This window comes from Somniosus microcephalus, chromosome 10, assembly GCF_052327205.1.
Source record: "Somniosus microcephalus isolate GS21.2 chromosome 10, FLI_Smic_1.0, whole genome shotgun sequence".
Lineage (NCBI taxonomy): Eukaryota > Metazoa > Chordata > Chondrichthyes > Squaliformes > Somniosidae > Somniosus > Somniosus microcephalus.
The window spans coordinates 204,318,050-204,462,228 of NC_140996.1; the positions used below are offsets into that span (position 1 = coordinate 204,318,050).

Genomic DNA, 144,179 nt, shown 5'->3' on the forward strand with positions numbered 1-144,179 from the left:
CTCTGCAGATAAAGTTCACAAAGAAGGAAAATGGGGGAAACCACATGTGGTTGTCTTCTTTGAATTTTGAGCCTACGTTGATCCATTTTTCTTGGAGAGGGTGGGGCAACTTCTCCACTATTGGGTTGATGCCGCGAGCAGTATCTAAATAGGAGAGCCCAGGTAAGTATCCGTCTGTTATGGCTGCCAGTAACTCCATTAAAATGTCTCCGAGTTCTCTAAGCTTAAGGTAGTCACTGTTACCTATTTTAGGAACGTTTTCCAGCTTACTGAAGAGGGCTTTCTCTATCACCTCAGGAACGCAGTAACACTCCCTGAGTCTTGCACAGACCATTCTAAGGGCTGTGCTTGGGTCATTTGTGTACACAAACCAGATCCTACGGGCATGTTCTGACGATTCTTTGCCCAGCCATGATGACAATAAATCCAACTCCTCACGAGCGCTCAGGATCAAGCCACCAGTGGCATTAAGGAAGGATGACTGCCATGCTCTAAAACTCTCTGGCTTGTCATCAAATTTTGTGAGACCTGTCCTTACAAGTTCTCTATGTGCCAAATATTGGGCAATACCTGTCATATTAGGAGTCTGTGCATGGGTTGCCAGAGTATGATCGCATCGGAAGGGCTGCGATTGGATGGGAGACTGCCATGCCGGGTGACCTGTTCTAACCTTTGAAAGGGGTTCTTTTTTGATGTGTGTAATTTTGGCATAAGTACCTTCCAAGTGGTTGGGAGCGGCGGATTGAGGCACAGGTTTCTTCAGGAGCGCTGCAAACTCTCCTTCGTGTGACCAGTCGTCAATAACAAGGAAGGGGTCGTCATCAGTGTAGCGTGAATGATCCACCTGAGTGACCTCATGTTGGGCTGGTGATGGCGATTCCATGTTCTCGTGCAATGGTTCAAAGTTTGGGAAGGAGGAGATGTCTGTGCGTGTCCTAGCCTGCTCCTGGACATAGTCGCTTGTCCGCCTCTCAGTGCTTTGAGGTGATGCAGGACGAGCAATGCTGCGGTGCTCTCCCACCTCTGCTTCTAGTGCCGCTTCCCATATCTCCGCCTCAGCAGTAGCGGCAGCTGCTTCTTTCTCAATGTGTAGTGCCTCCAGCGTGGCGTCCAATGTAGCAGCCTCTGCTTGTAGTCGGACCTTCTCTTTCTTCACAGCCAGTTCCTGTTTAGCAAAAGTCACACGAGCCTGTGCCGTTTTAGCTTTAGCCCAGGCTCTAGCTGCTGCTACACTGGCTGTTGATGATCTAGATGAGCGTGTACTTCTTGAGCTGGTCACAGATCTCTGCTCGTCTTGGAAGCTCTTGCCGTCCATGATTGCACCGTGCTGCACTGCGAATGTTGCTTGTTGCGCCAGCTGATGACTTGCCTTTTTACTCTACTGTCCTCCCTACGTGTATGTGTCTGTACGCAGTTAGACAGCCAGCCAAACTCCTTTCAATAACGACATGGGAGTCAGGATGTAGCGTCCAAGCTCCGGTGTTTAATAATGCCACACTTGCATGAGGTCAATGAAACAATACACATCAGTTGCATTGGGTTGGAGTAAAACTGAGAAAGAAAAAAGAAAGAAATGCACCTCGTTACATACATGAGATATAACTAACATAAACATGAATATGTAATGAAACCATTCAACTCACTGGCAATGCTTTCAAAGGCGTAACAATAGAAGATTACAGCGGATTAACTTGCAGCATGCTCCATGCTGATGTGACCTCTTTGTTTGCTATCACTATACTACTTCCTGTTGAGTGACCCTACTGGTCATTTCCATTTACTGTCACCTACTGGCGGCAACAAAACGAAACTCCTGCAATTATAAGGCAAAACATGCAGCATTCAGCTTTCTGTTCTGAAGAAATCTCTAAATCAGCCTGAGAGGAAGGAATTAACTTAGAGTACAGATTGTCAGTGTTTGACAGCTTCAAAGAGCTGTCAAACGCTGATATTTCATCTGTCAAAAGCTCTTGACAGATGAAATGTCAATCTGTGACGTCACCTGTTGCCGGGTGGCCCTTAATTGGCCTGCTGAGCCCGCTGGGCGGGCTCAACAAGGTCAATCAAGTGAAAATCAAGTGGGTTGGCCACAACTCGATGGAGGCAGGACTACAACCCCAAAAGTTGTAGTCCCGCCTCCTACACACCTGCAGCATCAAAATCCAGCCTAGTTTCTCTTTATTTACTCTAAACCCTTCATGATTTTAAACACCTCTATCAAATCTCCTCTAACCTTCTCTGCTCCAAGGAGAACAACCCCAGCTTCTCTAGTCTAGCCACGTAACTGTAATCCCTCATCCCTGGAACCATTCTAGTAAATCTCTTCTGTACCCTCTCCAAAGCCTCACATCCTTCCTAAAGTGTGGTGCCCAGAATTGGACACAATATTCCAGCTAGGGTCAAAATATTACACATTGCAATATGACAGAATACCCCTTTTGTTATAAAGCAGCATATTCTTTGACACACCGTGAGCAATGCCACAGGAGATCCACCAGTATACATGAAATGTGGACAACTTTCAGGACCAAAGCTTTACTCTTGTCACAATCACACCCTCGACATTAGCCCACCTTTCTCTTTCAGAGGCTGATCGATCTACTGTGCAATCTCACCACTTTCTGCTTTTATTACTGACACCCCTCACACCCCAGGACACATCCCCAGTAAGACATGCAGTACCATGAGGTGCGAAACAATTCGACCTTTCGAATTTACGTTTGAGGGCCAGCTTTCTGAGGTTGTACAGCCAGTGGGGGGGTCTCGGTTTTCTGCCGTCCATATCGTGAAATCGCGGGTCAGCGGCCCATGATTTTCTGTCTATTAATTCCCCCAATTCGGTGTCTGCTGTCCGTACTGGCGTAGATTGGCTCAATTCCATGTTACTCTTCGTTTAGCAGCTTGACACCATGTTGCCTCGAGGGAGACAAATTTGCTTAACAGGCAATCTTGGGACTCCAGGATTGCCTTGGAAATAAAAACTAATCTCCAGGATACTGCTGGGAGCAAACCAGGAGAAAAATCATAGGCGCAATAAAAAACTGTGTTTTTTAAAAATTACCATAGAATCTTAGAATCATAGAATGGTTACAACACAGAAGGAGGCCATTTGGCCTGTCGAGCCCGTGCCGGCTCTTTGCAAGAGCTAGTCCCCTCAGCTAGTCCCACTCCCTCGCCCTTTCTCCGTAGCCCTGCAAATTTTTTTTCCTATTATTTTAATGCTTTTGTTTACTAGTTATAAATATATTGGCCATCGGGAAAATGTTTGATTGACAGTCAAGAATCATCCAATCTGGTAATGAAGGGCTGGATTTTCATTGATGAGGTGGGTAGGAGGCGGGACTACAACTTTCAGAGTTGTAGTTCCGCCTCCATCGAGTTCTAGCCAACCCACGTGATTTTGACATGATTGACCTTGTTGAGCCCGCCCAGCGGGCACATCAGTCCAATTAAGGGCCACCCAGCAACAGGTGATGTCACAGATTGAAATTTCATCTGTCACGACCTTTTGACAGATGAAATATCAGTGTTTGACAGCTGTTTGAAGCTGTCAAACACTGACAATCTGTACTCCAAGTTAATTCCTTCCTCTCAGGATGATTTAGAGATCTCCCCGGAACAGAAAGCAGAGGCTGCAGATTTTGACAGCTGGCGGCCATTCTGCTTTCTGTGCCGGTGAGATGAGGGACTCCCGAGACCTGAAGGAAGGAAGGCTGTAAAGGTAAATAAAGGTTAGTAGAACTTCTTTAAACACTTTACACAGCACACACACTTACCTCTGCACTCATGCACCCATCACTCACCTGAACACCGGACATCTTGACCCCTCCAAGCCCTTCATCCCGACGGCCCGCCTTGCTAACTTGGCGTGGTTTGGAGCCGTTGGGAATCCCACATTTCAACAATGAAAATAGGGATTAGGCTAAAAACTGCCTGTTAGCTACCTGTTAACAGGCAGTTAATTGGCACTAATCCCCTTCCAGCCTCGGGGAGGCGGGTCCCAGTGCGGGTCGGGTATCCGCCTCCTTTGAAACTGGCATGGAGGCGGGTTGGGGGCAGGATGGGGTCGAGACCCCCAATTTCAGGATTTTAAACCCCCACACGCCTCCAATCCCGACTCCATGGCCCAGTGAAAATCCTGCTCGAAGAGTCTATTCGCTTTCCAATGGCGTGGGAAGGCAGTGTACCACGAGTATGGACATGTTGGCCGACTAATGGCAGGAGTGTGGGGGGCAGGGTGGTTGGAGGCAGGAGGTCATGTGATGACACCTCCAGGAATATGTCCAAGCAGAGTTGGCAACCCTCTTAGGGACACAAATTCACAATCACTTTTGTTGCTAAGGGAACACAATAACTATAGAAACATAAAGTGGCTTATCAATACGCATCGTCACATAGACAAATTCAATATCTGCTTTGGAATAACGTAACAAGGCAGGGGGTGTCATGCATCCAACCTTCTGATTGATTAGTTGATGGTTAATTATCCAACTACAAGCCCCAGAACAGATCCGATTGGATATGTAAGATGCAAGCTGTACATTTGCAGTCCGACAGGCTGCAAACTTATAGTTTGCACAGCACAGGTTCCCCTCGCCATGCACAGCGTAGGCTCTTGTACTCCAAGAGGTCCCGTGACAAAGAGGTCTCTTCGCCATCAGGGTCAGCTCCACATTTCCTTTGAAACTCCTGCCTATGTTCTCGGATCCACTTGATAGCCACTGTAAAGTTTTTAAAACTCTGTCCCCATTTTTTTGGATAGCAGGCATGATTCTGCTATTCCCATTTACACCTCTTCTAGATCCATCTTTTGTTTCTTTACTTGTCCCATTACCATCTCCTTTCACCTCGCACCGCCATCCCTTTTGTCATTTAATCTCTCCTCCCTTCCACCCTATCCCAGACCTTCCCTTTTGTTCTTTCCTCCTCTCCCCCCTTTCCCTGCCCCTGCACTTGCTTAAAAACCTGTTACATCTCCAACTTTTTCCAGTTCTGATGAAAGGTCATCGACCTGCAAGGTTAACTCTGTATCTCTCTCCACAGATGCTGCCTGACCTGCTGAGTGTTTCCAGCATTTTCTGTTCTTGTTTCAGATTTCCAGCATCCGCAGTATTTTGCTTTTGCAAACTTATCATCCCCATATCTTAGATTACTGCCTGCGTTTCAAAAACAAGAAAAACAGAAACTCAGTTCCCTTTCATTTCACTCGTAATTCTCCAAGGACATTCTCCTCAGAAATGCAAGGTGCAATATAGCACGTTGTAGGTGAGTGTGTTTTAGCCTGTTTCGGTGTGTTACTTTTATAAAGAAAAATCTTCCTGTCCTCATTTATTTGAGGAATTAGTTTGCTTTATTTCCACTCAACGGTTACACGGTGCAAATAGTTTATTTTCCTTTTCTCTTTGATCCAGTTTTTCCACGTCAGACTTTAAATCTCCATTGGCAGGAATTTCTGTCCTGGATGCAGTCAGCGACAAAATTAATGGAAATATGGAGCAATGTATCCTGGTTCTGAGGGTGTATGTTTTCCACACATGAAGAACTTTATTGCCTGGAGTTAACAACCGCTCAGCTCCATTCCTCAGATCCGAGTCAGTGCTAAAGTGTGTTTGGCAGCAGGCCATGTTTCCTCACTCCAGTCCAGGCAACTCTTGAGTTTTCAGGCATTATTTCAGAAACACATGGTGCTATCCCTCGCCACACACAGCACAGGTTCTTGTACTCCAAGAGGTCCCGTGACAAAAAGGTCTCTTACTCATCAGGGTCAGTTCCACATTTCCTTTGAAACTCCTGCCCATGTTCTCGGATCCACTTGTTAGCCACTGAAAAGGTTTTTTTTTAAAAGAAGAAACAGTTGTTAAATGGCTGTATGTTTAAAAAAGTGCACTTCTCTATTCCGGTTATACAAACCACCTGCATACTCAGATAGAAAATACCCGCAACAATTAATCTTAACCATTTTCAATTGTAATGTAGTAAAAATAGTAAATGTTAAGAACTATTAAAAAAGCAAATGCTATTTATTTTATTCCCAGTAAAACCTGCTCATCTTAATTCAAATTATCTTTTGATAGCACTAAATTTTCGGACGAGACGTTAAACCGAGGCCCCGTCTGCTCTCTCAGGTGGACGTAAAAGATCCCATGGCACTATTTCGAAGAAGAGCAGGGGTGTTATCCCCGGTGTCCTGGCCAATATTTATCCCTTAATCAACATCACAAAAACAGATTATCTGGTCATTATCACATTGCTGTTTCTGGGAGCTTGCTGTGTGCAAATTGGCTGCCGCATTTCCTACATTACAACAGTGACTACACTTCAAAAAAAAAGTGCTTCATTGGCTGTAAAGCGCTTTGAGACGTCCAGTGGTCATGAAAGGCGCTATATAAATGCAAGTCTTTCTTTTAAATTCCGATTTTGTTGTTAATTATATTGCTTAATTCAAATGATTGGATAATTCTATTTTTTAGCACAAACATAACTTTTATCAGGAATACTATATTTTAGTCTTTCTTTCACAGCGGTTTTCCTTCCCATATTATAGTTGTAGTGAGGACTGGGTAATGTGTCACATAGCTCACTGGCTCCCTGTTAATGCTGCCATTTTTGCATTCAAATGAATTAGATAGTTACATATGGAGTGTAAATCTGGTGGAATGTACCCTCCATATGGGCAACCAGCACATGAACTTTCCGGAAGTAGACGCTATGTTGTCGTAAGTCGACCACACACAGAGTGGTGTTAATGACCTCTAGTCCGAATCTTAAATCTCTGTCCAGGCACTTTTCTGACTGGCTGAAACAAACAGCAACAAGACACAATTGTTATCTGCCTGCTTCCATCTGTCTGTCTGTTACTGCAATGTTATAAAATAGCTTCCGTATGGCATGGGGTGAGCTTTGTGGTTACCTTGACACTAGCCAGAGTAAGTCTTACACAAAACACTTTAGGCACAAGTATAAACACATCCCACTGAGATCCAAAACTCCACCATGCATCCACCCTGCTGATCAGAGAAGGTTTTACAAGCTGAGACCCCAACAGGCGCATTTACAGGCATAAAACCAGAAGCTCCAGCCCTCGACTGCAAGGTTACTCAGAGCCACCACAGAAGGTGGCCATTCACCTGCACATCATATGTCCTTCCTCAGATAAGTTGACCAAAACTGTGCCCAGTACTCCAGCTGTGGTCTCACCAAGGCCCTGTACAATTGTAGCAAGACTTCCTTACTCTGGTACTCCAACCTCCTTGCAATAAAGGCCAACATGCCTTTTGCCTTCCTTATTGCTTGCTGTACCTGCATGCTAGCTTTGTGTTTTCTGTACAATTACACCTAAAGCTCTCTGAACACCAACATTTAATAGTTTCTCACCATTTAAAAAATATTCTGTTTTTCTACTCTTCCTAATAAAGTAAATAATCTCACATTTCCCCACATTACACACCATCTGCCACCTTATTGCCCACTCACTTAACCTGTCTATATCCCTTTGCAGGCTCTTTGTGTCCTCCTCACAGCTTACTTGCACTCAGTCCCTTCATCAGCAAACTTGGATATATTACATTTGGTCCCCTCATCCAAATCATTGATATAAATTGTGAACAGCTGAGGCCCCAACACTGATCCTTGCGGTACCCCACTAGGTCCAACTGCCAACTGCAAAATGACCCATTTATCCCTACTCTCTGTTTTCTGTCCATTAACCAATCCTCTATCCATGCTAATATATTACCCCCAACCTCATAAGCCCTTATCTTGCGTAACAACCTTTTATGAGGCACCTTATCAAATGCCTTTTGGAAATCCAAATATGCTACATCCACTGGTTCCCCTTTATCTACCCTGCTAGTTACATCCTCAAAAAACTCGAATAAATTTGTTAAACACAATTTGCCTTTCATAAAACCATGTTGATGCTTTCTAATCATATTATGATTTTCTAAGTGCCCTGTTACCACTTCCTTAATAATGGATTCCAGCATTTTCCCGATGACTGATGTATTTTTTCATCTCTAATCAGCCCTAGCCTTTCTTTTCAATTCAATTCAATTCAATTTTATTTGTCATATATGCAGCAGACGTGTGTACTGCACAATGAAATGTTGATTTTTACGAGTCCTCCCAACATTGGAATAAATATGGCATAACAATGATAAAATACTAATCTTTAACTATTCTTTTAGTCTTGATGTGTTTAGAATGACCCGTCCCATCACTACTCCATTCCAAAGTGGAGAATCCAGCCCCTAATCTCATTTATACCTGACATTTATACCAGTAAAGCAAATGCTTAACTGTGTTTATATACTGCTGTGTAGTAGACATTATGCTAGAGTCCAGAGCACATGCCATCAGGCACAGTTTGGAATGTGAACAAATAAATACAGAGTGAACTGTTTGAAACCAGAAAATCTACTGGGTTTAATGCAGCGTTGTTGCAGTGTTTAACAGAAACCAGATGTGAGTCAGGGTCTTTTTAAAGACTGGAGTTTCTCCATGATGAGAAGAATTTGTGACAGTCTGAAGTTTACCTGCTACATTCTAAAGCATTCAACTAATAACACAAATACAGAACTGTTTAAATTGGCTTCACTTAAATAAATACTTTAAAATATGTTATAGACCTGGTTTAAAATGTTTCCTGCCCCCCATTATCCCCTTGTTATGGTAATGTGTAAAATAATCATTTTCATTTAACTACAGTATAGGGTTTTTCAGTCTGTACATGCAATCGTTGATCTCTATCTTTTTCATGCACTGTGCCTTGAATTTCCACCCATCTACTTTTGATTCAGACTATTGTTTTAAAAGGAAAAGTCCTTTTGTTCCACTTTCTCATACTTGGAGGCATTAATTACTGAGGTAATTAAACATTTTGCTGAATTCTCATCATCACTAAAGCAAACTTTAGAATTTAAGCTCTGCTCCCACTCACCGACCCCACCCCTATCCTGTCCACTGTTGGCAAAATATGGCAATGTTAACTATTGCATGATCGGGCAGCCAGCTCCCAGGACTCTGATTAAGCTGCTCGTCTTTGCTTGGTAGGAGCCGCACAAAGGGGTACAACTTGTAAAAGAGAAGTTAATCATGAACTGTATCACAGTATGGTATGGCAGCTGTACCTCCTATGACCGGAAAGCCCTGCAGCGGGTAGTCAAAACTGCCCAACGCATTACCGGCACCCGGCTACCGACCATTGAGAACATCTACCAGAAACGCTGTCTACGGAGGTCACTGACCATCATCAAAGACCCTACCCACCCCAGCCACAGTCTGTTCGCCCCCCTGCCATCTGGGAGACGCTACAGATGCATTCGCACCCGCACGACCAGATTTAGGAACAGCTTCTTTCCCAGGGCTGTCATCCGACTGAACTCTGCTAATAAACCCTAAAGCCTGCACATCTGTCAATGCACTTTATTATGTTTATGTTTATGTTACAAGCCAAATATATGTTAAATGTCTTAATCAAAATGTACACTCTCGGGAGCCGCAAGCTTACATTTCGTTGTACTGCACTTGTGCACTAACAATGGCAATAAAGTTGATTATTATTATTATTATTATGACACAATTAACTGAGTGCATTGGACGAGGGTGTGGAAATAGATAGAGTTGGAACCAGTGACAGCAGGGAGTACAGCAGTGGTAAGAGAAAAGGACAAGAGAGAAAGTCAGTCAAGAAAAGCACATGGGCGTGTGAGAGAAAGAGAAGAAAGGGATTGACAAAATGGAGAAATAAGAAAGAGAGAGAGGGAGAAATGGCAGAATTGAAGAGACTGACAGAATGCAAAAGTAGTAGTGAGGCAAAGAATGCAAGAACTAGTCAGGAATATCAAACTTCTTTATTTCTGTTATGATCTTGGAGCTGTGGACATGAGCAAGAACACACAAAAAAAGTGCAAACCAGTTTAATGGTTCTCACATATTTTCCTGATATATTCAAGCTTGTATGCATGGAGAAAAATATAAAAAGAATCCAAGAACAGACTAGAGGGAGAGTGGGTGGTGTACACCCGAGATCGGACCACCAGGACTTGGGATCACTGAAATCATCAGAGACTGCAGTGGAATTTGTGTACTAGATAAAGGGATAGTATCACTTTACAAAATCATTTTAATAATTGAAAAGGTTTATATTATATGAGATATAATATGCGCACATCATGAATTACTGCAAGATTTACATGTGGATTAACTTTTAAAAAAATATTAATTATTTTTAACACAGAAATACTTGTTTGACAAGGTGACAAGACTGTGTTTCCAATCATGTAACCTTAAACATCCGCTCCCTCCACCTTCGGCGTACCGTGGCTGCAGTGTGCACCATCTACCAGATGCACTGCAACAACTCGCCAAGGCTTCTTCGACAGCACCTCCCAAACCCGTGACCTCTTCCACCTAGAAGGACAAGGGCAGCAGGTGCATGGGAACACCACCACCTCCAAGTTCCCCTCCAAGTCACACACCATCCTGACTTGGAAATATATCGCCATTCCTTCATCGTCGCTGGGTCAAAATCCTGGAACTCCCTCCCTAACAGCATGGTGGGAGTACCTTCACCACACGGACTGCAGCGGTTCAAGAAGGTGGCTCATTATCACCTTCTCAAGGGCAACTAGGGATGGGCAATAAATGCCGGCCTTGCCGGCGATGCCCACATCCCGTGAATGAATAAAAGAAATGTAACTGGGCATTTTTTTTGCTATCCTAATCAACTTACCACTTTAAACAACTTTCTCAATCCCATGTGTTTGTTTTTGTTATGTTATGTTGGCCTCATATGTATTGTGCGCTGTCATTTTAAGGAGTGTACAGAACAAATGATTCACAATTACTTTAATCTCCCACTTACCCCATTTGTCTCCAACTAGCACTGGACAGCCAGCATGGAGGGTGTCTGCATTGCCTTGTCCATTTTTGTGTAGGTTCCACCAAAACAGAGCTGCATTCTAAAAAATAAGGAGCAATTTATAATTAATGCTCATCAGATGTAAGCTTTGCAATATGAAAAAGTCTGATGAATTTTTGTACAAACATAATACATAATAAGATGAGTTATCTTTCTATCTTGTTTGCTTTCTTTTGGATAGTAAGTTGTCACTTGATAGCATCATAAATTGAAATGATTCTACTCTTAGGGGGCGATTTTCTCACTGGAGGCGGGTTTCGAACCCGCACTCATTTATTCCGATTTTCCCACCTTTCCCACCTTCAAACCCGCCTCCTTGGGGCTGAGAAAATCGCCCCCTTAATGACAGTAGATAAATGTTATAAGTAAAATATCCTGTAAGAAAAAACAAACCAAAGAAAAAGTACTTTGGAAACTTAGAATTTCAAGAGTTCAGTTTGAAGCATCATGATGATCTTCGAAGGCTGATGATGGTCAACACATTCTTTTGGGTAGTGGGACCTGAGTTGGAGGTTTATAGACTGAGTCACCAGAGAATCTCAATATTACTGGGACTGACCTGGGCTGAGCCAGGACATTTGGTACCCTACCCAGAAAAGCAGTGGGATACAATACACAGGAAATAAATCTGGGATTGTGCTGTGCAGAATGGCATTAGTGCAAACCATCAGTAGAAGATCTGCTGAGTATCAATTTGATAGTTATGGTCTTCAGAGTCATCCTGATACCTGAAATACAGTCGCCATATGACACTGAACATGGGTTAATTTGTAGGGTTTAGCAGGTTGCGATGAAAGTTCTTGATTTAACCTGAACCAAAAATAAAAACATTGCGACTTAAAAACCTTTGAAATGCAAGTTAAGGGTGATTTGTTTCTTACTTCATTGGTTATGTTTTTGCTAATAAATTGTTTTAATTTCAAAGAAACCTTTAAATTCTCACCATTATGTAGATAAGATTTTTCCAATTCTTGGCTAGGTTATGAAAATATGGGTAAAAGTAAATATTTTGCACACCTGGGAGTACAGTGAGATCTGGGTGACTCGCTGCCATTAAGAAATCGGCTCTAGATCAGTAATCACGAAACTTTACACAATATGTACACATCTCAGCATGTGAATATGGTCAATGTGAAGGAAAGGTCATAGCAGGCAGATTTGGGGACATTACTTAAAGTAAGATAAGTAGGCTGTAATTGTAAGTGTAGGAAGTTTGAATTGTTATTTTTTACAATGTTGTTTTAATTTTATTAGTTAGTCCAGTAACTCAACAAGATCAAAGCAGGAAGGGTATTCCAATAACACTTGATGTATAGTTCCCACCAAGGTTTTAAGGGCGTAATCCATCATTATGTCAGAACGTTTTAGCAGACGGTAAAGTTCAATAAAGAACTTGGGATTTGTTTGAAAATAACTGGAGAAGTTTAGCGAGCTAAACTACTGAAAAAAGGAGATCGCAGCAGCTGCAAATAAGGACTTTGCAGCCTACCGATAGCTGCTTCAAGCTGCAGTACTTTTCCACTGCACTCATTACAGATGGGATAACCAGAGGGCAAGATGCTAATAGAGATAGCCCCACAATATTTCTAAAACTGACCTGTTTGGCAATTCAAGAGATCGTCTCAGCCATGTATAGTCCCACAGTGTACTTGGCAGAGGTTTGAGGCAACCGTACACTGAGCTCACTACTCCTGATACAGGACTCCCGCTGTGACAAATTAGATACAGATGAACTGTGTAAGTTGGAATGCAGTAGACTGAAATGGACCTGACCGGTACTGGGACACCCCACTGCCTTACAGCACTTCCCATGATCAGAACCCGGGCACCAGCCATCACCACAGAGGTTTTGGTCCATAAAAGCTCAGCATCACTCCTGCCGTGTGGGGGGTGGGTGAGGGAGGGGAGAGTGATCTTCCTATGTGAAAATGATGTCAAATCCATGCTGATCCAATTTCGGCAGCTTTTCCTGCCTGATCTTCATAGCACGACTCCAGCATGCTGCAGTATTCAAATGCTAAAACTATCCGCTGTTCTTCATTCCCTTTCTCTGCTGTGTGTTGCTTCGTGGATCCACCACACATTCTACCAATGGAATGCCCATGCTCTCTTCACTTCACCTGCTTTTTTCTTGCATATTCTTCTTAACTTAATTTAGCAGGCACCAAATTATTCACGTTTAACTTGTCTTCATAACTTGTGGCTTGTAAAAATCTTCCTTGCTTCTTGCTCCTAACTTCCATATTCCACAATCTTAATATTACAGAATTCAGCCTATAATTCCTTTCTTATAACAAACATGACAAAAAAAGAAAAAAACGCTTCAAGAAGGCCTTCTGAAAGAAATTACCATCCAACTTCAGGCTTCATGTTCATTCTGACAGATTGGATTGCACTTGTTATGCAAAGTCATTTTTCCAATAGACTCAGGTCACTTCTGCATTCCGTCACAGATGTTTTGATATTTGTCAGTGCCAGATGTTTTCTTGCTTGCCGAGGCTTGGAGTGGGATGTTAAACTCTGCAGTAACAATCTGTGGTTTTGGTCTATTTCTACTGGGAACATATAATTCCCAAGGAAAATGTGCAGAGGTGCCTCAGCAAAATCCCAAGGAGTAATTGGAGTAAGGATATTAGTCCAGCCTGCTGTATTTGGCGTGGAACTTTTCATTTTGTTCTTGGCTGAAAAAGGAAGCTCAAGCAATTCAGAAATCAGCAGGCTGGCACATTCCGCACATATTTATACCTCCATTCAGATTAGTTGTATTAGTTGATTTAAAAGAAATTCCATTCATAAGAAAAAAAGATGGATTTATTCCACTATTTGCATTAAGCTGATGGAAGGATTGGAATCCTGAAATGAATATTTCACCAAATATTCTAATCCATGTACTTTAAGCTGCATTCCTGTAATAATATCAATTATTGCATTAAAACCACAGAATGCTTTGCGCAAAGAAATTAAACCCAGTAAAGATTTTTGAAGAACTTTAAATGATTTAAGGTATTTTACAATTGAAATAAAATGGTGGTCTGCCTCCACTTAGAGAAGTCTGCACCAACGGAATATGGTTCATTGAACCAGTCAATTGCAGCAACATTAATGAAGCGTTAATGTCTTAGATTTACAAACTTAGACATTTTTACCACATACAACATGGTTTACTGCCCCTTCTTGCAGTTAGTGCACAATCCTAAATCACATGATAGAATTTGAAGGTTGGGGTCACCTACTTAGACTTTAACTGTAATAAAGAGACATTAAAGCATGATTGGAAATTGTCCAGATGAATACATTTATAGGGTACAGTGCAGATTCACCAGAATGATACCAGGGCTTAAATTAGGAACACGGGCTGCATAATCTTGGATTGTATTCCTTTGAGTGTAGAAGGTTGAAGGGTGATCTAATTGAGCTGTTTAAAATGATAAAGGGGTTTGACAGGGTAGATACAGATAAACTATTTCCTCTGGTGGGGGAATCCAGAACATGAGGGCATAATCTTAAAATTAGAGCTAGGTCAATCAGGAGTGCAATCAGGAAGCACTTTTTCACACAAAGGTTAGTGGAAATCTGGAACTCTCTTCCCCCAAAAGGCTGTGGATGCTGGGTCAATTGAAATTTTATAAACTGATAGATTTTTGTTAGGTAAGGGTATCAAGGGATTATGGAGCAAAGGCAGGTAAATGCAATTGAGATACAGATCAGCCATAATTGTAAGAAAGAAAGAACTTGCATTTATATAGCACCTTTCGTGACCTCAGGATGTCCCAAACGCTTCACAACCAATGAAGTACTTTTGAAGTACAGGAAACTCTTTTTTATCCGGCACCGACGGGACCGGCATGGTGCCGGTTTATCAAAAAGTCTGGATTATAGAGAGGTATAGTAAAAGGTACGAGAGCCCCGTACACGGCCACAGATCCAGGCGTCCCTGTTGCATGGCAACAGGTGCAGGAACCCCGGCCACAGACCAAGTGTCCCTGTTGCACAGCAACAGGCGCAGGAACCCCGGTTACACGGCCACAGATCCAGGAACGGCCACTAATATGAAGTAAAACTTACCTGAACCTACTCCTGAATTTTGCCGGTTAACAGAGATTTCCGGTTATTTAGGTGCCGGTAAATCGAGAGTTTCCTGTATAGGGTTAATGTGACAGCCAATTTGTGTATAGCAAGGTCCCGCAAACAGCAGTGAGATAAATTACCAGATAATTTATTTCAGTAATCTTGATTGAGGGATAAATATTGGCCAGGATACCAGGTGAACTCTCCTGCTCTTCTTCATATAATACTAAAGAGTCTTTTATGTCTGTCTGAGAGGACAGACAGGGCCTCAGAAAGACAGCACAGTACTCCCTCAATACTGCACTAAAGCATCAGCCTGGATTATGTGCTCAAATCTTGGAGTGGGACTTGAACCACATGGCCTTTCTGACTCCGAGGCAAGAGTGCTACCACTGAGCCGACATCTCTGTTTTTGTGAAAGTTATTCCCAGACTCGCAACCTTTCAACTGACCTATCTGTGGTTTCTCAGCTAGGCAGTGAGAGATTGCAAAGGTACATTGCCATTAGGGTCACTGTTCCATAAAAGAGAACCTTGTGCTATAAATTCAAGAGACCAACTTCTATGTTAAACCGGGTAGCCATTTGCACTAGCAGTACATTTGAGGGGCTTGAACAGTGTGTTTTCCAAATATTTGAAAATGGCAAAGTTTACAATGAAAGGATTGAGGTAAACTCACAATTTCTGGCACGTTGACCACAGAGGCTGCCGCTCATGTCGACAATTAAGAGTTTAAGGGGGAAAAATTCAGTGTCGCCCCATTTGAGGCACCATTATCGGCCGTGCGCAAAGTTTAGCGCCTGGCGCTAATTATCGTCTCCGACAGAAAACTTGGCTTTTATCGCCCCTGGAGGCGATTGGAGCGCTAAATCAGGCGCTTCACACTTGTCTTAAGGTGCAAAGGCCGAGCAGCGAGGCGCTACCTCAGAGCGCTGGCGAAGCAAGGAAGGGCAAATCAAAATGAACCTGCAAAGTGCTGCTCAGTACCCAAAACCCCTTCACACAGTGTTGAATCTCTCCAGAAGTCTCTCTCTCTCAGAATGCGTGGTGCAAAAATGTCACCAAAAAAAAAAGGCAGGAAGTGGTCGCCTTTAAATAGCGCTACCCCAGTCCCTTTCTGACTGTAAAATGCTCCCCTCAACCTGTCGTTGCTAGCGGCAGGTGGTAAGGCAGGGGGCGCCACTCAATATCCAGTCTGGGGCGCTACCGGGGCGTTGCGCACTTGACTGACGTCACGATCTGCCGGCGCGGGAGATCGTGGCGGTAGTGTTTAGCACTGCCGCAAAATGTCTAGTTAATTTTGCGAGCGGCGCAAATATCGCCGCGCCCGGGCGCTAGTTGCTTTGCGCCCCATTAGCGCCCTCTTAAGGCGCTAACGGGAGGTGCAAACAACTGAATTTTTCCCCCTAATTTCTCCATAGAGTAAGTCACAGCAAGAAAACATCATTATCATACAAGATCTCGCAGAGGTAAGCAAAAATGAAGCCTAATGTATTAGGTAGGCGTATTATAAAAGTATACCTGTACTAAGAAGGTCAGCCAAAATTAAGAGGAACAACTAAGCTTTCCATTGGCTTTTCACATCATCTGATGCATAACACAAGGCTATTAAACTTGGAATTATTATGACTTTTGACCCCTGTTTAAATACAGGTTAAGAGAATGCAGTGAAAAGGGAGATTTTGTCATTTTTTTCTCTCAAATTTTCTCTTCCCCTCTCCCTCCTAAAGCTGTTGATTCCTTGCTTGGGGCACAGTTCCAACTGCGCTGGCCATCTTCCAGTATTTGGCCTGCGAGGACATTATTCATTCCTGAGCCTTGCCAGTGATTGTTGGCAGGTTATTCGACTAGAGAGGGCATCACACCCAAGCCCACGCCTGTCCTCATCTAATGACCACACACTTGCAGGGATTGCTGGATAATGATCATGGAACACTGTCTGATTTTTTCCGTCTCTAACACAGGAGCCCCGAGATGAACTGTCGTACCCCAGCTGCTATCCTGGCTGAGGTCAGCTGTCTGTATGGCTCAGCAATTCACTAGGTAAATACACATTTATAAATATATCTTCATTAATATAATGAATATTAACAACTAAACCTAGTTGAGACAAAATCAGAACAAGATATATTCTACTTACCTTCACAACTGGAACACTAAAGTTAGCATAAATGAAAGCAGTTGACCCTCCAGCTTCCACGGCACTCAACTAAAACAGAACACAAGATTGGATTTATGAGAACTCCTTCACCATAAATGTTATACCAGTATCATGGCTGTGAAGAGACAAGGTAACCCAACAAAGTGGGCTAGCATTGCGTGTTCGTTATTTTTTATCATTATGTCAAACCAAATTGTACTGATTGAGCTCAGCGACTCTGATCATACCTGTTGTCTTACCGTGGAATAAAGCAGCTTAGTGATTTGAACAAAACTGCACCTCATCCACTGCTAACTCAGTCTGTCTTCAGAGAGATTAAAGAAATACGTACAAAAGGCACGGATATCTGGTTCCGATTACAATGAGGTTCTATTGTTACTCTTCCAGATCCCGCGTGCGCACCATTAGATATAAGGCAATGTGAGTTAACTCACATAAAATTAAGTTATGGTTATGTGAGCAACTGACACCACTGAACTCAAGAATGTATTTATGGCCGACCCAAATTCGTAACACACTTACACAAATGTTTCCATCTACTTACTTTGGCTTTTGCACTTAGAATGACTGAGAGTTTAAAAAAGAAATGGGCATTTTTAGATACTATACATGTGTATACATATTTGCATGCAAATGTACTCACACGTGCATAATCCTCGCAGTTTCTTTCTCTTTAACTTTTAACCTCAGGATTTCTTCAGCAGGCCATGGGAGGCCAGCAGCGGTAACCTTGCCACCTTCACTCTGAAAACTATCTTTAGACTAATTGGGCAATTTTCAGAATTGACGGAAAATTGAGTGTCAGATTCAAAAATGAATTTTGCTAAATCTGCTATGTTTGTACACTAGACGGAGCTGAGGATTTTCATTGATTTTAATCGCTCCACCATTGGCGCCCGTGCCTCCTGTTACCTAGGCCTGAGGAAGAGAGTGTTTGAAGACCAGGACCTCAAACCCGGCACCAAGCTCATGGTCTACAGAGCAGTAGTGATACCCGCCCTCCTGTATGCTTTAGAGACATGGACCATGTACAGCAGGCACCTCAAAGCACTGGAGAGGTACCACCAGCACTGCCTCCGCAAGATCCTCCAAATTCATTGGCAGGATAGGCGCACCAACGTCAGTGTTCTCGCTCAGGCCAACATCTCCAGCATTGAAGCTCTGACCACGCTTGATCAGCTCCAATGGATGGGCCACATCGTCCACATGCCTGATACGAGACTCCCAAAACAAGCGCGCTACTCGGAGATCCAACACGGCAAGAGAGCCCCAGGTGGGCAGAGGAAATGTTTCAAGGACACCCTCAAAGCCTCCTTGAAAAAGTGCAACAACCCCACCGACACCTGGGAATCCCTGGCCCAAGACCGCACAAAGTGGAGAAGCATCCCGGAAGGCACCGAACACCTCGAGTCTCATCACCGGGAACAAGCGCAAACAGCGGAAGGCGCGCACGTCAACCCAAGCGCCTCACCCACTCGCCCCTTCAACCACCGTCTGCCCCAGCTGTAACAGAGACTGTAGGTCCCGCAGTGGACTCATCAGTCACCTGAGAACTCATTTTTAGTGTGGAAGCAAGTCATCCTCGGTTCTGAGGGACTGCCTAAGAAGAAGAGACAGAACTGAGATTTTCATTGATTATAATCACTCCACCATTGGTGGCCGTGCTTTCCGTTGCCTAAGCTCTAAGCTCTGGAATTCCCCCCCCTAAACCTCTCCGCCTCTCTCTGCTCTTTTAAGTCGCTCTTTAAAACCTACCTCTTTAACCAAGCTTTAATACCTGTCCTAATATCTCTTTATGTGGCTCAGTGTCAAATTCTTTCTGATAGCACTCCTGTGAAGTGTCCTGGGACATTTTACTACGTTAGAGGCACTATATAAATGCAAGTTCAAGTTGCTGTTGAGACACAAAATAGAAAATCCCATGAATGGAATGTTATACCTTGTAGGTCCTCTGTAACGTGAGAAGATAGTAATATTTTCAGGGGAAGAAGTCTATTGGTCCATCCACCTTTCCGGACCTCCCATCAGGTTGCACACTGTGGCCCAGAAATTCGGGTCCCAACATGTGAGTACGGACGAAGTACTCACGCGTGGACCCGATGGAAGTGCCGGAATCTTGCATGCACTACGCATGTGCGGGAAACCGGCACTTCCGATCCTCTGAACCAAGGGGTTCAGAGGTTGAACGCGTGCGCGCGGGAGTCTGCGCGTGCGTGTTGAGCTTCCTTTTTTTTTTACAGGTTTTAACGTGCGGGTAAGTCTGTACATTTTAGAAATGTAAAAAGCAGCCGTAAGGACTTCATTTTCAAAGGTAAGTGGTCAATTATTTAAAATTAAAACATTTTTTCCACAGGTTTTTTACTTTTAAATACTTTAAAGCAAGGTAAGTTTATTTTTAGCCCTGTTTTTTTTATAAAATTATTTTTTTCAAAAATTAAAATTTTTGTTTAAAATAGTTTTTAAATGTCATTTATAGTTTATTTACAAAGTGTGATGTTTTAAAAAAAATTATTTGAAGGTAAAGTACAGTTTTACAGCCTCAGCATTTATACGTTTTGACAGGTCTATCTGTCAAGAGTTATGAATGGAGCATTCCCTGCTCCGATTGGCTGCCTGTTGCTCACGTGATCCCAGGGGACGCATCGCACTAACTACGCCCCTGGGACACGCCAGCATAGCGCGCCGGCCTCTGGGACAGGCCTCGGAGAGGAATTCCACGCAGGCCAAGAGGTCAACTGCCGGCGCGCTAGGTAAGTGTAGGTCGGGGGCTTGCACCCGCGGGAAGCCCCCGACCCGAATTTCTGGGCCTGTGATTCTGGAGCTATTCCCCTTGAATCCCAATAATGTACAGGAATTCATCCAGTCCTCTTTTAAAACTTGCTATGGTTTTCTGTTCCCCCATACCCACAAATTTATATCATCCTCTTATTGAAAATATGTTGCTTGTGCTTGTTTTTTTTGATACCCTTAACGTTAAAATGTGTCATCTAGTCATGACATCTTGACAGACGAACTCTCCTGGATCTAATGCCCCTGAAAATCTTAACAACCTCTGTCAAGTCCCTCCTCACCCTCCACTGACCAAGAGAATGAAGTCCCAGGGTGGGCCATGTTTACCCATAACTCAGCTCCACAAGTTCAGAAATTTTCACCATAGACATCCTCCTTCTATTAATTCTATATCATAAGAACATAAGAAATAGGAGCAGGAATAGGCCACGGCCCCGCGAGCCTGCTCTGCCATTCAATAAGATCATGGCTGATCTTGGGCTCAAAGCCACTTCCCCGCCCGCTCCCCATAACCCTTCACTCCCTTATCTTGCAAAAAACTGTCTATCTCCACCTTAAATGTATTTAATGACCCAGCCTCCACAGCTCTCTGGGGCAGAGAATTCCACAGATTTATGACCCTCTGAGAGAAGAAATTCCTCCTCATCTCAGTTCTAAAAGGGCGACCCTTTATTCTGAAACTATGCCCCCGAGTTCTAGATTTCCCCACGAGGGGAAACATCCTCTCTGCATCTACCTTGTTGTGCCCCCTCAGTATCTTATATGTTTCAATAAGATCACCTCTCATTCTTCTAAATTCCAATGAGTATAGGCCCAACTTGCTCAAGCTTTCCTCATAAGTCAACCCCCTCATCTCTGGAATTAACCTAGTGAATCGTCTCTGAACTGCCTCCAATGCATGTATATCCTTCCTTAAATAAGGAGACCAAAACTGTACGCAGTACTCAAGGTGTGGTCTCACCAATACTCTGTACAGTTGTAGCAGGACTTCCCTACTTTTATACTCCAACCCCCTTTGCAATAAAGGCCTTGCAATAAATATCCTTACTGTAATACAGAGGCCAAACTACACACAGTAATCCTGATATGGTCTCATCAAGGCCAGATGTAACTTCAAAATAATTTCCTTAGACTTATAAATCACACCACTAGCTGTAAATCTCAACATTGCATTTGCTTTCTTGAGCTGTGAACATTGAACCAATAGTTTTAACAACCTATCCACAAAACCCGCCCCCCCCCAAACATCTTTCCTGTTACTGTCCCGTTACATCACTCACATTACCAATTAGTGAGTGCTCCACATTCTTACTTCTTTTACCTAAATTTACACTCATCCATATTGGACTCCAGCTACAACCTCTCTGCTCACTGACCCAGCCTGTTTAGATCCCTTTGGATTACTGTATATTGTTCAGCATCATTAGCCGCTGCACCCAGTTTGGTGTCACCAGCAAACTTGGACAATAATCCTTTCTCTCATCATTTATAAAATATTATCAGCAATGTTGACTCCTGTGAAACGCCGCTGGCAACCTGGCTCTAATATCATATTCTGGGAAATAATACACGGCACTGGGGCAGGAGAGTAAATAGGGGAAAGAATAGAAATTTCCACATCCCCTAAAGAGGGAAAACATAACATAGATCGTTAACTGCTAGTAGATGGCATATTAGCCAACAGAAAATAGATGATCAATACATACGTATATCATGAATGTTGCCACCCTGTTTCCAGACTTCAGTTTATACAGTGGACTGTTCGGTGACTAATGCAAAACAAAAAGAAACACATTTTGAACAAATATTTTTGAACGTTAATTGATGGAATAAATCAATTATGTGTGACAAGGGGTGAGTGACCCAAAGTCGTAAAGCCAATATCATGCACTGTTTATATCTTTCTATAAGATACCCTGTATAAGCTATTAGCTGTTTACAAAAAGGGAGGTTTAGTATTTATTTCCTTACCTTAGCCCAGAGAACTTCTAAAATCATTTAAAATTTACACCTGCCACTGTATATTAGTGACAAAAGTACCCATTATTTCTTGATCTACAATATCTTATGAACATTCTGTACAAGTGTGACTGCTGTTCAGTTTATATGAGTGAACAGTCTTTTGTAACATAAAACAATACTATAATGTACACTGTAACATGCTACACATACCATAATATCATAAAATCTATATATATAAATCGGTCGATCTGCCATTCTGTCTGTAATTCTGTCATTCTGTCTGTCATTCTGTCATTCTGTCATTCTGTCTGTCATCGCGTGTGCGTCTGGCGGGCTATGCGCTCGAAAGTTACAGGGCGTACCTACGCGCGCGTTACCTCCAAAGAAAGCTTACGCTTCCGAGACGGTTTTAAGCGTATTTACGTTTCGGCCGGGCTAAAATCGCGCCCGCGGTATCCCAAAAACCTTCAACATTCCGCTCATTAGCATCTCATTATCCGCTCATTAGCGACAGAGTGACCTCGAGGTCGACCAATCGTACGGCGGCTTGCTGCCGCGTGCGGCCGGGCCAATCGGTGCGTGTGTGGGCGGGCCTTATCGTTCTGAACCGAGGTGAGTCGCCGCCATCTTGATTCCAAACTTTTCCTTTCTTTTTCCCGCTTTCTGCGTCTTTAAAAAAAACGTTGCTTTTAAAACACATATTGTTTTAAAAAAAAATGATTTAGAAACGAATTAACTTATCTAATCTCATTAATTTTCGTACCTTTCCCCGTTTTTCCAGGTAGGCCTCGAACCCTCGGCTTCTCCTCCACACCCACGCCCGAGCTAGGCACCTCCCGGCCCCACTCGAAGGCTGGAGGGGCGGGCCTCAGCCCAGCACCGCTACCTTACTAAAGGGTGCGCGCGCAGCAGGAGCTGAGACGCGGCGTCTCTCTCTGGCTCGGCCGGGGGGCGGGGCTTGCTGAGCGTCAAGGGTTACCCTGGCAACCGGGCCCGCCAGCCGTCTCGCACAGCCGCAGTCGGCGGTCTTCACCTCGGGGGGGGGGGCGCGACCCTCGGGGGGGCCGCGACCCTCGGGGGGGTGCGACCCTCTGCGGGGGCCGCGACCCTCGGGGGAGGCGCGACCCTCGGGGGGGGGCGCGACCCTCGGGGGGGGGGCGCGACCCTCGGGGGGGGGGCCGCGACCCTCGGGGGGGCCCCCCGCCCTCCCTCCCCTCCCTTCCCCCCCCTTCCCCTTCCCCCACCCCCCTTCCCCCCTCCCTTCTCCCCCCCTTCCCCCCTCCCCTCCCTTTCCCCCCCTCCCTTCTCCCCCCTCCCCCCTCCCTCCCCCTTCCCTCCCCCTCTCTCGCCCCCCTCCCTTCCCCCCGCCCTTCCCCCCGCCCTTCCCCCCTCCCTCCCTTCCCCCCTCCCTTCCCCCCCTTTTCCCCCTCCCTTCCCCCCCTTCCTCCCTTCCCCCCCGCCCCGCCCTCCCTTTCCCCCCCCGCCCCGCCCTCCCTTCCCCCCCCGCCCCGCCCTCCCTTCCCCCCCACCCTCCCCCCCGCCCTCTCTTCCCCCCCGCCCTCTCTTCCCCCCGCCCTCTCTTCCCCCCCGCCCTCTCTTTCCCCCCCGCCCTCTCTTCCCCCCCGCCCTCTCTTCCCCCCCCGCCCTCTCTTCCCCCCACCCGCGCTCTCTCTCTTCCCCCCCAGTCTCTCTCTCTCTTCCCCCCAGTCGCTCTCTCTCTTCCCCCCAGTCGCTCTCTCTCTACCCCCCAGTCACTCTCTCTCTCTCTTCCAACAACAACATGCCCTCGAAAAAGCCTCGGCACCGCCAGGCACTTCAGCTAGTCTATATATATAAAGCGATGCTTCTGTCCTTCTCTCCTTCTGTCTGTCTGTCATCGCGTGTGCGTCTGGCGGGCTATGCGCTCGAAAGTTACAGGGCGTACCTACGCGTGCGTTACATCGAAAGAAAGCTTACCTTTCCAAAACGGTTTTAAGCGTATTTACGTTTCGGCCGGGCTAAAATCGCGCCCGCGGTATCCGAAAAACCTTCAACATTCCGCTCATTAGCATCTCATTATCTGCTCATTAGCGACAGAGTGACGTCGAGGTCGACCAATCGTACGCCGGGTTGCTGGCGTGTGCAGCCGGGCCCTCCTGCGGTCGAGTGACGGGACGATTGACCAATCCTACACTTTGGTGACCTGACGGTCGACCAATCGGTGCGTGTGTGGGCGGGCCTTATCGTTCTGAACCGAGGTGAGTAGCCGCCATCTTGCTTCCATTCTTTTTCCTGCTTTCTGCGTCTTTCTTTTCAAATATACATTTCCAGCAAAATAAAAGTTGCTTTTAAAACACAAATTGTTTTTTAAAAAAGTTAATTAATTTGTAAATCTTTTGTCTAACCTCTATAATTCTCCTACCTTTCACCGTTTTTCCAGGCCCGGGGCCTAGGCTTCTCCAACTGCCAGCAGTGCAACTCTAGACCCAGGCTCCCGGCCTAGACAGAGACAAACACTGGCAGAGGGTGTGCTGCCTCAGCTCCATTCCCGGGGTCAGTAGGTGGGGAGGCTTCATAAGCAACTGGGGTAGGTTGCAAGCCCCAAATAATAATCTGAAGATCCTGTGTTTGCAGCTGAGGGAATTTCTTCTGCAGACAGCCCCCGGTTAACGGCAGCCATGTTTGTCAAGGAGGGCAAAAAGTTTCAGTGCGACGCCATTTTGATTCAGTGTGTAACAGAGTGCATGCGCAGCCATCTTAGTACAGGAACATAGAGTGGGTGGGGCTTCTGTGCTCCAAATCTGTGTCTGTGACAGACAATCGACTGTGTAGCTGTGCAAGGTCTGTCGCTATAGCAACAGCTTTAGCTACAGAGCTTCAGGGCCACACCTGAGTGTTTAGAAGCTGTTGCTAAGCAACAGTGTTTGTTGTTAAATACAGAGATAAGAATCTCCGTATCTCTCAACATTAACTCTGAAGAGTGGGTGCCGGATAGCACAAAGTTTCCTGTACTTTAAGTTTATCTCCCCCCTCCCTTTCCACCCCCCAACCCCCCCCTCACACCCCCTTTCCCCCCCACACCCCCTTCCCCCCCACACCCCACACCCCCTTCCCCCCCACCCCCCTCCCCCCCCACACTCCACCCCCTCCCACACCCACTTCCCCCCAGCCCCCACCCCCCTCCACCCCCCCTTCCCCCCACCCCTCCCCCCCACACCCCCACCCCCCTCCCCCCCACCCCCCCTTCCCCCCCAGCCCCCACCCCCCTCCCACACCCCCTTCCCCCCCACACCCCACCCCCCTTCCAGCCCCCTCCCCACCCCCCTCCCCACCCCACCTTCCCCCCTCCCGTTCACCCCTTCCCCCCCTCCTCCCCCTCCCCACCCCCTTCCCCTTCCTCCCCCACCCCCTTCCCCTCCCCCCCACACCCCCCTCTTCCCCCTCCCCACTCCCCTTCCCCCTCCCCTCCCCCCTCCCCCCTCCCCTCCCCCTCCCCTTCCTCCCCTCCCCTTCCCCCCTCCCCTCCCCTTCCCCCCCACACCCCACACCCCCTTCCCCCCACCCCCTCCCCCCCCACACCCCCACCCCTCTCCCACACCCATTTCCCCCCAGCCCCCACCCCCCTCCACCCCACCCCCCTTCCCCCCCACCCCCTCCCCCCCACACCCCTTCCCCCCAGCCGCCACCCCCCTCCCACACCACCTTCCCCCCCACACCCTACACCCCCCCACCCCCCCTTCCACCCCCCTCCCCACCTCACCATCCCCCCTCCCGTTCACCCCTTCCCCCCCTCCTCCCCCTCCCCACCCCTTCCCCTCCCTCCCCCACCCCTTCCCCTCCCCCCCACACCCCCCTCTTCCCCCCTCCCCACTCCCCTCCCCACTCCCCTTCCCTCCCCTCCCCCCTCCCCTTCCTCCCCTCCCCCCTCCCCTTCCCCCTCCCCCTCCTCCCCCCCTTCCCCCCTCCCCCTCCTCCCCACTTCCCCTCCTCCCCCCTCTTCTCCTTCCCCCCTCCCCCTCTCCTCCCCTCCCCTTCCCCCCTCCTCCCCTTCCCCTCCTCTTCCCCCCTCCTCCCCTCCCCCCTCTTCCCCCCTCCCCTTCCCCCCCTCTTCCCCCCCTCCCCTTCCCCCCCTCTTTCCCCCTCCTCCTCCTTTCCCCCCCTCTTCCCCCCCCTCTCTTCCCCCCCCTCTTCCCCCCAGTCGCTCTCTCTCTTCCCCCCAGTCGCTCTCTCTCTTCCCCCCAGTCGCTCTCTCTCTTCCCCCCAGTCGCTCTCTCTCTTCCCCCCAGTCGCTCTCTCTTCCCCCCAGTCGCTCTCTCTCTTCCCCCCAGTCGCTCTCTCTCTTCCCCCCAGTCGCTCTCTCTCTTCCCCCCAGTCGCTCTCTCTCTTCCCCCCAGTCGCTCTCTCTCTTCCCCTCAGTCGCTCTCTCTCTTCCCCCCAGTCGCTCTCTCTCTTCCCCCCAGTCGCTCTCTCTCTTCCCCCCAGTCGCTCTCTCTCTTCCCCTCAGTCGCTCTCTCTCTTCCCCCCAGTCGCTCTCTCTTCCCCCCAGTCGCTCTCTCTCTTCCCCCCAGTCGCTCTCTCTCTTCCCCTCAGTCGCTCTCTCTCTTCCCCCCAGTCGCTCTCTCTCTTCCCCCCAGTCGCGCTCTCTCTTCCCCCCAGTCGCGGTTCTCTCTCTCTTCCAACAACATGCCCTCAAAAAAGCCTCGGCACCGCCGGGCACTTCAGCTAGTACTCTAATAAACTACAACATATATGTAATGTAACACACTCTAATACATCATAACATAATACAAGCACTGCAATGCACCTAATACACTAACATCTACTGTAACATACTTTAACACACTATAACATGTTGGAGATACTCTAATACACTATAACATACTACACATTCTGTAATACACTCTAATACAGTATAATACGCTACATGTACAAATACCCTGTAACGCACTGCATATTCTGTAAAACAGTGTAATGCACAATATATACCGTAATGCACTAATACATTATAACATAATGCATATTCTGTAACACACTGTAGTACATGATAGCATCCTACACAAACTCTAATAAATTATAACATACTACACATACTGTAGCACACTCTAATATACTATAATGTATACGCATACTATAATACACTATAACACAGTATAACACACCTACATGCTGTAATACATAATAAAACAAACTACAACACTCACCGTTGCATGGTCAAAGTGTGGCTCGTAGTGACCTCCAATCCCATAGTTCACTACCTGGAGATACTCAGCATAAGGCTGTTGCACATTTAAGCCGGTAAGATGGGCAATTCGCTGATCCAGCTTGCTGATCACTGGATCCACAGTGTCTTTGAGCCAGGCACTGGGAAAAAACATACAAAAAAAGTTAATGTTTATTGCGAAGAACTAATGGTGTCTCCCATTACATTGCGAGCATAGTGATTATCGAGAGAACCACGCTGAAGGGGATGAAAACGCTCACGAGTAAGGACTATAAATGGTAACCCCCTAGATCCATCTCAAAGTAACACCAAAAATATATTAAAAACTCAGCAAAGACTGAAGGAAAAAGACATGCATTGTTTTAAAAAGAAATCGCTCTTCAGTGCTTATACTAGTGATGAAGTGGTTCCTGGTTAAAGAATGAACTTGCATTTGTACAGCACCTTCCCAAAGCACTTCACAGCCAATTCATTACTTTTGACATGATTCAGCTCTATGTTTCTGCAGATGTTGTGGTCTTCAATTCTGGCGTTCTTTGCATCCCCCCTCTTTGTTCCATTTTCAGCTGCAAGGGCTTCTGTTGTTTTGGTCCCACACTCTGGAATGGTCTCCCTAAATCTGCCTTGCTACCTTTCTCCCCTCCTTCAACAGCCTCTTCCACACCTATCTCTTTGACCATGCCTTTGCTTCCCACCCCATATCTTCCCACCGCTGCTTGGTGACCTCTTTGAAGTGTTTTGAGTTGGCCTGGGTTTTTTGCTTCTGCTCTCGCCAGCCTATGACTTTCCCTAAATGACTTACCCCTTATCCTTAGACTGTGACCCCTGGTTCTGGACTCCCCCACCATCGGGAACATCCTTCCTGCATCTAGTCTGTCCAGTCCTGTCAGAATTTTATAAGTTTCAATGAGATCCCCTCTCATTCTTCTAAACTCCAGCGAGTATAAGCCCAATCGACCCAATCTCTCCTCATACGTCATTCCTGCCATCCCAGGTATCAGCCTGGTGAATCTTCGCTGAACTCCCTCCATGGCAAGAACATCCTTCCTCAGATAAGGTGACCAAAACTGCACACAATACTCAAGATGTGGTCTCACCAAGGCCCTGTACAACTGCAGCAAGACATCCTTGTTCCTGTACTCAAACTCTCTCACTACGAAGGCCAACATACCATTTGCCTTCTTAACCGTCTGCTGCACCTGCATGCTTACCTTCAGCGACTGGTGCACAAGGACACCCAGGTCTCGTTGCACTTCCCCTTCTCCCAATCTATTGCCATTCAGATAATAATCTGCTTTCCTGTTTTTGCCACCAAGTGGATAAACTCACATTTATCCACGTTATATTGCATCTGTCATGCTTCTGCCCAATCACCAACCTGTCCAAATCATCCTGGAGATTCTCGGCATCCTCCTCACAGCACACACGCCCACCCAGCTTTGTGTCGTCTGCAAATTTGGAGATATTACATCTAGTTCCCTCGTCTAGATCATTAATATATATTGGCCCAGAAATTCGGGTCTCCACGGGTGAGTACGCACGGGGTACTCACCCGTAGGCCGAATGGAAGTGCGGGTTTCCTGCGTGCACTGCGCATGCGTGGGAAACCGGCACTTCCGATCCTCTGAACGAAGGGGTTCAGAGGTCGAATGCGCGCGCAGGAGAGGCTGCGCGTGTGCTTTGAACTTAGGTTTTTTTGGCAGGTTTTCACGCGAGGTTAAGCCTGTAGGATTTACACATCTAAAAAGCAGGCGTAAAGCCTGCTTTTTACAAGGTAAGTGGTCAATTAATTAAAATTAAAACATTTTTTCCACAGGTTTATTATTTTTAAATACTTTTAAAGCAAGGTAAGTTTATTTTTAGCCCTGTTTTTTTAATAAAATTATTTTTTTCAAAAATTTAAATTATTGTTTAAAATAGTTATTTAATGTAATTTGTAGTTTATTGAAAAAGTATGATTTAAAAAAAAAATTATTTGAAGGTTTAATGCTATTTTGAAGCCCGTAGTATTCATAAGTTTAGACAGGTCTTCCTGTCAATCTTATGAATGGGCTTTTCCCTCCTCCGATTGGCTGCCCATGGCTCATGTGATCCCAGGGGACGCATCGCACTAACTACGCCCCTGGGACACACAAGCACAGCGCGCCGGCAGCTGGGCCAGGCCCCGGAGCGGAATTCCACGGGGCCCTACAGCTCAACTGCCGGCGCGCAAGGTAAGTGCAGGTCGGGGGCTTGCACCCGCGGGAAGCCCCCGACCCAAATTTCTGAGCCATTGTGAATAGCTGGGGTCCAAAGACCGATCCCTGCGGTACCCCACTAGTCACTGCTTGCCACTCGGAAAAAGACCCGTTTATTCCAACTCTTTGCCTTCTGTCTGCCAACCAGTTCTCTATCCAAGTCAATACCTTGCCCCCAATCCCATGTGCCTTAATTTTACACGCTAACCTCTTATGCGGGACCTTATTGAAAGCCTTCTGAAAGTCCAAATACACCACTGGTTCTCCCTTATCTATTTTACGAGTTACATCCTCAAAAAATTCCAGTAGATTAGTCAAGCACGATTTACCTTTTGTAAATCCATATTGACTTTGTCCAATCCTGTCACTGTTTTCCAAGTGCTCTGCTATTACATCTTTTATAATGGACTCTAGTATTTTCCCCACTACCGATGTCAGGCTTACCGGTCTGTAATTCCCCGTTTTCTCTCTACCACCTTTTTTGAATAGTGGGGTAACATTAGCTACCCTCCAATCCATGGGTACTGTTCCAGATTCCATCGAATGTTGGAAGATGATCAGCAATTGTGATGAAATAACTCTGTGTTCTGGCATTTGTATTGTCTGTTGTTGTTGTACTTGCTAATGTCTGGAATGTTCTACAGATGTAACCACTAATGCTCCTCCCTAGCCCTGCCCCTCTGGATCCTCCGGATTGGTGTGAGTCTTAATCATAAGGGCTGGGTCGGTGATGAATGATGGCTGCCTTGTGTTAACTCGATGCCATGTTCTTACTTAATAAAAGCCTTTAGTTTTAAGCTTTAACCTCTTGGATTCAGGCAGTTATTTGGCACATCAGCAATGTATCTACTATTTCTAGGGCCACTTCCTTAAGTACCCTAGGATGTAGATTATCAGGCCCTGGGGATTTATTGGCCTTCAATCCCATCAATTTCCCTAACACCATTTCCCTACAAATACTGATTTCTTTCAGTTCCTCCCTTTCATCAGACCCTATGTTCCCTGACATCTCTGGGAGGCTATTTGTGTCCTCCTTCTTGAAGACAGAACCAAAATATGTATTTAATTGGTCTGCCATTTCTTTGTTCCCCATTATAAATTCCCCTGATTCTGACTGCAAGGGACCTACGCTTGACTTCACCAATCTTTTTCTCTTCACATATCTACAAAAGCTTTTACAGTCAGTTTTTATGTTCCCTGCAAGCTTACTCTCATATTCTATTTTCCCCTTCTTAATTAATCCTTTTGTCCTCCTTTGTTGAACCCTAAACTGCTCCCAATCCTCAGGCTTACAGCTTTTTCTGGCCAATTTTTATGTCCTCTCCTTGGATCTTATGCTATCCCTAATTTCTCTTGTTAGCCACGGTTGAGTCACCTTTTTTTGTTTTATTTTTATGCCAAACTGGGATGAACAAATTCTTTAGTTCATCCATGCGGTCTTTGAATGTTTGCCATTGCCTATCCACTGTCAACCCTTTGAGTGACATTTCCCAATCAATCCTACCCAACTCGTGCCTCCGACCATCGTAGTTTCCTTTATTTAAATTCAGGACCCTAGTCTCTGAGTCAACTACTTCATTCTCCATCTTAATGAAGAATTCTATCATATTATGATCGCTCCGACCCAAGGGGCCTCACACAACATGATTGCTAATTAATCCTTTCTCTTTACATAATACCCAGTCTAAGATGGCCTGATCTCTGGTTGGTTCCTCGACATATTGGTCCAGGAAACCATCCCGTAAACACTCCAGGAATTCCTCCTCCACAGTATTGTTACTAATTTGGTTTTCCCAATCTATATGTAGGTTAAAGTCACCCATGATGACTGCTGTGCCCTTATTGCACGCTTCTCTAATTTCCCGTTTAATGCCATCCCCAACCTCTGCATTACTGTTTGGAGGTCTATATACCACTCCCACTAATGTTTTCTGCCCCTTGGTATTTCTCAGTTCTACCCATATAGATTCCAGATCATCAGAGCTAATATCCTTCCTTACAATTGTGTTAATCCCTTCTTTAACCAGCAATACTACCCCACCTCCCTTTCCTTTTTGCCTATCTGTCCTGAATATTGAATACCCCTGGATGTTGAGTTCCCAGCCTTGGCCACCCTGGAGCCATGTTTCCGTAATTCCAATCAAATCATATTCGTTTACCTCTATTTGTGCAGCTAATTCATCCACCTTATTACGAATGCTCCTCGCATTAAGAAACAAAGCCCTCAGGCTTGTTTTTTTAACGCTCTTAGACCTATTAGAATTATTATTTACTGTGGCCATGTTTGATTTAAACCATTGGAGAGATCTCTAAATCAGCCTGAGAGGAAGGAATTATCTTAGAGTACAGATTGTCAGTGTTTGACAGCTTCAAAGAGCTGTCAAACGCTGATATTTCATCTGTCAAAAGCTCTTGACAGATGAAATGTCAATCTGTGATGTCACCTGTTGCCGGGTGGCCCTTAATTGGCCTGCTGAGCCCGCTGGGTGGGCTCAACAAGATCAATCAAGTGAAAATCGTGTGGGTTGGCCACAACTCAATGGAGGCGGGACTACAACCCCAAAAGTTGTAGTCCCGCCCCCTACACGCCTCCAGTATCAAAATCCAGCCCATAGAGTACAAAAGCAAGGAAGTTATGATGAACCTTTATAAAACACTGGTTCGGCCTCAACTGGAGTATTGAGTCCAATTCTGGGCATCGCACTTTAGGAAGGATGTAAAGGCCTTAGAGAGGGTGCAGAAAAGAATTACGAGAATGATTCCATGGATGAGGGACTTCAGTTACGTGGACAGACTGGAGAAGCTGGGGTTGTTCTTCCTGGAGCAGAGAAGGTTGAGAGGAAATCTGATAGAGGTGTTCAAAATCATGAGGGGTCTAAACAGAGTAGATAGAGAGAAACTGTTCCCATTGGCAGAAGGATCGAGCAGCAAAGGACACAGATTTAAGGTGATTGGCAAAAGAACAAATGGCAACATGAGGAAAAACTTTTTTACGCAGCAAGTGGTTAGGATCTGGAATGCATTGCCTGAAAGGGTGGTGGAGGCAGACTCAATCACGGATTTCAACAGGAAATTGGATAAGTACCTGAAGAAAAAATTTTACAGGGCTACAGGGAAAGGGCGGGGAGTGGGACTAGCTGAAGTGCTCTTGCAGAGAGCTGGCACGGACTTGATGGGCCAAATGGCCTCCTTCTGTGCTGTAACCATTCTATGATTCTATGATTAAAAGTGATGAATAGAATAGTGGCACGGTGACTAGATGGGATTGAGCCAATGTGGCATTTGTTACTCAATCTGACCTACAGGCAAGGTGGAAGAAGATAGAAGTGATCTAGAGGAAGAATTGTTTAAATCCTTCAGCTGGGATGACTGCATATATTAAACTTTAATAAGGACGGTAGCTTTTTTAGCCAAAGGCTGGTATGAGCCATCACAGAGTAAAAGCAGAATAAAGTCAAGCAAAGTTAGAGACACTAACCTACTGACAGGTAAGGAATGTAATTGTGTTATTGCAGCTGGGAAGCTACAGGCTCTTACTGGCAGACATCATATCATTACCTCTTACTGATCCGATATTCCACTGCAGACTGCTTCTCCCCCGAGGCCACCACTGATCTCTGCAACTGTTAACCCGAGAAAACAGTGTCAGTGCATTTGTGTTCATTCAGCCAGCAATCAACGTGAAAATTCCTACGCTAAATTATCTGAAACATTGGACAGCTACAGTCTCGCTGAGCATGTACAGATGGAGAGTTTTAAGAATTGTTTGTTTATAAACATTCTCTGCTTTAAAGTTCCTCATTTGTCTATTTTCTCTCTTTTGAGAAAGGAAACACACGACAGTTCAGTTCAGTTACTGTTACTGTCAGCCACTAATGCCATCACAGTAAGTGCACCGTGAGCTCAACAAGAAGAGCAACATGTACTATCTGAACAGTAACAATAGCTTGCATTTAAATGGTACCTTTGACAGTGCAGAAACACGCACTGAGCATTATTGGAAGGAATTCTTTTACTTCTTATTCCTACCAAGTACTACTCTCCAAATGACAGGAAGGCAGCTGTCCTGCTTTCAGTCTTCTGTCAATGCTGCACCATAACAGAGGGCGAGGAGATGTGACAGAGTGTCCTAGGCTGATTCACCCTATAATTGTCCTCAGTCTCATTTCTGCTTGGCATCTCCTCAAGGTGACGAGGCTGAGATTGTGACCTCATCCTATGGGGAATCGCATGAACTAACGCAAAACCTACCATTTCATGGTGTGTCTAGTTCAGCTATCACACACACTTAGCATGATAATATAGATCTTTAAAAAATTAGAATTATTGGAGATCCTGGTTATAAAATAACACGAAGTTTGACTCTTTGTCTGAATTCCTGCCCAATCTGTTTTATATACATTGGGCTGAAGAATCTTTGGCCATTCTGGTGGACTCCCATTCCTTTTATTCTCCCAAAATGTATTACCTCACTTATCCTGTCTGCTCATTCCACTAACCTATCTATGTCTTCTTGATGTCTTTCACAATCCTCTCCACTGTTTTTAGGTGCTTTGGGACATTACCTTACGCTAATGGCGCTGTATAAAGGCAAGTTGTTGTTTTTTGCTTAGGTTTGGCTCCACAGTCATTGTCAGCCCTCCATTTCCTCATCCAAATGAGCCATGCAGTACAAGTAGGTTTTTCACCTGGTAGGGGGGGAGGGGATTACAGTTAAACCTGATGCTGCCCTTACCAGATGCCGACACACAAACTTTATCAGCAAGGATTACTGGATATCGAACAGGAGCAGGAAACATGGTGGGTTTTTTTCTTTCGCAACCCAGGAGAACTAAGTCCAAATTGTAGAGATCCCTACTGTTGCCCCAACTGTGACTAACTAACCCACCACTACCAAGGGCAGTACCTGGGATGGTACTTGTGATGAAATATTCCATTCATCACTCATTGGTATTCTCTGCCTGTGACTGTGGTTGATTTCAGTTTCATTTCCCTTACCTCAGTTCCGTTATTTTTAGTTGTACACTATAGTGTAATATATATATATTTGTTGAAATACCTTCAGGTGAAAAAATATAAATGCCACAATCCACACAAAAAAATGTTGGCACAGGACTCAGTGCCTTTAGTAAAATAAATTTCTCACAGTATAGATTTAACTTCAAATTTAAAGTATGCAAACTGTTTGCCTTGGAAGGAGAAACTCTTGAGTCATGCCAGGTCAGGTCACAATATTGGAAACCAGTCAATATTATTCCGCTGAAGCCTCCAATTCAACAGATGTAGCCATGGGTATGAGGGAAGCGTATTCACAGTTAGGAAGAATTAAAGGCTGCAAAGCACATCATCGCTAACGGTACGGTTTTGGTTTCGCGAAATAGTTTCACTTTTATTCATTAGTCGTTTGTAATTCAAGTGGCTCAGTTTTAGTTGTGAAATAATTGTAATTTTAGTTGTGATTTTGGTGAACAACAAATGAATATTGTTCTTTGCTGCAAGCGGCTGTCAGAGGTGAATTTGGTGCTTTCATTCCTGGGTACTTAACAGAGCGTGGCCTAGAAATACGGCTCGGGCGCTATCAGATCGGACCGGCCGCCCGTTATAGGCAGCGCCTGATATATCAGTTTAGAAGTTTAGAGTTTAGAAGAATGAGAGGGGATCTCATCGAAACTTATAAAATTCTAACAGGACTAGACAGACTAGATGCTGGAAGGATGTTCCCGATGGTCGGGGAGTCCAGAACCAGGGGTCACAGTCTAAGGATAAGGGGTAAGCCATTTAGGACAGAGATGAGGAGGAATTTCTTCACCCAGAGAGTGGTGAACCTGTGGAATTCTCTACCAAAGAAGGCAGTAGAGGCCAATTCATTAAATATATTCAAGAAGGAGTTGGATATATTTCTTAAGGCTAAAGGGATCAAAGGATATGGAGAGAAGGCAGGAACAGGGTACTGAATTTGGATGATCAGCCCGAGTGGCAGAGTAGGCTCGAGAGGCCGAATGGCCTACTCCTGCTCCTATCTTCTATGTTTCTATCAGTTCCACTGCAGTCAATGCGACTGAATATCGGGCGTTGCGTATAACGGGCGGCCGATCCGATACAGGCCGTGTTGCGCCACCGTCCGAGGCGAATTTCTAGGCCTATATATTTTGTTCTTGAGTAGCCATATCTAGGCCACTCAAGAACAAAAAAGAAAAATACTGCGGATGCTGGAAATCTGAAATGAAAACAGAAATGATTGGAAATACTCAGCAGGTCAGGCAGCGCCTGTGACGGGAGAAACAGAGTTCACGTTTCAGGCTTGAACCTTTCGTCAGGGTTCTGACGTGTTTCCAGCATTTCTGTTCTTGTTCCCAGACCTCTGTGTTTGTTTAACTGGTCATTTATATTGAGAAAACAGCACGGAAAGTGTGCCAATGTTCTAATTATTCCTCTTTGCTCACTGTAGTGCAGTTCCCATTAAGAAGCTTTTACAATAACAAGGAGCAAGAGACCAACAAGTACATCAGAAATGGTTTAGCGGTAGGAAATTTGAGGAACAGATGTTAAATTAGACACATATTTTGAAACAAGGAGATTTCCTGATGTTTGCTAATTAATTTTAATTTAAGAGTGGTGGTCACCTGAGATACTGGAATACTGAGAAAATGGAAGTCAGGGTTTTTTTTAGAAGCCTATGTAATTATAAATCACTCCGCAAGCAGCAGTTAATCAGGTTATTGGTACCTGATATATGTCCTATTACCAATGCAATCGACCATTTCCCCCTCAGTTTCTACCCTTATGCCACCTCAGGCTGGATATGTTTTCACAGACAACATCAGCAGCCCAGTTCCTCATTCAATTTGCCATTTTTCTTGCATGATCCTGAAGCTGTGAGATCTCACAGGATATTTGACTGTGAGGCTTCACAATAAATCTTGATCCTCGTCTCACTACACATGCAGGAGTGGGTGATTTTCAACCCAAGAACATTGAGGTTAACTGTGTTGTGCTGCTAACTCGACACACCCTGGCATTGAACCTGGGACACTCTCGGTCTGTATGACTCAGTACCACGCCACATAGTGCTAAACTATCAGGGATCTCTGGTCAGTGTATAATCAAACAGTTGCTTTTTTTGCTCCCATAACATATTTCATTAGATTTTGTCCCCTCCACTTGCCATAGTGCTACTTAGTGATGAATCATGACTGAAGTGGCTGAGATGCATTTGCTCTGGAGCCCAGGTCCCACCGCGGCAATTAAGGCAGAGCTGACGTTGCATCTACATAAATGTACAAAACAAGTACAAAGTTTTTCTATCAATCTGTGCATGTCCTAAAGTCCCCGCCACCTACCAGCCGAGTAAAATGTGTCGCAAGGTCAATGTGTTGTGACCACTGGGCATGGGGGGTGCGGGGAGGTGAGAGAATGGGGGAGTCTTATGCCATGTGTAGCAGGCTGGCATGGGCTGGACTGGGTCTAGGCAGAATTAGTGCCGGGAGTGGATAGGGAGTTGCTGTCGAGTCTCTTAGAGAATGAACTCGGGCGCAGCCCGTGGCTGGACCTGAACCGAGGCATCGTGGGTGGTAGTGGCATGGACTCTCATCTCACTGCTGTGGAGTAGTAGGACCAATGATGCTGGGACATGGAGCCAGCCAGGTCTAGGTGACTGAAGGGCTGCGGGTGGATACCCTCGCATGTGGAGCTTTGCGGGGGTGGGGGGTTCGTGCCTGCTCACAGAGGAAGGAATGCCTCTTTGGTGAAATACTGGAAGTATGCTGGCGCCTGTGGAACTGTAACCAAGCTCGAGCCATTAGCTTCAACGGGAATAGGATAATGAGAAAAATAACTGAAGCAGGAAAATAATTCTAAACTTTCACACCAGTGATGGTGTCTGTGCTGGATGAAGCAAAGCCACTTCCCCTCTGATACTCTTCTGAAATTCATGTCCACTGAAGTAAAATACCCGATGGAAGTCCATTAAAATTAGGTTATGAGCTCTTTCACCATCATCCTGTGTGGTCCTGAGCCATACATTCCAAGAAGCTCCCAAAATCAATCTCTGTGCTGAATTTAGCCAGGGCAACAGGGGAACTACAATTGACGTCAGTGCCCACAGGCTGATGTAGAAGGGTGAGAACTTCAGGCAAAGATCCCTTTCCTCATCACAACCTAGAGACACAACCTCATTTAAAGATTTTGGGGTGTTCAATCTCAGGGTACACTCCTGGCCAAAGATGAAGATGTGTCACTTGGATACGATACTGCCCTTGGAACTGCACCTTTACATGAATGAGTACCTCCAGGAGAAGAAGGGAGAAAATAGGAAAGAGACCCAACCAGGCTCTGGATATTGAACTAAATGAGAATTTTAAACTATGATGTGTTAGTGTCATGATGGAATGCAGTTCGTCCCACAGTTTCTAACCTGCAAAAATGCGCACAATATTTAACAGGGAACATGTGCTGGGTTTGTCCTCTTCAGGGCAGAGTTCTTCCTGGATAGGGCAATACATCCGCCTGACCCCCTGGATGCTTCTCAACCCCAACCCATTTTCCAGGGTTAGGGTTCATCCTATGTGCATGGCGGATGCCTGGTGAGATTCCCTCTGCCAAGAGGCAGCATGGCAGTGTGAGGGCGTAAAATCCTGGATGCCCATGCAGCAGCAGAAGAGGTGGTGAGGGAACTTAATGGGGCAGAATTGCCCCGAAGATGGCATCTAGGCTCCCACTGAAGGTCTTGGCAAAGACATGAGGTCTTTAGCAGCTAATTGCTGGGCCCAACCTGTGGGGAGAATATGCCACCATAAGGTTGACTCCCCCCACTGGAGGAACTGGGGGCCTTTGTTACCATTTACCCAGGTCTACAGTCACCTTCCATATGGTGGCCCCTGGGAAACAGTGGTAAGTGGGGCAGAAGGGAAATCCTCTGGGGACCCGGCCCCACTTCCCATCACCATTTGCAAGAGGCGAGGAAGGGGTTGGGGGGCGGTGGGGGGAAGAGCATGCAGAGGCGATCCAGGCAGGAGTGGTGGGGGGGGGTGGCGGTGGTGGAGAGGGAAATCCCAATCAGGATCATGAGGCAGTGATAATTCTCATACCTAAATGGTCCTTCATTCTGCACCATGATGTTGCCTGATTTAGGGCAGGATCTTAGAGGAAAATCCCGGCCTGCTCCTTAAAATGAAAAACTAACAGAGAATTATTTTTGCAGAAGCAAGGGTAAATATAATTGGGACTCATGCTGAAAGCAGGAAGAACAGCTACCACCACGGAATCCTGACTTAAAAGTATCAGTATTTCAAAGACACAAATAATATAAAGTAGTAACTTTTTATTCTTATGTCATTAATATTTGTAGGTGACTTTTTGTGTAGGTTATCAGTTTTGGATGGGGAGGTGGAATGGAATACTTGTGCACACTTTGAGCACCCCAATGTCAGCCTCAAATACTCCCAGATCAGGCAAATGTAGAATAAAGCTCCCTCTACTTGATCACCAACAACCAGCTTTCATGGACCTCTCCTATTATATCTGTATGAACTTATCCATTTTCCAACCCCAGCCATCCTTACAGCATGTGAGTGAGATTGCTGGTTGACTGCTGCTATGTGGCGAATTCCTCATGCTGTAGACATTCACTGACGAGGAATTGGGTTGAGACTATTTCACACAGCACCAATACAGCCAGCACAGCAAGGAAACTTTTAGCTCATCTGTTCCAAGGACAATTGGATAGCGTGTTAACTCTACTGCACCACCCAGTCCCTACTGAGAGGGTTCTTGAAATGAGAAAAGCTATTTCACAGTTTGCTTAATAGGTTCCAAATGTCAAGCCATAACCAAAAAAAAGAAAATGAGTCTGGAATAGACATGATTCACATAAAGCAATTCATTCCAGTCAAACTTTTTTCTTCAGTTACAATAAGGAATTACACATTTGGCATGATGAGTAATTTTGAAGTTGTTCTAAATAAATGAAACTATTTATTTATCATACATGGACATCATTCTTTCAAATAAAATTTTTACATTTTATATATTATACTTATACAAAGAAGTTACAGTACGGAAACAGGCCATTCGGTCCAACTAGTCCGTGTCGATGTTTACCCTCCACATAAGCAAATATTTCTCATTACATTTTCTCATCCTGTTTCCATATCCCTTCAACCCCTTTTCCTTCATCCGCCTATCCAATCTAATCTTGAATGTTGACACAGTTTCTGCCTCAACCACTTACCCTGGATGTGAATTCCACATCCTCACAACTTTCTGTGTAAACAAGGTATATATAGCAAGATAGCAAAATACTGCGGATGCTGGAAATCTGAAATAACAACAGAAAATGCTGGAAAAACTCAACAGGCCAGGCAACATCCGTGGAGAGAGAAATAGAGTCAACATTTCAGGTCGAAACCCTTTGTCAGGACTGAAAAAACACAGGAAATGAAACAGATTAAAATGCCAGTTGGGGGGCTGGGAAATGGCAATGAAATAACAAAAGAGAAGTGAAGAGACATTAAGAGGTATTCAAAGCGAGACGAGATGGTGATAGGACTAGTAAAGAGACAAAAGACAGCTCTAGATTAGGTGTGAAATGCGCTGGCAGAATGAGAGACAGCTGCCATGTGGGAGAGAAAAAAGGAGGGAAGGGCCAAAACAAAGGTGTGGTTAAAAAAATATATATAAAAATGTAATAGGGGCCGAGATTATGATCTGAAATTATTGAACTCGATATTGAGTCCGGAAGGCTGTAAAGTGCCTAATCGGAAGATGAGGTGCTGTTCCTTGAGCTTACGCTGGGTTTCCGTGGAACAATGTAAGAGCAGATTGGGTGACCGCTTTGCGGAACACCTCCGTTCAGTCCGTAAGGGTGACCCCGAGCTTCCGGTCGCCTGTTATTTTAATTCACCGCCCCATTCCCACTCAGACCTCACCGTACTCGGGCTCTTGTATTGTTCCACGGAAACCCAGTGTAAGCTCAAGGAACAGCACCTCATCTTCTGATTAGGCACTTTACAGTCTTCCAGACTCAATATCGAGTTCATAAGAACATAAGAACGTAAGAAGTAGGAGCAGGAGTAGGCCATACGGCCTCTCGGGCCTGCTCCGCCATTCAATAGGATCATGGCTGATCTGAACCTAGACTCACGTCCACTTCCCTGCCCGCTCCCCATAACCCTTAATTCCCTTATCAGTTAGGAAACTGTCTATCACCGTTTTAAATTTATTTAATGTCGCAGCTTCCACAGCTCTCTGAGGTAGCAAATTCCATAGATTTACTACCCTCTGAGTGAAGAAGTTTCTCCTCATCTCGGTTTTGAAATGGCAGCCCCTTATTCTAAGATTATGCCCCCTAGTTCTAGTCTCACCCATCAGTGGAAACATCCTCCCCGCATCCACCCGATCAAGCCCCCTCACAATCTTATATGTTTCGATACGATCGGCTCTCATTCCTCTGAATTCCAATGAGTAGAGGCCCAACCTACTCAACCTTTCCGCATAAGTCAACCCCCTCATCTCCGGAATCAACCGAGTGAACCTTCTCTGAACTGCCTCGAGAGCAAGTATATCTTTTCTTAAATATGGAAACCAAAACTGCACGCAGTATTCCAGGTGTGGCCTCACCAGTACCCTGTATAACTGAAGCAAGACTTCCCTGCTTTTATACTCCATCCCCCTTGCAATAAAAGCCAAGATTCCATTGGCCTTCCTGATCACCCGCTGTACCTGCATACTAACCTTCTGTGTTTCATGCACCAGGACCCCCAGATCGCTTTGTACTGTAGCACTTTGCAGTTTCTTTCCATTTAGATAATAACTTGCCCTTTGATTTTTTCTGCCAAAGTGCATAACCTCACACTTTCCAACATTATATTCCATCTTTTAAATTTTTTTTTATTCATTGATGGGATGTGGGCGTCGCTGGCTAGGCCTGCATTTAGTGCCCATCCCTAAGTGCCCTTGAGAAGATGGTGGTGAGCCGCCTTCTTGAACCGCTGCAGTCCATATGGTGTAGGTACACCCACAATGCTGTTAGGAAGGGAGTTCCAGGATTTTGGCCCAGCGACAGTGAAGGAACGGCGATACAGGTCCAAGTCTGGATGGTGTGTGGCTTGGAGGGGAATTTGTAGGTGGTGATGTTCCCATGTGTCTGCTGCCCTTGTCCTTCTAAGTGGTAGAGGTCGCGGGTTTGGAAGGTGCTGTTGAAGGAGCTTTGGCGAGTTGCTGCAGTGCATCTTGTAGATGGTACACACTGCAGCCACAGTGCGCCGGTGGTGGAGGGAGTGAATGTTGAAGGTGGTGGATGGAGTGCCAATCAAGCGGGCTGCTTTATCCTGAAGGGTGTCGAGCTTCTTGAGTGTTGTTGGAGCTGCACTCATCCAGGCAAGTGGAGAGTATTCCATCACACTCCTGACTTGTGCCTTGTAGATGGTGGAAATTTCTGCCCACTCACTTAGCTTGTCTATGTCCTTTTGCAGGTTTTTTATGTCCTCCTCACTCACTGCTTTCCCTCCCATCTTTGTATCGTCGGCAAACTTGGATACGTTGCACTTGGTCCCCTCCTCCAAATCGTTAATATAGATTGTAAAGAGTTGGGGTCCCAGCACTGACCCCTGCGGAACACCACTAGTTACTGATTGCCAACCCGAGAATGAACCATTTATCCCAACTCTTTGTTTTCTGTTAGATAGCCAATCTTCCACCCATGCCAGCATATTACCCCCAATCCCGTGATTTTTATCTTGTGCAGTAATCTTTTGTGTGGCACCTTGTCAAATGCCTTTTGGAAGTCCAAATACACCACATCCACTGGTTCCCCTTTATCCACCCTGTTTGTTACGTCCTCAAAGAATTCGAGCAAATTTGTCAAACATGACTTCCCCTTCATAAAACCATGCTGACTCTGTCCGATTAAATTATGCTTATCCAAATGTCCTGTTACTGCTTCCTTAATAATGGACTCCAACATTTTACCAACCACAGATGTTAGGCTAACTGGTCTATAGTTTCCAGCCTTTTGTCTACCTCCCTCAATAATTTCAGATCATAATCTCGGCCCCTATTACATTTTTATATATATTTTTTATCCACACCTTTGTTTTGTGCCCTTCCCCCTTATTTTCTCTCCCACATGGCAGCTGTCTCTCATTCTGCCAGCGCATTTCACACCTAACCTAGAGCTGTCTTTTGTCTCTTTACAAGTCCTATCACCATCTCGTCTGGTTTTGAATACCTCTTAATGTCTCTTCACTTCTCTTTTGTTCTTTCATCCCCATTTCCCAGCCCCCAAACTGGCCTTTTAATCTGTTTCATTTCCTGTGTTTTTTTAGTCCTGACAAAGGGTTTCGACCTGAAACGTTGACTCCATTTCTCTCTCCATGGGTGTTGCCTGGCCTACTGAGTTTTTCCAGCAATTTCTGTTGTTATTTTTATATATAGCAAGAGTTGCTATCCAAGCCAATGCAAATATGTGATTTGAGTGCAAATCATGAAATCAGACTGCTGATTATGTGCAAATTATTGGACCCTTCATTAAGAACAATTTGTAAAAAATTACTTATTCATAAGCAAAGGCTTTAAACTAGTAAGGTGGGGGAGGGATCTACAAGAAACATAACTAGCCTAAATATAAACAAAACAGGAAACGAGAGCATAGAAAAGAATAAAGGGAGGACATTCATGGCAAGGGAATAAATAGAGTTATAGGACTGAAGTCTAAAAAGATGGTTAAACATAAAGTGAGAGGAAATCCTATTAAAATGAGTTAATCTGTCTGTACAGCAATGCACACAGTGTCTGTAATAAAACAGGGGAGTTGGAGGCAATCATTCGTTGGGAGGAACCAGACATAGTAGGGATTACTGAGACATGGCTACAGAAAAATCAGGACTGGGAATTAAACATTGGGAGGGAAAAAGGGGAGGTGGAGTAGCGGTATTTATTAGGGATACCATAATGGCAGTAGAAAAAAGTGACGCAGATATCAGCAAGACAAAAATAGAATCCATACGGATAGAGATAAAGGATCAATCACACTAATAGGCATAGTCTACAGCCCACCTAATAGTGGATGAGAACTAGAGGAAGAAATATTAGGGAAATGAGTAAAAAACATAGAATAATAATCATGGGGGATTTCAACTACCCTGATATTAATTGGACAGAAGAGGTAGGTAAGGGGATAAGGGAATGGAGTTCCTACAATGTGTACAGGACTCCTTTCTAACCCAATATGTAAAAAGCCCAACAAGGGAGGATTCACTATTGGATCTGGTAATGGGGAATGAACCAGAGCAGATAAGAGAAGTAAAGTTAGTGGAACATACAGGCAATAGTGACCATAATATAATACGCTTTAAGATGATAATTGAGAAGGACATAAGTATGATGAAAACCAGGTTAATAGATTGGAGAAAAGCTGATTTTGAGAGGTTGAGAATAGAACTTGGGAAAAAAAATGGGCAACAATATTGGCAAACAACAATGTAGAACAGAAATGGGAAACATTTAAAATGGTGTTCAACAGAGTGCAGGAAAAATATATTCCGCTAAAAGGAAAGAACAAACTAAACAATAATGAGACTCCATGGATGAAATAAGCCATAAGGGAACAATTCAGAGTAAGAAAAGAGGCATACATTAAGTACATAGACAGCAGGGGAGTGCATGATAAAAGAGAATATGAAAAGATTAGGAGAGAAGTCAAAAAAACAATTAGGGAGGCAAAGAGGAACTATGAAATTAAATTATCAAGGAACATAAAACAAAATAGTAAAATATTTTATAGGCACATCAATAAAAACAGGAAGGTTGGGATGGAAATAGGGCCATTAAGCGATAGTCAGGATAATACCACAGGTAATGATAGAGAGATGACAGAAATATTAAATAATTATTTTGCTTCAGTATTTACCAGGGAGATAGAACAGGTGGACATGACATTGGATGATGAGATTAGTAATGAGATAAGTGCATTTAAAATAAAAAAGGGGATATATTAAATAAATTAATCAAACTCAAAGAGGATAAAACCCCTGGTCCAGATGGATTGCATCCACGCATTTTAAAATAATCTAGGGAAGAGATAGCAGAGACATTACTATGCATATTTAATAATTCATTAGAAAAAGGTATAGTGCTGATGTCTGGTGGATAGCTAACGTAATACCGATATTTAAGAAGGGGGATAGAACATGTCCAGGGAATTATAGACTAGTCAGCTTAACATCGGTGGTAGTAAAAATAATGGAATCCCTACTAAAGGAGAGAATAGAAGAACATCTAGAAACAAAAAGTATAATAATGAATAGTCAGCATGGATTTCAAAAGGGAAAATCTTGCTTGACCAATCTTATTGAATTTTTTGAAGAGGTAACAGAGAGAGTAGATAATGGTAATGCAGTAGATGTAATTTATCTGGATTTTCAAAAGGCCTTCGATAAGGTACCCATAATAGACTGATGAACAAGGTCAGAGAATGCAGTGTCAGGGGACAAGTAGCAGAATGGATTGCTGGCTGGCTTCAAGACATTAAGCAGAGAGTAGGAGTAAAGGGCAGCTATTCACAGTGGCAGAAGGTGGGTAGTGGTGTTCCACAAGGATCAGTGCTGGGACCACTGTTGTTCACAATTTATATTAACGATTTAGACTTAGGAATCAAAAACACAATTTCTAAATTTGCGGATGACCAAATTGGGCGGAATAGTCAATACTGAGGAGGACTGCAACAAATTACAGGAGGACATTAATAAATTTGCAGAATGGGCAAATAATTGGCAAATGATGTTCAACAGACAAATGTGAGGTATTACATTTTGGTAGGAAGAATAGGGAGGTCACTTATCACTTGGAGGGTGGGAGTCTAGGTGGGGTAGAGGAAGAAAGGGATCTCGGAGTACAAATATAAAATCACTAAAAGTTGCGCCACAGGTTAGCAAGGCCATTAAAAATGCACACCAACCACTAAGGTTCATGTCTAGAGGGATGGAATTGAAAAGTAGGGAAGTTATGCTAAACCTGTATTGAACCTTGGTTAGACCAAACTTAGAGTACTGCATACAGTTCTGGTCTCCATATCTCCATATTACAAAAAGGATGTAGAGGCACTGGAGAGGGTGCAGAGAAGATTACAAGGATGATACCAGAAATGCGAGGGTATACATATCAGGAAAGGATGAACCGGCTGGGTCTCTTTTCTCTTAAAAAAAGAAGGTTGAGGGGTGATCTAATAGAGGTCTTTAAAGTTATGAAAGGTTTTGATAGAGTGGATACAGAGAGAATGTTTCCACTTGTGGGGAAGAGCATAACTAGAGGCCATCAATATAAGGTAGTCATCAGGAAACCCAATAGGGAATTCAGAAGAAACTTCTTTACCCAAAGAGTGGTGAGAATGTGGAACTCGCTACCACAGGGAATGGTTGAAGAAAATAGTATAGATACATTTAAGGGGAGGCTAGACAAACGCATGAGGGAGAAGGGAATAGAGGGTTATGCTGATAGATTTAGATGAGGAAAGACGAGAGGAGGCTCGTGTGGAGCATAAACGCCGGCATAGACTGGTTGGGCCGAATGGTCTGTTTCTGTGCCTTATATCCTATGTAATCCTATGTAATATACTGCCAAACTTCCATCATTTAAAGTTTTTTTTCTAATTTTACTTAAAACTGTCAATATTAAAATTTTTTAAAGTTCCTACCCCCAAAAATAAATTGTAATAAACCAGCAAAGAGATTATCTTGAACTCAATCACTAGGTAATTAATATTCCATTTGTTATTGTTCATTACTGACCAGCATCTCTGTGACTAATATTGCAGTTTGTTTATCACTTCTGATGAATTTTCATTTAGGAATTTTAACTGAGATCTTGTCGCTAGAAGGAAGTAACTCGTTTTCGATAAAATCACTTAGAAAGGAGGCAATCCAGGCTGGGAGATGGTCAGAGTCCTTAAAGGGGCATTGCTGTCTCCTGATAAAACAACTTGCGCATTGTTTTACCAGGTTTGTAAGTAGAAATGTGCCACATCATTATTAGTTCTGTCTGCTGTTAAAATGCTTGTGTGTTAGCAACAGTTTACCTTGCAGCAGGTAAAGCATCTCACAAAGCCGAAACTTACCTGACTGCAAAACTGGGGGCTCTGAATCGGAGTTTTCCAAGCAAGCTTGTCCGTAACAGTGCCCCTGTAGACTTGACTATTCCAATGCTCTCCTGGCCGGCCTCCCATCTTCTACCCTGATGCGCTATCAATCACTCAAAAGACTGAGGTTAAGCGAGTAACTAACAGGCTTTTATTAACAAGAGAATGAAGGTGTGCCTCGAGTGGTCGACCAGTCCAGAATACAGAGGGACTGTGGAGCAGTCACCTTTATACCTGGACTCGTGGGAGGAGTCAGCCGAGGCATGTACAGACATGTACACAGTGGAATACAAACAGTGGTTTACCACATACCCTCCATAAACTTGATCTCATCCAAAACTCAACTGCCCGTGCCCTAACTCACACCAAGTCCTGCCCACCCATCACCCCTGTGCTCGCTGACCTACATTGGCTCCCGGTCCGGCAGCGCCTCGATTTTAAAATTCTCTTCCTTGTTTTCCAATCCCTCCATGGCCTCACCCCCCTCCCTATCTCTGTAACCTCCTCCAACCCTCCAACCCACCGAGATCTCCGCGCTCCTCCAATTCTGTCCTCTTGCGCATCCCTGATTTCAATCGCTCCACCATTGGCGGCCGTGCCTTCAGCTGCCTGGGCCTTACGCTCTGGAATTCCCTGCCTAAACCTCTCCGCCTCGCTACCTCTCTTTCCTCCTTTAAGACGCTCTTTAAAACCTACCTCTTTGACCAAGCTGTCCTAATGTCTGTTTATGTAACTTGGTGTCAAATTTTGTTTGATAACACCCCTCCGAAGCCCCTCGGGACGTTTTACTACATTAAAGGTGCTACATAAATGCAAGTTGTTGTTGTTGTAGTACAGTGATACCATGTGATACCACATTAAAACAGTGAGGACAGAAACTACAGTGAAACCGGCCTTAAAAAACAACTTGTACAAAAAGGCCCAGTCCCTTGACGTCAGTCTGCTTTAGGAGATTACTGGTCTTTAGCACCATATGACTCAAGTCAGTCCAAAGTGGTCAGATTTCCAGACAGGATTCACCTCACCCTCTCAATTGTGCAGCTAAAAACGAAGGGAGTGAATAAATCCTCCAAAAGAGACAGCCTGCAGTGTGCCAGTTGCATTAATGCATTCATGTATTTTTAGTCTCTGATCAGATGATTCCTTGTGTAACCTAGTGAGGAAAGTGCTGATCATGGGCATTGTGCACTTTCAAACAGACGCACTGCAATTGTTGCAGAGGCACTGAGTCAATGACTAGACCATAACCCCCTCCCACCCAAAACTACCATCTCCCTCCCCACCCTCCCCACAGCCAAGAGGAATACGCAACCCTTGGGTGGATTCAGTCACAATGCAATATTGCAATAAATCAGCTATTCAACACTTTGGTAATATTGTTCAATGTTCACCAAAACATCACCTCCTGTGTACAGGAGTATGGGGGGAAAAATCTGAAAGTCAAAACTTGTTCCCAGCTGCAGTATATTACTAACACTGAGCGCATTGAAAGCTCAGTGAGAGAATGCTAAGCTCAGACTGTGCACAGTTCGTGCTTAGGCAAGAAAAATGAGGTTGAATAAAGTATGTTGGCGTACAGAGTTAACTGGCAAACAGTACTTCATTCCTGCTCCTCCCTTTTCCGCCCAAGTGCGAAAACAAGAGCTTTTCATAAAGGGATTTCTTGGAGGGGGGGGGGGGGATGCAATGGAGGAGCAAACAAGATGACATATATAACATCCCTTTTCCTAAATCCCAGGCAGAAATTTCAGTCTCCTTGCTTGAAGCGGCACAAGTCTTTATCTTGGTAATTTTACATTTCTTTGAAATGAATGGCTGGATTGGGAAATGGAAGTGGTCACACTGGTGCAATAAAGGGCGCTCCTCTGAGTTCTGGGTTAAAGCGCATTGTTGGAGCAGAGAACAGAAAGGGCTTTATTCTGCATCTACACTTGACCTTACAGAAAGAATACAAGTGCTACAAATCGGACATGAAAGACCAAGAATGCTAGAAATAAACAGCACCTGTAAAGAGAAAGGACAGGTTCATATTTCAGGTGCAAGACCCTTCCTCAGAACTCAAGACCTTTTCTCCTTCAGTTATACCTGGGTGGGCACGTGAGGAAAATCGAACAGAGAGCCGTGTAGCCGACCTCCTCCCCACCACCACCTGCTGCCACTTCTGCGATTTCTCATCTTGAATGGCATCAGGCGTACAATATGCTGCAGCCTTTTCCCTTTCCCCCCACTTGAGATGCGCAACCCAGCCATGCCAGAAACAGCACCAGAAAGTTTCCATTCATTTAAAGGATCTTAACTCTGGGAAATTGGCCAGGGTCCAGGGTGGAGGCATGGGCTAGGCTGAAGTTATGCACCATTAAAGTTACACCACTAATGCAGCCAAGAGGAAGTTCCACCTCAAAGAGATTTTCTTTAAAATAACTCATATATAATCTACAAATCCTTAAAACTTTGAATCTTGAAGAATTTTACTAAAGATTATTCAGCAAAGACTGCGTCCCATGCTTTTCCTTCCTCAAAGGTCATGGAGCTTGCCAACAATCTGTATTTGGGATCTACTGTCATAAAGGCACATGCACAATAATTCTTCAAACATACAACGTATTTAAAGTTAATCTGAACATTAACTAAAGAGCTAATGGGGCCATTTCAAAAAGCACGCCGATATCACGGTGTCATTTGGTCTTGTTAGAAGAGTGCGAGTGCACTTTAATTTCAGTCCAAGGTTTATTGAGTTGGGACTTGCAACATTTTCAATGCAGGGAGAAATGATGTACAGGAGACTGAGATGCAAGTAACATTGCTACTCTCGCAAGCTTTGGAAAAGGGTGCCGTGTAAGTGTTCTTCAAGCGAGAGCTGGACCTGTTTCTGACTGGGGCAGAGATGACCTCATACAAAAGATAGGTACTGCATGACATTAATCAGGGTCAGAGTGGTCTCTGAGACTAGTTTTGATCGCTCAAGGGGGTCGGAGAGGAATTTCCGAGATTGTTTTCCCAAATCGACCTGGATTTTTTCTCTAGTTTATCGCCTCTCCCAGGAGAGTACATGGTTTTCAGATGTGGTGAGCAGCCTATATATTGTGATGCATAAGGCATTGTTATGCCTCAGTCTGTCATTGTTCGCATGTTGGTAAATCCACTTGAACATTTGGAATGCACTTTACAAGGGAATCAATCTAGCTATAATATTAGAGAACTGTGCACCTAGTGAGCATTTTCAGTGTGCTGACTCCTCCTTTCCTGTCCTGTCCTTCACACTTAAGTGTGAAGTGAAGCCTAACAGAAAAGCATTCACATGGCACAGGAACCAGAATGTCTATCATCTGACAGTCAGTTAGCAAAGCCATGGGAGAGCTACTCGTATTACTTACAGAGTGGCCATAAGGACTATGTTTAAAGTTCAAACTGTTTGAGTTACTGCTAACCTGAACATCATTTCATTTATCGATGTTGAATTTTAAAACAATATTTTTATTATAAACATATCTGTGGTTGATATGGTCGGGGTTGAAATTAGAAGCTTAATGTACTGTTGTTCGTTCAGCTCCCTCACACAGTTAGGCTCAAATGTTGCTCCTAGTCAGTATTTTCAACTAGGCCCCTTTCACACCATAATAACACAAAAATATTCAAAAGATTCAACAGAAGAACACAGAAAAAAAAGGGGACGTTGAAAATAATTAGAAGCACTTAGAGCTGTCAATTATTTTTAAAACTTCCCCTTTAAATGTTTAGAATCTACATTTCTCAGGGAGAAATCCTGCTCTTGTGTCTCAGACTCTCAGGTGGTGATTTTTTTTGGAGGGGGAGGTTGATGAGTGTGCTGGAAAGACTTTGGGTCTGTGCTGAATTTTAGCAGCACGCCACCTCGACCTGTGGTGGACCATGACAGCTTTCTGTGGCATCCTCAACATTGCCAGGTAGTTTGCATGGAAATTAACATTCAATATGTACATTTCACAACCTAGCTTCAAGTATGTACAAAATACCACACATCAAGTATGTTTGAGGAACTTTAGAAATATGAGACCCTGTGTTTCCATAGACAGCAGAGTGGGACTAATTGGAACAGCTCTTTCCAAGTGCTGGCACAGGCGCGGTGGGCCGAATGACCTCCTTCTTTGCTGTATGATTCTATAGTAGTGAACAGGTTCTAGCAAGCAGGAAAACAATGAACACAGCTGTAATGTATGTACCTTTAAGAGAGGAACTATCTTTTACAGCCCCTGTATACTGCAGTACCAGTAGTGACCACACCTGTATATAACACCGTGTAGTAATTTGTACAGTTAGTTCCAGCATACCCTCTGTTCAGTAAACACCTGTTATTACCATTCTCCTGCAGTCCGTGTGTTATTTATACGCGGACACTACAGTGGCGACGAGCAGGTTGGAACTCACCTGCAGTACTGCATCACCTCACGGGGATCCATCCCTGAAAAGAAGCTTCTTGGAGGTCGAAGCCAGAGCAACGGGCGTCGACCGCGGGCAACCGCCCAGTGATCCATCGGAGTTCAGAGAATCGCAGGGGAGGCTGTGGAGAGCGGTGCTTGGTTCTCCAGTCAAAAGTGTTCCAGCAAATCGGGCTGGTAGCAGGTAGTGCGCTGACCCTTCCTGGACTGTGGCGGGCTAGAGCTCGATCGAGCGGCTCTGCAAGGGGGCCGAGCAGCGCGTCGGGAGCAAAAAGAGAGAGAGAGGGTGGAGCGCATAGGGCGCGGCCGGTGCTCAAGAGCCGGGCAGCGTTAAAGAAAATAAAAAAGGGGGAAGGAAAAGAGACGTGCAGTGGACAGCGTCGAAGAAGAATAAAACTAAGAAAATTAATTAACAAAAGAGACACGCGCAGAAAGCCGCGAGGCGCCGCCATTTGCCACGAGGACCGCCGAGAGTGGCGTTGGCAGCAGCGCAAGGGAAGCGCGCGAAATCCACAGGGCGCCGCCATTACTATTTAGAACGCTAGGAGCAGCGTTGGCAGCAGCGGGGGAAGAAGGAAAAGCATGGGAGGTGCCATTTTAATCCATTGGGGAAGAAGGAAAAGCAAGGGAGGCACATTTTTAAACCACCCAAGATGCCAAAGAGTGGCAGCATCACTGCTTTCGACAACGAAATAGAAGACTGGACCACGTATGTGGAAAGAATTGAAGTGTACTGCAAGACAAATGAGGTGGCCAATGAAAAGAAGGCATCGGTATTATTGAATTTGATGGGCGCGAGAACGTACGGCCTATTGGGGAATTTAATTACCCCAGCTAAACCAATGGAGAAAAGCTTTGAAGAGATTGTCAATATCTTACAGGAACATCTAAACCCTACACCGCTGCTGATAGCAGAAAGATTCAAGTTCCATAAAAGAAACCAGCACAAAGACGAAAGTAATGCTGACTATCTTACGGAACTACGCAAGTTATCGAAACACTGCCAGTTCGGAGCAGGACTGGCAGATACCTTAAGGGATAAGTTTGTCTGCGGGCTCCAGAGTGAAGGAACCCAGAAACGACTACTTTCGGAAAAGGACCTTACGCTAGAAAAGGCTTTCAGCGTTGCAGTATCCTACGAAGCAGCAGCACGGGGAGCTGCGGAAATACAACAGAAACCGCAAGAATATAGCACCAATGAAATGGCATATGGAGCAGAAAAGTGCAATCGCTGCGGCAGAACAACCCAGGATTGCTGGTTTAAGGACAAAGTATGCAGGCAATGTGGAAAAGTGGGACACATAGCACGAGTCTGCAGGTCGGGAAAGAAAACCAACACTAAAAGAACTACTAAGGAAAAGTACAAGAAAGTACAAAAGATGACGGACAGTAGTTCAGAAGATCAGAAGAGTGATAATGACTCCGGGAGCAGGAGACTACGTTGTCTAAAGTTACACAACGTGATCGCAAAGGAGGATCACCGAACCATTTGGGTCACCCTCATGATAGCAGGGCCCCAAGTAAAGATGGAATTGGACACAGGATCAGCCCTAACAGTCATGAATCGACGAGACTATGAGCGGCTATTCTCACACATACCCTTGAAGGACACGTCCATTGTCTTGAAGACATATACGGGGCAAAAAGTCTACCCCAGAGGAAAAATAAGGGTGCCCGTTAAATACAACGGCAAGGAAACACAGAAACTGTATCTATATATACTACAAGATGGAGGACCACCATTATTGGGATGTGAATGGATCCAAAAAATACAATTGGATTGGCATTCCATTCAGGCGCTAACTGTGGCTGACAAAAAAGATGACGACGTCACACCTGGACGACTGTCAAAAATTCTAACTGACGCGAAAGAGGTGTTCCAGCAAGGACTTGGGACTCTAAAAGGCGTAACGGCAACGATAAAAATTGAAGATAACGCAAACCCCAAATTTTTTACAGCCAGACCGGTAGCGTATGCGATTCGCCCAGCCGTCGAAGCAGAGCTGGAGAGTCTGGAGCGTTCGGGTGTGCTGTCCAAGGTGGACTGGAGCGAGTGGGCCACACCCATCGTTCCTGTAATGAAGAAATCATTGAGCAGCACGCCTGGGGAGCCGAAGAAGGTTCGCATCTGTGGGGACTTTAAGGTAACTGTGAACCCAGTCCTTCACACAGTACAATATCCACTTCCGCGGATAGAAGATATTTTCGCCTCACTATCTGGAGGGAAACGCTTTACGAAGATTGATGTGGCCCAAGCGTATCTACAAATGGAGGTAGAAGAAGCATCTAGAAAATACCTCACGATAAACACTCACAAAGGTCTTTACCAGTACAACCGATTGGTATTCGGGGTAGCATCAGCTCCGGCTATTTGGCAGAAGGCGATGGAACAAGTCCTGCAAGGGATCCCGGGGACCCAGTGTTATTTGGACGACATCCTGGTTACGGGCGAAAATGACAGTGAACACCTTGCCAACCTGGAGCAGGTGCTCACTAGATTACAAGAATATGGGCTACGAGCCAACCACCCCAAATGCGAGTTTTTCAGGAAAGAAGTCTCGTATTGTGGCCACGTGATTGATGAAGAGTGGTTACATAAGTCCCCAGACAAGATTGAGGCAGTAGTCAAGGCTCCAACACCGGAAAATGTGTCGCAACTGAGGTCGTTCCTCGGGTTGGTGAACTACTACCATAAGTTCTTGCCAAATTTGTCTACAATTCTGCTCCCACTGAACGCCCTGCTGCAAACTGGAGTGGCATGGAAATGGAGTGATGAGTGTAAGCGTGCCTTTCAGAAATGTAAATGCCTAATCACTTCAAAAGAAGTATTGGCCCACTACAATCCAACACTACCGATTCGTTTGGCATGTGATGCGTCTCCCTACGGCATTGGAGCGGTGCTGTCGCACAAATTCCTTGACGGTTCAGAGAGGCCAATAGCCTTTGCGTCACGCTCGTTAACCTCAGCCGAGCGTAACTACGCCCAGATTGACAGGGAGGCCCTCAGCCTGGTGTGGGGGGGGGGGGTGAAGAAGTTCAATCACTATCTGCATGGGCAGAAATTCACCTTACTGACTGATCACCAGCCTCTTGTCTCCATTTTTAACCCAAAGAAGGGCGTTCCGGTGATGACGGCGCAACGGCTGCAAAGATGGTCCCTTTTTCTAGGGGCACATCAATACGAAATAGAGTATAAGGGATGGCCAGCACATGGCGACTCACTGTTGCCAGCATTCTCGCCAAGGAGAGAACAGCTGTCAGTGTGCCGGGGGACCTTGATGTGTGGATCCCGAGTGGTAATTCCACCCAAGTTGAGAGATAGAGTACTCAATGAGCTTCATGAGGGTCATCTGGGAGGGGTAAAAATGAAGAGCCTAGCCAGGGCGTTTGTGTGGTGGCCAGGAATCGATAAAGAAATCAAGGATATGACCAAGAGATGCACAGGATGCCAGAAGGTCCAAAATGCTTCACCACAGGCCCTGCTACATCCATGGGAGTGGCCTCATCTCCATGGCAACGGGTACACATTGATTTTGCTGGTCCATTTATGGACTCCATGTTACTAATCACTGTGGACGCCCATTCGAAATGGCCAGAGGTCATCAAAATGTCCTCCACCACCACGGAGAAAACTATTGCAGTCCTACGGACCATCTTCGCCAGGAATGGCTTGCCAGAACAGATTTCCTCCGACAATGGGCCACAGTTTGTGTCCGAGGATTTCCGGAGGTTTCTGAGGAATAATGGGGTGAAACATTACACATCTGCCCCATATCATCCAGCCACAAATGGATTGGCTGAGAGGTTTGTTCAGACCTTTAAAAAGGCAATAAAGGCAATGCATAATGACGACATACCACTACAACACAAGGTGGATAATTTCTTGTTTACTTACCGGAATGCGACACATGCAGTCACCAACCAAGCTCCAGCCATAATGTTCTTCAACCGAAGGCTAAGATGTCACCTGGATTTGCTCAAACCAAACATAAGGAGATGTTGAGGATAAGCAATTCCAGCACATCAATGAGAAGCCAACCAGGAGCTTCAAGATAGGGCAACCAGTCTTGGCCCGCGACTACCGAACAGAAAAATGGCAGCCAGGAACGATATGCACACGGCAGGGACCACTAATGTACACAGTGGACGTTGGAGAGAGCATCGTGAGACGCCATGCTGACCAGATTCTAAAGTCACAGGAACAAGTCAAACCCATGCCATGATCATACGCACCTGGTGATGAACCCAAAGTACAGATTGCGTCTACCTCAGAATCAGTGGTATTGGAAGCTGACGAACCAACCAATGACAATGAGCCAGAATCGACTCCGCCGCAAGAACAGGATACTCGAGAAAGGCGCTATCCAGACAGGATCAGGAAGCCTCCTCAAAGACTGAATTTATAAATGATTACTTTCAGCTGATGTATATAGTACAAAGAAAATTGTAATTGTAATTAGTTATTATTTAATTGTTAAATGAATGTTATGTACTGTTTATCTAAAAGGGGAGGAATTGTAATGTATGTACCTTTAAGAGAGGAACTATCTTTTACAGCCCCTGTATACTGCAGTACCAGTAGTGACCACACCTGTATATAACACTGTGTAGTAATTTGTACAGTTAGTTCCAGCATACCCTCTGTTCAGTAAACACCTGTTATTACCGTTCTCCTGCAGTCCGTGTGTTATTTATACGCGGACACCACAACAGCCACAGCAGCGCAGTGATGATAGTGGAGTAAAATAAAAACTGCAAATGCTGGAAATGCACAGCAGTTGGGTTCGCATCAATGCTGATGTTTTGGGTAATGTAGCCCTTCATCTACTGAAGCGTTACACACCCAAAACGTTAACTTGTCTTTTCCCTTTACAGATGCTGACTGAGTAGCTGTGTGTTTATAGCGTTTCCTGTTTTGCTAAAGTGGAGTGTGTTACACCACGATCTTCCCCACGGTGACTTGATGATTTTAGCCATGCTGGAGTAGGGAAGCACCAAGGAGACGCTAGATGTTTCCCATGGGGAATTACAGAAATATAGAAACATAGAAGATAGGAGCAGGAGTAGGCCATTCGGCCCCTCAAGCCTGCTCCGTCATTGAATGTGATCATGGCTGATCATCCAAATTCAGTAACCTGTCCCTGCTTTCTCCCCATATCCCTTGATAATTTTAGCCTTAAGAAATTTATCCAACTCCTTCTTGAATATATTTAATGAATTGGCCTCAACTGCCTTCTGTGGTAGAGAATTCCACAGGTTTACCACTCTCTGGGTGAAGAAATTCCTCCTCATCTCTGTCCTAACTGGCTTAGCCCTTATCCTTAGACTGTGACCCCTGGTTCTGGACTCCCCGGCCATCGGGAACAGCCTTCCTGCATCTAGTCTGTCTAGTCCTGTTAGAATTTTATAAGTTTCAATGAAATTCCCTCTCATTCTTCTAAACTCTAGCGAATATAAGCCTAATTAACCCAATCTCTCTTAATATGTCATTTCTGCCATCCCAGGTATCAGTCTGGTGAATCTTCGCTGCACTCCCTCCATGGCAATAACATCCTTCCTCAGATAAGGCGACCAAAACTGCACACAATACTCAAGGTGTGGTCTCACCAAGGCCCTGTACAACTGCAGCAAGACATCCTTGCTCCTGTACTCGAATCCTCTCACTATGAAGGCCAACATAGCATTTGCCTTCTTAACTGCCTGCTGCACCTGCATGCTTACCTTCAGCGACTGGTGCACAAGGACACCCAGGTCTCATTGCACTTCCCCTTTTCCCAATCTATTGCCGTTCAGATAATAATCTGCCTTCCTGTTTTTGCCACCAAAGTGGATAACCTCGCATTTATCCACATTATACTGCATCTGCCATGCAGCTGCCCAATCGCCCAACCTGTCCAAATCGTATTGGAGTTTCTCTGCATCCTCCTCACAGCACACATGCCCACCCAGCTTTGTGTCGTCTGCAAATTTGGAGATATTACATTTAGTTCCCTCGTCTTGATCATTAATATATATTGTGAATAACTGGGGTCCTAGCACCGATCCCTGCGGTACCCCACTAGTCACTGCCTGCCACTCGGAAAAAGACCCGTTTATTCCAACTCTTTGCTTCCTGTCTGCCAACCAGTTTTCTATCCAAGTCAGTACCTTACCCCCAATCCCATGTGCTTTAACTTTGCACGCTAGTCTCTTATGCGGGACCTTATCGAAAGCCTTCTGAAAGTCCAAATACACCACATCCACTGGTTCTCCCTTATCTATTCTACCAGTTACATCTTCAAAAAATTCCAGTAGATTAGTCAAGCATGCTTTACCTTTTGTAAATCCATGTTGACTTTGTCTGATCCTGTCACTGTTTTCCAAATGCTCTGCTATTACATCTTTTATAATGGACTCTAGCATTTTCCCCACTACCGATGTCAGGCTTACCGGTCTATAATCCCCGTTTTTTCTCTACTACCTTTTTTAAATAGTGGGGTAACATTAGCTACCCTCCAATCCATGGAAACTGTTCCAGAGTCTATAGAATTTTGGAAGATGACCAGCAATACATCTACTATTCTAGGGCCACTTCCTTAAGTACCCTAGGATGTAGATTATCAGGCCCTGGGGATTTATCGGCCTTCAATCCTGTCAATTTCCCTAACACCATTTCCCTACAAATACTGATTTCATTCAATTCCTCCCTCTCATTAGACCCTGGGAGTTTGTTTGTGTCCTCCTTTGTGAAGACAGAACCAAAGTATGTATTTAATTGGTCTGCCATGTCTTTGTTCCCCATTATATATTCCCCTGATTCTGACTGCAAGGGACCCAAGCTTGACTTCACCAATCTTTTTCTCTTCACATATCTATAGAAGCTTTTACAGTCAGTTTTTATGTTCCCTACAAGCTTACTCTCATACTCTATTTTCCCCCTCTTAATTAATCCCTTTGTCCTCCTAAACTGCTCCCAATCCTCAGGTTTGCTGCTTTTTCTGGCCAATTTATATGTCGTCTCCTTGGATTTTATGCTATCCCTAATTTCCCTTGTTAGCCAATGTTGAGTCACCTTTTTGTTTTATTTTTATGCCAAACAGGGATGAACAAATTCTGTAGTTCATCCATGCGATCTTTAAATGTTTGCCATTGCCTATTCACCATCAACCCTTTAAGTAACATTCCCCAATCCATCCTAGCCAACACGCGCCTCATACCGTCGTAGTTTCCTTTATTTAAATTCAGTACCCAAGTCTCTGAATCAACTACTTCACTCTCCATCTTAATGAAGAATTCTATCATATTATGTTCGCTCCTCCCCAAGGGGCCTCGCACAACAAGATTGCTAATTAATCCTTTCTCATTACATAATACCCATTCTAAGATGGCCTGATCTCTAGTTGGTTCCTCGACATATTGGTCCAGGAAACCATCCCGTATACACTCTAGGAATTCCTGTTCCACAGTATTGTTACTAATTTGGTTAGACCAGCAGGAGAGTCACCCGGGCCTCTCTCCAAGAAGCTTTGGCAGAATGTGGGAGGCAAGTAACCGTTTACCTTCCCTTCTATTTAATGCTCTTACGACATTTGTGTTACTGAATATTACCAGCAAATAGCTTCAAGTCAATAACGGCTCCTCAGCTTACCTGCAATCAGCCTTCCAGCCAGTACAGTATCTTTACTGACCTATCAGACACATCTGCCAATTTTAAGAGCTGCTGCAATTTGCCTGCCGAGGACACTTAGTGGTTAACTAAATCACAAATTGAGTTTGCCATATAATCTGGGAAATAGTCCATAGTTTCAGAGTGACGGCAACTGCCTCATTCTTTTAACATAAAACACTTTTGGCAATAAGAAGCAAGTTTTAAGCCAAGTTCTGAAAAGGCCATGAATAAAAATGGATCTGCTGAAAGAGAATTAGAAAAATTGACCATGTATGGTTTGGAGATTAAGTTATCTTCACAGTTGTTTTAATATGTTCAGTTGAGTATCGCTAACACTGCCTTGTTCTACCTTAGGAGTAAGCCAGCTTATAACACACAGTATTACAGAAGTGCCAAGAAAAGGCAACAAGATAACAAACGGGAAAAGAAAGACTCACATCTAAATAGCATTTTATCACCTCTCAGAAACACGTCAAAGTGCGTCAAATACGATGAGCTGTTTAGAAGTGCAGTGACTGTCTGCACACAGCAAGATCCCACAAACAGCGTTGAGACGAATAAGCATTTAATCAATTTTTGGTGGTGATGGTTGTGGGAGGTATGTGGCCAGGAGGTACTGCTGGAATAGAACTCCCTGCTTTTCTTCAAATAGTGCCATGGGATCATTTACATCCAATCTTATCCACAAATCAGCTTCTCCAACAATGCAGCAACCTCTCAGTACTGCAATGGAGTGTTTGTCTAGGTTATGTGCTCAAGTCCGAGTTGTGGGACTCGAACATACAACCTTTGATCTTACAGGCATGGGTGCATCCAACTGAGCCCAAACATCGAGGGACCTTACTTGAATGTAGAGAGCAATGGGTGTGGGTTAGAATACAGGGTTTTGGATGAGGTCACGTTTATGAGGTTGAAAGATGGGAGGCTGGCCAGGAAAGCATTGGAATAGTATATATGATTTGTTGGCCAGCAGATTAACAGACCTGTTATGAGAGGCCCCATTTTACTCTGCAAATTAGGTCATGATGATAAAGTGCAAAGGACACTAAGATGTTGAATTCCTTCTTAGTAATAATGCAGACCATAATTCAGCCACATGGATCCCATTGATCATTTCAATCATTGTTAACAGGGCAATGACAGTTAAAGCTTTTGTTGTTGATACTTCAGACAGAAAATTGTCAAACCGATGCACCCAGCAAACTAGCAGATGTTACACAAAATGGAATGACCGCCTACGTAGCTTTGGTATGTATAGCTGTTCTATTATCAATGGCGGAACAGCTGTGAAAATAATGGTTTATTTGCTCTGTGGTTACTAGCAACAGAATTTGCTATTGGCTGCCAAGTGACTCTTCTTGCCAAGAATGGTCCAATCTGCAACTTCTCTTTGTTGGTAATGGCGTCCATACTGCAGTTTTAATCCTGGTTCCCTCCTCCATCCACCAATACCTGTTACAGGAAACTCTTTTTTATCCGGCACCGACGGGACCGGCGTGGTGCCGGTTTATTAAAAAGTCCGGATAACAGAGAGTTATAGTTGAAAGGTACGAGAGCTCCGAGAGCCCCGTACACAGCAACAAAAACAAAGCTTCCCTGTTGCTTAGCAACAGCTGCAAAAACCACCAAGCGTCCCTGTTGCTTAGCAACAAGTGCAGAAAGCCCCGATTACACAGCCAAGAATCAAGAAACGGCCACAAATATGAAGAAAAACTTAACTGAACCTACTCCTGAATTTTGCCGGTTAACCGAGATTTCCGGTTGTTTGGGTGCCGGTTAGTCGAGAGTTTCCTGCACTTTTCTGTCCTTGTTATGATATTGTTTTCGTGCTGAATTTACCCCTCACAACAGCATAAATTTAACACAAAACCTGCATTATAGCTATGTTGAATTCACGCTGCTTCATGATTATTGCATTATCTTCACAGAGACTGGAGATCCGGGGTGAAGTAACATTGTGCGGACTCCACAGCTGAAATAATCTCCCAGAATCCAATACACGCCATGGTATTTTTTTCGTTCCCGGAATGTGGGCGTCGCTGGCAAGGCCTATTTATTGCCCATCCCTAATTGCCCTTGAGAAGATGGCGTGCGCCGCCTTCTTGAACCGCTGCAGTGTGGTGAAGGGACTCTCACAGTGCTGTTAGGAAGGGAGTTCCAGGATTTTGACCCAGCGACGATGAAGGAACGGCGATATATTTCCAAGTGTGTGACTTGGAGGGGATCTTCCAGGTAGCGGTGTTCCCTTGCGCCTGCTGCCTTTGTCCTTCTAGGTGGTAGAGGTCGTTAGTTTGGGAGGTGCTGTCTAAGAAACCTTGGTGAGTTGCTGCAGTGCATCTTGTAGATGGTACACACTGCAGCCACGGTACGTGAAGGGAGTGGATTGATGCGCCATCAATTACTCAAAAGACTGAGGTTGAGCGAGTAACAATCAGGCTTTTATTAACTAAAGAATGAAGGTCTTGTCTCAAGTGGTCGACCCGTCCAGAATACTAAGGGACTGGGAGGTAGTCACTTATATACCTGGAATAGTGGGAGGAGTCAGCCGAGGCATGTCCAGACCTGTACCTAGTGGAATACACATACAGACACAGACAGGTATAACAGTGGTTTACCACATTCACCCCTTGTTTAAAAATGAGTCCGGCGGGGTGAAGTGCATTTAAAAGTTCGTGTATTGGAGTCTCTCCGGAGGTCTTGTCTGCCGCTGTGATCGACGTGGTGACGGCAGGGGTGGTGGAGCTTCCGACGTCGCGTCCCGTGTAGGCTGGGGCCCTGGAGTGTAGTCCTCGTGGGTGACGGTCCAAGGCGAGCCGGCTGCTGGGGTTGGATATCGGGCCGTGCGGGGGGATGGTAATGGGTAGTGGGTTACAGCGGTCCCCGAGGGTGCGAGGTCTCGTATGGAGACTGTGTCGTAGTGGGTTACAGCGGTCCCTGAGGGTGCGAGGTCTCGTATGGAGACTGTGTCCTCCCGCCCGTCCGGGTACGCAATGTAAGCATACTGGGGGTTGGCGTGGAGGAGGTCGACCCTCTCGACCAGGGGGTCCGTTTTATTGGCCCTCATGTGTCTTCTCAGTAGTACCGGCCCTGGGGACGTCAGCCATGGCGGTAACGATGTCCCCGATGTGGACTTCCTTGGGAAGACAAACATTTTCTCGTGAGGGGTGGCATTGGTGGCAGTGCAGAGCAGTGACCGAATCGAGTGGAGCGCATCGGGGAGCACCTCCTGCCAGCGGGAGGTCGGAAGGCCCCTAGACTTTAAGGCTAGTAGGGCGGCCTTCCAAACTGTTGCATTCTCTCTTTCCACCTGTCCATTCCCCCGGGGGTTGTAACTGGTGGTCCTGCTTGTGGCTATACCCCTAGCGAGCAGGTACTGGCGGAGTTCGTCGCTCATAAACGATGAGCCCCGGTCGCTATGGATATAGCTGGGGAAACCGAACAGGGTGAAGAGGCTGTTCAGAGATTTAATGACCGTGGCACTGGTCATGTCCGGGCAGGGGATAGCGAACGGGAACCGGGAGTACTCGTCAATGATGTTGAGGAAGTACACATTGCGGTCGGAGGAGGGGAGAGGCCCTTTGAAATCGACGCTCAGGCGTTCGAAAGGGCGAGTGGCTTTTATCAGGTGGGCTCTGTCTGGTCTATAAAAGTGCGGTTTGCACTCAGCGCAGACTTGGCAGTTCTTGGTCATGGTCCTGACCTCCTCGATGGAGTAAGGCAGGTTGCGGGCCTTGATGAAGTGGAAGAACCTGGTGACCCCCGGGTGGCAGAGGTCATTGTGGAGGGCCCTCAGCCTATCGATCTGCGCGCTGGCGCAGGTGCCACGCGATAGGGCATCTGGGGGTTCATTGAGCTTCCCAGGCCGGTACAAGATCTCGTAATTGTAGGTGGAAAGTTCGATTCTCCACCTCAAGATCTTGTCATTTTTGATTTTGCCCCTCTGCTTGTTGTTGAACATAAAAGCAACTGAACGCTGGTCAGTGAGCAGGGTAAATCGTTTTCCGGCCAGGTAGTGCCTCCAATGACGCACAGCCTCCACGATAGCCTGGGCCTCCTTCTCGACCGCGGAGTGTCTGGTCTCCGGGCCCTGGAGGGTTCATGAGAAGAATGCCACAGGTCTCCCCGCCTGATTAAGGGTGGCGGCCAGAGCGAAGTCGGACGCATCGCTTTCCACCTGGAAGGGGATGGATTCGTCCACTGCGTGCATGGTGGCTTTGGCAATGTCTTCCTTGATACGGTGGAAGGCTAAGCGGGCCTCTGCCGTTACGGGAAAAGAGGTGGACTTGATCAGCGGACGGGCTTTGTCTGCATAGTAGGGGACCCACTGAGCGTAGTAGGAAAAAAACCCTAGGCACCTCTTCAGAGCTTTTAGGCAGTGGGAGTTCCATAAGGGGACGCATCCGGTCCGGGTCGGGACCGATGACCCCGTGTTCCACAACACAGCCAAGGATGGCGAGGCGGTCTGTGCGGAATATGCACTTCTCCTTGTTATATGTCAGGTTCAGGAGTTGGGCGGTGCGGAGGAATTTCTCGAGGTTTGCGTCATGGTCCTGCAAGTCATGGCCGCAGATGGTCACATTATCTAGGTAAGGGAAAGTGGCCTGCAGCTCGTTTTGATCGACCATCCGGTCCATCTCCCTTTGGAAGACGGAGACCCCGTTGGTAACGCCGAAGGGAACCCTAAGGAAGTGATAGAGGCGGCCGTTTGCCTCAAAAGCAGTATACTGGCGGTCTTCAGGGCTGATGGGGAGCTGGTGGTACGCTGATTTCAGGTCAATGGTCGAAAAGACGCGGTACTGCGCGATCTGGTTGACCATGTCAGCTATGCGGGGGAGTGGGTAGGCGTCCAGCAGGGTGTAGCGGTTTATTGTTTGGCTGTAGTCGATGACCAGGCGTTGTTTCTCGCCGGTCTTAACGACCACAACCTGGGCTCGCCAGGGGCTGGAGCTGCCCTCAATAATCCCCTCCTTCAGGAGCCGTTCCACTTCGGTTTTGATGAAAACCCTGTCCCCGGCACTGTATCGCCTGCTCTTTGTGGCGATGGGCTTACAGTCGGGGGTGAGGTTAGCAAACAGTGGGGGGGGTGGGACTCTGAGTGTGGAGAGGTTGCAGCTGGTGCGCGGCGGGCAATTTGGAGGCTGCTGGCTGCGGACTGTGAGTGGGGGGAGGGGGCCACCGTACGCCATCGTAACGCTTTTGAGGTGGCACTGGAAATCCAACCCCAGTAGAACGGCAGCGCAGAGGTCGGGCAGGACCAGGAGTTTAAAATTATTGAACACAGTCCCGTCTACTACTAGTGTCACCATGCAGTAGCCGCCAATGTCCGCTGACTGGGACTCGGAGGCCATAGAAATCCGCTGGTGCGCAGGCAGGACTGGGAGAGAGCAACGCCGCACCGTGTCGGGGTGGATGAAGCTCTCTGTGCTCCCGGAGTCAAAAAGGCAGTTTATTGCATGGCCGTTTACCTTAACGTCCATTTTGGACCGAGCTAGCTGGTGCGGTCTCGTTTGGTCCAGCGTCACAGAGGCCAGTGTAGGGGTCGGTGTGTCGCTGCGAGTATCAGATGGGGGGGTGTTGGCGGTCTGCTGCGTCCCGCCTGGTGTCCAAGATGGCGGCGTCCATGATTCCCATGTGGCTGGAGTCGTCCAAGATGGCTGCTGCTGCGGTGGTTCGCACATGGCTGGGGAGGCCCAAGATGGCGGCCCGCACGGCCCACACGCGGCACTGTTGGGGGCCCAAGATGGCGGCTCGCACGGCCCACACGCGGCGCTGCTGGCGTTCGGGGTGGCTTTGGCCTTGCAGACGCTGGCGTAGTGTCCCTTTTTCCCGCAGCCCGAGCAGGTCGCATTCTTCGCTGGGCAGCGCGCTCTGGGGTGTTTGGCCTGGCCACAGAAGTAGCATTTCTGGCCTTGGGATACTGCTGTCTGGCTTTGGGACACTGCTGCGGTAGTTGGGCCGTTGTTGGGCTGTGGCTGGGGTGGCACGGTGCTATGGGGCTGTCCTACCGTGTCCCAGGTTGTCGTTCCCCGCGGCGTCCACGGTGCAGAGGAGTAGGCATCCATGCCCCGGAAGGCTGCGCCCAGCGTTAGTGCGATGTCGGAGGCTTTGTCGAGGGTGAGGTCACTCTGCTCCAGCAGTCGCTGTCGGGTGTAGTTGGACCTGTGGCCCGCTACGAAGGCATCCCGGATCAGTTCCTCCGTGTACTTAGTGGGCGTTACCGCCTTACACCCACAGGCCCGGCCAAGCACGGACAGAGCTTGGAGGTATTCCTCAGTCGATTCCCCAGGTTGTTGCTTGCGACTCCCCAGAAGGTGCCTAGCGTATACTTCGTTCACAGGGCGCGTGTACTGGGTCTTGAGGAGCTGGAGGGCGGCTGTGTACGAGGTCGCGTCCCGGATGACTGAGTACACTCGGTGGTTCACCTTGGAGAACAGGACAGACAGTTTGTCCGCATCCGTTTCGACCGCAGTGGAGGCAGTCAGGAATGTCTCGAAGCACGTGAGCCAGTGAGCAAACTTGGTGGAAGCGTCCGCTTCCCGACTGTCCAGGTCCAGGCATGCTGGTGTGAGGATCTTCTCCATTATAAAAAATTTAGTTAATAAAATTGATGCGCCATCAATTACTCAAAAGACTGAGGTTGAGCGAGTAACAATCAGGCTTTTATTAACTAAAGAATGAAGGTCTTGTCTCAAGTGGTCGACCCGTCCAGAATACTAAGGGACTGGGAGGTAGTCACTTATATACCTGGAATAGTGGGAGGAGTCAGCCGAGGCATGTCCAGACCTGTACCTAGTGGAATACACATACAGACACAGACAGGTATAACAGTGGTTTACCACATGGATATTTAAGGTGGTGGATGGGATGCCAATCAATCGGGCTGCTTTGTCCTGGATGGTGTCAAGCTTCTTGAGAGTTGTTGGAGCTGCACTCATCCAGGCAAGTTGTGAGTATTCCATCACACTCCTTACTTGTGCCTTGTAGATGGTGGAAAGGCTTTGGGGAGTCAGGAGGTGAGATACTCGCTGCAGAATACCCAGCCTCTGACCTGCTCTTGTAGCCACAGTATTTATGTGGCTGGTCCAGTTGATTTTCTGTTCAATGGTATGTCATGTGGATCATCGAAACTGCTCTGTACCCACCTACTGGCACAAGCCTGACCCTTCAGGTCAGTAGACAGCTACATCAAACATGTTTGTGGCCATATTATACTTACCATGTACAATGGATGCTCCAAATTCATGCGAAACGCACAGTGCCAGATCATGCCTATAGGCATGTCTGTTCATGCATGTGCAGTGGTACTCCAAGCTCTGGAGGAAGCCCAGACCATGCAGTGTCAGCGAATGTAACCTGAAGGATGTGAAGATTCATGTTAACATTCAAACAGGAGTGTGGGCAAGCTGAAGTGACAGTTCATCCATAGCTCTGATACCAGTAATGCTGTGAGTAATAAGGATGGTCCACTCACCCAGAGTTAGATGCTGTAGTGGCTCAGTGATAGCACTCTCGCCTCTTGAGTCAGAAGACCATAGGTGCAAGTTCCATTCCAAAGACTTGAACACATAATCCAGGCTGACACTCCCAGTGCCAGTACTGAGGGAGCGGAGCGCTGCACTGTCGGAGGTGCCATCTTTAGGATGAGACGTTAAACCGAGGCCCTGTCTGATCTCTCGGGTGAGCGTAAAAGATCCCATGGCACTATTTCAAAGAAGAGCAGGGGGAGTTCTCCCCGGTGTCCTGGCCAATATTTATCCCTCAACCAACAGCACTAAAACAGATTATCTGCTCATTATCACATTGCTGTTTGTGGGACCTTGCTGTGCAAAAATTGGCTGCCGCATTTCCTACATTACAACAGTGACCACACTTCAAAAGTACTTCAATGGCTGTAAAGCGCTTTGCGACATTCTGAGATCGTGAAAGGCGCTATAGAAATGCAAGTTCTTTCTTCATTATGTGAGTTGATTTACATAGAAACTAGGAGCAGGAGTAGGCCATTCGGCCCTTCAAGCCTGCTCCACCATTCAACGAGATCATGGCTGATCATCCAAACCCTAGCACCCGGTCCCTACACCGACAGCCATCCCACCCAAGCCCTATCCCCATAACCCCATAACCCCACGTATTTAATCCCCCCTAACACTAAAGGCCAATTTTTTAATCATGGCCAATCAACCTAACCCGCACATCTTTGGACTGTGGGAGGAAACCGGAGCACCCGGAGAAAACCCATGCAAACACGGGGAGAATGTGCAAACTCCACACAGACGGTCACCCGAGGCCAGATTTGAACCCGGGTCCCTGGCGCTGTGAGGCAACAGTGCTAACCACTATGCCACCATGCTGCCCTTTTCCCATCATGTTTTTCCAAAGGCACCTACTCTAAAAAATGTGTAACGAATTAAAAAGATATTAACTTCTAAATTTTAATGTAGTTTACTTAGGTCTGAGAAAAGGGAACTACTTGGCTTCATAGATTGAACGGATGAGGAACAATGAACAGCAATTAACAAAACAGATAGAAAGCTGCATTATATAGCTATAATACAGTATCTGTTGAAACCATATTAAGCTCTGATCAGCCTGCACATTGGCAGTTTTGATTACTGAGACACAAGGGAAAAGTTCAAGCCCTGGAGACAGTGCAGAGAAGAGACACTTGGCTGAACCCAGCATCACAGGTCTCATCTATGAGGAAAGGCTGGAGAAACTTTGGCTCTACAGCCTGGTGCGGAGGTGACTGAGAGAAACCCGCATAGAAAGGTATGATGGTAAATAGTACAGGAAAGGTACACCCTGAACACTACTTCAAAGTAAATTGTGACAGTAGAGCGAAGGAGCACAGATTCAAAATGGCAAAAGGCATGTTTCAGACTGATATCTGAAGTTCTTTTTCACACAATGACTAATCAACACTTGGAATGGACTTCCAGATATGGTGGTTAAGATACAGTTGGATGCTGTGCATCAGGGTGTGTGTGTGTGGGGGGGGCCTGAATGGCTTTCCTCGTCCATATTCGATCTTGCGAAAAGCTAGGGAATAAAGTGCTAAACAGCTGATTTTGGACAACAACCAAATAAAGCAGGTTGGCAGTCCCCGGTGGGACTAATAACCCATATATTTTTGGAATTTGCCACCATGGCACCTCTGAAGTTAGTGGGAACCGCAAATGTACAGAAAGCAGCACAGTCGCTGTCAGGTGTAGCGTGCGGTGCGGTTTCAGCCAAGCCTCCAATAGCAGCACAACTACCATGAGGTTTGCCAAAGGACAAAAGGCATGGGTTGAGAGGCTGAAGTGTGCTTCCTGCCTCGGTACAGGCCGGTGAAGTGCTCTTGCTCCTGCTGGCTTCTATGGACTACCTGCAACTATTGGCGGAATAGTAGCTGTTTGCTACTTCAAGACAACTGCACAAGTGTAGTCATTTTAAATTGATGTGGTTGCTGTAGAACCTGCCCTGCAGTTAAACAGGACAGTTTCTACAGCAACAGGACTGGGAACTAGTACTGGAGAGCTGTTTTGTGAAACTAGATTAGACACCAATTAGAGATCTATTGTTAGCGTGCCATGGTGCCAGAGACTGTAAGGTCTCTACCCCCCCGGCCTCTCCTCTCCATCATTCAGCATCTCTCTCTCTATTTTTCTCTCACACGCACTCCACACACCCATATACGGTATTCAGAGTAAGTGTACTATTAACAAGTTCAATCTTGTTCAGCTGTGTAACAAGTAAAATATAGTTACAGTGTTACTGTGCACGAAACAGGATTATTTATTTGATTCCGCTTAATGCAAAATAGAGACTGCTCAACCAAGCCAAACAATGTGTATTGTTGAATTTGATTCCATCATGGCATGTGGTCAGATCGTTTGATTAATAACTTGTTTCCTGTGTCTGAATAAAGTGTTATTTGCCTTCTCCAACTGAGTCTAGGATTTCATCCAAACTTGGGAATAAAAAGAGGGTTGGCGTCAGCTCCAGAAATCGGACTGTGAGGCCTGAATGAGTCATGTTACACAGGACATCATGACAGGAAGTTATAATGGGGTCTAGAGGTCAAAGGTAAACACATGTTAAGTGAACAGGCCATGCATAAAGTGAAAATACCAATGTTATTCTTGACAAACTCAGCATTCCCACCTTTAACCCTAAGAGGCAATTCTCACACTTAAAAAAAGTAAACTGGAACGTTAGCTTTGTGTCGAGACTTGAAAAGCTGACCGTAGGTGTGAGACAAACAAGACACAGATATCATCTACTCCTTATACCTCAGAAATAAGAAACCCAATCCAAATGATCCCAGATACTATGCTATGAACTGGATTTCATTGTCTTAGCAAAGGTGTGCAACAAAAATACGTTTGTACCAAAAACTTACAATACTTGAGCTGTGCGATTCTATTATTATTTTAAAATAAATACTGCGATAGAAGGGGTTGAGTTTAATCCCCCCACACTCGGCGAGAACAGGGGGCTACAATAGAGGCGGCGTTCTCCCCTCCGGGTTGGCATCGCATTCAGGCCCACTGCCAGATTAACTGGCGTGTTATAGGCAGCGTGTCAGGGCCTCGCTGTACAACATAAGAACTTAAGAAATAGGAGCAGGAGTAGGCCATCCGGCCCCTCGAGCCTGCTCTGCCATTCAATAAGATCATGGCTGATCTGATCTTGGCCGCAACTCCACTTTTCTGCCTGTTCCCCATAACCCTCGACTCCCCTGTAGTTCAAATATCTGCCTATCTGTGCCTTGAATATATTCAATGACTCCGCCTCCACAGCTCTCTGGGGTAGAGAATTCCACAGATTCACGACCCTCTGAGAGAAGAAATTCTGCCTCATCTCCATCTTAAATGGGCGACCCCTTATTCCGAAACTATGCCCCCTAGTTCTAGATTCCCCAAGAGAGGAAACATCCTCTAAGCATCTACCCTGTCAAGCCCCCTCAGAATCTTATGGGGGAAAAATTGGGTGGCACCCATTTTGGGGTGCTAAAGTCACCGGGGTGCTAATTTTAGCTAGCACCCCGAAAAAGTTAGCGTCCCCGCGCCATAAATTCAGTAGTAGCGCCTCAAGCAGGAGGTGGGGCGCTACTGGAAAATGCTCCCCCTCCTGCTTGGGGCGCTAATACTGAATTTCGCGGTGGCACATAGCGCCGCGTCATTGCAGGCCTCCTCCCCTGATTAAAGGGGAGGGGCCTAGTGCTGCGCGCACCGGGGCCCTGCTGGGCCACCGGGGAGCGGGGTGCCGTGAAAACAGCCTGGCACTCAAGAGGAGTGCCGGGCTGAGCGAGCGTGGCCGGCACCCCACAGAAAAAAGTGAAAGGGGGCAGGTGTTCGCAATCGGCCAAAATAAAAATGGCCGCCTGACACCTGCCCTTTAAGTAGTGCCGCCGCCACTGCTAAACCGCCCCCTGATCCTGTCGGACATATCCCACTGAATTTCGCGGGAGGAGTTAGCGGTGCCGCGCCCGGGCGTTAGGGGATTTGCGCCCCGTTTGCGTCCCCCCGGGGACACTAACAAGAGGGGCAAACCAACCCAATTTTTCCCCCTACATGTTTCAATAAGATCAACTCTCATTCTTCTAAACTCCACTGAGTACAGGCCCAGCCTGCTCAAGCTTTCCTTATAAGACAACCCCTTCATCCCAGGAATCAACCCTGTGAACCTTCTCTGAACTGCCTCCAATGCAAGTATATCACTCCTTAAATAAGGGGACCAAAACTGTACACAGTGCTCTAGGTGTGGTCTCACCAACGCCCTGTACAGTTGTAGCAAGACTTCCCTACTTTATACTCCATCCCCCTTGCAATAAAGGCCAACATTCCATTTGCCTTCCTAATTACTTGCTGTACCTGCATGTTAACCTTTTGTGTTTCATGAACGAGGACACCCAGATCCCTCTGTACCACCGCATTCTGTAATCTCTCTCCATTTAAATAATGCTTTGCTTTTCTATTCTTCCGACCAAAGTGGATAACCTCACATTTTCCCACATTATACTCCATTTGCCAAATTTTTGCTCATTCACTTAACCTATCTATATCCCTTTGCAGACTCTTTGGGCTGGATTTTCTCAATGGCGATGGCTGGAGGCAGGACAGCTGGTTTACGGGTTCCACCCACAGTGATGTCTGACCAACCCACGCTATTTTGCCTTGATTGGCCTTGTTAAGCCCACCCTGGCCAATTAAGGGAAAGCCGGTGAAAGATGAAGTCAACGTTTGACGCTTCATCTGTCGAAAATTTTTTGACAGATTATTTGTCAGCGTTTGACAGCTTTGAGAAGCTGTCAAACACTGACAATCTCTGTTCTAAGGTGAGCCCTTGCACACAGGCTCACCAAGGCCCCTCTCCTCAGCAGAAAGCAGATGGCTGCTGCATCTGAGAATGCAGCAGCCATTCTGTCATCTCTGCCGTTGAGATGAGGCACCTCCGGACCCTCAAAGCTTGAAGCCTGCAGAAAGAAGCAAAGGTAAGGAAACTTTTTCCAACACTTTACACTCACCTCTCATACTTACCTCTCCACACTTGCATCCATCACTCACATTCTGTTAATAGGCAGTTAATTGGCTCTAATCCCCTTCCCGCCTCGAGGAGACGGGTCCCTGCATGAGTCGGGGACCCGCCTCCTGGGAAGATGGTTTGGAGGCGGGTTGGGAGCCGCTCCCAATTTTTCCCATTTTCCCAGCAGTCTCGCCTCCAAACCCACCTCCTCAGGGCTGGTAAAATCCAGCCCAATTGTGTCCTCCTCACAACTTGCTTTCCCACCTATCTTTGTATCATCAGCAAATTTGGCTACAGTACACTCGGTCTCTTCATCCAAGTCATTAATATAGGTTGTAAATAGTTGAGGCCCCAGCACTGATCCCTGTGGCACCCCACTAGTTACAGTTTGCCAACCTGAAAATTACCCATTTATCCCGACTCTCTGTTTTTTGTTAGTTAGCCAATCCTCTATCCATGCTAATATATTACCCCCAACACCATGAGCTCTTATCTTGTGCAGTAGCCTTTTATGTGGCACCTTATCGAATGCCTTTTGGAAATCCAAATACACTACATCTACTGGTTCCCCTTTATCCACCCTGCTCGTTACATCCTCAAAGAACTCTAATAAATTTGTCAAACATGATTTCCCTTTCATAAAACCATGTTGACTCTGCTTGATTGTATTATGATTTTCTAAATGTCCTGCTATTACTTCCTTAATAATGGATTCCAGTATTTTCCCAATGACAGATGTTAGGCTAACTGGCCTATAGTTTCCTGCTTTCTGTCTCCCTTCTTTCTTGAATATGGGCGTTACATTTGCGGTTTTCCAATTCGCTGGGACCTTTCCAGAGTCTAGGGAATTTTGGAAGATTACAACCAATGCATCCACTATCTCTGCAGCCACTTCTTTTAAGACCCTAGGATGCAGGCCATCAGGTCCAGGGGACTTGTCAGCCTTTAGTCCCATTAGTTTGCCTAGTACTTTTTCTCTAATGATAGTGATTGTTTTAAGTTCCTCCCTCCCTTTTGTCCCTTGGTTTTCCATTATTATTGGGATGCTTTTAGTGTTTTCTACCGTGAAGACAGATACAAAATATTTGTTCAAAGTCTCTGCCATTTCCTTGTTTCCCATTATTAATTCTCCAGTCTCATCCTCTAAGGGACCAACATTTACTTTAGCTACTCTCTTCCTTTTTATATACTTGTAGAAGCTCTTACTGTCTGTTTTTATATTTCTTGCTAGTTTACTCTCAATCTATTTTCTCCCTCTTTATTATTTTTTTAGTCATCCTTTGCAAATTTCTAAATATTTCCCAATCTTCTGGCCTACCACTAATCTTCACAACATTGTATGCCTTTTCTTTCAATTTGATACCCTCCTTAACTTCCTGAGTAAGCCACAGATGGTTCATCCTTCTCTTCGAGTCTTTCTTTCTCGCCGGAATATATCTTTGTTGAGAGTTATGAAATATCTCCTTAAAAGTCTGCCACTGCTTATCTACCGTCTTACCTTTTAATCTATTTTCCCAGTCCACTTTAGCCAACTTTGTCTTCATATCCTTGTAATTGCCTTTAATTAAGTTTAAGACACTAGTTTCAGACCCAAGTTTCTCACCCTTGAAAGGAATGTGAAATTCTATCATGTTATGATCACTTTTCCCTAGAGGATCCTTTACTATGAGATCATTAATTAATCCTGTCTTATTACACATTACCAGATCTAAAATAGCCTGTTCCCTGGTTGGCTCCACATTGTATTGTTCTAAGAAACTCTCCTGAATACACTCTGTGAACTCGTCTTCAAGGCTACCTTTGCCAATTTGATTTGTCCAATCTACATGAAGATTAAAATCGCCCACGATTATTGCAGTTCCTTTCTTACAAGCCCCCATTATTTCTTGATTTATACTCTGTCCCCCAGTGTAGCTACTGTTAGGCTACCTATAGAGTACTCCCACCAGTTAATTATTTCCCTTATTATTTCTTATCTCCACCCAAACTGATTCTACATCTTGATCTTCTGAGCCAAGATCATTTCTCACTACTGTACTGATCTCATCCTTTATTAGAGCTACCCCATCTCCTTTTCCTTTCTGCCTATCCTTCCAAAATGTCAAATACTCCTGAATATTCAGTTCCCAGCCTTGGTCACCTTGCAGCCATGTCTCTGTAATGGCTATCAGACCATACCCATTTATTTCTATTTGTGCCATCAATTCATCTATCTCATTACAAATGCAGCATGCATTCAGATAAAGAGCCTTTAATTTTGTCTTTTTACCATTTTTTCCTACTCTGACCCTATTTGCTGGTGCACTCTTATGCTTGTACACTCTGTCCCTTCCTGTCATACTATGGTTATCATAACCCCTATCGCTGCCCTGCACTATTGCCTTGTCCTTTCCCTTTAACTTTTTAAGTTTCCCCTCACCTGAACCCTCCACCCCACTATTTAGTTTAAAGCCCTTTCTACAGCCCTAGTTATTCAATTCACCAAGACACTGGTCTCAGCACGGTTCAAGTGAAGGCCGTCCCAATGGAACAGCTCCCTCTGTCCCCAGTACTGGTGCCAGTGCCCCATGAATCGAAACCCATTTCTCCCACACCAATCCTTGAGCCACACATTCAACTCTCTGATTTTATTGACCCTATGGCAATTTTTTCATGGCTCAGGTAGTAATCCAGAGATTCCTGGGATGGCAGGACTGTCGTATGAGGAGAGATTGTGTCTGTATTCACTAGAGTTTAGAAGAATGAGAGGGGATCTCATTGAAACGTATAAAATTCTGACAGGGCTAGACAGACTGGACACAGGGAGGATGTTTCCCCTGACTGGGGTGTCTAGAACGAGGGATCACAGTCTCAGGATACGGGGTAGGACATTTAGGGCTGAGATGAGGAGAAATTTCTTCACTCAGAGGGTGGTGAACTTGTGGCATTTTCTACCACAGAAGGCTGTGGAGGCCAAGTCACTGAATATATTTAAGAAAGAGGTAGATAGATTTCTAGACACAAAAGGCATCAAGGGGTATGGGGAGAGAGCGGGAATATGGTATTGAGATAGAGGATCAGCCATGATCATATTGAATGGCGGAGCAGGCTCGAAGGGCCGAATGGTCTACTCCTGCTCCTATTTTTCTATGTTTCTATGTTTCTATTACCTTTATGGTTCTGCTTTTTAATTTAGCCCCTAGCTGCTCATACTCCCTCAGCAAAACCTTTTTCTTAGTCCTACCTATGTCGTTGGTACCTACGTGGACCATGACAACTGGAGCCTTCCCCTCCCACTCCAAGTTTGTCTCCAGCCCTGAGGAGATGTCCTTAACCCTGGCACCGGGCAGGCAACACAGCCTTCGGGACTCACGCTCTTGGTTGCAGAGAACAGCTGGGTCGAAATCCTGGAATTCCCTCCCTAACAGCACTGTGGGAGTACCTTCACCACACGGACTGCAGCGGTTCAAGAAGGCAGCTCACCACTACCTTCTCAAGGGCAACTAGGGATGGGCAATAAATGCTGGCCTTGCCAGTGACGCCCACATCCCATGATCGAATAAAAAAAAACAGTATCTATCCCCCTAACTATACTGTCCCCTACCACTACTACATTCCTTTTTACTCCCCCAACTTGAATGGCCCCCTGTACCACAGTGCTGTGGTCAGTTTGCTCATCCTCCCTGCAGTCCCTGCTCTCGTCCACACAGGCTGCAACAACCTCGTACCTGTTGGACAAGTGCAAGGGCTGAGGCTCCTCCTGTGCTACCTTCTGGGTCCCCATACCTGCCTCACTCGTAGTCACACTCTCCTGTCCCTGTCCACGGACCAAATCTGAAGTATTTAACCGAAGGGTTGTGACTGTCTCCTGGATCAAAGTGTCCAGGTAACTCTCCCCCTCCCTGATGTATCGCAGTGTCTGAAGCTCGGACTCCAGCTCATCAACTCTGAGCTGAAGTTCCTCAAGCTGCAGACACTTACTGCAGATGTGGTTGCTGTGGATCACACTGGTGTCCACCAGCTCCCACATGCTACAGCTGCAACACTTCACCTGCCCTGCCATCTCTATTATATTTTATTTAACTAATTAGGTTTTCAAATTGCAGGTGAGGGAACCTATGACGTAAACAGGACCCTGACGCAAAGATGCTGTTCAAAATTTAGGCAAATAAAGGTTGTTATGCACCAGACCAGCCTTGATTTTTGTTGCTCTTGAGGCACCTGTAGGGTTTAAAAGAATGGCAGAAATCCCTGCCTTGAACAAATTGCAAGTAGCAAATAGCATGAGTGTCAAAGATGGTGATGGACAAATAGATATGGCAGAGTTTGGCTGAAGTGGAAAGAATTTATCATCCTTTTTTAACACTATTGAATGATTTACTTTCACATAACAACTTTTCTACAAAGAACGCACCCTTAAAACTATCAGCAAATGTAATTACAGCAACCACTACAACATGTACCCTCATCATAGTCAAAATGCCTGCTGCATTACATCCCCCTCTTCTCTTTACACTGAAGATGGCTGAATCAGAGTCAGGTAAAACCCATTCCAGATAATTATTATTCATAGACTATGATTATCAGGAAGCAGTATGGTGTACAGGCTGATTATGATTAGATGTTTCAGTGTCCTAAGAACATAAGAACATAAGAAATAGGAGCAGGAGTAGGCCAATCGGCCCCTCGAGCCTGCTCCGCCATTCAATAAGATCATGGCTGATCTGATCCTAACTGCCAATCCACTATCACAGAACCATCTCCTGAATCTAACAGAATTAGACACACGAAATAGGAGCAGGATCAGGCTACACGGCCCCTGGGCCCGCTCCGCTACCCACAGGGCCATGACCGATCCGAACCTAGACTCATGTCCAAATTCCTGCCCGCTCCCCGTAACCCTTAATTCCCTTTACTTCTAGGAAACTGTCTATTTCTGTTTTAAATTTATGTAATGATGTAGCTTCTACAGCTTTTTGGGGCAGCATATTCCATGGACCTACCACCCTCTGAGTGAAGTAGTTCCTCCTCATCTCAGTTTTGAAAGAGCAGCCCCTTATTCTAAGACTATGCCCCCTAGTTCTAGTTTCACCCATCATCGGGAACATCCTCCCCGCATCCACCCGATCCAACCCCTTCACAATCTTATATGTTTCAATAAGATCGCCTCTCATTCTTCTGAACTCCAATGAGTAGAGTCCCAATCTACTCAACCTCTCCTCATATGTCCATCCCCTCATCCCCGGGATTAACTGAGTGAACCTTTTTTGTACTGACTCGAGAGCAAGTATGTCCTTTCTTAAGTATGGACACCAAAACTGTACGCAGTATTCCAGGTGCGGTCTCACCAATACCTTGTACAACTGAAGCAATACCTCCCTATTTTCATATTCTATCCCCCTAGCAATGAAAGCCAACATTCCATTGGCCTTCTTAATCACTTGCTGCACCTGCATACTAACCTTTTGAGTTTCGTGCACCAGGACCCCCAGATCCCTTTGTACTTCAGTACTTTCCAGTTTCTTGCCATTAAGATAATAACTTGCTCTACGATTTTTCCTGCCAAAGTGCATAACCTCACACTTTCCAGTATTGTATTCCATCTGCCAAATCTCTGCCCACTTACTTAGCCTGTCTATGTCCCCTTGCAGGTTTTTTATGTCCTCCTCACTCACTACTTTCCCTCCCATCTTAGTATCATCTGCAAACTTTGATATGTTACACTCGGTCCCCTCCTCCAAATCGTTAATATAGATTGTAAAGAGTTGGGGACCCAGCACTGACCCCTGCGGAACACCACTAGTTACTGATTGCCAGTCTGAGAATGAACCATTTATCCCAACTCTCTGCCTTCTGTTAGATAGCCAATCCTCTATCCATGCCAGAATATTACCCCCAATCCCGTGATTTTTTATCTTAAGCAATAATCTTTTGTGTGGCACCTTGTCCTGAACTGGCTATCGTCCTTAGACTTGTTAAATTGCTAAATGAAGTCAGTGGGCTCAGTTTTCCAAGACCTGAGGAGACGGGTTTGGAGGCGGGAGTGGTGGGAAAATTGCAGAATCGGGGACAGGAACCCATCCCGCCCCGAACCCGCCTCCGTGCCAATGTCCCAGGAGGCGGGGACCCGACCTGTGCTGGGAGCCACCTCCCCAAGGCGGGAAGGGGATTAGTGCCAATTAACTGCCTGTTAACAGGTAGTTAACAGGCAGTTTTTTGCCTAATCCCTATTTTTAGCCTTGGTGTGGGCTTCCTGACGGCTCCGGACCACGCCAAGTTAGTGAGGTGGACCGTGGGTCTGTGGGGGTTGGAGGGGTCGAGATGTCCATTGTGCAGGTGAGTGATGGGTGCATGTGTGCAGAGGTAAGTGTGTGAGGTGAGTGTAAAGTGTTTTAATAAGTTTTACTTACCGTTACTTTCTCCTGCAGGCTTCCTTCCTTCAGTTCTCGGGAGTCCCTCAATTCACCGGCACAGAAAGCAGAATGGCCGCTGAACTGTCAAAAGCTGCAGCCTCTGCTTTCTGGTCTGGAGATCTCTCTAACTGAGTCTGAGTAGAAGGACTCAATTTAGAAGACAGATTGTCAGTGTTTGACAGCTTCACAGAGCTGTCAAACGCTGATTTTTCATCTGTCAAAAGCTCTTGACAGATGAAATGTCAATCGCTGACGTCACCAGTAACCAAGTGTCCCTTAATTGGCCTGCTGAGCCCGCTGGGCAGGCTTAACAAGGTCAATCAAGGGAAAATAGTGTGGATTGGCCACACGTTGATGGAGGCGGGACTACAACCCAAAAAGGGGGAGTCCCACCTCCAAAAGGTCCCCATTGACAAAATCCAGCCCAGTGTCTTAGGTGTACCTAATTCCCTGAGGACTTATAACTGCTCTTGTACCTGGTATTTTCTGGATGCTAGAAATTCTTGAGAATAAGGAGATACCCAGGCTGGTGATGACCGTGGTCAAAATGTTACCACAAATGTACTATTATCCAGCAGAACAAAATAATGATCAACTTCTGTGCTCATCCAGTACTTACTTACATTAGATAAAGATTTCTTTGACACTAGAGAATTTAACATGTTTGAAAATGAATGGGAATCAATATATTCCCTACATGTGTTCTCAGTTAGGAGCTGTGCACTGCCTCTTCAGATTGAAAGTACCTAAACCTCTCAGCTGACATGCTAGTTCTAACAGTAACAGCGATAGCAGGAGATTGAGTGGTTCAGTGGGTAGATACAGGCATTTCATCTCTGGCATTTTGGTTGGAATCCAGCCAGGACAGGTGGGATAAAGGCCTCCTCTGTCTGATGGCTATAAAGGTCCTATGCGAAATAAGTTTGGCCAGTCTTAATGCAATTCCTAATAGATATGGGCCTAACGCATAAAACTACCACTATTTGGCAATAAACTCACGGTGTTACTCAAAGAAGCGAGAGGAAGGCTGGTATTGGGATGAATGGGAGCATTAGAGGGTGCTCCTCTGAGACTGAGCTGGGGAACACTCTTGGGTGACTAAGATTGTACTCCCAAGCATCCGACAAGGAAAATAATGGTCAGAAAGATGAACAGCCACTCAATATGGAGCATTTAAACCTATGCGCATTCCTGCCCAGCTGGCAAGATGTTTTTGGGCTGCTGGTGATACTTCTGATGCAAAACTAACATTAAATGCACTTGCACCATGGGGGCTAAAGAAAAACTTCAACCAAGGGTCTAATTGTACTTGGGGTAATTCAGTAATCCTTTGTTAAGATCCTGGCGGCAACCATTGATAATTAACAAATCCCTTGTTTGCATCATTTTATTGAAGGCCAATAATGATCTGATGATTAATATCGGTAACATTTCAAAAATAAGCAAAGATACTGTAAGAAACTTTACCCAAGGAGCAGCAATTCCCTTTATCCTCTTTGCCTCGGAATCGCTGATAAAGTTGTGGTACAGTACGACATATGGCTTCTGGCTTATAATCTCCCTTTTCACTGGCTGTAGAATCAGGTGCGGACTGAGGTTTGTCTCGTAGGAACAATAAAGTTTTGAATCTTGATAGTGCTTTGGCTAAAATAGAGGGAAACAATAATGAGGAAAACAAACTAACGAATATATTTTCGTGTAAAGCTTTATGGAAGAATGACCTCAAAGAGTAAAAAAGATTAATCTCATATTCTCCATGCAAATAAATCACATTCAATTTAATGGGTCCAATTATTTCACAATACAGTGTCAGGGTAGCTCAGAAGCTATCTGTGCTCAAATCACAATCTGAACTACCAAAGCATGTTGGCACACTAACACACTAAGGTGTAGTATACATCACCAGAAATATTTTTTTAAAAGGCCCTTTGGAGTTGCTTTCACACTCCTCCTTGTATCTAGTTCCAGAACACTGTACAAATGACTGGGGGCAGTTCACATGCTCCCCTTCCAGATCATGGAATAGCAGTGGATGAGCAGAGAGAAATTTGACTCAACCGTTGATTGAGTCCATTCCCAATTTTGACTTCAAGGGGTTTAAGTGGAAAAAAGGGTCCAGTAATATTTTTTCTTAAATATGAAACAATACAAAATTTGTTAAATTCACATAAGAACATAAGATGTAGAAGCAGGAGTAGGTCATTTGGCCCCTCGAGCCTGCTCCGCCATTCAATAAGATCTTGGCCTCAACTCCACTTCCCTGCCCGCTCCCCATAACCCTTGACTCCATTACCATTCAAAAATCTGTCTATCTCCACCTTAAATATAAACATGCAACATTTGGTGCGAAAAGTAAGTACTGTACAAAATGTTAAAAAAAAATTGATAAGATGGTCAATTTGAACAACTTTGATCCTTTATGTAAAGCCAAACTGGAATATCGGCCACAGATCAGGCATTTAGACTGGAAATATAGCTGGACCATAACACTAGACTTAAATGGACAAAGGTAAAATAAACTTGCAAAGCCCTCCAGACTCAGAAATACTAAAAATGGCCATAAGTTCCAGTAAGTCTACACTAGAGCCTAGAGGCCATGCTGTTACCTGTGAGCCCCGTGTCTGACACAATGATTCATAGGTGTCTCTTGTAAGAAGATGAGTCACATTTGGTCTTTGAAGCACAATTTCCTTCAGTTCAGTACCTAAAGATGCTCCCAAGATTTTTTCATACTTCAGTATGTTCTTGGCAATTCTTCTATTGTTTGAGTCTGTTGGTGAGAAGCCAGCTAACAAACTAGTCTTTGAATAATATTTCAACAACAACTTGTTTACAACAACAACAATTTGTTTTTATATAGCGCCTTGAACGTAGTAAAACGTCCCAAGGTGCTGCATAGGAGTATTATAAGACAAAAAATTTGACACTGAGCCACATAAGGATAAATTAGGGCAGGTGACCAAAAGCTTGGTCAAAGAAGTAGGTTTTAAGGAGCATCTTAAAGGAGGAAAGAGAGGTAGAGAGGCGGAAAGGTTTAGGCAGGGAATTCCAGAGCTTAGGACCTAGGCAACAGAAGGCACAGCCACCAATGGTTTAGCGATTATAATCAGGGATGCTAAAGAGGGCAGAATTAGAGGAGCGCAGATATCTCGGGGCGGGGGCGGGTTGTGGGGCTGAAGGAGATTACAGAGATAGGGAGGGGCGAGGCCATGGAGGGATTTGAAAACAAGGATGAGAATTCAATAATACAATTGTAGATAAGATGCATATGTTCTTACTGATAAATGGAGCATTAGTTTAATATGAAGCATATAAAGCTATTTGGAGAAAACAGCATCTTTCATGATGTTATATTTAGAATTTTTATACTAATGATTTACAGACTGTGGTTGCGTCATTAATCCGTTGAGTAGCACAAGTTATTATCTGTGCAAGGTTTTCTATCACAGAGCAACCAAAGCTTATTTATACACCATGGCTATGCTGAAAGATAACCAGACATTTGTGTTAAGTAGCACTGTATTATTTTGAAGCCTGGGCAGAAGCCATTGTGAATTTTTGAGGCAGAATAGTCTATTTTGTAGAAAGAAAATGTTTCTGTCATGACTACTTTAGCTTTAGCTCATGGTCAATCAAAATTTGAACTTCTAAAAGTACCACAAGGGAGGTGTGCAATGAAAGGAACTTTCTGTCCCAAGGTCGTCATCAACTCAAAAAAAAAACCCACACAATGATAACACCAATCATTAGATCAAGTCTTCAAAACTGGCTGGGGAAAAGGGGGCTCCATATGGTTTTCAGCATCTAAAACATTTGCAACCACATAAAAACACAGTTAACGTCGTGACAGACTGTTCAACCCAGTGTGTGAGAAATGGTGTGTAAGATGGTATAATTGGAACTGAAAAGCAAGCAAGTAGAGTTCAGATGAGCACTGACCATAATAGCATTGACAAAATGGAAAAAGCCAACAGAGACTGCAATAGAGAGAGAAATTGGAGGCTACAAGTGAGAGAAGAGTCATGTCAGTTGACAAGCTTTTTGTACATCCAGTCCAAAAGTATGAGTCATAGTAGTAGAGCCTTCCCAAACATGGGAACAATATTCAAGTGTGATAGCAAAATACTGCAGATGCTGGAAATCCGAAATAACAACAGAAAATGCTGGAAAAACTCAGCAGGCCAGGCAACATCCGTGGAGAGAAATTAGAGTTGACGTTTCGGGTCGAAACCCTTTTTCAAAACTGGAAAGGAAATAAAATAGATCGAAGGCAGGGCTGCGATAGAACAAGGTTGAAGAGCCAAATGGAGATCCCGTCGAAGAGAAGAGCAGAACTTCTTCAAGGTAGGTATTCCCAGAAGAGGTGTGGCAGTGAACCAAACACTAGTACGATAGCAAAATACTGCAGATGTTGGAAATCCGAAATAACAACAGAAAATGCTGGAAAAACTCAGCAGGCCAGGCAACATCCGTGGAAAGAAATTAGAGTTGACGTTTTGGGTTGCATGTGTACTTTATAGAGAGATGTTCAGGAAAACAGTGGGAAACAGAGCTTCTTGGAGGTAGATTTAGCAATGGAGGAAATGGAGGAATTTCATTTGAGATCAGGGGACCTTGTGAGGCCAAAAATGTCAATAGATGAAGAAGATGAAAGGTGAAGCCATCAATAAAGCAGTGGTGGCCTTGTTTAGATTTGATGATTTGACATGTAGAAACTGTCTTTGAAAAATTGAAGGAAATAATATTTTAGCAGCACGTACCAAGCTGTAATAGTTCTTTAGATAGGATCACCGCATACCCGACGTTTCCTGACTGAAAAATAAGACATGAGCAACATTACACCATTTTTACTTTTTCCCATCTATTCAAACATTTTGTTTCAGATATTGTCTGAACAGTAATAATATAATATGTATTTAAGTTGTTCTGAAATACATCCTGGAAAAAAACTTTTTATTTGGAAAAATGTGAAGATATGCAGAATATTTCAAGAAGGAAAGCTGATACATATATGTGTAAAATGGAGAAGCATTTTTTGCTGAATGCACTTCCATTTCAGGTCCTCAATGGAGTTCTATACTTTGCTCTTCTTGTGCTTTACTACATTCAGCTTTATGGACTATAATTTTCAAAATATTGTAATTGAAAAAATATTACTTTCTTGAAGAGCCAGCAAGAACAACAACATGCATTTATATAGCACCTTTAATGTAATAAAATGTCCCATGGTGCTTCCCACTTTAAAATCAATGGGTTGTAAATTGACATGCTTCTTTCCTGCGGTAAACAGGAGTGTTCTTAGGAAACCTCAAACCCCTTTCCAATACCTCAAACTATGTTGTTTACTGCCACTAGAACACCAAAGCTCACAAGTGTTAGAGTCAAAAGTGAGTTATAAACTTGAGATCAATAAATTCAGTACAGATTGAGAATCAACGCTCTCTGATCAAGCTTCTCACTGAAGTATCACTGAGCCATCAAGGGAGTTTAATCGCTAATTATTTAAACACTTTTCACATGCAGTCAGGTATTTTATCCTCAATATTTGTCCTCTCCCATCAAACAAATTCAATCTTCCGCGTGTACTGCTTACCATATAATGGGAAAAGGCCAGATGATCAAGAGCTTCCTCAAGACTTCCTTGGTCCTCGGTGTTCCAAATTCCTATACTTTGTCGGAAAAGAGTGACTGCTTCTTCCAGCCATATAATTGAGTGGTAGTAGTCACCTATATCATAGGCAACCTGGGAACATAACACGTAAAATGCAAAATTTGAATATATATTTTAAAATGGTGTCATAATGCTTGGTGAGTGTACAGGTAGGTTATATATATGCTTTTATATAATGTTATGTAAGGATATATAAGAATGTTTTTTATATAAGGTCATATAAATATACTCGTTACATAATGTCATATCAAAATGTTTTTATATACACCAAATAAGAAATCCTTATTTCGATACATGCGTTCAAAAATGTCACTTTTAAGATGGCCTTTGGTTTTTGTGAAATTCATTTGGATTTGAAATTGGACAAAAACAGTAAAATCAAGGTTTAAAATAATTGCTCCTAGATGTATGCATATTCAAAAAACACAGAAGTGTATCAGCTCTGTTCTCTCACAGTAACCAGATTCCCAAGAGTTCTGGTGAAGGATACTCAGGTAACATTTCAGTAAGCGTGAAACTCCTGATTCCGTTCACAGGGACTCTGGACAAACTGCTGCTATTTTACACTTTCTGTTGATCACAACAGTGCTACCAGTTTGGCTTCTTCAGTATTGTGCCACATGCTTTAAGTACCGTCAGATCCAGTGTGACATTTAGAACTGTGGAATTTCATTATCGTTTGATACAAGGGTGAGGAAATGTCAGATGTGACAGCAGGCACTCTGGTAAAAGATGTTAGCAGTGGGATTGGAAAAAAAAATCCAGACAATTTCTGTAAACATGAAGACAATGTAATATAAAATGGTAATGAAGAATAACCCCTCAGTGGAGAAATTCATCGCGTCCACAGTTAAACTGAACCATAACATCAGCGAGAAGCAAAAGCAAAGTAATCCCACATCTGTCATCCATTTTGTTTACTATGAGCCAGATCCAGTTAATGCTGAACCATATTCAAGCTGCTCCTCTGATCAATATTGGCAGCATAAGTGAAGACATGATTCTGCAGCAAGAACTTTTTTTGAAAGAAAAAAACTTCTGATTTATTGCAAAGTTTAGAATTCCTTTATTTTATCAGGAAACCTTTTGACTTGGATGTGATCCCAAATTGGGATTTGCTTGGATTTCTGATTCAGATTGGATGCACCTTCCTTTAGTTGATGGGGTATTAAAGAAAATGATAATCCTGAAGGTCCAAATAAGTAAAAAGAAAGTATAATTATGTATTTTTTTTGTTAACAGGACATTTACATCAATATGCAAATAAACTGAGCCTCCAACTCATGCACAAAACAATCCCCAAGTCAGTGATTGGGAACAGATGGATTCACAATGGTAAACAAGCCACTAATCTTATGTTGGTAAATTAGAAATACCTTCATTTGGTAAAAACTAAGAAAATACGTTTGTTACAGAGCCAATTCAGAAATAGATTGAAAACCGTTCAGTTTATCAGCTCAAGAACATTTAATGTGTGTTAGTTTTGGAAAGACAATGTAATCAAATCCAGTCAGAGCTCATCATTTTTACTGCCTCTAGGACATGTTATGCAAAACTGTGCAGCAAATCATGCTGGTTTGATGAAAACGAATAGATGGAAAATCCTGTGTGGACCATTGACCTCTGCACCCAAATTCCTGATATACACTCCCGGAACTCATAAAATCTGTGAAATTAGTCACAGAATCATGCGATGCCATAAATTACTTGCCTTAACAATCGGCTTGTTATTAAGTATCTCGTCAAGACATTCAATGTGGTGCCTTTTTAAGCTAAGTTACCCATTAAAAATTATTTGGTTTTAATACACAGTTGTCCTTCTTCGTTAAACAGACTCCAGTACCAAGAATTGTTTAGCAGTTGTTCTATCTGTAATGAATAATACTTTCTTAATATGGACACAAACATGTTTTGAAAATTAGAAGCTCTTATAAAGGTTTCATTTTTTTAAATCAATTTTTTAAAATTATGAGTTTGTGATGAAAACATTAAATACTTTAAGGAAAAAATAACAGGATATTAATTCACCTGGGACGGTAGTGCAAAATGGGCTGTAGCGAATTAGCAGCTGGTTTTGCACGCCGCACGATTTTCCATCGGGCAGACTCAGTGTAAAGCGTGCTGCCGATTCGCTAGCATCTGTTTTGAACTACTGCCCAAGATTAATTTATGCTCCAGTATCTATAAACGAAAAACCATGGGGTAGATTTTTAACTTGCTGCTCAGGCGTAAAGCTGGTAATGTGGATTTGCCGGTTGCTATAGAAACCACCCGATTCTCATTCCCATTGATTTAAACAGGTTGAAAATCTAGTCCCATCTCTTAAAAAAAAAATGGTTTTAGTGATCAGTTTTCTCTTTGTTGCATTCAAATGCAACTCTCAGTTTAACTATAGAGGAGGGAAGAAGGAGAAAACTTTCTTCCAACCTAGCTTGCAGAAGATCCCACTTTTCAGGGGTAATAAGAGTTTAGTTCTCAAATGTTTATATTTTCATTTCTGCTGATCAAAATGGATATCATACCTTATACGATGTATCACTGTTTACAAGACAATGACAATTGTACAGCTATCGCCACATTGAATAGCTGAAGAAAATGGGCAAACAAATCTTAGTTTGGTTAATTACTGCATGTTTGTAGAATAGGTAAACATGAAAACACTTCTCAACAGAGTATGCCCAGCTGGTATAGGAGACCACAAACATATCCTCGGCAATAATAACTGAATGTCAGAGAATCTTATTCCAAAGATGCACCAGTGCCTTTTGAATATATTCAATGGAAAGAAGAAAGTCACATTATTTCAAAAAACCACAAGACTCAAAATTGTTTTTTTTTAAGAAACATCACATTATTTTCGCCTATGTTTACATACCTTTCCAATTTGAAAACAGTCATCTGCTGAAAGGGTGCTGGAGTGACTTGGCCTGTAGATATTGGAAACACCTTCTCCAGCCACCTGTAGAAACTCCCCTTTGACTAATCCCTTTGTGCTTAGGGCGTACACATCCTGCAGCCTCATCAAACCTTTGGCAGCTCCCTCTAGGTCCTCAGCTTTTGGGAGTTTTGCCTCGATTTTCTCATAATCATCCTTTAGTGCTAAATGCAGTGTTGGAATCAGTGTCAGTTCACCTTATTGGAGATCTTTTTCCACAGGATTTACATTTTACAGTTGTCACGTTCTGCAGCTGGTGAAAATATGCAGCATTTGTTGCTGTGTAAACTTAAAGCCAGTTCAGAGTGTGAAACCAAATTTTGGGGCTGGGTGCACAAAACCACAAGTATTGAAAGAAATGAAACAGATTTTGTGATCTGACAGCCAACAACCAGTATAAAATCATCAAAGAGGCAGTCGTTTACTCTACAGCGCTATCTTCTGAAGAATGTTATTTAATTAATTCATTTTTAAGACATTTACCTCTAATAATTTAGTTCTTGCGGTAATAATAAAGGTTTTTTTGTGATACTTTCTCCCCACAACATGATGGCTAACTGCAGTTAATAATCACTTAATGTCTCAACCGTGGCTCAGTGGGTAGCACTCTTGCCTCTGAGTCAGAAGGTTGTAGGTTCAAGTCCCACTCTAGAGACTTGAGCACACAAATCTAGGCTGACAGTGCACTGCTGAGGGAGTGCTGCACTGTTGGAGGTGTCATCTTTCAGATGAGGTGTTAAACCAAGGCCCTGTCTGCTCTCTCAGGTGGATGTAAAAGATCCCATAACACTATTTCAAAGAAGAGCAGGGGAGTTATTGCTGGTGTCCTGGCCAATATTTATCCCTCAATCAACATATAAAACAGATTCATCTGGTCATTGTCACTATTGCTGTTTGTGGGAACTTGCTGTGTGCAAATTGGCTACCACGTTTCCTACATTACAACAGTGACTACACTTTAAAAGTACTTCATTGGCTGTAAAGTGCTTTGGGATGTCCGGTGGCTGTGAAAGGCAATGTGTAAATGCAAGTCTTTCTTTCAATCATGTGATAGTTCAGAATACTGTGCTTATTAATTATTTTCACCCAAATTTCTCTCTTCCTCTCTGACGAATGCTGGAGTATAATTCTATGGGTGAGAATCTAGTGCTTTACCAAAGTAGTCATTCTACTCATGTGAGCCTGCAGAGTGACTGTTGGCAGCCTTTTCAACCTTCAAGGGAATCACTGTCTAACCTGTTCTTCCCTGGTGACCACATATGTGCGCTTCCAGTGTAACTAACTGAATAATAAGCAGCAGTTATTTCTCCCTTAGCCCAGGAATGTAGGGAACAACTGTGGCTGCCCCAACGCTGCTGCAGCTGAGATTAGCCAACAGACCAGAGACTGAACCTCAGACCTTCCTGGACTGTGCAGATCAATTCTACATTGGGCATTGCCCTTACTCACTGACTCTTTTGGGGAAGCCTAGAACATATTTAAATGACAACCTCAAGAAGTAGAAATTGTAGCACCTTGTTTTCATTACAAGTTGTTGTGTCGGTATTAAATCATTGCAATTGCAACTTCAGCTGATGAACTCAATGCTTTCTGTATTTGATCAAAGTGTCAGTCAGTAACACTCAGCAGCTACATATAATTACTTGTTTTGTGTGGTTAACAAGGTTTTTTTTTACTATAAAAGGGTTGCACTATATTTTGTTGGTTATGTGCTGATGGTTTGAGATTGAACTCTTTCCATTAACCCATTTCCTTGGCATAATGTAGATAGCAGAATAGACTAAGAAGAAAACAGAATTTTGCACCTGAGGTCCACTTGTTGATATAAAAAATGGTTATTAGCTGAAATTGGCTGCCAATTTGAGAAATAAGATTGACAGATGTATATATATATATTGCACAAAAGCTACATTGTTAAAATTGAGAATGCAGCATTTGTGGTACAATGCTGGTTTTGATATCCCAAATGTTTTGTTCTGCAGACTTGTTAGATGAGGTGCATGCCCTCATTGCATTGGGAATTATGTCATTTGCTCCATATGTATGCAAATATATTGGCAGGTTTCCCATATGCGCTACTCTCTTTCAGTAGTGAAGATTTAATGTAGATTTCTTTGCATTTAGCTTATTTATACGATCCAATTACAGACCATCATGGTCTAATGTACAATTATTGATTAATTACACATTCTCTAACAACGTGTTATGTATACTTGTTGAAGATTTAGTACATTAAACTATTTTGCTATAAAAAGTGTGTTAATATTGTCAAACTTTTCCATTCAGATACCAGGGATGAGAAACTATAGTTATGAGGAGAGGCTTGAGATATTGGAACATTTTCAATTGGAGCAGGGAAGGCTAAGTGGAGATCTAACAGAGTTTTTTTTAATTGTAAAGCTTTTATAGGGTGAAGAGGAAAACACTATTTCCTCTTATTGGGGAGTCAGTGGTGAGAGGCCATCAATTTAAAATTGTCACTAAGAGATTGAGAAGATAAGTTAGGAATAAGTTCTTTATGTAGCGGGTGTTGGAGCATGAATTACTTTGCCACAAGCAGTAGTTAAGACAGAGACCATTGCAGATAAATATTTGAAGCAGATGCAAGGCTATGGAGAGAGGGTAGTGAGATTTGAATTGGATTGCTCTAGCAAAGAGCCAGCACAGACTTGAGGGGCTGAATGGACTCCTTATGTGCTATAAAGTTCTATAGTTCTATACTGATCTCAACTTACTCAATCAATGTTCACGGTTCAAGCCAGATAAATAGTAACACTCTAGAACAGTACTGTGTGTTCATGATCAACAGACATGAGCATAACTTGCTACGTACTAGTAGTGGTGATTTTGGTATAGTAGCCTAGTGGGTTTTTGTACTGGTACTAGCAGCCTAGAGATCATGAGTTCAAATCCCACCATAGCAAGTTGTGGGGCCATAGAGCACATATACCAGAAACGCTGTTTACGGAGGTCACGGTCCATCATCAAAGACCCTACCCACCCCAGCCACAGTCTGTTCGCCCTCCTGCCATCTGGGAGACGCTACAGATGCATTTGCACCCGTATGACCAGATTTAGGAACAGCTTCTTTCCCAGGGCTGTCATCCTACTGAACTCCACAAATAAACTCTAAAGCCTGCACATCTGCCAATGCACTTTATTATGGTTATGTTTATGTTAATATACTACAAGCCAAATGTATGTTGAATGTTTAAATGTCTTAATCTAAATGTACACTCTCGGGAGCCGCAAGCCTACATTTCGTTGTACTGCACTTGTGCACTAACAATGACAATAAAAGTTGATTTGATTTGATTTGATTTGAAAAAAAGACCATGAAAATTTCCAGATTTTTGTAAAAACCCAACTGCTTAACTAATGTCCTTCGGGGAAAGGAACCTGCCGCCCCTACCCAGTCTGGCCTACAAGTGACTCCAACCACCACAAGGTGGTTGACTCTTAATGCCCTCCAGACAATTAGTGATGTGCAATAAGTATTGCCTTGCCAGTGTCACCCACAACCCAAAAACAAATTTAAAGAAAGAATTCAATTGGCTAATTGTATCACTCCAGTGTATTATCGCCATATATTAAAAAACATTTATGCTTTAAACCAAAAAACGACTACCCAGAAACGATTTTTCATTTTCACTGCTTGGTCTGTGGTAGAGTAGAGAAGCAATCTGTTTCTAGATCTGCAACCACAGGAGCTACCACTTCATGGAGCATGAAAACCAAAAATGTTCAAACCACAGAGCTTCGAAGTAAGAGCCAAAGACACAGCAATGTGTTAATGTCTGCGTGCAATTCAATACTGGCATTGAATAAGGACAGTCAGAAACTAAAGCACTGAAAATTATTTTTGTTATCAGAGCAGTTAATCAATTTAATGATATTTTACCATACTATATTTAATAATGTAGTTGTAAAATTATAATCATATTATTGGTCAGACAAAAAACTTAATATTTAAGCATTTACCTTGGATATTCTCGATGGCTTCATTGCTATATACAATATTTTGCCAGTCAATCTGCAACCTCTTTATAAGGGTGTAGGCAAACAAAGGGTTTGATATTGCTGTCACAGGTTCCTGATAAACATTGTTGTGCAGTGCCTTTATTTTTTCATAAAATCTATAATTCAAAAAAATTGAAAAAACCTATAACAGGAGTGACAAAATAATTTGAAAGAGATAATGAACTGATTTGGTGAACCCTTTTGTTGAAAACCCAGGTGGGTGGCATCTCTAGAACAACAATCACAAAATGAGAGATGGACAAAGCCACAATGCAGCATACCACAAGAACAAGAACTAGAACTGGCATCTATATAGTACTCCTGAAGTAAAAGATGTCTCAGGGCATTTTACAATGTAGAGAGATGAACATAGAGCAGGAGAATTAGGAATTTAATCAGGATAGTTAAGACTGAAGGCACTGTTGAGATGGGTTTTTAGGAGACTTTTGAGGACAGGGCAGGAGATAGTAGGGTCATGTGTTGTTGGAAGGGAATTCCAAAGTGCGGAGGTATAGTAACTGAATGATTGGCCTGTCTATTATGCTGGAGTTAAAAGAGCAGCGGAAGCAATAATCTGGGCTGGATTATGCGAGCCCTGGGGAGGCGGGTTTGGGGGCGGGACTGCCGGGAAAATGGCAGAATTTGGGGGCGGGTGCACAACAGGTAGTTAACAGGCAGAAAACAAGTGCGGGCTTCCCGAAGGCTCCGAAACCTGCCAGGGTCACCGAGGCGAGTAGTGGGTTTGCGGGGGTCAGAGGGGTCCAAAAGTGTGCTGTGGAGGTGAGTGATGGGTGCAAGTGTGGGAGGCGAGTATCTGAGGTAAGTGCAAAGTGTTAGAAAAAGTGTACTTACCTTTGTTCCTTCCTGCAGGCTTCAAGAGTTGGGTATGCGGAGAGTCTTGCACCTCCGTGGTAGAGATGACAGATGGCCGTTGCATTCTCCAATGCAACAACCATCTAATTTCTACAAAAGAAAGAGGTTTGATGAGGTCTTGAATTCAAGAATTCATCAAACTACAGAGAATGTCAGCGTTTGACAGCTTCACAGAGCTGTCAAACGATGACAATTCATCTGTCAAAAATGTTTGATAGATGAAACGTCATACGTTGACGTTCTCTGTAACCGGCTTTCCCTTAATTGGCCTGCTAAGCCCACTGGGTGGGCTTAACAAGGTCAATCAGGGGAAAATACCGCGGATAGGCCAGAAGTTGATGGAGGCGGGACTGAAACCCGACAAGTGGGAGTCTCGCCTCCAAAAGCTCCCCATTAGCAAAATCCAGCCCAGAGTGACAGAAGGTGCAGGCAAGGGTATATGACTGGAGCACATTGTTCAACGCTTGTGAAAGGACTTGACGATGAGGACAAGGATCTTAAAGTTAATCACCTAGGACACAGTGAGCCAGTGGAGCTTGACAAGGATGCAAGTGATTGCTTTCAATGACTTGGTGCTGGAGAGGACATTGGTGCAGGGTTCTGGAGAGATGAGTATTGAGAATTTAATCCTCCAGGTGATGAAGTTGTGAGTAGGGATTTGAGCAGCAGTGGGGGAGAGATTGGGGAATAGGTCAACGATAGCATGGCATCAGACCAGATGGGGGTGAAAAGCTGAGCTCAGGGTAAAACAGAACACTAGTGTCGTGTACCATCAAATTCAATCTGAGAGCAAACTGAAAGGTTGATGGAGTAGAATCAGAAGCCAGTGAAAGCCAAAAAAGATGGCTTTCTCTTTGTCAATGTTGAGCTGAAGGAAATTTTAACTGATCCAGGACTTGAATTCAGACAAGCAGTCAGAAAGTATAGTAACAATCTCGGAGTGGATGGTGGCGACAGGGAAGTAGAGTTGAATGCCATCCACATAAAAGTAGAAGTTTACTCTCATGTTGCGCATGATGTTGCTAATGGGTAACATGTAACATGTGTATAGAAGAGGAGCAAGTATTAAGCTCTGGTGAACACCACAGCTATGGGTGAAGATATTGTTTAAAGATATAGTAATAATTGCATGGGGAAAGATATTAGCACAGGGCTTTGCAGTGTGATGTGCAGCACAAGACTGCAATGAATCCAATATATTAAACAGACTACACAGCACCAGCAGCCTCCAGAGAATAGAAGTGACACAGTTCCTAAGGGCTGGAGATGTGGAGAGGATGAAAGCAGTGACCTTTTCAGGGATTGCCCCAGGTGCCAAGAGGAAGGGTACAAGGAGGTGGAGGGGGAAAAATTAAGTTCCAGAGTGAAATTATAAAGTTCATAACAAGGGCCATAGAAATGCACAACCATCCCACCCCACCCCCAACCTTTCGCCACCATTAAACGCAAAACTTCTTGTGCGGAGGGACCCCACCCAAAGTTGCAGCCTATGCCACATAACTGGACTAGTGCTCCTGGGACTGTTAGTAGTAATGATAGGACCTACTTTTCATTCAGGCAGCTGGAGACCAGAGTTATTGCAGTCAATAGAGTCTGAAAGGCTGACATATTATTCAGATTTGAATGTTTCTAGCTCATTTGCAGGCTATTTCCTGACAATACTGCTTCTTATGAGACTGCAAACCACAGTGAATTTGTCAGAGCAATGGTTCATTATTTTCCACATAGTAATTGGACTGGTGATGTAATGTTAGTTGCAGGAACTGTCTTTATTTTGTAGCTAAAGAGACTGGAACAAAAAGATGTTATTAGCCAAATCCGTAAAGCTAGAACCAAATCTACTCTTGCCTAAATTAATTAACCAACCTGCCTGAAAGGTCCCCAAAGCCATAGTTAGGTGAAGGACAACTAGTATTGACCAGAATGATCATACCATTCTAAATGTAATAGTTGGATATATCTGTGAAGATATCTGGATGCCTGCCAGTGTCTCTTGGTCGCCTGTTGTTATGATGTTGTATTCTTTAAAACTGGTGATTGGGAACAAATATATTTGGCAGAAAAAGAACATTTTCCAAGTGAGCTATGTATTGATGCATTAGATTGTTAGTTTTTATCCATTCCCAAATATGTAAGAGGTAAATAACACACAATTTTGTCCATCTCTGATCTAAACTGTAGGAAAACCTCAACTCCTCATTGAAACTATTTTGATGTGGATGTAAAGTATCTGGGTGAGGAAAACAAGTGCCACATTAATTGATGCAGTGACATGAAAGAGACTCTTCTTCAAGTCTATTTAAAATGGTTGGCAGCAATCTGCCTCCTATCAACAGATTTACATAATATAATAAGGGGTATTGAGAGATACTGTTAAGCTCAGGTGGCATTACATCATCAGTGTGCATTTTCTGTTAAGTCTCTCATGTTGCCTGAAGCAAAGAAATCTACTAGGAAGCTTGTTATCCCTCCAGATCCATTCCAGCCAGTCTGGCTGGTTTCCAGACAACGAACAATTGAGGTTGAACTTAAAATAAGATGACTCATAACCATACCAAAGAGATGTAACAAAGGAAATACGAATATCCCTAAAGTGCTATGCACTAATATCTACATCTAAATTATTTTCAATTTCTGTTTCCATGAAATATGTAACAAATAGTGCAACCTTAAAATATGCAAAGTGTTCTTCACCTTAGATGCCTGACTGTTTGTTTGATTGCAAGTCATGAATGAGCTGCAACTTTCTCCAGTTTAACACTGGAGAGACTGAACTTTGACTGCTGCCAGAGACGCTGGCCGAGAAATGTGATGACGCTGCACCCATTTTACAGGCGTAAAGCAGGCGCCAAAGCGCCAATACGGTGGGTGGGAGTACGCCACTCGCCATATTGGCATAGGCATTGGAAGGAAAGGTAGCAAATGTAGAAACATAGCAGAGCAGCCACTAGAACTGGCCAGATTCATAGCGGAAAGTCAAAGTGCGTAATCCCCATGACATTTGCTTTGCCACGTGACCTAAAACCTTTAGTTACCAATCCCACTTTACTGGGAAGAGCGTTACAAGTTTTATTTAACACAGCAGATTTATCAAACGATTCTACAACTCTGTGGACTATGAGCAGGAGGAAGTGGAATAAGATAGCATGCACAGTGTCCGCTCTTTCCTCTTCATTTGCCAGAAGCCTTGGGCATAAAGCAAACCAGTCCAACCAACAGTACAACTGACACCTGTAAAATTAGAAGTGTCTGTGGTGATGGATGTCAGATATCAGCCTCTGCTGCAGCTGCCAGCATTGTAAAGCCACCCCCCACCCCCACTTCAAGGAGTTCAGTTTTTAATGGTATTCAACATCTTAAAATGGCATATAATCTCTCTAAATTGGTAGAATCATAGAATGGTTACAGCACAGAAGGAGGCCATTTGGCCCATCGAGCCCGTGCCATCTCTCTGCAAGAGCACTTCAGCTAATCCCACTCCCCCGCCCTTTCCCCGTAGTCCTGCAACATTTTTCCTTCAAGTACTTCTCCAATTTCCTTTTGAAAGCCATGATTGAATCTGCCTCCACCACCCTTTATATATAAGATATACAACTGCGAGTATCCTGTTGATTCAGGCAAATACATCACAGCAGACATGAAAGCTTCTCAGCCAGTGACATCAATAAGCACATGTAAGCGTCAGTGAGCAGCACCCTCACCTCTGAGTCAGAAGGTTGTGGGTTCGAGCCCCACTCCAGAGACTCGAGCACAAAATCTAGGCTGCCAATCCAGTGCAGTACCGAAGGAGTGCTGCACTGTCGGAGGTGCCACCTTTCGAATGAGATGCTAATCCGAGGCCCCATCTGCCCTCTAAGGTGGATGTAAAATACCCCATGGCACTATTCGAAGAAGAGCAGGGGAGTTTTCTGCGCTGTCCTGGCCAATATTTATCCCTTAACCAAAATCACTAAAACAGATTATCTGCTCGGTATCAAATTGTTGCTTGTAGGAGCTTGCTGTGCACAATTTGGCTGCTGTGCTTCCTACATTACAACAGGCTACACTTCAAAAGTATTGGCTGTAAAACGCTTTGGGCGTCCTGAGGTTGTGAAAGGCGCTATATAACGGCAATATAAATGTTATTATTCAAGTGCACTTAAATTGAAGTACTCATTGACACTAAAAGATGTGTTACCATTAAAAACAACCTTTGTCCTTTCCATCGTAACACAAGGTGCCTCGAAGGAAATTGAAGATTGATTCAAATCAGACTAGAACTCAAACAAAATTCAATGAAAAATATTTTGAGAATGAGCTTACATGCTCATTAATACCCATTTGTTTCCTTAACCAGTTTTTGATTATGGAAAGTGAAAAGGAAAGATATCAAGCCGAAGTCATTTAAACGAAATGGTTCGGAATGAACAAAATCGTTGGCCAAAACAGAAATAAATCATAACCAGTACCGACTAAGTCACAGATATTTCCAGTCTCAGGAACTTGCCAAGAAGACCTTACGTCAGACCTGACAGTCTTGTGCTCTGAAATGTGGATAGAATTGTGGCGTTGTATGCCTTTTGTAAATCTCATGGGCAAGGCAGAGGATCGAGAATCTCCACTGAAGGGGTTTAATCATTGGGAGACACTCTGCACCAATACTCCATAATATTTTTCAGTTTTAACCTCATAAGGGTGTGTAGACATTTTATTTTAAAAGTGTCCTGTTCCTACAAGTTTTTCCTAATACAACTTGAAATTAGGTTTCAGAAAAGAACGATTGCAAATGTGACATGATAGGAAACAGCTGCCTACTAGACTGAACAAGCAAACTTAAACACCGAAAGGATAAATGCAGCAATGCAAGGGGGAAATATTACTGAAATGTTGAATGACAGAATAACCGAAATCTCTAGGACAATGTTCAACAATCCTCAGGCAACCTGCTAAAACATTGTTTCGACGCAATATTTCTAATACTGGGTTTATTTATTTTTTAAATCACAAATAGATTTCATTCCGAGCCAATTACAGTACAACCTTACCGTTTCAGGTCGTCCACCCTGTAGATCTCGTTTTCAATATAGGTCTGTAAATTTTGCAAAAGCGCCTCTTCCACGGCAATTTCTCCCTGGATGTTCACGAGGGAGGTGTACAGGTCTCCTCGAGTTAGTGACAGCAAGGAGCTGCTCCCCAAGTACAGCAACAGTGAGGGCAGCAACAATCGCATTTTGTAACCTTTCAACCACCGCTCCAGAGACCACGTCAGGCAGCCCGCACTTATTAATAGTTTCGCCAACTTTTACACACTCTCGTGTTCCTGGGTGGAAATATACGTTGATGTCCGTTTCCTCTGTATTTTACAAGAAGGGTCGTGTTTCCAGACCGGATCGTTGAGACGGAATCCACGTCCCCCTGTTTCAGGATTCATATTCCCCACATTCCAATGAAATGGGTCATTTTGTTGAATTACTGCTGGAGAGAACTGCAGCTGCCTCCATAGAAAGAGAGAGAGAGAGAGAGGGAGGGAGAGAATACTATCTCACTAGTATCTGACTGACTGAACTTTGGCTCAGACTTAGCCCACTGACGTTAAGGGACTGAGGGAAATGCTGTACAGTATTCACAGGGAACTGATGAATGGAAGGGTGAGGGCAATGAGTTCACAGAGGTTCTCCACTCACTTCAGGGCTGGGGTTTGCTGTATTGCGGCAGGGCAGGATTCGGGCAGGGAGAAACTTGCTGCATGACAGGAGAGAATGGCATTTGATTCTTTCAAACTGCATTTAACCAATAGAGGGATTTAAAAACGCACTGCAGTTATAAAATGTTAAACTTTTGTTGTTTTGAGATTGAACTGCGGAGGGAACTGACTTTAGAGGTCATCATTTTCATGATAAGTGTTGATTTTGCAGACGTGATAGGTCATTGTCACTGGTGATGTTATTTATAAATGACACCATGCTGTGTTTCAACATGTAGTTGCACTTTGGGTTTATTAGCATCAAAAAATGTACACTGACCACTTCATGAAAACAGGACCTTCATAGTGGTTTCTGATTTTTTTTGAGAAGGCATTTAAAAAAAACAATGCTCTCAGGATGTGGGTGGCGCTGGCAAGGCCAGATTTATTGTCCATCCCTAGTCATGAGAAAGGGGTGGTGGGTCTTCTCCTTGAACCACTGCAATCCTTGTGGTGATGGTGCTCTCACACTGGCGTGAGGTAAGGAATTCCAGGCTATTCGCCCAGTGACAATGAAGGAAAGAAAGACTTGCATTTATATAGCACCTTTCACGACCACCGGACATCTCAGAGCGCTTTACAGCCAATGAAGTACTTTTTGAAGTGGAGTCACTGTTGTAATGTGGGAAATGCGGCAACCAATTTGTGCACAGCAAGGTCCCACAAACAGCAATGTGATAATGACCAGATAATCTGTTTTTGTTATATTGGTTGAGGGCTAAATATTGGCCAGGACACCAGGGATAACTCCCCTGCTCTTCTTCCAAATAGTGCCATGGGATCTTTTACGTCCACCTGAGAGAGGTGGATGTAAAAGTGGCCTCAGTTTAACATCTGATCTGAAAGACGGCACCTCCGACAGTGCAGCACTCCCTTAGTACTGCACTAGAGTGTCAGCCTAGATTTTTGTACTCAAGTCCCTGGAGTGGGACTTGAATCCACAACCTTCTGACTCAAAGGCGACAGTGCTACCAACTGAGCCACAGCTGACACTAGGCACAGTTGATAAATAAACTAGTTCAAAAATGAATTACTTCTCTAACTTTTTCCAGTTCTGATGAAAGGTCATCGACCCGAAACGTTAACACTGCTTCTCTCTGCACAGATGCTGCCTGACCTGCATCTGTCAGGAAAGGAGCTATCTCCAAATCAGGATGGTGTGTGACTTGGAGAGGATGGTGTTCTTATAATTGGCAACATTGGCTATTTAACAGTGTGGCATATTCTCCCTCTCCGTGTAACGTGGCCCTTTATTTCTGAAGCAAAAACAGAAAATGCTGGAAATACTCAGCAGGTCAGGCGGCATCTGTGCAGAGAGAAACAACGTTAACGTTTCAGGTCAATGACCCTTCGTCAGAACTGGAAACAGTTAGAGAAGTAATTCACTTCTGAACTAGTTTATTTGTCAAATGTACTTAGTTACATTTGTAGAACAGTAGTTTTAATTTGTTGTGGTTAGCAGTTATAATGTATCAGAAGAGAAATGGCTGTGATATAGGTGTATGAGTCTTTGATGCATTCATACAACACTCATTTGTTTTAATGGTGATGGTGTGCATCGATACATATCCGTTATCAGTAATTTCAAGGCTACACTAATTGAAGATGCACTTTGTAATCCTGCCAGCATTGACTGCCTGCCAATATCTCAACGCTCCTGCTCACTAGATTGGCTGAACCCATTAAGATTTGTGATGGTATTGCCCACGAGGATCTGCATGTTCGGGTCTCTATGTTCTGTTCCCACTCTCTACTGGGGCCTGGGTCCTGGAGCCAAGTGCTACAATTAAATCAGATATGCAGGGAAGAGATAGCGCTTTCAAAGTATACTCTCCTCCCAGGAATGTCTGTGCAGTTTTGTACAATTGTTTTACAAGGTCTTCAGGCTATCAGGAGTTAACTGGCCAGTCAATGCAATTAGTCACCAAGTCAAGAGGTGTTAAATGGCCAACTGGTAATTAATTGGGAGAGAGGACTACATGTCTCCAGCAAGTAGGGGGTAAACAGAGGGGTTCCAACCAAACCGGGCATGTTAGGGACTGCAGTCAGCTGATGGAGTGAGGGCTGTTTCTTCACCCAGCCAAGCCAACTGCCTGGGCAGCACCAACTCTTCTTCTCCTCTACAGTCTTCACCTAAGGCAGTTTGCCTGACCTGAGAAAGGCATGGGGTGCTGTTATTTTAAAACTTAGTCTCTCACACACTCACACATAATTCTGCCTTTAACCCTCTTCCCTCTCCTTGCCGGGGCCGCAGAAACAACCACCAAAGGGTAATCCTTCTGCAAGGTCCTTCCTCCCCCTTCTTCAGCCTCTTGTATGCCAGAGCAATTAAGAAAAATCCAACCAGACAAAGTGAGACCTCAAAGTCCAAAAAGCAGTGCAGTGCACCCACCTTCCAGTAACTTCGTCTAAACCCTTGCCCTTCTTTTCTTTGCCCCCCCACTTTAGTCTGACTTGGCTTTGCTTCCTGTCTCGAGATTTTAACAACTAGCTTCCCTGATTTTAATAGCTCCACCGTTGGCGGCCGTGCCTTCAGCTGCCTTGGCTAAAAGCTCTGCAATTCCCTTCCTGAACCTCTGCGCCTCACTTCCTCTGTTTCCTCCTTTAAGATGCTCCTTAAAACCTGCCTCTTTGACCAAGCTTTTGGTCATCGGCCCTAATATCTCCTTCTGTGGCTCGGTGTCAAATTTTGCTTTATCATGCTCCTGCGAAGCGCCTTGGGATGTTTTACTATGTTAAAAGCCCGATATAAATACAAGTTGCTGTAGTTGCTTCCACCTCAGTTAGACCTGGCTCCCGTGGCTGGGCAGCTCAATACTGTTAGTCAACGGCAAAATGCAGCCTCAAGGAATGCCATCAGGTAGTAAGGAGGTAACATTCCTTCAATTAGATCGAAGGCTTTTATTGGTCCACTAATGTTACCACTTGAGGTTGTTTGTTTTGTTCTGTTATATTCTGTTCCACTGTGATGGGCATGTCCACTATGTCTCTATGATCTTGCCTGCTGGTAACTCTATGACCTGCTTGGTTACCCAGTGGAATAATGGAAACATCTGGAAAATTATCTGAAGGGTGATCTCCTACAGTAGTCAGCATTTTATACAGAGGATAACAGCTTTACTTGTTGATAAGAAGATCTAGACAGTCATGAACTAAGAGCTCATACACCCCACCTCCCTTAGCAAGCATCTAAAAATAGACAATATTTAAAAACTGCCTTTCAACTATCAACTTTACTTTTCTTAATTAAGTAGTTCATTGGCTTGAATTAAGTAATTGTTTCACTGCAGGTGATATTTCAGCACAGGATTCTATGTTCATATAAAATGTTACAGCAGTCAGATTAGTTTTTCATGACAATGAGTTTTTCCAACAATACAATGATGAGTTGTGGGACAATGACATGTTGCATCATTACACTGCAGTGTGTCACAACAAATAAAATATTTGGCAAACACTTTTCAATAATTAAAGACAGAGCCACTTTAAATCAAAGCAAGCAAGAGTGAAAACTATTTTGTTCATAGTTGTAAGCTGGGCCTTTTTTTAACAATAGTTTTTCTTTAAGAAATTGGTTGCATGTGGAGATAAAAGTATGCGGTTGTCTTTCCAAAGATTGTGTGGCATAAAAGAAATGTCTGGCAAAAAACAGTGATAGCTAAAAGCAGTCTGTGGGTAACTGAGGTGCAGCCAATTGATGGCTGACAAAGTGAAGGTGCTGCTCCATGTTACAGGTGTGAGGAGGTTTTCCCTGTGTGCAGTCCAACACACTTTTCCAAAATACCAGCAGTGTAGCATGCCTGGCAGCAGGTGGCAGTAATGGTTATTGCTGTGTACAGTCCGTGCAATAGACAACAGATACGGAAGAATATGGAGACTTCAAGAAAGCTGCCAAGATATGGCAAAACAACAGTACCATGTACAAGGTAGATGGCCCAAGTGTACAGGCTGCAAAGTGATGGCTGTCAAACAGCTGCACATTTAGCACTGGCCCATTCCATGTCCTCAGATAACCGTGCAGCTGTTTGTTACTGCCGTGTATGCCATACTCCAGGAAGGCACATATTGAAGTTGCAAACTACAATTGAAAGCCTTGGCACACTTATATCAGAAGTTCTTCATGCATCAAATCTTTGTAACACAACCTAACTTCATGATGCAAGGTCTCATACTGGCACACAGGATGGGCTGCAGACTGGGCAAAAGTCTGCCACTTTGGGCGCTCCTTCAACCTACAACATCTTAAAATTACTTCTCTTCTTGCAGGACAAGATGGCGCCTAACGCAAGGGAACAGACCTGAAGTGGAGGAAGACTGAGAAGTGGTTTCCTTGGAGAACGATACCGTGGCCATCCTTGCCTATAAGAACAATGAGTGTGTAGGGGGAGGTGAAGCCAGCGGCCTACTTCAAGCTCAGATCTAGTATCATCCAGACATTGTTGTGTCCTGTCCTCCTCCTCACTCACTCACACACTCAAAAGCACAAACATCACACACAGTACTTAGCAGTGGAGCTCTGCTTGTTTTGGAGCTAGCAGTCAAACATTTGTTATTGTAGTCCCAGAAAAAGCAGCCTGCCAGTGGACCAAACAAGACAGCACCTCATAGTACCCTGCACCGCTCTCAATTACATTTGCAAGCAGCACCACAGCAACACACCTCCCAGAGGATGCAAGTGAGTCACAGTATACAGATGAGGAGGAACACGTGGTGGTGGCAGAGGAAGAGCCGGAATCTGCTGGCCACCTGGCAGCCATTAATAATCTCCTGTCATTTGGGTTATGCAGTAGTGTGGTGGAAATTAGTAGCTCTGTCATGCTTCTGTTGCTATTCAGTGGGAAAGGAGATAAAAGTGCTAGCCCTGCTGACCAATGCATTAGTCACCTGTTTGACAACACGTGTGTGCGGCGCACTGGGCGATACTGCAAATGATCCCTATGCACCTGGGAGACGTAGGAATGTTGGGAGCAGAAGTGAACTTGATCGTCACTGACAGTATCATCCTCAAGGTGCAGGTGGCCTTGCAGCAGGCGGCAAAGATCTACCGCTGGCTGTGTGCTGACCCGAGCCTGTGGAGGGAGTTGTCCTTGTCTTTACCGGTAGATGCACCAGTGCCTGCTGCTACAGTTGGTGGCATAAAGCCAGGAGTGTTTACTCTGGTGTCGGCTGAGCTACCTAACAGACCTTCTTTCATCTTGTATCATTTCAAACGTGGAATACTATATTTGGGCACGTTAAAAGATTGGAGACACCAGGAGCAGAGCATAAAGCAGCGGGGGAAACAGCGCTGACCTGATTGGAGACACCAGCAGCGGCGGAGCATAAAACAGCGGGGGAAACAGTGCCGACTTGATTGGAGACACCAGCGGCGGCAGAACCGTCGACGATTTCCCCAAAAAATAACGAAGAGTGATGTCACAGGACAGCAGGTAGGTGATTGGTTGGTGAGTATTAAGGTTTTTTTTCTCTCTAACCTAGGACAGTGGTTTAAACTAGTTGCGGGAAACTATAACTGTATTAAATTTATAGCTTAACTAGTTAAACTATTTAACATAACTATAAATAATAGTTGAATAAAGACTTTTTAACTAATTAAATAAATAAAATAAGGTTAGACTAAGATATGGCAGGGCAGGTTGTGTGTCTGGACTGCAATATGTGGGCGTTTGTGGGCAGTGAGACTGTCCCGAGCGAACACGTCTGCAGGAGTACGATAGCAAAATACTGCAGATGTTGGAAATCCGAAATAACAACAGAAAATGCTGGAAAAACTCAGCAAGTCAGGCAACATCCGTGGAGAGAAATTTGAGTTGACGTTTCGGGTTTGACCCTTCTTCAAAACTGGAGAGAAAAGGAACTAGATCGAAGGCAGGGCTGCGATCGGACAAAAGAATAAAAGAACCAAAAGAAGTGAAAGAGATTAGAAGCTAGACGAGATGGTAATAGGCTGTGATTAGGTGTAAAGTGTGCTGGCAGGGCAAAAGATAGCTGCCAGGTGTGAGAGAGAAACAAAAGGAAAGGGGGGGGGGGGGGGAAAGGAAAGGAGTGGAAAAATATAAGTGAAAATGTCTCCATCTATCTGGCTCAGAGTCATTGAGCTGGAGTGCGAGTTGGAGACACTCTGACACATAAGGGAGGGGGAGGAATTTCTGGACAGTTTTATCCAGAATGCAGTCACACCCCAGAGGAAAACACAAGTTCAGGAAGGGAAGGGTGTGACTGTTAGGGAGCCGGGTAGCGGGGATTTAGGAGAGGCTGAGAAGGAGGTCCCGCAGACACTGGTCCTGTCCAACAGGTACGAAGTACTCGCTACCTGTGAGGACAAGGAGAAAGACTGCGGGGAGGACAGCCACAATGCAGACCAAGGCACCGTGGCTCAGAAGGCTGTCCAAGGGGGGGGAAGGGCGGAAATGAAATGTGGTAGTGATAGGGGACTCTATAATTAGAGGGATACATAGCGTCCTCCACAGCCATGAACGAGAATCCCAAAGGGTGTGCTGCCTACCCGGTACCAGGGTAAAGGATATGTCACGGCGGCTGGAGAGGAACTTGGAAAGGGAGGGGGTAAATCCAGTTGTCGTGGTCCATGTCGGGACAAATGACATAGGTAGGAACAGGGAGGAGGTCCTGCTGAAAGAGTTTCAGGAGATAGGCTCTAAATTAAAAAGCAGGACCTCGTGGGTAATAATCTCTGGGTTATTGCCCGAGCCATGTGCAAATCGGCATAGAAGCAGACAGATCAGGAGAATTAACATGTGGCTAAAGGGCTGGTGTGGGAAAGAGGGGTTCCTTTTCATGGGACACTGGCACCAGTTCTGGGACAGAAGAGACCTGTACCGATGGGACAGGCTCCACCTGAACCGGGATGGGACCAGTGTCCTAGTGGAACGGGTAAATAGGGAGGTGGCAAAGGCTTTAAAGTAGTAAGAAAGGGGAGGGATCTACAAGAAACGTAAGCAGCCTAAATGTAAACAAAACAGGAAAAGTGAGCATAGGAAAGAGTAAAGTAAGGGAGGACATTGACAGCATGGGAGCAAATAGAGTTATAGAACAGGAGTCTAAAAAGATGGTTAAACATAAAGTGAGAGGAAGTCCTATTAAAAATAAGTTAAATTGTCTGTACAGCAATGCACACAGTGTCGGTAATAAAACAGGGGAGCTGGAGGCAATCATGCATTGGGAGGAACCAGACATAGTAGGGATTACTGAGACATGGCTACAGAAAAATCAGGACTAGGAATTAAACATTGCAGAGTATAACATATTTAGAAAAGATAGAGGGGGAAAAAGGGGAGGTGGAGTAGCTGTACTTATTAGGGATAACATAATGGCAATAGAAAAAAGGGACGTAGATATCAACAAGACAAAAATAGAATCCATATGGATGGAGATGAAAGATAATAAAGGATCAATCACACTAATAGGCGTAGTCTACAGACCACCTAATATTAAAAGGGAGGCGGAGGAAGAACTATACAGACAAATTAGAGAAATGAGTAAAAAACATAGAATAATAATCATGGGGGATTTCAACTACCTCAATATTAATTGGACAGAAGAGGTAGGTAAGGGGATCCTCTTTTGGTAAAACCATAAATTTAGACAGATAAAAACTGTAAATAAACCATTAAAACTGTAAATAAACCAATAAAACTGTAATAAACCAATAAAACTTCAAATAAACCTTAATAATCAAATTAAAATTTGGTTCTCCAGCCCAATTATGCACTCCAGTCCCCGCGGCGCCCACCGGTCACGAAAGTGATCCAGCGCGCCGGCGGACACCGCGTGCTCCAGCTCTAGGGCCACCCGGGCGCGAACATGGCCACGGAAGAGAGGGAGGCAATCCGGCCGGACGACCCCTAGGTAAGGGGATAAGGGAATGGAGTTCCTACAATGTCTACAGGAATCCTTTCTAACCCAATATGTAAAAAGCACAACAAGGGAGGATTCACTATTAGATCTAGTTATGGGGAATGAGCCAGAACAGATAAGAGAAGCAAAGGTAGGGGAACATATATGTTGTGTATGTACCTTTAAGAGAAGAACTGATTCTATACTGCAGTACGGGCAGTGGCCACCCCTGTATATAAAGCCATAGCAGGCTTCTGTACGTCAGTCTTAAGTTACCCCCTGTTCAGTTTGCACAGCATTGTTGGCTGTGCAGCTGCAAGCACGAGCAGAGGGAGCAGCCAGACTTTGGAGAGTGGATTAAAGTGGTGGTCCCCTGACCAGGAAGAGGAGGAGAACGTTGGACCACCACCACCAGCTCCACCATCATTACATCAACTGAGGTGCCTGGAGAGAGAGGACAGAGGAGGAGAAGGAGAAAGGAGGCCTACATCAACATCAACCAGGGGAGAGGCCTTTCTATCACTGCCTCCCCAAATTGGCCTCCACTTCAGGAGAGGGAGAGAGGGGAGAGAAACCAACTGCTTGAAAGGAGGGAAGAAAACTTCATCCGGAACATCTACAGGTGGGTGTTATTTGGGGCACTCTCCCAAGACTTTGTATTTTAGGTGGGGGGAGAAAAGAAGAAGCAAGGCCGGATCATCAAAGGGTGTAGTGTGTGTGCTCTTGTTAAAAGCTAGGCCACACACACCACTAATTAGCATCCCTTCTATTGCCTGCCCTGGGAGAGCTTGGAGCTGCCCAAGGTGAAGTCCTTAATTTAATTTAATTACATCGTTAAGACCTGTTGCAGGACTAAGCCTGGGCTTCTCCAGCTTTTCCAGGTGAAGACGTCTTCTCCCCCTGCCAGAAGACCACCATCACCAAAGACTTTTTCCATCGGAGAGTGCAACCCTGCCAACACCCACCCACCATCCTGAGTGGCAACACTGCCCTTTGCGGCCTCCCTCCTTCCCACCCCCCCACCTCTCTCTCTCTCTCTCTCTCTCTTTGTCTCTCTCTGCCTGTCTTTCTAAGGCACCTTAGTTTCATCTATTTTATTAATTGCCAATTGAGCAGAGGGGAGAGGGCTCCTCTCCCAATTTAAATCAATAAGGAGAGAGGTGTGTCCTCATTTTAATCAGCTCCCTCTGCTCAATAGAGGAAAAAATATATATATATCACCGAGGCCATTAACACCTTCAGGCCTGTGACTTGGGGTGAGTGTAGCCCTTAAAAAAAGCACCCCAGAATGGTGACTGCGTCTTCGCCGGTGGCGGGGCCAGCCGGGACCTATGCGAGAGTGGTAGCCACAGCCACAGCTGCTCCCGCTGTTCCTGCTGCCCCGTCACCTTTTCGATTAATAACAAAAAAGCTTGGGGTGAAGAGCTACACTCACCCCACTATGACCATCGAGGCCTGCGTCAAGGCCATGGCTGGGGTTGTCGGCCCCTCAGCCATCGTCGCGGCCTCGAAAATGTATGGGAAGGCTGTGTTCTTCCTGGGGTCGGAGCGGGCAGTGTCCCTGGCTGTCGCCAAGGGGCTCACCGTGGGCGGGACCTTCCTGCCGGTGGATCCTCTCGAGGCCACCGTGCAGAGGATCATTATTTCCAACGTCCCGCCCTATGTTCCTGGTGAGCTCCTCCTTCCCCATTTGCGACAACTTGGGGAGGTGAGGTCGGGGATCACACCCATCCCGCTCGGCTTCCGGGAGGCCAGCCTTCGCCACGTCTTCTCCTTCCGGCGCCAGCTGTTTATCCAGCTGGCGCGGGAGGAGGACACTGAAGGGGCGTTCGTCGTCCTCCACGAGGGGACCGCCTACCGCGCCTTTTGGACGTCGGACGGTGTGAGGTGCCATGCCTGCAGGGAGGTGGGGCACATCAGGAGGAACTGCCCTGCCTCCAAGGCCGCCGGATCATCTCGTGCGGCCGAGGCTGGCGCCGCCGCCGCCGCCCTTCCCCCCGGATCTGCCCGCGCGTCAAGTACGTCTGATGCGCGGTTGACGTCGGGGGCTGATGCCACCAAGGCCTCCGGCGGGGGGGAGGGAGCGTGTCCGGCCGGAAAGAAGGTGCGGGGAAAAAAGAAGCACCTTAGGGCAGGTCCCCCCGTGGATGGTGAGCCCTTGCCCCTTGAGCCCCTTACACCCGCGCTCCTCGCGGAGTTGATCAGGGCAGATGTGAGCGGGAGGGGCCCCGTGCCCGAGCCTGTGGCCGCAACCGCCGCAGCGGTAATGCCAATACCTGCGGCCGGGCTCGGGCCCGAGGAACCCGACAAACCTGCTCCGCCGGAGGGAGTCGAGGAGGAGGCCTTTGCAGACATGGAGGTCTCCCTCGCTCCCTCCGTGCTAAAAAGAAGGCGCGACCCCCTGGATGAGGAGGAGGACCGGGAGGAGGAAGGTCCCTCCGAGCGGGGGGAGTCGTCGCCCGCCACGGGTACTGCGCCCCCCCCCCCCCCAGCGCTGTCGTCATCACCAGCGATCGGCAGGGGTCGCCTGTCCCTCGGGAGGCTGAGGCAGATGTGTCTGTCCAGCACGTGCCTCCCGGGGATGGGGATGAGACCCTGCCCGTGGGGGGGGTTGCGGAACAACCCGCGGCAGTAATTGAAGTTGACCTTTTATCGGTGTCGTTACCCCTCGCCGGGTCGGGCAGCCTGGGGGCTGGGTCGGGCGAGCTCGAGGATAATGAGCTCGCCCAATGCGACCCGGACGTCTCCCAGGGGATGCTCGTCCTGGTAGAGCTTTTAATTCAAAACCCCCCGTCCGCTGGGTCGGAGGTTGGTGGCGGGGAGGAGGATGGCCCCCTGGCTGCGTCTCTGGTGCCGGACGTACTGGAGGAGCTGGAAATTGTTCTCTCACCGGTTTCTCCGGTCGTTCCGGCGTCTGAGGCGGAGGGGAGCTCTGAACCGCCGCCGTCTTCTGGCCCGGCACCCCTAGAGGAGCCCAGGGAGAAATCCTCTGCCGCCGATCCTGGGGGTGGGATCCGGGCGGAGGCGGGGCTGGCTGGCGCGGCTGAGTCGTTCGCTTCGCACTGCGTGGCGGACGGGTCGGCCGCTGGTGACGACCCCCTGGAGGAGGATGGGGACTCGGTGATGGGCACGGAGGACGATTCGGACTCCAGCGCCGACGTGGCGATGGATGACCTCGTGCCCCTTGCCGAGTCTCCCCTCATTTCCGTAAGGGAACTCCGGGATTTTATGGCCACGTGCCTGGGTCGGCGCAATAAGGTCCGGCTGGCCCTCGACAGGTGGTCGGAGCTGGCGCTGCTCATCGATTCCGTCCGCGCCGCTGTTAAGATCTTGGGCACGGACGAGGGTGTGAACCCGCTCGAGCTGCGTCGGCTCACAACGTTTCTCACTGGGCTGCTGAGGAAGTGGCGGCGGACCAGCGGCTGCGCTTCCTCCCCCCGTTAGGTGTAGGTAGAGGTTGCACTATGCTTCTGACATGAAGATAACCATAGCCAGCCTCAACATCAACGGCAGCAGGGAGGCGCGCCGCAGATTCAATAACTTCTCGGTCCTTCGGGACGGGAAGTATGCGGTGTGCTTCCTGCAAGAAACCCACACCGTTCCGGGAGACGAAGCCACGTGGCTCCTGGAGTGGCAAGGAGGGGTCAGCATGAGTCACCTCCAACAATTCCAGCGGGGTTGCTATCTTGCTGGCCCCGCATTTTCAGCCGGAGATCTTGGGGGTCAAGGAGCACGTGCCGGGCCGCTTGCTCCAGGTCACTGTTCGCCTGGGGGGCGTGCCGCTCCATCTAGTGAACGTGTACGCCCCTCAGACCAGTGCGCAGCAAGTGCGCTTCTTCGAAGAAGTGTCCGCTCTCTTGGGCTCCATCGACGTGGGCGAGTGCGTCATCCTCGGGGGGGATTTTAACTGCACCCTCGAGGCGAGGGACCGTTCGGGTCCCCCGCGAAGCCCGGCGGCGATGGAGAAGTTGAGGGACCTGGTTGGGTCCTTCGACTTGGTGGACGTCTGGCGAAATCTCCACCCCGACTCCAGCGCCTTCACTAGCGTGAGGTCTGGGGGAGGAAGGTCCAGAATCGACCGCCTCTACATTTCCCGGGCGTACGTCTCCTGCGTTCCGGCAGCTTCCATGCGGCCGGTGCCGTGCACGGACCACCACCTGGTGTGGGCGGAGCTCACTCCGCTGCGCGCGCGGGGGGGTCCGTGTACTGGCATTTTAACAACCTGCTGCTGGAGGACGCACGGTTCCGGGATTCGTTTCGTCGATTCTGGGCTGACTGGAGAAGGAAGCAGGGGGGCTTCCCCTCCTTGAGGCTATGGTGGGATGTGGGCAAGGCTCACATCCGTCTCTTCTGTCAGGAGTACGCGAAGGGGTCGACCAAGAGGCGGGAGGCCCGGGTCGGGCGGTTGGAGAAGGAGGTGCTCGACCTGGAGTCCCGTCTCGGTCAGGTCGTCGAGGACCCGGCCCTGCGGAAGGTGTACGAAGAGAAGAAGGGTGCGCTGAAGGACCTGCAGCTCGTCGGGTCCCGAGGGGCGTACGTGAGGTCGCGGATCCAGCTCCTGCGGGACCTGGACCGCGGCTCCCCCTTCTTCTACTCGCTGGAAAAAAGACGGGGGGTCCGTAAGCAGCTCTTGGGGCTGCTGGCCGACGACGGATCTTTGGTCTCGGATCCGGAGGGAATCAGCGCGGAGACCCGCGCCTATTACGGGGCTCTGTTCTCTCCGGATCCGTCCAGCAAGGATGCGCGCAGAGTTTTGTGGGAGGACCTGACGAAGGTTGGCCCGGAGGGCGCCGAAAAATTGGACGCTCCGCTAAGTCTGGCGGAGCTGACCGGCGCCCTCCGCCAGCTCTCTAGGGGAAAGTCCCCGGGGCTGGACGGGCTGACCGTGGAGTTCCACAGGGCGTTCTGGGACGTCTTGGGGGGCGACTACGCGCGGGTCCTGGGGGAAAGTTTGGCGACCGGGGAGATGCCCCTCTCTTGGCGCAGGGCGGTCATTGTCCTGCTGCCTAAGAAGGGCGATCTCCGCCTCCTTAAGAACTGGCGCCCGGTCTCCCTCCTCAGCACGGACTATAAAATCTTTGCCAGGGCCATGTCTGCTCGCCTTGGCACCGTGCTGGCCCACATGATCCACCCCGACCAGTCCTACACGGTCCCGGGCCGGACCATCCACGATAACATCCATCTGGTCCGGGACCTGGTCCACCACTCCCAGAGGGCTGGTCTGTCGGTCGCCTTCCTTTCCCTGGATCAGGAGAAGGCGTTCGACAGGGTGGATCACGAGTATCTCTTCGGGACTCTGCGCGCATTCGGGTTCGGGACGCATTTCGTCGCCCGGATCCGACTTCTGTACGCCGCCGCGGAGTGTCTGATTAAAGTTAACGGGTCCTTGACGGCGCCCCTTCGCTTCGGGAGGGGGTTGCGTCAGGGATGCCCCATGTCCGGTCAGTTATATGCCATTTGCGTGGAGCCTTTCCTGCGCCTCTTGCGGAAGAGGTTGACGGGACTGGCTCTGCAAGGGCCAGGCGTGGAGGTGGTCCTCTCGGCTTACGCCGATGACGTGCTCCTCATGGTCACGGATCCCGCTGACTTGCGGAGGATGCGGGAATGCCAGCAGATTTACTCGGACGCATCCTCCGCCAAGATCAACTGGGAGAAATGTTCCGGACTCCTGGTGGGTCAGTGGCGGGTGGACTCCCTGCCGGAGGAGTTCAGGCCTTTCGCCTGGAGCACCACGCACCTCCTCTATTTGGGAGTCTACCTTAGCCCTGCCGAGGACGCTTGGCCGGCGAACTGGCAAGAGCTGGAGGCCAAAGTCACCGCTCGCCTAGGACGCTGGACAGGACTGCTCCGAGTGTTGTCCTACAGGGGTCGAGCGCTGGTCATAAACCAGCTGGTGGCCGCCATGTTGTGGTACCGGTTGGTCACTTTGATCCCTCCCCCTGCGTTTGTCGCCAAGATTCAGAAGAAGCTCATCGACTTCTTCTGGGACAAAAGGAAGCACTGGGTGTCTGCCGCGGTTCTGTGTCTCCCGCTTAGGGAGGGCGGTCAGGCGCTGGTGTGCCTTCGCACCCAGGCTGCGACTTTCCGTCTTCAGACGCTGCAGAGATACCTGTACGTCGAGAATCCTCCGAGGTGGTGTGCGCTGGCGACGTTTTTCTTCCGCCAGCTGCATGGCCTCAATTACGACACGCAGCTCCTGTTTGCGAAAGTGGGCAGCAGGCGTGCCGGCCTGCGGGAGCTGCCTGTCTTCTACCAGGAACTACTATGGGTTTGGAACTACGTCGCTTCCAGGCGGAGCTCTCCCCCGTCAGGAGCGGCGGCTCTCCTTCGGGAGCCGCTGCTCAGGAATCCGCACCTCCACGAACACGGGTTCGGGCGGCTGGCGGAGGGTAGGGCTGTGGCTGGCAAGGTGACCAGAGTCGGGGACCTGCTCGATGGCGGAGGAGCGGGCTGGATGGCGCCGGAGGAGCTGGCGCGGCGCCTGTCCTGGGCCAACGTCCAGCTCGCGGTCGAAACCATCGAATCGGTAAAAGCGGCACTGGGCCCCGACTCCACTAGGTGTATCGAGGCGGCTCAAGCACGTGGGGCGATCCCGTCCGAGCTTACCCCCGTTCGGACGGAATTCCTCATCGGCGCCCGGCCCCGAAACTCCCCTCGGGAACCGGCGCCTCACAACTTGAGCCGTCTCGAGGAAATACCCTCCGTGCCTTTTCATTCCGCGCGGAGGGGTTTCCTGTACGGGCTGCTCCTGCACACTCTCCACTTTGCCATCTTCGTCTACCGTCCGGACACGCCTTGGCGTGGCGTTTTGCCGACCGGCGGTAGCGGAGGTCCCCAATGGAGGGCTCTCTATGCGGGAGTCCTCCCTTGTTCCATCGGGGACTTGGCCTGGAGGGTGTTGCACGGAGCGGTCCCGTGCAATAAGGTTTTAAGTAGGTTCACGGACTCCCAGGCCGCCTGCATTTTTTGCGGCCTGGAGGAGTCCGTGTTTCACGTTTATATGGATTGTGAGAGGTTGCAGCCCCTCTTTCACTACTTGAAGGGGCTGCTCCTCGATTTTTGGTTGCACTTCAGTCCCACGCTCTTGATCTACGGTCACCCGGTGCGGAGGGGAGCGGACAGGTTGGAGGACCTCCTTGTGGGCCTGCTCCTGGGCCTGGCTAAAAGAGCCATCAATTGGTCCAGGCAGCGGGCAGTCGAGGGGGTCGTCCAGCCGGATTGCCTGCATCTCTTCCGCGGCCATGTTCGCGCCCGGGTGGCCCTGGAGATGGAGCACGCGGTGTCCGCCGGTGCGCTTGAGTATTTCCGCGACCGGTGGGCGCCGCGGGGACTGGAGTGCATCATCAACACGGAAAACCAAATTTTAATTTGATTTGTTAATCTTTAGTTGAACTTTTGTTTATTTACAGTCGAATTGGGTTTTTTTTTGGGTCCAAATAAAAGAGTACCCTCTGTTCAGTAAATACCTGTTTTATTGTTCTCCTGCAGTCCGTGTATTATTAAGGCGCGGACACTACAGTGGCGACGAGCAGGTTCGAACTCACCTGCAGTACTGCATCACCTCACGGGGATCTTTCCCTGAGAAGAAGCTTTTGGAGGTCGAAGTCAGAACAACAGGCGTCGACCGCGGGCAACCGCCCAAGGATCCATCGGAGTTCGGAGAGTTGCAGGAGAGGCTGTGGAGAGCTGGGCTTGGCTCCCCAGTCAAGGTGTTCCAGCAAATCGTGCTGGTAGCAGGTAGTGCGCTGACCCTTCCGGACTGCGGTGGGCTCGAGCTCGATCGAGCGGCTCTGCAAAGGGGCCGCGCAGCGTTGTCGGGAGGAAAAGAGAGAGAGAGAGGGTGGAGCGCACAGGGCTCAAGAACCGGGCAGCGTAGCGAAAATAAAACAAGGGGAAGGAAAAGTGAGACGCGCCAAAGCCGCGGGTCGCCGCCAATACCCTGCAGAACGCTAGGAGCAGCGTGGCAGCAAGGGGAAGAAGGAAAAGCGCGGGAGGTGCCATTTTATTCCATTGGGGAAGAAGGAAAAGCGCGGGAGGCGCCATTTTAATCCATTGGTGAAGAAGAAAAAGCGCGGGAGGCGCCATTTTAAATCACCCAAGTTGCCGAAAAGTGGCAGTATCACTGCTTTCGACAACGAGGTAGAAGACTGGACCACGTATGTGGAAAGAATTGAAGTGTATTGCAAGGCAAATGAGGTGGCCGATGGAAAGAAGGCGTCGGTATTATTAAATTTGATGGGTGCAAGAACGTACGGCCTATTGCGGAATTTAATTACCCCAGCTAAACCAATGAAGAAAAGTTTTGAAGAGATTGTTAATACCTTACAGGAACACCTAACCCCTACACCGCTGCTGATAGCAGAAAGATTCAAGTTCCATAAAAGAAACCAGCACAAAGATGAGAGCAATGCTGACTATCTTACGGAACTATGCAAGTTATCGAAGCACTGCCAGTTCGGAGCAGGACTGGCAGGCACCTTACGGGATAAGTTTGTCTGCGGGCTCCAGAGTGAAGGAACCCAGAAACGACTACTTTCGGAAAAGGACCTGACGCTAGAACAGGCTTTCAGCGTGGCAGTATCCTACGAAGCAGCAGCACGGGGAGCTGCGGAAATACAACAGAAACCACAAGAATACAGCGCTAACGAAATGGCGTATGGAGCAGAAAAGTGCTATCGCTGCGGCAGAACAACCCATGATCAGAAGGACTGCTGGTTTAAGGACAAAGTATGCAGGCAATGTGGGAAAATGGGACACATAGCAAGAGTCTGCAGGTCGGGAAAGAAAACCAACACTACAAGAACTACTAAGGAAAAGTACAAGAAAGTAAAGAAATTGACAGACAGTAGTTCGGAAGATCAGGAGAGTGATAAGGACTCCGGGAGCAGGAGACTAAGTTGTCTAAAGTTACACAATGTGATCGCAAAGGAGGATCACCGAACCATTTGGGTCACCCTCATGATAGCAGGGTCCCCAGTAAAGATGGAATTGGACACAGGATCAACCCTAACTGTCATGAATCGACGAGACTATGAGCGGCTATTCCCACACATACCCTTGAAGGACACGTCCATTGTATTGAAGACATACACGGGGCAAAAAGTCTACCCCAGAGGAAAAATAAGGGTGCCAGTTGAATACAACGGCAAGGAAACACAGAAACTGTATCTATATATACTACCAGATGGAGGACCACCATTATTGGGACGTGAATGGATCCGAAAAATACAATTGGATTGGCATTCCATTCAGGCGCTAACTGTGACTGATAAAAAGGATGATGACGTCACACCTGGACGACTGTCAAAGATTCTAACTGACGCAAAAGAGATATTCCAACAAGGACTTGGGACTCTAAAAGGAATAACGGCAATGATAAAAATCGAAGATAACGCAAACCCAAAATTTTTTAAGGCCAGACCGGTACCTTACGTGATCCGCCCAGCCGTTGAAGCAGAGCTGGAGAGTCTGGAGCGTTCGGGTGTGCTGTCCAAGGTGGACTGGAGCGACTGGGCCACACCCATCGTTCCTGTAATGAAGAAATCATTGAGCAGCACGCCTGGGGAACCGAAGAAGGTTCGCATCTGTGGGGACTTCAAGGTAACTGTGAACCCAGTCCTGCACACAGTACAATATCCACTTCCACGGATAGAAGATATTTTCGCCTCACTATCTGGAGGGAAACGCTTTACAAAGATTGATCTGGCCCAAGCGTATCTACAAATGGAGGTGGAAGAAGCATCTAGGAAATACCTCACCATAAACACTCACAAAGGCCTTTACCAGTACAATCGACTGGTATTCGGGGTAGCATCAGCCCCGGATATTTGGCAGAGGGCAATGGAACAAGTCCTACAAGGGATCCCGGGGACCCAGTGTTATTTGGACGACATCCTGGTTACGGGCGAAAATGACAGTGAAGACCTTGCCAACCTGGAGCAGGTGCTCACGAGATTACAGGAATATGGGCTACGAGCCAACCGCCCCAACTGCGAGTTCTTCAGGAGACAAATCTCGTATTGTGGCCACATGATTGATGAGGAAGGGTTGCATAAGTCGCCGGACAAGATTGAGGCTGTAGTCAAGGCTCCAGCACCGGAAAATGTGTCGCAACTGAGGTCGTTCCTCGGGTTGGTGAACTACAGGTAGACTATCCTTTATCCAAAAACCTCGGGACCAGCCGTGTTTCGGTTTTCGGAAAATTTCGGATTTCGGAAGGTGGGTCGGCGGGGGTCGGGGTCGGCGGGGGTCTGCGGGGGGGTCGGCGGGGGTCGGGGTCGGCGGGGGTCCGCGGGGGGGGTCGGCGGGGGTCGGGGTCGGGGGGGGGTTGGCGTCGGCGGGGTCCGCGGGGGGGTCCGCAGTTGCGGCTTGTCCGTCGCTGCTAGCCTGGAATGCAATGAAGTTCCGCATTTCCACCAACAGGTCGTCGTGCTCGGTCGGAACAGGGGCCGGCACCGCTGCGGGCTCAGAGCTCTCGTTGCTTTCGAGCCTTTGGAAGAGAGTCAGGTGGTTCGGTGGGGGGTCGTGCGCACAACTTATGCTGACCCTCTGCTCAGCGTAAGTCGGCGGGGGTCGGGGTCGGTGGGGGTCCGCGGGGGGGTCGGTGGGGGTCGGGGTCGGTGGGGGTCCGCGGGGGGATCGGCGGGGGTCCGCGGGGGGTCGTGCGCACGACTTACGCTGACCCTCTGCTCAGCGTAAGTCGTGCGCCACTCTGGTCATGTCGTGCGCACGACTTACGCTGACCGAAAAAACCTTCGGTTTTTAGAGGGTTTCGGTTTTCGGAAGTTCGGATAAAGGGTAGTCTACCTGTACTACCATAAGTTCTTGCCGAATTTATCTACAATTCTGCACCCACTGAACGCCCTGCTGCAAACTGGAGTAACATGGAAATGGAGTGATGAGTGTAAGCGTGCCTTTCAGAAATGTAAATGCCTAATCACTTCAAAAGAAGTATTGGCCCACTACAATCCAACACTACCGATTCGGTTAGCATGTGATGCATCTCCCGATGGCATCGGAGCGGTGCTGTCACACAAATTCCTTGACGGTTCAGAGAGGCCAATAGCCTTTGCGTCGCGCTCGTTAACCTCAGCCGAGCATAACTACGCCCAGATTGACAGGGAGGCCCTCAGCCTGGTGTGGGGGGTAAAGAAGTTCAATCATTATCTGCACGGGCAGGAATTCACCCTACTGACTGATCATCAGCCCCTGGTCTCCATTTTTAACCCAAAGAAGGGCGTTCCGGTGATGACGGCGCAACGGCTGCAAAGATGGTCACTTTTTCTAGGGGCACATCAGTACGACATAGAGTACAAGGGTACAAAACAGCATGGAAACGCTGATGGGCTGTCACGCCTACCGTTGCCTACGGTAGAGGAAGCACCTGCAGTGGACCGTGTTGAGATATTCCATGCGACCATAGTCAAATGTCTACCTGTTACAAACTCAAGTATAGAGAAGGAAACCCGAAATGACCCGACACACTCTCGGGTCTATGATTTGACGGTGAAGGGATGGCCAGCACATGGCGACTCACTGTTGCCAGCATTCTCGCCAAGGAGAGAACAGCTGTCAGTGTGCCGGGGGACCTTGATGTGTGGATTCCGAGTGGTAATTCCACCCAAGTTGAGAGACAGAGTGCTCAATGAGCTTCATGAGGGTCATCTGGGAGGGGTAAAAATGAAGAGCCTAGCCAGGGCGTTTGTATGGTGGCCGGGAATCGATAAAGAAATCGAGGATATGACCAAGAGATGCATAGGATGCCAGAAGGTCCAAAACGCTCCACCACAGGCCCCGCTACATCCATGGGAGTGGCCCTCATCTCCATGGCAACGGGTACACATTGATTTTGCTGGTCCATTTATGGACTCAATGTTCCTAATCGCTGTGGACGCCCATTCGAAATGGCCAGAGGTCATCAAAATGTCCTCCACCACCACGGAGAAAACTATTGCAGTCCTACGGACCATCTTCGCCAGGAGTGGCTTGCCAGAACAGATTTGCTCCGACAATGGGCCACAGTTTGTGTCCGAGGATTTCCGGAGGTTTCTGAGGAATAATGGGGTGAAACATTACACATCTGCCCCATATCATCCAGCCACAAATGGATTGGCTGAGAGGTTTGTTCAGACCTTTAAAAAGGCAATAAAGGCAATGCATAATGACGACATACCACTACAACACAAGGTGGATAATTTCTTGTTTGCTTACCGGAATGCGACACATGCAGTCACCAACCAAGCTCCAGCCATAATGTTCTTCAACCGAAGGCTAAGATGTCGCCTGGATTTGCTCAAACCAAACATAAGACGAGATGTTGAGGATAAGCAATTCCAGCACATAAATGAGAAGCCAACCAGGAGCTTCAAGATAGGGCAACCAGTCTTGGCCCGTGAATACCGAACAGAAAAATGGCAGCCAGGAACGATATGCACACGGCAGGGACCACTAATGTACACAGTGGACGTTGGAGAGAGCATCGTGAGACGCCATGCTGACCAGATTCTAGAGTCACAGGAACAAGCCAAACCCATACCACGAGCAGGTGCACCTGGTAATCAACCCGAAGTACAGATTGCTTCTGCCTCAGAATCAGTGGTATTGGAAGCTGACGAACCAACCAATGACAATGAACCAGAATCAACTCCGCCGCAAGAACAGGATACTCGAGAAAGGCGCTATCCAGTCAGGATCAGGAAGCCTCCTCAAAGACTGAACTTATAAATGATTATTTCAGTTGATGTATATAGTACAGAGAAAATTGTAATTGTAATTAGTTATTATTTAAATGAATGTTATGTACTGTTTATCTAAAAGGGGAGGAATTGTTGTGTATGTACCTTTAAGAGAAGAACTGATTCTATACTGCAGTACTGGCAGTGGCTACCCCTGTATATAAAGCCATAGCAGGCTTCTGTACATCAGTCTTAAGTTACCCTCTGTTCAGTAAATACCTGTTTTATTGTTCTCCTGCAGTCCGTGTATTATTAAGGCGCAGACACTACAATATAGGCAATAGTGACCATACTATAATACGCTTTAAGATGACAATAGAAAAGGACATAAGAATGACAAAAACCAAGTTAATAGATTGGAGAAAAGCTGATTTTGAGGGGCTGAGAATAGAACTTGGGAAGATAAAATGGGCAACAATATTGGCAAACAACGATGTAGAACAACAATGGAAAACATTTAAAACGGTGTTCAACAGAGTGCAGGAAAAATATATGCCACTAAAAGAAAAGAACAAACTAAACAATAATGAGACTCCATGGATGAATAAAGACATAAGGAAACAATTCAGGGTAAGGAAAGAGGCATACATTAAGTACATAGACAGCAGAAGAGTGCATGATAAGAGAGAATACAAAGGGATTAGGAGAGAAGGCAAAAAAACAATTAGGAAGGCAAAGAAGAAATGTGAAATTAAATTATCAAGGAACATAAAACAAAATAGTAAAATATTTTATAGGCACATCAATAAAAAAAGGAAGATTGGGATAGACAGGACAATACCACAGGTAACGATAGTTGGATGACAAAAATATTAAATCATTATTTTGCTTCGATATTTACCAGGGAGATAGAACAGCTGGACATGACATTGGATGATGAGATGAGTAATGAGAAAAGTGTATTTAAAATTAAAAAGGGGATATATTAAATAAACGAATCAAACTCAGAGAGTGGGAGTAAGGGGTAGCTATTCACAGTGGCAGAAGGTGGGTAGTGGCGTTCCACAAGGATCAGTGCTAGGACCACTGCTGTTAACAATTTATATTAATGATTTAGACTTTGGAATCAGAAACACAATTTCTAAATTTGCGGATGATACCAAATTGGGCGGAATAGTCAATACTGAGGAGGACTGCAACAAATTACAGGAGGACATTAATAAACTTGCAGAATGGGCATATAATTGGCAAATGAAGTTCAACACAGACAAATGTGAGGTATTACATTTTGTTAGGAAGAATAGGGAGGTCACTTATCACTTGGAGGGTGGGAGTCTAGGTGGGGTAGAGGAAGAAAGGGATCTCGGAGTACAAATACACAAATCACTAAAAGTAGCACCTCAGGTTAGCAAGGCCATAAAAAATGCACACCAAGCACTAGGGTTTATTTCTAGAGGGATAGGATTGAAAAGTAGGGAAGCTATGCTAAACCTGTATTGAACCATGGTTAGACCACACTTAGAGTACTGTGTACAGTTCTGGTCGCCATATTATAAAAAGGAAATAGAGGCACTGGAGGGGGTGCAGAGAAGATTTACAAGGTTGATACCAGAAATGCAAGGGTATACATATCAGGAAAGGATGAACCGGCTGGGTCTCTTTCCTCTTGAAAAAAGAAGGCCGAGGGGTGACCTAATAGAGGTCTATAAAATTATGAAAGGTTTTGATAGAGTGGATACAGAGAGAATGTTTCCACTTGTGGAGAAGAGCCGAATGACCTGTTTCTGTGCTGTATATCCTATGTAATCCTAAATAATCCTAATCTTATGTAATGTAAAAGCCACCCCCACGCCATTAATTTTAACTTAACTTGATCTGTCAACTGGCACAGGAATGTATAGCTTACAGTTAAATGCATTGTTATTCTCTAAGCCGCAGTGGAAGTTTGTACTGTAAGGGTCCCTTTACATATAATTTCTTCTCCTTTTACAACCCCCTGTTCTGCTGTACTCTTGTAAATGCTTCCGTTGCAGTTGGCTTTGCAGTGATTTTTGCAGGCAATATCTGGCTGTTTCTGTTCCTACATAACTTTTCGCTACACGTTTTGATGCCAATAAGAAATCAGAGCAACAAGCAGCTGAATAAATTAAAATAAAAACACTTTTAAGAGAACCTCTGCACATTTAGTCCATGGAGCTTCTTTTCTTTCCTACCCGGATGAACAAAGTGCGAGAGCACCTGAAGTCAGCCTAAAAGGCCAGGTAGAGGAATGCGTGCTGCGCTAATTGAGCGGGGATATGGTGAAAAGGATCCCTACCTGAAGTTGCAGCAGTTGCTTGCACATTCCACATTGGGACCAAACCTGGCAGCCACAGTTTCTGATGAGAAATTTGAAACACAAAGCATCATATTCACTGGAGCCGAGAGGGTCCTTGGGGAATTAACAGAAGTGTCCAAACTTATGCAAGCTAAATAGTGAAAGATTATTTTCAGTGGCTAATTAATCAGTAACAAGAGTGCATAAATTTAAGATCAGAATCATAGAATGGTTACAGCACGGAAGGAGGCCATTCGGCCCATCTAGCCCGTGCCGCCTCTCTGCAAGAGCACTTACATAAGAAATAGGAGCAGGAAACATAGAAACATAGAAGATAGGAGCAGGAGTAGGCCATTCGGCCCCTCGAGCCTGTTCCGCCATTCAATGAGATCATGGCTGATCATCCAAATTCAGTACCCTGTCCCTGTCTTCTCCCCATATCCCTTGATCACTTTAGCCTTAAGAAATATATCCAACTCTTTCTTGAATATATTTAATGAACTGGCCTCCACCGCCCTCTGTGGCAGAGAATTCCACAGGTTCACCACTCTTTGGGTGAAGAAATTCCTCCTCATTTCAGTCCTAAATGTCCTACCCCTTATCCTTAGACTATGAATACTGGTTCTGGACTCCCCGACCATCGGGAACATCCTTCCAGCATCTAGTCTGTCCAGGCCTGACAGTATTTTATAGGTTTCGATGAGATCCCCTCTCAATCTTCTAAACTCCAGTGAGTATAAGCCCAATCGACGCAATCTCTCCTCATACGTCATTCCTGCCATCCCAGGTATCAGCCTGGTGAATCTTCGCTGCACTCCTTCCATGGCAAGAACGTCCTTCCTCAGATAAGGTGACCAAAACTGCACACAATACTCAAGGTGCGGTCTCACCAAGGCCCTGTACAACTGTAGCAAGACATCCTTATTCCTGTACTCGAACCCTCTTGCTACGAAGGCCAACATACCATTTGCCTTCGTCACCGCCTGCTGCACCTGCATGCTTACCTTCAGCGACTGGTGCACAAGAACACCCAGGTCTCTTTGCACTTCCCCTTCACCCAATCTATTGCCATTCAAATAATAATAAGAACATAAGAAATAGGAGCAGGAGTAGGCCAATCGGCCCCTCGAGCCTGCTCCGCCATTCAATAAGATCATGGCTGATCTGATCCTAACCGCCAATCCACTATCACAGAACCATCTCCTGAATCTAACAGAATTAGACACACGAAATAGGAGCAGGATCAGGCTACACGGCCCCTGGGCCCGCTCCGCTACCCACAGGGCCATGAACAATCCGAACCTAGACTCATGTCCAAATTCCTGCCCGCTCCCCATAATCCTTAATTCCCTTTACTTCTAGGAAACTGTCTATTTCTGTTTTAAATTTATGTAATGATGTAGCTTCTACAGCTTTTTGGGGCAGCATATTCCATGGACCTACCACCCTCTGAGTGAAGTAGTTCCTCCTCATCTCAGTTTTGAAAGAGCAGCCCCTTATTCTAAGACTATGCCCCCTAGTTCTAGTTTCCCCCATCATCGGGAACATCCTCCCCGCATCCACCCGATCCAACCCCTTCACAATCTTATATGTTTCAATAAGATCGCCTCTCATTCTTCTGAACTCCAATGAGTAGAGTCCCAATCTACTCAACCTCTCCTCATATGTCCATCCGCTCATCCCCGGGATTAACCGAGTGAACCTTCTTTGTACTGACTCGAGAGCAAGTATGTCCTTTCTTAAGTATGGACACCAAAACTGTACGCAGTATTCCAGGTGCGGTCTCACCAATGCCTTGTACAAGTGAAGCAATACCTCCCTATTTTTATATTCTATCCCCCTAGTAATGAAAGCCAACATTCCATTGGCCTTCTTAATCACTTGCTGCACCTGCATACTAACCTTTTGAGTTTCGTGCACCAGGACCCCCAGATCCCTTTGTACTTCAGTACTTTCCAGTTTCTTGCCATTAAGATAATAACTTGCTCTACGATTTTTCCTGCCAAAGTGCATAACCTCACACTTTCCAGTATTGTATTCCATCTGCCAAATTTCTACCCACTTACTTAGCCTGTCTATGTCCCCTTGCAGGTTTTTTATGTCCTCCTCACTCACTACTTTCCCTCCCATCTTAGTATCATCTGCAAACTTTGATATGTTACACTCGGTCCCCTCCTCCAAATCGTTAATATAGATTGTAAAGAGTTGGGGACCCAGCACTGACCCCTGTGGAACACCACTAGTTACTGATTGCCAGTCTGAGAATGAACCATTTATCCCAACTCTCTGCTTTCTGTTAGATAGCCAGTCCTCTATCCATGCCAGAATATTACCCCCAATCCCGTGATTTTTTATCTTAAGCAATAATCTTTTGTGTGGCACCTTGTCAAATGCCTTTTGGAAGTCTAAATACACTACGTCCACTGGTTCCCCTTTATCCACCCTATATGTTACTTCCTCAAAGAACTCCAGCAAATTTGTCAAACATGACTTCCCCTTCATAAAACCATGCTGACTTTGTCCTATTAAATTATGATTATCCAAATGTCCTGTTACTGTCTCCTTAATAATGGACTCCAAAATTTTACCTACCACAGATGTTAGGCTAACCGGTCTATAGTTTCCAGCCTTCTGTCTACTGCCCTTTTTAAATAAGAGTGTTACATTAGCAGTTTTCCAGTCTGCCGGGACCTTTGCCGAGTCCAGGGAGTTTTGGAAAATTATTACCAATGCATCCACAATCCCTGCCGCCACTTCCCTCAAGACCCTAGGATGTAAGCCATCAGGTCAAGGTGATTTATCCGCCTTGAGTCCCATTATTTTACCGAGTACCACTTCCTTAGTGATTTTGATCGTGTTTAGCTCCTTCCCCCCTATAGCCCCCTGTTTGTCCAGTGTTGGGATATTCTTAGTGTCCTCTACTGTAAAGACTGATACAAAATATTCATTCAGTGTTTTTGCCATCTCCATATTTCCCACCATTAATTTCCCGGTCCCATCCTCTAAGGGACCAACATTTACTTTAGCCACCCTTTTTCTTTTTATATAACTATAAAAACTCTTACTATCTGTTTTTATATTTTTTGCTAATTTACTTTAATAATCTATCTTCCCTTTCTTAATCAATCTTTTTGTTATTTTTTGCTGTCTTTTAAAGTTTTCCCAATCCTCTATCCTCCCACTAGATTTGGCTACCTTATATGCCCTTGTTTTTAGTCGAATACTATCCTTAATTTCTTTACTTAGCCACGGATGGCTGTCTTTTCTTTTACACCCTTGTCTTAGTGGAATATTTTTTTTTTGGAAGTTGTAAAATAACTCCTTAAATGTACACCACTGATCATGTATCGTCTTACCCTTTAAACTATTTTCCCAATCCACTCTACTCAATTCCGCTCTCATACCTTCATAGTCTCCTTTATTCAAGCTTAGCACGCTTGTTTGAGATCCAACCTTCTCACCCTCTAATTGAATATGGAATTCAACCATGTTATGGTCACTCATTCCAAGGGGATCCTTTACTAGGACATTTTTAATTAATCCTGTCTCGTTACACAGAACCAGATCTAAGGTTGCTTGCCCCCTGGTCGATTCAGTTACATACTGCTCAAGAAACCCATCCCTAATACACTCAATGAACTCATCCTCAAGGCAGCCCTGCCCAATTTGATTTGTCCAATTAATATGATAGTTAAAATCCCCCATAATTATAGATGTTCCCTTATTACAAGCCTCAACTATTTCCTGATTGATACTCCGTCCAACAGAGTTGCCACTGTTCGGAGGCCTATAGACTACGCCCACTAGTGTTTTTTTCCCCTTATTATTCCTTACCTCCACCCAAACTGTTTCATTATCCCGATCTTTTGACCCAATATCATTTCTCTGTATTACAGTGATTCCTTCCTTTATTAACATAGCCACCCCACCTCCCCTTCCTTCCTGCCTGTCCTTCCTGATCGTTAAATAACCTGGTATGTTTAATTCCCAGGCATTGTCACCCTGCAGCCATGTTTCTGTAATGGCCACAAGATCATACCCATAAGTAGTTATTTGTGCCATTAACTCGTCTATTTTGTTACGAATGCTACGTGCATTCAGATAGAGAACTTTCAAAGATGTTTTGTGACACTTAGGCCTAGAAATTCACTTTGGGGCGGCCAGCTCGCTCGCGCCCAAAAGTTAGCGCTGGGCGGGGAGCCATTAGCGATCGTCAGATATTCAGTGTTAGCGCCCCAAATCGGAACCGGGCGCTATACCAGGGTGTGCCCGCCTCCGCTTGGGGCGCTGACACTGAATTTCAGCACTCTTGGCGCCGCTGCGCCAGCCGCTGTGGAGCGGCAGGCTGCGGTACTGCAGGCCTCCTCCTTCTCTTAAGGGGGAGCTGCCTGCAACGGGGAGATTGCTGCTGGAGAGTGCCGGCAAATGAGCCCGGCACCACGGAGAAGTGCCGGGTTCGCGGAAAGCAGCCGGCAATGCCGCGGGGGGGGGGGGGCGGAGGAGGCCGGGGAAGGAGGTGCGGGCAGGCGGCCGCCGAAAAAGCGGCCGGCCGCACCTTCACCTTTAAAGCGCCCCACTAAGGCTACAGCACGGCCCCGTTTTTTGGTCGCTGTTTGCGGCCGCTTCGGAGGAGGCGGCCGCTACTAAATATGGGGATCGGGCCGGTTTCGGGGCGGAACCAGGGCGCTGCGCACACCGATGACGTCATCGGTGCCGGCGCAGCGCTAACGGCTACCGCCGCCAATACCGCTGCACTGAATATCAGCGCAAACTCATTTTTGGCGCAGAAGCCCTCTTTAGGCGGTAACTGGCCGCAAAGCTGGCAGCGCCTTAATGAATTTCTAGGCCTTAGTTCCTGCTTTTGCCCTTTTTATTACTTTACCTTTTACTCCATACCTTCTGCCCCTTCCTGACACGCCCTGGTTTTTAATTTCCCCACTGCTACCTAAGTCTATGACCTTCTCTGTTGTCATTTTTATTATTTGCTCTCTAGGAACCTCCCCCCCACTAGTTAGTTTAAAGCCCTCTCTACAGCCCTAGTTATATGATGCGCCAGGACTCTAGTCCCAGCACTGGCCAAGTGAAGCCCGTCCCAACGGAACAGCTCCCTCCTGCCCCAGTACTGGTGCCAGTGTCCCAGGAAGCAAAACCCATTTCTCCCACACCAGTCTTTGAGCCACGCATTTAACTCTCTAATTTTATTTGTCCTAGCCAAATTCGCTCGTGGCTCAGGTTTATTACCCTTGTGGTTCTGCTTTTTAATTTGGCCCCTAGCTGCTCAAACTCCCTCAGCAGAACCTCCTTCCTTGTCCTATCTATGTCGTTGGTACCAACATGGACCACGACAACTGGATCCTCCCCCTCCCACTCCAAGTTTCTCTCCAGTCCAGAGGAGATGTCCTTAACCCTGGCACCGGGCAGGCAACACAGCCTTCGGGACTCTCGCTCTCGGCTGCAAAGAACTCTATCTATACCCCTGACGATACTATCCCCTACTACTACAAAATTTCTTTTAACTCCCCCCACTTGAATGGCCCCCTGCTCCACGGTGCTGTGGCCAGGTTGCTCATCCTCCCCGCAGTCCCTGTTCCCATCCTCACAGGGAGTAAGAGCCTCGAACCTGTTGGACAAGTGCAAGGGCTGCGGCTCCTCCAACACTACCTCCTGGATCCCCGTAACTGCCTCACTTCTAGTCACACCATCCTGGCCCTGGCCACCGACTACATCTGAATTAATTAATCTAATTGGTGTGAATACCTCGTGATACACAGAGTCCAGGTAACTCTCCCCCTCCCTGATGTGTCTCAGTGTTTGAAGCTCGGACTCCAGCTCTTCAACACGGAGCCGGAATTCCTCGAGCAGCCAACACTTACTGCAAATGTGATCACCGTGAGCATCAATGGTGTCCACCAGCTCCCACATATTGCAGCAGCAACACATCACCTGATCTCCCATTCTATGTAATTAATTAAATTTATTAATATTATTCTTAAATACCCTCTGCCCCAATTCTAGATGGTGAATATCACACCTTAGAAAGTATAAACCAAAGAGATTTAAGCTTAAAAAATCTGCCTTCCTGTTTTTGCCACCGAAGTGGATAACCTCGCATTTATCCACATTATAGTGCATTTGCCATGTTTCTGCCCAATCACCTAACCTGTCCAAATCGTACTGGAGTTTCATGACATCCTCCTCACAGCATACCCTCCCACCCAGCTTTGTGTCATCTGCAAATTTGGAGATATTACATCCAATTCCCTCATCCAGATCATTAATATATATTGTGAACAGCTGGGGTCCTAGGACCGATCCTTGCGGTACCCCACTAGTCACTGCCTGCCACTCGGAAAACGACCCGTTTATTCCAACTCTTTGCTTTCTGTCCACCAACCAGTTCTCTATCCAAGTCAATACCTTGTCCCCAATCCCATGTGCCTTAATTTTGCACGCTAATCTCTTATGCGGGACCTTATCGAAAGCCTTCTGAAAGTCCAAATACACCACATCCACTGGTTCTCCCTTATCTATTTTACCAGTTACATCCTCAAAAAATTCCAGTAGATTAGTCAAGCGTGATTTACCTTTTGTAAATCCATGTTGACTTTGTCCGATCCTGTCACTGCTTTCCAAGTGCTCTGCTATTACACTTGGCCCCTTGAGCCTGCACACTTCAGCTAGTCTCACTCCCCTGCCCTTTCCCCGTAGCCCTGCAGATTTCTTTCCTTCAGATACTTATCCAACTCCCTTTTGAAAGCCGTTAGTACTAAAAGCATAAAGGAGGACTCGAGAAGAAATGTGTGCAGGCAGAGGGTAATTAGAGTATGGCATGTATCACAAAAATTGCCTATTTGAAGCTGAACTAATCACAATACTGAAGAGGGAATCAGAGAAACACTTAAAAATAAAAATATTAAAGGGTATGGGAAAAGAGCAGGGATTACATTTTGGTAGGATTAATGAGGAGAGGCAATATGAACAAAATGGTACAATTTTAAAGGGGGTGCAGGAACAGAGAGACCTGGGAGTGTATTTACACAAATCTTTGAAGGTGGCAGAACAAGTTGAGAAAGCTGTTCAAAAAGCATACAGGATCCTTGGCTTTATAAATAGAAGCTTGGAGTACAACATCAAGGAAGTTATGCTAAACCTTTATAAAATACTGGTTAGGCCTCAGCTGGAGTATTGTGTTAAATTCTGGGCACTACACTTCAGAAAGGATGTCAAGGCCTTGGAGAGGATGCAGAAGAGATTTAGTAGAATGGTACCAGAGATGAGGGACTTCAGTTATGTGAAAGACTGGAGAAGCTGGGGTTGTTCCCCTTGGAGCCGAGAAGGTTAAGAAGAGATTTGATAGAGGTGTTCAAAATCATGAACGGTTCTGATAGAGTAACCGAGGAGAAACTGTTTCCAGTGGCAGAGGGTCGGTGACCAGAGGACACAGATTTAAGGTGATTGGCAAAAGAACCAGAAGCAACATGAGGAAACATTATTTTACACAGCGAGTTGTAGTGGTCTGGAATGCACTGCCTGAAAGGGCGGAGGAAGCAGATTCAATAGTAACTTTCAAAAGGGAATTGGATAAATACTTGAAGGGAAATATTTTTCAGGGCTATGGGACAAGAACAGGGGAGTGGGACTAATTGGATAGCTCTACCAAAGAGTTGGCACAGGCACGATGGGCTGAATGGCCTCCTTCTGTGCTGTATCATTCTATGATTCTATGATTAGAGTAGATAGCTCTGTTATGGAGTCAGCATTTGCACAGCAAGCCAAATGGCCTCTGTCAGTGCTGATATCTGACTCAACATCTGAAATTCTACCAGTAAATGCTGAAGGGCCATGAAAAAGTTGGCCTAGAAATTCGGTATAGCCACGTTTGGGGCGCTAGTCCAGGCGATGCGCAAAGTTTAGCGCCAGGCGCAATTTAGCGCCACCTAGTGCGATATTGGGTTGCAGCGCCCCTAAAGGTGATTGCGGCGCTAAATCAGGCGCTGCACGCTACTCTTAAGGCGCTAACCCGGCGGCGCAACCCAATTTCGTGGCGGCGGGGCGCAGCGAGGGTGCTGTCAATAATCACTTTCCCTGAGACACAGTGGCGCCGGCCAGCTCTTAAAGGGGCAGGTCAATTGGCATCACCAACTGGCAGACACACTCACTGCCTTGTAGGCCTTCAAAGCAGTGGGAGCCTACCTGTGGCGCACCAGCCTAGCAAGACATGGAAAGGGTGAGGCAGAGGGCGGAACGCCTCACTGATGGGGCATTGGATGCTTTGGTTGGCGCAGTGGAATCAAGGCCAAGGAAGATGGTCGGAATGTGATTTATGTTTTGGACAGTCTCCTGGGTGTGAGAGGCAGTTATGTGTCAGTGTATTAGTTTTGCTTTCTGCTGCCATAGCTTTCTCATGTTTGAAGGAACCACATTTTGTGTAATGAAACACTTTCTTCATTTACAATGGCCATGCCTTCTATTTACATGCATCTTGCCCTTCACAGGCTTGGGGGTATCAGACCGGTTCCATTCCTGTTCTTGGAATGGCAGCAAGCATTCCATGAGAGGGGCCTAGAAGCTACTTCTGATCAGCCTCTGACACGCAGCCTGAGAAGAGCCGCTCGCGTAGAAGTTCAGGCCAGCAGGCATCTTCTCAGCCACCGACAGAGATGTCTTGCACCTTATCTGAGGCTGCAGATCTGGCTGAAGCAGCTGGCACAGCTCAGTCATCACCTCCTTTCTAAATGGCAGCCTTCTGACACACTGCTCCTCCGGCATGTTCATGTAGGAAAACTGCTGTCGGATAACCTTGCCAGCGTAAGGTCTGCTGTGGCGACGTCTGTTGGCCCTCCTCCATCTGGCCATGCCTGCCCCCCTCTCCCTGCATCTCAGTGCCCTTTCCAGATGATTCAGCAGCAGGACGTTCCCCTCCAATGCAGCCCCCATAATAAGTGCCCACAGGAAGGTTCCCCGTTGTCAAGGCTCACCAACAGCAAGGTGATGGTCAGAAGGCTGAAGGTCATCTGCCTGCGCTGGCTCAGTGGTCAAATGGCTCTCAGTGTGCAGCTCAGCAACTCTTTGTAGCTCTCAAGGAAGTTGTGATCCAAAAATGGCTGCCGCTTTTAAACCACACCAGTCCCCTTTAAATAACGCTCCTCCAGCCCGAGAGCGACTTGGTAAGGCCCAGGTAAGCTGTCACTATTAGCGCCAGGCGCTACGGAGGGGGGTGCCACTGAATTTCCGGTCCGGGGCACCCAAAAGGCGTTGCACACTCAAATTACGTCATAATCAGCCTGCGCCCATGAGCGGGCGCTAAGATTTAGCGCCGGCGCTAAATGCATGCTCAATATGGGCCAAGGCACTAGGCGCCTTGCGCCTGCCCGGAAATTGGCTAGCGCCCCACTTCTCGGCCTCTTTAGGCGTTAATCGATGGCGCTATCAACCGAATTTCTCCCCCATATAGTTTTAAGTTGATTTAATATAAAATTATTTAACACATATTTTTGGAATTAAATAATTTAAGAGTTAAAAAAAATCTGTTAAAAGTCCATTAAAGAAAATGATGAGCCATTTTAGCAAAATAAATATTATGTATTACATTTAAAGACAAGAAAATCTTCCCCCAAATAATGGCATTTTCTATATTTGTTTATTCAAAGACATTTGTCCCATATCGTGAGGCAAACAACCTCACACTTTAGTAACTCCAGTCACATTCTGTAAAATAAACAGTATAAATAAGCAGGTTTATTTAGTATTCAGCCATTAGTTTGCTGTATATTTAACAATCTGGACAAGTGCCAGACGATATGAGTCTCCCTCTATGGAATCCATTTATACTTGTCCGCCCCATAATTAAAGAATATTTTACTGCAAAAAAAACAGTCTATAATTCTTCCCCCTCTTGCTTTTCATTTTTGCAGCTCTCCATTGCGTTCATTTTATTTTAATATGCTTCTATTTACACTCCCTTCTTTTCCCTTTAGCCATTGCTTTTTATCTTATTTCATCGTTATTCTTCCTTCTTGCTAGCTTACTTTGTTACTTCCTTTTCCTGAATTTTTTTTTAACGGAATCATTCTTTGTTTATTTCTCCATGGTCGCTGTTTCTGTCTCTTTTTCTGTTTCACTGTTCTCTCAAACTCCTTATTTTATATTTCCAACAGCCAGCTATGTACGTCTATGGATGTTGTCCATATGGACTTTCAGAAGGCATTTGATAAGGTTCTGCACTAGAGGTTCTTATCAAAATCAAAAGTGCATGGAATTGGAGGTAACTTGGTGACTTGGGTTGGTAATTGGTTGGGAGGTAGGAGACAGAGAGTAGGGGTAAAAGGAATGTTCTCTGATTGGTGGGATGTGACAGATGGTGTTCCCCAGGGATCTGTACTGGGGCCTCAATTTTAGAACCAAATATATCAATGACTTGGATGAAGGAATAGCAAGTTGTATAGCTAAGTTTGCAGATGACACTACGTTAGGATGCATAGTAAGTGTTGTAGATGAGAGCGGAATGGGGGAAATGAAGGGAAGGGGGAAGGGGCAGAAGCTGGGAGCACTGTGTTGGGTTGGTGGAAGAAGAAGAGTGCCAGCATTGACTGAGGGGGAAAGATTAAGAGAATCAGCGTGAACTAGGGGGTGGGGAGATAACATTATCAACTCGTATAGTTGCAAAGGGACATAGGCAAATTATGTGAGTGGGCAAAACTATGGCAGATGGAGTTCAATGTGGGGAAGTGTGAGGTTTGGATCACTTTGGATCTGAAAAAGATTAATTGGAATATTACCTCAATGGTAAGAGACTGGGAACTGTGGAGGGGCAAAGGGATTTAAATGTCCATGTACAAAAATCCTTAAAAGCTGGTGCACAGGTACAAAAAGTAAACTAAAAGGCTAATTATATGTTGACCTTTATCTCAATGGGGTTGGAATTCAAAAGTTGAGGAAGTGGTACTTCAGTTGTACAGAGCCTTGATCAGATGCCATCTGGAGAACTGTGTTCAGTTTTGCGCACTACATCGCAGGAAAGATATATTGCATAAACTTGGCCAGTATTCTCTTGAGTCTAGAAGGTTGAGGAGTGGTCTAATTGAGGTGTTTAAAATAATAAATGGAATTCAATAGGGTAGATACAGAGAAATTATTTCCTCTGGTGGGGGAATCCAGAACAAGAGGGCATAATCTTAAAATTAGAGTGAAATCAGGAAGCACTTCTTCACACAAAGGGTAGTGGAAATCTGGAACTCTCTCCCCCAAAAGGCAGTGGATGCCGGGTCAATTGAAATTTACAATACTGAGATTGATAGATTTTTATTGGGTAAAGGTATCAAGAGATATGGAGAAAAGGTGGGTAAATGGAGTTAAGGTACAGATCGGCCATGATCTAATTGAATGGTGGAACAGGCTCAAGGGGCAGAATGGCCTACTCCTGTTCCTATGTCCCTGTATTCCTATGTTGAACCAGGGTGGAGAGGGAGAAGAGAGCTAGGTTGAATTGAAAGAGGAGGAAAGTGTCAGGTTGAATTGGAGAGGGAGAAGAGTGCTAATTTGAATTGGGAACGTTGGGCGATGAGAGAGTGCTTCTGTGAAAGGTAAGGGAGCAGGATGGAATACAATGGGCTCGATTTTCCAAACACCGAGGAGGCGGGTTTGGAGGCGGGAGTGGTGGAAAATTGCAGAATTGGGGGGCAGGAACCCATCCCGCCCCCAACCCACCTCCATGCCCATTTCCCAGGAGGCGGGTACCCGACCTGTGCTGGGAGCCGCCTCCCCAAGGCGGGAAGGGGATTAGTGCCAATTAACTGCCTGTTAACAGGTAGTTAACAGGCAGTTTTTTGCCAAATCCCTATTTTTAGCCCTGAAGTGTGGGCTGTCCGACGGCTCCGAACCACGCCAAGTTAGCGAGGCGGACCGTCGGTCTGCAGGGGTTGGAGGGGTCGAGATGTCCGGTGTGCAGGCGAGTGATGGGTGCATGTGTGCAGAGGTAAGTGTGTGAGGTAAGTGTAAAGTGTTTTAATAAGTTTTACTTACCTTTACTTTCTCCTGCAAGCTTCCTTCCTTCAGTTCTCGGGAGTCCCTCAGTTCACCGGCACAGAAAGCAGAATGGCCGCTGAACTGTCAAAAGCTGCAGCCTCTGCTTTCTGGTCTGGAGATCTCTCTAACTGAGTCTGAGTAGAAGGACTCAAGTTAGAAGACAGATTGTCAGTGTTTGACAGCTTCACAGAGCTGTCAAATGCTGATTTTTCATCTGTCAAAAGCTCTTGACAGATGAAATGTCAATCGCTGACGTCACCAGCAACCAGGTGTCCCTTAATTGGCATGCTGAGCCCGCTGGGCGGGCTTAACAAGGTCAATCAAGGGAAAATAGCGTGGGTTGGCCACACGTTGATGGAGGCGGGACTACAACCCAAAAAGTGGGAGTCCCGCCTCCAAAAGCTCCCCATTGACAAAATCGAGCCCAATGTCTCTGTGAATAAGGCCTGAAGGAGGTAGAATGCCTTTGTGAACTGTTGAGGGATTGATACGGAAGAATGACTGTTGGGAAAAGTGATGGTCCATGGCTTGTTGAAAGTCCAGATGTAGCTTTGTTTTTCCTTTTGTTTTTGATACAGCAGAGTGAGCAGAGTCCTGGGGATAATTCTATCATCCTACTCACACACTCACCACTATTGCAACCTTCACTTCCTCACACCTCACATCTGACACACTTCATATTCACCATGGCAGGCACATTCTCGAAACAGCTCACAAGACTGTCACTAACACACTCCCTTCTTTCTTGCAGGAGTAGGTCTCCCACAACTTGAGACAGAAAGCTGCCACCAGAGGAGTCTGAGCCTGCCTACACTCCCTCTCCCCCTCGAAGGAAACGGGCTGGCCATCACGAGCAGGGGGAGAATCACGGCCGTGGAGGAGACGTAGCGTGGGGTTTCTTCACACCTTATCCTCTATTTCCCTTATTACTTTTATCTCTCCTTACACACTCTGTATGACAAACTGCAGAAGCTTTCACCAGCCAGTGCTCTCTCTCTCTGCTCTCGCTTTACACTAAAAGCTAATTCTTGTCCCTCTCTTTCATTTCAGGTGCTGAAGATGTGGACGCCCCTCTGCCGATGGAGGAGTAGAAGGCCAGCCTTCCAGAAGGTGCAGCTTCACTCAATCTTACCCTTGAAAGCACCAGCTTAGATACTGGCATCACGTGTACTTTAGCGGCTAGGCTAGAGGAGGAGTCTTCACGTGCTAAACCACCTACAACAAGTGTGCAGGAGCTAGGCCAGGGCGATAGGGTGCCACAGGTGCCAGCTCGCCGGAAAGCAAGATCAACTCTGCTCGCTCTGCTGCAGAGGATTCAGATGCTGACTTTGAGGGCCCAGCCTCCCGAAGAAAACTGGTGGCCATATACCAGAAAATGCTAGATGCACCGAGCAGCCTGCCAGCGAGCTTGTGCACAATGTCGCAAGAGCATGGAGGTGTCCAGCTCTAAATTGTGTCAAAACTTCGTGCAGAGCCTGGAGACCATTCTGTCCAACATGGTCAGCTCCATCAACATGATAGTGGCATCCACCATCATGGAGCCTCTCCTGACATCTATCACAGCTGTCATTGGAAGCTGAGACAGGTATGAGAGCGGAATTGAGTAGAGTGGATTGGGAAAATAGATTAAAGGGTAAGACGATACATGATCAGTGGTGTACATTTAAGGAGTTATTTTACAACTTCCAAAAAATATATATTCCACTGAGAAGAAAAGGGTGTAAAAGAAAAGACAGCCATCCGTGGCTAAGTAAAGAAATTAAGGATAGTATTCGACTAAAAACAAGGGCATATAAGGTAACCAAATCTAGTGGGAGGATAGAGGATTGGGAAAACTTTAAAAGACAGCAAAAAATAACAAAAAGATTGATTAAGAAAGGGAAGATAGATTATGAAAGTAAATTAGCAAAAAATATAAAAACAGATAGTAAGAGTTTTTATAGTTATATAAAAAGAAAAAGGGTGGCTAAAGTAAATGTTGGTCCCTTAGAGGATGGGACCGGGAAATTAATGGTGGGAAATATGGAGATGGCAAAAACACTGAATGAATATTTTGTATCAGTCTTTACAGTAGAGGACACTAAGAATATCCCAACACTGGACAAACAGGGGGCTACGGGGGGGGGGGGGGAGGAGCTAAACACGATCAAAATCACTAAGGAAGTGGTACTCGGTAAAATAATGGGACTCAAGGCGGATAACCTGATGGCTTACATCCTAGGGTCTTGAGGGAAGTGGCGGTAGGGATTGTGGATGCATTGGTAATAATTTTCCAAAACTCCCTGGACTCGGCAAAGGTCCCGGCAGACTGGAAAAATGCTAATGTAACACCCTTATTTAAAAAGGGCAGTAGACAGAAGGCTGGAAACTATAGACTGGTTAGCCTAGCATCTGTGGTAGGTAAAATTTTGGAGTCCATTATTAAGGAGACAGTAACAGGACATTTGGATAATCATAATTTAATAGGGCAAAGTCAACATGGTTTTATGAAGGGGAAGTCATGTTTGACAAATTTGCTGGAGTTCTTTGAGGAAGTAACATATAGGGTGGATAAAGGGGAACCAGTGGACGTAGTGTATTTAGACTTCCAAAAGGCATTTGACAAGGTGCCACACAAAAGATTATTGCTTAAGATAAAAAATCACGGGATTGGGGGTAATATTCTGGCATGGATAGAGGATTGGCTATCTAACAGAAGGCAGAGAGTTGGGATAAATGGTTCATTGTCAGACTGGCAATCAGTAACTAGTGGTGTTCCGCAGGGGTCAGTGCTGGGTCCCCAACTCTTTACAATCTATATTAACGATTTGGAGGAGGGGACCGAGTGTAACATATCAAAGTTTGCAGATGATACTAAGATGGGAGGGAAAGTAGTGAGTGAGGAGGACATAAAAAACCTGCAAGGGGACATAGACAGGCTAAGTAAGTGGGCAGAGATTTGGCAGATGGAATACAATACTGGAAAGTGTGAGGTTATGCACTTTGGCAGGAAAAATCGTAGAGCAAGTTATTATCTTAATGGCAAGAAACTGGAAAGTACTGAAGTACAAAGGGATCTGGGGGTCCTGGTGCACGAAACTCAAAAGGTTAGTATGCAGGTGCAGCAAGTGATTAAGAAGGCCAATGGAATGTTGGCTTTCATTGCTAGGGGGATAGAATATAAAAATAGGGAGGTATTGCTTCAGTTGTACAAGGTATTGGTGAGACCGCACCTGGAATACTGCATACAGTTTTGGTGTCCATACTTAAGAAAAGACATACTTGCTCTCGAGTCAGTACAAAGAAGGTTCACTCGGTTAATCCCGGGGATGAGGGGATGGACATATGAGGAGAGGTTGAGTAGGTTGGGACTCTACTCATTGGAGTTCAGAAGAATGAGAGGCGATCTTATTGAAACATATAAGATTGTGAAGGGGTTGGATCGGGTGGATGCGGGGAGGATGTTCCCGATGATGGGTGAAACTAGAACTAGGGGGCATAGTCTTAGAATAAGGGGCTGCTCTTTCAAAACTGAGATGAGGAGGAACTACTTCACTCAGAGGGTGGTAGGTCCATGGAATATGCTGCCCCAAAAAGCTGTAGAAGCTACATCATTACATAAATTTAAAACAGAAATAGACAGTTTCCTAGAAGTAAAGGGAATTAAGGGTTACGGGGAGCGGGCAGGAATTTGGACATGAGTCCAGGTTCGGATCGGACATGGCCCTGTGGGTAGCGGAGCGGGCCCAGGGGCCTTGTAGCCTGATCCTGCTGCTATTTCGTGTGTCTAATTCTGTTAGATTCAGGAGATGGTTCTGTGATAGTAGATTGGCGGTTAGGATCAGATCAGCCATGATCTTATTGAATGGCGGAGCAGGCTCGAGGGGCCGATTGGCCTACTCCTGCTCCTATTTCTTATGCTACCTTGACTTTGGGGGCCACTGTTGACAAGGGGCTTCCAGAGTGTCACGTCACTCCTGCACTCTGTTCTCATGCAGAGCCACATGAGTGTTGAGGCGCAGTCCCAGGAGAGTGGCCTTGCCACCAAGGGAAATGCACCTGCTGTCCTTTCTCAGAAACACATTGACGTAAGAAAACTACTAGGCACTTGGTCTAAGCGTTAAAAAAAGCTTTAATCAACTGTTTTACAACATGGAGGTCTAGTTGTGTCCTTCACTAGTTCCTGTTAAGAATGTCCTGCACAAGCTGGGCCTGTGCCTGAGTATTTATACTCTCCCTGGACAGCGCCACCCGTAGGCCGCTCAGTATTATTTCATAAGCCTTTCTTTCATGAATGATGGATTCATGTCACACATCATGCCTACTCCCCTGCTACCCACTCCACCAATGTTCTTGTTAGTGCCACACAGCCAGCTGGGTCAGAGTGCCCCGGCCCACAGTGAGAGGCTGCAGTCTGCAGCCGGGTCCTCAAGTCCCAGAGCTGCTCGATGTCGCCCACCACGGCCATTTGAAGGCTCCTCAATGGAAGCTCATCAGCCTTCCACCTTGCAAGCTGTAGCCTCTTGGGAAACACTTTGTAGGAGCATTAGGATAGGGAAACGAGAATACAAGACAGGCACGAAGGGCCTGCACAAGGGTGATTCATAATTATTTCTGTTCTCTGTTAAATAGAGATGGAATTGAGTTGTTTGATAAATTGTTTTTTTGTTCTAGTTTTGATGTTTATGTTTGTTAGATCCGTGGTTCAGTGGATAAATAATTACACGGATGCTGTACATAAACAAACAACAGGTCTTTACTGGAGGAGGGTCATCTCTAGACTGGAGTACAGAGGCATGCGCACAGCTTATATACCAGTGTGGTTACTGCCGGTACTACAGTATACAGGAGCTGTAAAAAGTAGTTCTGACTTAAAGCACATACACTACAATTCCTCCCTTTTTAGATTAATAATACCCCCTTAATGTTCAAATAACAATTACATTTTTCCATGTACATTCAATAACAAAAAGTCCATTTATAGATTCAGTCTTTGGGGCGGCTTCCTGACCCTTTCGGGATAGCGCCTTTCCGGAGGTTCTTGTTCTTGGTGCAGAGGCGATTCTGACCCCTTTTCATCGGGTAGTTCATCGGGTTCCACTGCTACTGGGTCTGAAGTAGATGCTACCGGTATGTCGGGTATTTCCCCAGGTACTCGAGACATGGGGTTGACGCCTTCCTGTGACGCTAAGATCTGATCGACGTGGCAGCTCACAATGTTCTCCCCGACATCCACTGTGTACATTAATGGCCCCTGCCTTGTACATATCGTTCCGGGTTGCCACTTCTCTGTTCGATAGTCACGGGCCAAGACTGGTTGCCCGACATTGAAGCTCCTTGTCGGCTTCTCGTTGATGTGCTGGAATTGTTTGTCCTCAACATTTCTTCGCACATTTGGTCTGAGCAAGTCCAGACGAGATCTCAACCTTCGGTTAAAGAACATCATGGCCGGGGTCTGGTTAGTAACTGCATGTGTCGCGTTTCGGTAGGCTAATAAGAAATTGTCCATCTTATGCTGTAGTGGAATTTCCTCGTCGCACATGGCCTTTATCGCCTTCTTAAAGGTTTGTACGAACCTCTCAGCCAATCCATTGGTGGCTGGATGATACGGGGCGGATGTGTAATGCCTTACCCCATTCCTTTTCATGAATTTTTGGAACTCGTCGGACACAAACTGTGGTCCATTATCAGAGCAGATCTGCTCTGGCAAACCGTTTCTGGCAAATATGGTCCGTAGGACTGCAATCGTTTTCTCTGTAGTGGTTGAAGACATCTTTATCACCTCAGGCCACTTTGAATGAGCATCCACTGCTATTAAGAACATTGAGTCCATGAATGGACCAGCAAAATCAATGTGCACCTGTTGCCATGGAGATGAGGGCCACTCCCATGGGTGTAGAGGGGCATGTGGTGGTGCATTTTGGACCTTCTGGCATCCTAAGCAGCTCTTAGTTAGGTCTTCGATTTGTTGATCGATTCCCAGCCACCACACATAAGCCCTAGCAAGGCTTTTCATTTTCACTCCCCCCAGATGACCTTCATGTAGCTCATTTAGCACTCTCTCCCTTAACTTGGGTGGAATCACCACTCTGGATCCACACATCACTGTCCCCTGGCATACTGACAGCTGTTCTCTTCTGGATGAGAATGCTGGCAACAGTGAGTCGCCATGTGTTGGCCATCCCCTCACCGTCAATTCATATACCTGTGACAGCGTCGGATTATTGCGGGTCTCCTTCTCTGTATCCGCGTTTGTTACTGGCAATCGTTCAATTATCGACAAATAAAATATCTCGATAGGGTCCACTGCTGGCGCTTCCTCCACCGTAGGCAGTGGCAGGTGCGATAGCCCATCAGCGTTCCCATGCTGTTTCGTGCCTTTATATTCTATTTCATATTGATTCACCCCTAGAAACAGGGACCTTCTTTGTAACCGCTGTGCAGTCATTACTGGCACGCCCTTCTTAGGATTAAAGATGGAGACAAGTGGTTGGTGGTCAGTCAGCAAGGTGAGCTTCTGCCCATGCAGATAATGGTTGAATTTTTTTACTCCCCATACTAGGCTGAGGGCCTCCCTGTCAATCTGGGCGTAGTTGCGCTCGGCTGAGGTTAGTGACCGAGACGCAAGGGCCACTGGCCTCTCCAACCTGTCTGGGAATTTGTGCGACAGCACTGCTCCAATGCCGTAGGGTGATGCATCACATGCCAAACGAATTAGTAGTGCTGGGTTGAAATGGGCCAACACCTCTTTTGATGTGATCAATTCTTTACACTTCTGGAAAGCTCGTCTACGTTCGTCATCCCACTCCCATGGTACCCCTGTTTGCAGTAGGGTGTTCAGCGGGTGTAGTACCGTAGACAAATTTGGTAAGAACTTGTGGTAATAGTTTACCAGCCCGAGGAACGACCTCAGTTGTGACACATTTTCCGGTGCTGGAGCCTTGACTACTGCCTCAATCTTGTCAGGGGACTTATGTAACCCCTCTTCATCGATGACGTGGCCGCAATACGAGATCTGTTTCTGGAAAAACTCGCACTTGTGGCGATTAGCTCGTAGCCCATATTCCTTTAATCTGGCGAGCACCTTCTCCAAGTTAGCGAGGTGATCACCGTCATTTTCGCCCGTGACCAAGATGTCGTCCAAATAACACTGGGTCCCTGGAATCCCTTGCAGGACCTGATCCATCGCCCTTTGCCAGATAGCCGGAGCCGCGGCTACTCCAAACACCAGCCGGTTGTATTGATAGAGACCTTTATGGGTGTTGATCATAAGGTAATGTTTCGAAGCTTCTTCTACCTCCATTTGCAAGTACGCCTGGGCTAGATCAATTTTGGTGAAGCGTTTACCACCAGATAGCGAGGCGAAAATATCCTCAATTCGTGGAAGCGGATATTGCACCGTGTGAAGGACTGGGTTCACTGTCACCTTAAAATCCCCACAGATGCGGACCTTCTTTGGTTCCCCAGGCGTATTACTCAACGACCTCTTCATTACAGGGACGATGGGTGTAGCCCACTCGCTCCAGTCCACTTTGGACAGTACTCCTGAACGTTCCAACCCTTCCAGCTCTGCTTCAACCGCTGGTCTGATCGCATAAGGCACTAGTCTGACCTTCAGAAACTTTGGGCTTGCATTATCCTCTATTTTAATTGTTGCTGTTATTCCTTTCAGTGTTCCTAGTCCCTCCTCGAATACTTCTTTTGCGTCAGTTAGCATTTTTGACAGTCGTCCAGGTGTGACGTCGTCATCCTTTTTGGCCTCCACCTTCAGTGCCTGTATGGAATGCCAATCTAAATGTATCTTCCGGATCCACTCACGTCCTAGCAGTGGTAGTCCTCCATTTGGCAATACATATATATCCATTTTAGGTATTTCCTGACCTTTATATGTCACTTTCACCCTTATTTTTCCTTTGGGGTAGACTTTTTGCCCCGTATACGTCTTCAAGAGAATCTCTGTAGCTTTCAAGGGTATGTGTGAAAATAGCCGCTTGTAGTCTCTTTGATTTATGGCTGTTAGAGCTGACCTTGTGTCCAATTCCATTTCCACTTGGACTCCGTCTATCTTGAGTGTAACCCAGATAGTCTGGTGATCCTCTATTTCGGTTACATTATGTAGTTTCAGACAACCCAGCTCCTTGCTTCCGGAGTCTGTGTCACTTTTCTGTTCGTCTGAACCACTGTCCATCACCTAGTGTACCTTTTTGTACTTCTCCTGTGGAGATTTCTTACTGTTGGTTTTCTTCCCAGACCTGCAGACTCTTGCTATGTGTCCTGCTTTCCCACACTGTCTGCACACTTGGTCCTTGAACCAACAATCTTTCTGGTCATGTGTTGTTCTGCCGCAGCGATAGCACTTCCCTGTTCCATAGGTCATTTCATTGGTGCCGTATTCTTGCCGTCTCCGTTGTATCTCTGCAGCGCCCCTTGCGGCTGCTTTGTGTGATACTGCCATACTGAAAGCTTTGTCCAGCATAAGGTCCTTTTCTGATAGAAGCCGTTTCTGGGTTCCTTCACTTTGTAGCCCACACACAAACTTGTCCCTTAACGTGTCTGCTAGTCCCGCTCCAAACTGGCAGTATTTCGATAGCTTGCGCAGTTCCGTTAGGTACTCAGCATTGCTTTCGTCTTTGTGTTGGTTCCTTTTATGGAACTTAAATCGTTCTGCTATCAGCAGCGGTGTGGGGTTTAAGTGGTCCTGTAGGATTTCTACTATGCTTTCAAAATTCTTGTATACCGGCTTCTCTGGGGTTATTAGATTTCGCAGTAACCCATAAGTTTTTGCACCCATGGAATTTAACAGAACCAGTGCTTTATTAGCATCTGGCACTTTATTCGCCCTGCAGTACACCTCAATACGTTCCACATATGTCGCCCAATCTTCGACTTCATTGTCGAACGTAGAGATACTGCCACTCTTCGGCATCCTTGGTTGTGTGTTAACTATCACCAATGGCGCCTACCGCGCTTCCCCTTCTTCTCCGCTGGCACAAAATGGCGTCTCCCGCGCTTTCTTTCCTTCCCGTGCTCGCCCGTCTTCTCCACTGCAGCTTCGCAAAATGGCGTCTCCCGCGCTCTTCCTTCTTCTCCGCGGCTCAATGGCGCCTCCCGTGCTCTCCCTGCTTCTCCGCGGCTCAATGGCGTCTCCCGCGCTCTCCCTGCTTCTCCGCGGCTCAATGGCGTCTCCCCTTGCTTCGCCCCGTGGACCCTGATCAGCCCGTGATCCCTAGCTGTGCTCGGCGCATTCTTCTCTTGATATTTGTCGACGCCGCTCAGTCTAGAACCCGGCTGTTTCTTACCCTCTCTCCGGTTTTTGCAGTATTTTTCATCGACGCCGCTCGGTGATCAACCCCCGGCTGCGCCCTGCTCTCTTCACCCTTTTTCTTACCCCGTCGACGCTGCCCGGCTCTCTCTCTCTGCCGTCGGTCGGCTCCAGCCGTCGCTGCTCGGGAAGGGTCTGCTCTGGACCTGTCGTCGGTCTCTTACTGCTCGTTGTGGTTGGGGAACCAAGCCCGGCTCTCCACAGCCTCCCCAGTGAAGTTGGATCTCTGCCTGACTGCTGGGCGGTTGCTCGCGGTCGACGCCCGTGTTCCTGGACTCGACTATTTTTTGGGTTTTTTTGTGTTTAATGTTGCAGGTAGATTCGCATCAACACTCGTCGCCACTGTTAGATCCGTGGTTCAGTGGATAAATAATTACACGGATGCTGTACATAAACAAATAACAGGTCTTTACTGGAGGAGGGTCATCTCTAGACTGGAGTACAGAGGCATGCGCACAGCTTATATACCGGTGTGGTTACTGCCGGTACTACAGTATACAGGAGCTGTAAAAAGTAGTTCTGACTTAAAGCACATACACTACAATGTTTATGTTTGTAGTGAAGTGAGACCAAGACCCATAAGTCTGGACTAAAGGAAATCAATCGGATGTTAGTAGTAAGGACGGTGGTAAGGATTGCGAGACTCCTGCTGTATTAGGGATCAGAAGGATGGTTTAGGTGAAGCCCTCTTCAATGAGCTGCTCTCTGAGAGCTCCAGCAGCTAGGGGCACTGATAGTCAATACCTCTCCTGTTCTTCCTCCTCTTCATGCTCTTCCTCCTGCTCGCGCTGTACTTCTTGTTGCCCAGGTGGTGGTAAGGGCTGGTCCCTCAAGGTAGCAAAGTTATGGAGCATGCAGCAGACGACCACAAATCTGGATACCCGCTCAGGGTGTACTGCAAAGCTCCTCCGGAATGGTCCAAGCAGAAGAAGCCTTGCTTGAGCACGCCAATTGTTCGCTCAATGACGCTTCTTGTGGTGGCTTGGCTCCCGTTATAGGCCAGCTCTGCAGCTGTGCCCGGGTTCCTGACAGTTGCCATGCGCCATGTCTGGAGGGGATATCCCTGTTCGCCCAGTAGCCAGCATGGAACTTGACAGCCTGGTTGGAATAAAGGCAGCGCAGGATGAATGGGTCATGACTGCTGCCAGGATGTCAGGCACAGACCTGCACGATGTGCAGCCTGTGGTCGAAAACCAGCTAAGGGATGCCAGGCTGGTGATGGGGAGCATGCAAGGCAATGTGGGTGCAGTCTATGGCATCTTTCACCCTGGGGAAGCCTGCCATGTGGGCGAAGCCTGGTGCTCTCTTGTCCTGCTTCGCTCCATCCATGGGCAAAGTAATGTAACTTTTCCTCCTGGTGTAGAGAGCCTTGGTGGCCTCCCTCATACAGCGGTAGACTGTGAACTGTGAGATGTCTCTGATGTCACCTGCTGCAGCCTGGAAAGAGCCCGTGGCATATAAGTTAATGGCCGTGGTGAACTTGACACCCACAGGCGGTCCTGTCATTGCCCCGGTGCAAGGCTCCAGTTGTGCTTGGTGACAGTTTTCATTGCTCCTCAGTGAAGTTCATGTAGGAGAAATACTCCGTGGGGAAGAGCAATACTAGAGGCAATAGTCACCAAGAAATCAAATAGGGAATATAGAAGAAACTTCTTTACCCAGAGAGTGGTGAGAATGTGGAACTCGCAACATAGAAACATAGAAACATAGAAGATAGGAGCAAGAGTAGGCCATTCGGCCCCTCGAGCCTGCTCCGCCATTTAATGAGATCATTGCTGATCATCCAAATTCAGTACCCTGTCCCTGCTTTCTCCCCATATCCCTTGATCCCTTTAGCCTTAAGAAATATATCTAACTCTTTCTCCACTATATTTAATGAATTGGCCTCAACTGCCGTCTGTGGTAGAGAATTCCGCAGGTTCACCACTCTGTGGGTGAAGAAATTCCGCCTCATCTCTGTCCTAAATGGCTTACCCCTTATCTTTAGACTGTGACCCCTGGTTCTGGACTCCCTGCAATCGGGAACATCCTTCCTGCATCTAGTCTGTCATAAGTTTCAATAAGATCCCCTCTCATTCTTCTAAACTCCAGCGAATATAAGCCCAATCGACCCAATCTCTCCTCATACGTGTGTCCCCTCACACAGGGAGTGGTTGAAGCAAATAGTATAGATGCATTTAAGGGGAGGCTAGATATCCATATGAGGGAGAAGGGAATAGAGGGTTATGCTGATAGAGTTAGATGAGGAAAGACGGGAGGAGGCTCGAGTGGAGCATAAATGCTGACAAGGACTGGTTGGGCCGAATGGCCTGTTTCTGTGCCGTATATCCTATGAATACACACTGTGGGTATGGCCTCCTGCGCAGTGCCCTCCTCCCGCTTGTCGCAACTGCTCAAGCTCTCTGCTGTCTTCCTTGCTGAATCCTCTCCTCCTCCAATCCCAGAGGCAGCCCTACCAGACATGACTGCAGTCAAACTGTTTATAAAGCAGCCAACAACAGTGCAACACCAGCAAAATCCACTACTCAGCAGACAAACCTTCCAGGGTCAGAAAAAAGGCCAAAAAAAACACCCAGAAGTTAGCCAGCAGACTGAAGTGGCAAGCCAGCAACTAAGCTGTAAGTACTGCACGATCCCTTTAAGCAGCGCTGGTGAAGGGGGCCTTCCTGCCTGTTAATGCTGCGAGTTGCTGGGCAAGTTTAACTTGTGGCGAATCAGGCGCCGGGGTATTTCAATATTGGAACTGGGTCCTCACAAGAAGCACAAGACCCTAAGTTGAATTTGTTATTCATTACTTTAAATAGTTCTGCCATCTTCTCTGGACGCCTGTGGAGAAAGCCAATCCAACATGGCAGGCACTGCACTTCTGGCTCGAAATGAGCACCCGCTTCCTGCCAACCATATTTCAGGCTAAGGCGCCGGTTTAGTGCCTTTAAAGGAAGCGCTGCCTGATCAAATTTCTTGGCGAATAATTCACTGAAAGGTTATGGTTTTCAACAACCCAAACAAAAAGCACAGGTCTTCCTGTCTTCTGCCCTGAACTCAGTTTGAAATATCTGTTTTCTGATGCTCAGTAATGGTTTCATTAAGGGCTTTCATGTGGAACACTGATGGCGTGATTTGGTGTTTGCCACATCTGGTTTTCTTTTGTTCATAGAATTCCGCGAGCTGTTGCCAATTCCTCTTCATCGGAGCCAAAACTCTGATATTTATTTATAATTTTTTTGTTAACGTAATTAATCATTCAGGCCAATGATAATTATCAATGTGGAGTAGCCCTTATTCTGAAAGATTTGCAGCAACTAAGGTGAATTCCTCATGTAGTCAGGGGTCACCCAGAATTATCATCCTGGTGAGAGA

At 46.0% G+C, this 144,179-nt stretch overlaps 1 protein-coding gene across 4 annotated transcripts; it reads right to left on the reverse strand.

Moving 5' to 3' along the window:
• Positions 1–5,327: 5,327 nt before the first annotated feature.
• p4ha3 (prolyl 4-hydroxylase, alpha polypeptide III) lies at positions 5,328–96,862 on the reverse strand. Of its 4 annotated transcripts, none has more exons than XM_085999475.1 (13): positions 95,952–96,815; positions 90,016–90,170; positions 85,975–86,198; positions 83,022–83,171; positions 82,189–82,240; positions 80,035–80,198; positions 78,896–79,072; positions 32,897–32,961; positions 27,082–27,241; positions 21,646–21,708; positions 17,129–17,197; positions 10,865–10,961; positions 5,328–5,822 (listed from the first exon to the last, which is right to left on the reverse strand). In XM_085999475.1, the coding sequence occupies exons 1-13, from the start codon at positions 96,134–96,136 to the stop codon at positions 5,752–5,754; spliced, it is 1,632 nt and encodes a 543-aa protein (XP_085855601.1). In that variant the 5' UTR covers positions 96,137–96,815; the 3' UTR covers positions 5,328–5,751. The 4 variants fall into 4 exon arrangements, 3 of the variants coding, with proteins under 3 accessions (XP_085855601.1, XP_085855602.1, XP_085855603.1); XR_015079798.1 differs by lacking the exon at positions 5,328–5,822 and adding an exon at positions 12,519–13,602 and having other exon boundaries at positions 10,874–10,961; positions 95,952–96,862; XM_085999476.1 differs by lacking the exon at positions 10,865–10,961 and having other exon boundaries at positions 95,952–96,851.
• Between the last annotated feature and the right edge of the window lie 47,317 nt (positions 96,863–144,179).

What these genes read in the sequence shown, in the direction of transcription:
- p4ha3 (XM_085999475.1), bottom strand. Translation starts at nt 96,136, where the DNA reads ATGCGATTGTTGCTGCCCTCACTGTTGCTGTACTTGGGGAGCAGCTCC. An exon ending in GTCAGACACGGGGCTCACAG is followed by an intron (nt 79,073 to 80,034) that starts GTAACAGCATGG and finishes CCTCTATTTTAG; the next exon opens with CCAAAGCACTATCAAGATTC. An exon ending in GAATATCGGATCAGTAAGAG is followed by an intron (nt 27,242 to 32,896) that starts GTAATGATATGA and finishes GTTTTTTCCCAG; the next exon opens with TGCCTGGCTCAAAGACACTG.